This window comes from Phocoena sinus, chromosome 2, assembly GCF_008692025.1.
Source record: "Phocoena sinus isolate mPhoSin1 chromosome 2, mPhoSin1.pri, whole genome shotgun sequence".
NCBI classification, from domain to species: domain Eukaryota; kingdom Metazoa; phylum Chordata; class Mammalia; order Artiodactyla; family Phocoenidae; genus Phocoena; species Phocoena sinus.
The window spans coordinates 58509977-58654155 of record NC_045764.1 but is presented as its reverse complement, the minus strand read 5'-3'; the positions used below and the strand labels follow the sequence as shown (position 1 = coordinate 58654155).

Genomic DNA, 144179 nt, shown 5'->3' with positions numbered 1-144179 from the left:
ATACACTACTATGTATAAAACAGATAACAAGGACACAGAGAACTATACTCAATATCTTGTAATAAACTATAATGGGAAAGAATCTAAAAATATATACATATGTATTTATATATGTAGAGCTGAATCACTTTTCCGTACACCAGAAAGTAACACAACATTGTACATTTGTACATCAACTATACTTCAATTAAAAAACAACAACAGGACTTCCCGGGTGGCGCAGTGGTTGAGAATCTGCCTGCCAATGCAGGGTACACGTGTTCGAGCCCTGGTCTGGGAAGATCCCACATGCCGCAGAGAAACTAGCCCCATGAGCTACAATTACTGAGCCTGCGCGTCTGGAGCCTGTGCTCCGCAACAAGGCCGCGATAGTGAGAGGCCCGCGCACCGCGATGGGGAGTGGCCCCCACTTGCCGCAACTAGAGAAAACCCTCTCACAGAAACGAAGAGCCATACACAGCCATAAATAAATAAATAAAAATTTTTTTAAAAAAGACAAAATTCCTTTAAAAAACAACAACAAAAAAACCCCCACATCTTTTCCTATGTCTGTGGGCCATTTAAGTTTCCTCTCCTGTGAATTACGTGTTTGTGGTATTTGCCTATTTTTCTCTTTGGTTGTTTAACTTTTTAACACATTAATGTTTATAGGAATTCCTTAAATATTCTGGAATGTGTCCTTTGTTGATTATATGAATTGCAAGGATCTTCACTCACTCTGTGGTTTCTCTTGAAACCTAATTTGAGGTATGTTTGGTTGGAGAGAAGTTCAAATAGTTTAGTGAAGTCAGACCTAACAACATTTTTCTTTGGGAATTATGTTTTAAATATTTTGTTTAAGAAGTTACTTTCTACCTGTTACGCACTGAATGTTTGTGCCAACCCCCAAATTCATGCGTCGAGATCCTAACCCCTAATGTGATGGTTAGGAGGTGGGGCCTTTGGGAGGTGATTAGGTCATGAGGGTTGAGCCCTCATGAATGGGATTAGTACCTTTATAAGAAGATACATGAGAGAGCTTGCTTCCTCTCTTTTTCTGCTCCCTTCCATGTGAGGATACAAGGAGAAGGTGGCTGTCTGTGAACCAGGAAAAGGACCCTCACCAAGAACTCAACCATGTGGCACATCTGATCTCAGACTTCCAGCTTCCAGAGCTGTGAGAAATAAATGTTTATTAAAGCCACCCAGTCGATAGTTTTCTGTTATAGCAGTCCAAACTAAGACATTTACCCCAGTCATCATGATATCTTCCTATATTTCCCTCTAAAAGTTTTTAAAGTTTTTCATTTCACAACTAGATCATTAATCAACCTGGTATTTTTTTTTTTTTGGTATGATGGGAGTTAGGGATCTAACTGTATTTACTTTCCATGTGGATAATCCATTGTCCCAGCGCCATTTATAGAACATTCCATCCTTTCCTCATTGATCTACATGGAAACATCTGTCTCATTTCACATTTCCATGTGTCACGGGTCTCTTGATGGGTTCTCGTTCTCTTCCAGTGGTCTATTTGTCCATCCCCTTGACAATGCTTCACTGTCTTAATTTCTACGGCACTATCATATGTCTAAATATCTTAATAAGTTCCATTACCACCACCCCATACACCATTCTTATTCATTAAAAATGTATTCATTTGGGTTGCCCTAGAAGCAGAGCCTGAGACAAGGATTTGGGTGTAAGAATTTTCTTTAGAAAGCAGTCCCAGGAAGAACAGGTAAGACAGTGGGGAAGTGAGATAGGGAAAGGAAGAAAGTCAATGGAGGTGCATTAATGAGCAAGATGGAAGGTCACCTGAGCGCAGTCTCACTGGGCACTTCAGAGTTACTCCAACTGAGAGGCAAAGAAACTGGAGTATTTATCTACTAACTCTCATTCCTCATTGGCTATCTTTAAAATGTACCCAGGACTTGTTTTAATCTGGTAAGGTAAGACATACAGACATAGAAATGACTGTCATAAAGGAAGAAGTTTTCCATACCCACAGATCTTTAGAAACAGGAGGCATGGCATGGCATGTCATGTAGGGCCACAGTGGGAAGCACCAAGTTCAGTCAGGAGGCAGAGGGAGTGAGAGGAAACATAGCATGAGTCTTTATTGTGATTTCCGCAGGAGAGGCAAGGCAAGGTAAGCAGGCTTAGTATTGACTAGTTTGAATAATTTCAGTGGCCTCTGGGGCATATCAGCTATCTGTAGTTGTCTAGTACTTGGCCCTAGGATGATTAGGGAAGATAGATAGTGGTCTGGAGTATAAGAGCCTGATAAGGAGGTGGTTGAGGGCTATGGGCTTTGGACAGTTGGTTTGCATATGAAAGTTGCACTTGCAGGTGAGTCCTTTATTAACTCTAGAAATTGGCTAACCCCTGGGAGGGGGAGTCTCTCAAGGATCAGCAGATCTTCAGATGTCAAAACATCAGAAAATAAAAAGGCATGATTAATACACTAAGGCTGATCTTGGAGGCATCAACTCCCTGGCATGTATGGGGTTGGTGATGCTGAGGGACAGAGGCAGGGCACCACTGGTGTCTGCTACACTATTCTTGGTCCCTTGATTTCTATAGGGACTTTGCAACCCACGCATTAAGTTCCATGAAAAATTCTATTGGGATTTGTGTGGGAATCACATCAAATTTATAGATTAATTTGGTAATAAGTGATATAATTGCAATATAGGTCCTCCTGTTCATAAATATAAGTACTTCCATTTTATAATTTGAGTCCTTACATTCATAAATACATTATATATTTCCATTCAGTCAGTTCTTCCTTTAAGTCCTGGAGTAATTTTTATAATACTCTGCATGAAAGTTCTTGTGTATCTTTTGCTTGATGCATTCTCAGATTTTTGTTGCTGTTGTGAATAGAATCTCTTTTTCTATTACATGTTATAATTTGGTATTACTCAGGTATAAAATACTAATAAGTTTTTAAAAGTTGATCTTGAATTCATCAACCTACTCTCTTACTAGTCTTAATTATTTATCTGTATATTCTCTTGGATTTTCTACATAGACAATCATATTGTCTTCACATACAGGTAGTCTTCCTTTCCAATTCTTAAATTTCTTTCTTTCTTTTATAGGTTGAATCATATAAATTGCTGCTGCCTAAAAAAATGGCAATTTCATATAACTTAAGCTAGCACATGAAGGCCTAGGACCTCCAGTATAGTGCTGAATAGAAACCATGATAGAAGGCATCCTTGTCTAATTCCTGACTTTGATGGAAATTGCTTTGAAAATTTTACCATTAAGTCTGATCATTGCTACATGTTTATTAGGTTAAGGAAGCCAGTTTGCTAACAGTCTGCATTGCATGAGTAATCTGTTAAGGTACATTAGTGATTTATCTAATGTTGACTCACTCTTTTATTCTTGAAATAAACCCTACTTTGCCATGATGCATTATTTTTGTGTGTACACTGCTGTTTTCAACTTTGGTATTATTTTATTTAGAATTTTTGAATCTACATTCATAAAAACTAATAATAGCTAACATTTATTAGGTGCTTTCTATGTTTCAGGCACCATTAAGGCATTTTCCATGAATTATTTCATTTCATCCTAGAAGGTCTATTGTTTTGAAGGTTATTTCCTCCTCTGAAATATGAGAGAACTGAGGCACAGAGAAGTCAAGTCACCTCCCCAAGGTCACAGAGAATATTAGCAGTGACACCAGAATACAAATCCAGACTGCCTTGCTCCAGGGGCCACGTACTAACCACTAAGCCATGCCATCTCCCTGTGACAAATACCCATAAATCATATTGGTCTACAATTCTCTTGTATGTCCTTGTCTGGTTTAGTACCATAATTATACTATCCTCAACAAATAAGTTTGGGTAGCACTTCCTCTTTTTCTTTTCTTTCTAAAAATTATTTGTCATACTTCTATAAAAATGTATTTCATCTGGAGTGAATTCGCCGATTTCTTTATTTCGTTTGCTACCTTTCTTAGCCTTTGATTGCTTACGTTTTCAAATCTTGGTTTGTAGGCTCACTTTGCTTTTTTAAAAACAATCTCAAATTTACAGAAAAGTTGCAAGTACCATACACAGAACTTTTCCCCCTTGCATCATTTTGAATACATTTACCACACAAGCTTCTGAACACTTTCGTGTGCATTATCTACAAAGATATCTCCTACATAGCCAAAATATAGCCATCAATATCATGAAGTTAACATTGACATAGTACTACCATCTGATCCCCAGACCCCATTCAAATTTTGCCAGTTGTCCCCACAAAGTCCTATATAGCAAAAGGATCTGTTTCAGAATCAAGCGTTGTATTTAGTGGTGGTGTCACTTGAGTCTCCTTCTATCTGAAACAGTTCTTCAGTCTCTCCTTGACTTTCACAACCTTGACACTTTTGATGATAACAGATCAGTTCTTTTATAGAATGTCCCATAATCTGGGTTTGTCTGGTGTATCCTCGTGATTAGATTCAAGTCATACATCTTTGGCAGGAATATCACAGAAGGAACTCTGTGTACTGCATCCTATCAGGTAATGTATAATTTTGATTTGCCCCATTATTCATGATACTAATTTTGATCACTTGGTTAAGGTAGTATATTGGTTTCCTAAGGATGCTGTAAGAAATTACCACAAATGTAGTGCTTGAAAAAACATAAATTTTTTTCTCTTACAGGTCTGAAGGTGAGAAGTCCAAAATCAGTCTTATGGGGCTAAAATCAACGAACTGGCATGACTGGGTCCTTCTGAAGTTTCCAAAGGTGAATCTGTTCCTTGCCTCTTCAGTTCTGGAGGCTGCCTTGGCATTCCTTAGCTCATATATACATCACTCCAATCTCTGCTTCCATCTTCACATACATTCTCTCACTCTGATCCCCTGTCTCCCTTTATAAGGATCTCTGTGACTACATCGGTCCCACCAGGAAAATCTCCCCATCCCAAGACCTTTTAATTTAATCTCATTTGCAAAGTTCCTTTCACCATATAAAGTGACATCCACAGGTTCCAAGATTAGGATGTGGACATCTTTGGGGATCATTATTCAACCTACCACAGGTGGTATCTGCAAAGTTTCTCCTCTGTCAACTCTTTTCCCCCTTATAATTAATAAGTATTTTGTGAGGAGGTACTTTGAAACTATGTAAGCTCCTCATTTCTCATCAAACTTTCATCATTTATTTACTTCAATATAGTCTTAAAGTTTCTAATTTTATTCAATGAGTATTCATCATTATTATTTATTTTAATGCTAAAATTGTCCCAGATCTGGTCAGTGGAATGCTTTCTGGACCATTCTCTGAGCACTTCACTTATGTTCCAGCACAAGTTAGGCTGTTTTCAATGGACATCATACCCTCTCCCTCTCTCTCTCCCTTCCTACCCTCCCACCTTTGCTTACCTAACTTAAGGTTTTGCAGATGCCTCCAAGTTTTATGGCATTTTCAAGCTCCCATACTGTGGTACATGAGGGATAATACACATCCTATGAAGTTAGGGCCTCAGACAATAGATCAGCAGCAGCACCCCTACCCTAGCATCCTTTCAGGGACTGGGATACATCCAAGCGCCCAGCTTCTAGCCAGGAGTCTGTTAGTCCCTTTTTATCCCTAAGGACCTGCCACTGCCTTTGGCTTCTAGAGCCCAGCAGGCTCCAGGCTTCAGCATCCCCATCACTTTGCATTTCTTTTCTGATTTTAGTTCATGGAGATCTTATTTTTTCAGGATGGCTATGTCTTTTTGGTTTGCTTTATATTTTTCACCTATTTATTGCTGCAGTTTGGAGAAGAGAGGATGCACTCAAACCTTAATTCTCCAAGCCATCTTAAAGGGAAAGTCAGCTCCATTTCAACAGTGTTCATTTTAAAAGAATATGTCAACATGTCAGATTATAGCAAAAAAGACATTGGGGGAAGCAATATGATAGCAAGACTGAGAGTCCTGGAGAGAAGGTGGCAAAGCTGCCGTTTGTAGGCGATCACTCTCCCAGACCCTGCTCTTCCCACCTTCCCTCCAGTTGTTAGTTTTTCTTTTTTTTGGCTGTGTTGGGTCTTCATTGCTGTGCCTGGCTTTTCTCTAGTTGCCGCAAGTAGGGGCTACTCTTCGCTGCGGTGCGCGGGCTTCTTATTGTGGTGGCTTCTCGTTGCGGAGCACGGGCTCTAGGCCCGCGGGCATCAGTAGTTGCAGCACGTGGCTCAGTAATTGCAGCGTGTGGGCTCTAGGGTACATAGGCTTCAGTAATTGTGGCTCATGGGCTCTACAGCACAGGCTCAGCAGTTGTGGCGCATGGGTTTGTTACTCCGCAGCATGTGGGATCTTCCCAGACCAGGGCTCGAACCCATGTCCCCTGCATTGGCAGGCGGATTCCTAACCACTGCGCCACGAGGGAAGTCCCAGTTGTTAGGTTTGCCTGTTGGGACCCAGACAGGGGAGGGGGTGGGTGGGGAGCTGGAGTGCGAGCGAGGAGTGCCATGGTCTACAGGAATATGCCAAAGGCTCTTTTGGATCCTGGATTGAGGCACCACTTCTGGCCAGGTCCAAAAGTATGGCTGCGCTGGCGATGATGCCTATCCTGTGAGGTCCCCCAGCTCTCAAGGGAATGATACTGATTCCGACACTTACCCAGGACCACCTGGCTGGAGGAGGGGGTGCTTGCTCCCTTGAGTCACCAGAGCTGCCTGGGGTCAGCACAGGTTGTAAGGCTCAAGGGGGAGGACACAGCCAGCCCACTCTGGCTCCATCCTGTCCCTTCCCTAGTCACCCAATCTAGGTAAGGGGACCCTGAGCTATTTCACCCTCCCGAATTCCACACACTTTTCCTAAGCTCCCTTTCCCCAATGTCTGCAGATAGCTGCACCCCACTCCAGCTGGCTTACTCCCCACTCCCTGCAGTGCTCCTTTTTTTCCAGCAAACCGCATGAGCATAGACTTGACATCTTTTTCTGAAAGACCTCCTGAGTCCTGACGGCAGACAAAGCCCAGGGACCTCCCGGCTGGAGTACAACCACTTTCCCCAACAGTAGAGGGATCCCGAGCCAGCGTCTGCCTCAGTCTCCCCAACTGTACAAAGGGTGCATGCACGGTCCCGCCGACCTCCCTTCAAGGAAAGTTAGAGGCCGGAGTAGGTCGGGAAGCGCAGAGGCCAGCCGCTGGGCGACGACCCTAGGCAGTTGGCCGAAAAGAGCCAGTCCCGCCGGGTTGTTGCCGGCCCCGCCCCTGGGGTCTCTTCTGCCCCGCCCCATCCCCTTGTGGGCGTAGCTCACAGCTGCTACCCCCAAGCGGGCTTGGCTGGGCTCTCCCCGGGGTCCTAGTGCCCGCCGTCACCACGACTTCAAACCTCCGAGGCCGTGGGCACCGGCTCTCACTCGCCTGCCCGCGGCCGCCGGTGCCCGGGTGGTCCGACCGCTGAACTCGCCTCGGCTGCCTCTCCAGCCCCCGCCCGTCATGAGAAGCCTGCTCCCCTTGCTCCTTTTCTCCCTGGTTGCCCTTTGTGGGCGAGGTGAGTTCTGTTCGGGGAAGGAGGGAGGGACGCCTGGGTCGGCCAGAGCCCGGCTGGACTGGCCACAGGTGGGAGGGAAGGGAGGGTGTCGAGCACCCAGGGGAGTGGCCCGAGATTGTCCTGGACGAATGGGGGCGTGGGCGGGGCTAAGCCCACTCGCGGCAGCAGGGGCGGGTCAGGATGAGTGGGTCTGCGACGTTTGGTCTGCGCGGCCGCCAGGGCCACCCTCCATATGGAGCGCCTTTGGGCTGGGCAGCGGGGCTGAGTGGTACCCGCTTGACAGGCAGCTCTGCTTAATCCCAGCGCTACTGTAGATAGGGAAAACTTAGCCTGAGGGTGGGGGGTGGGGCTACCCAACTCGCCAGCCCAAGTGTGTTTGGGGGTGGATCTCCTAGAAAACACACTTTTATGGCACCTCTGCCTCTGGTCACCCACTCCTAGGGGTTGGCCGGCCGGGACAGCCAGCTTGGCTGAGTGCGGGGCTGGTGAAGTGGAGCCTGGCCCTCAGGAACCTGCAGACACCCGGAAGGGAAATCCAGTTAGCCCTTCCCAGGCAAGAGTCCAGATATGGTGAGGATTGTCTGCTCCCGGCCTCAGTCTCCCCACCTGAGTTCCAAGGACTCTTTCAGCTCCTACCCTCCAGCCCAAGCTTGTCCTCCAAGCCCTAGTCAGCCTAGAGGACCAGGGCTATATCTTCCTTGGACAGAGACACACCACCAGGGGTGTTGGAGGTAAGGGGTAGGGGGACATATGAAGTTCCTATAAGGAAGCGGAGATCTCACCAAAGATGGTGTCTGCACTCCATGTGTGCACCCTGGATCTGTCACCACTTGCTCAGTGACCCTCTCTGGGCCTCAGTTTCCCTATCTGTTCTATGGGGATGATATGCCTTGACTACATACTTAGGGACTCAGATGTGAGTCAGTTGCAGTGTTTCTTAAGTACGGTCCTGGGGCCACTTGCATCAGAAACACCCACTATACATTCCCGGGGCCCCATCCTAGGCTCACAGGATCAGAATCTCCGGAAATGGAGCCTGGGTATCTGCATTTATACAAGCATCCAGGTGATTCTTGCACATGATTGGAGAAGCTACTGATAATGTATTGTGAGCTTTTTGTAAAACGTAAAAACCTCAACTTTTTGAAAAGAATCCATAGCTGCCTTTTAATAAATACAAATCTCTTGTTCCCTTCCTCAGGTAAGGACAAACATCCCCAACTGAAAATCACTCTGCCTTTCAGATGCCCACTTGCCAAGATTCCACTGACCCTTTACTTTCTATGGTTTGTATTCCAAACCAATAGGTATTGCCTTTCCGTTTTACCAATATAGATTTTTACCATTTGCTCTGCTTTTTCAATCCGTACACACACTCACACGTTTTAGAATTCCAGCCATGGCTTCCTCTCAGACTGTTAACCCCTTACTGGTGGGGAGCAGTTTTTCCAGAGAAGGCCAAGGAAGGCAAGGCCCTGGACAGAGGCAGGGTGGGCCCACTCCTTCTCAGAATCACTGGGTCACGACTGACCCCTAGTGGTGGCCTCTTTGTGTAACTGTGCCGGCCCCAGGGCTGGGAGGTGACCCCCAACTGTGCCCCAGAAGCTTCCACCTCTTCTGGGCCACCCCTGTCATCTGGGGGTGAGAGGCCTGTTCCTTGTCTTTTGAACCCGGCAGGCCACACAGGCATAAAGCAGTAGACTGAAAAGCCTAAACAAATATAGTCTGGAAACCCCTCTGCCCCCCATGCATGTATACAAGTACAAACACAGGCACAGGCATGAGTACACACTTGGCTGTGGACACCAACATGGCTTCTGCAGGGACAGGCTCCTTACCAGGAAGTTAGCAAGGGCGCGAAAGAAGACACAGGGGTTAGGGGAGGGCCTCTAACTGGCTCTGCCTCTGACTTGCTGGGACTCCTTTAGTAAGTTCCTCGCCCTCTTTGGTCTCAGTTTCCCCAGATAAGAAATAGAGAGTGGGCTAAATTGTCTAAGGTTTTCGGAACCTCTTTCTCTGGATCCCACAACTGGTCCTCAAGATGGGTGAGGGTCCCTGGGGGCCAGCTGAACGACTGAGAGGCAGGACAGGCCCAAAGGTGAGCAACCTGAGCATCCCAGGGGGGCTTGGAGCAGGAACACAAGCCCCCGCAGCCTGCAGAGCAGCCCATGCCTCTCAGGTACCTAGGTACACCAGCCTCCTGGGGCTGCAGAAATGTGGGACGCAGCCTCCCCCAGCACTGCAGGGCTGGGGACCAGAAGCCTCAGATTCTGACCCGAGCTGTCCCAGACATGCTTGATGGACTTGGGCAAGTCATACCCTGCTGAAATGATGGGTCAACTCAAATATATATAATAAAGAGGGGCTATGGGAGAGACCCAGCTATAACCTGGGGCTACAGACTGGCTTCCAGGGTATTTAAGCAGCTGGCCTCTGGGAGGGGGTCCAGGGTATGAGAGACAGGGCTCAGTATGTAGGCCAAGCATCCACAGGACCCCCTCTGGACAGCCTGGGGCAGGTTGGGGGAGGGACAGTGGGCAGCAGGTGCCCTGGGAGCATCTTTCACAGGCATTAAATGCTGCATTTGCTCCAGATAGGCAATGAGTTGGAAAGTGCATGGAGCAGGCAGGGTGGTGGCTGCTCCCCGTGGTCTCGTGTCCAGCCCAGCACCCACCCAGGAGTCCACCTCAGACTTGCTCTGTCAGGCAGTTCACACTCTGGGCCCTCTGGCCGCATCCAGAGGGTGGGATTTGGTAAAACAGAGTGAACTGGCCCCTCAGCGGAGGATGTAATCCCAGTCCTGGGCCTGGTGAGCCGGCAGACCCAACCCCACCTCCTCAGCCTCCCTTATTCCCTTATCCTTTTCCCACTTTCTTGCCTGCCCCCCGACACTGTTTCCTCTGCACACCTGCATATCTTCCCCTGTATCTGGGGTCTCCTGCTCAGGTGTCCTTGACTTCCTCTGAGGCTCCCTCTTTCCCAGGCCCCTCCCCAAACTGCCCTTACCTGACGTCACCAGAGTGAACGATGGAGTTCCTGAACCTCCCCTTCACTCCCCAGATGTGTGAGGGAGATGGGACAAAGACCCAAACGCCACATGGCAAGAGATCTGGGCTGTGAAAAGGGGCAGATCTGGGGCTGTGGGAGCTCAGTGGGGCTCCTTGCAGGAGGCTGCATTTGCTGGCTCGCAGGTATGGTTCTGAGCCCAGACCTCTCCTTTAAGCTCCAGACCAGGAGCCAACTGCCATCTGGACCCCTCCATTTGGTGTCTCAAGGTACACCCTGAATGCTGTAGGGCCAAGTCTGATCCCAGCAAACTCCCGCTGGCCCAGGCCTTTGCTCTTTCAGTGAAAGCGCCACCATCTCCCCAGCTCTGCACACAAACCCACGTTTGAATAATATCTCTCCTCCACTACACAGGAGGCTCCCTGAGGGCAGGAGCCAGGGTTTATGCTGGCTGTTACCCCCAGCGCATAACACAATGCCTGGCACAAGAAAGACTCTCAGATATTTGACGGCTGGTCGCCGGGGGGCTGTCCTGGCAGAAGAAAGAGTGTGCTTGAAGATTTAGAAGTGAGACAATGAAGGCCACATGGGGAAAGGAAAGCAGTATATATGGCCAAAATATACAGTACCTGGGCGTAGAGGTGGAGAGGTAAGAAGAGATCAGGTTGAGGAAGAAATGCTGCTGCCAAGGGGCTTTGGATGGCAAGCCGAAAAGTTTGCATTTGAATTCTACCGACAGCTCTGAGAGGTTATGGGCAGGGATGGGCTGTGGTTCAGTAGCTGTAGGAAGACCACTCTGGCACTGAATGGGACATGATGGCAGAGGCAGAGTGGGGGTGGGGAGACCAGCAAGGAGGCTACTGGAAGAGCCTGGGGCAGGGTGGTGAGCCAAGACCAGGAGGGATGGAGAGGGGAGGACAGACTGAGAGATTTGGAAAGTAGAATAGATAGAACTGGGTGGCCCCTTGGATGAACCAAGGAAAGGGTCAAAATAGATGCCCAGGTTTTGGACTAGATGTCTAGAGTGTGGGGTGCCATTCATTGCTAGACGGAGCAGGAGGAGGAAGATGTAGGGCGTGGGAGGAGAGAGCTGAGCTCTGTCTTGGGTAGATTTAATTTGAAGTCTCCAAGGAGAGGCAGGCCTGCCAGCCCCTTAGCTGCTCCAGCTGGCCCCGAGGGCACCTGTGCTCTCTGGCCCTCGCAGCTCTCCCTTTCACTGCCATCAGCTAGATGAGGACCCAGCAGATCTGACTATGTGTTTTCCCAGGGGACTGCCGCGTGGCCAACGCGGAGGAGAAGCTCATGGATGACCTCCTGAACAAAACCCGCTACAACAACCTGATCCGCCCAGCCACCAGCTCCTCAGAGCTCATCTCCATCCAGCTGCAGCTCTCCCTGGCGCAGCTCATCAGTGTGGTAGGTACAGGGGGCAGCTGTGCCTTCCCCACGGCTGGACACAGTATGCTACATGCTCCTCATATGCATGCTCCCCTCAGAGCTGCTTCCAGGGGCAGGGCTCCAAACCTGCGTGGGGATGTGGAAAGGGCCACAGGGAAGATTAACAATGAGCCATGGTTCCCTCAGGCACCTTCCTCAGCACTCCCTACGAGGCCCCACATCCACACATCAAGACCTGACAACCCTACTTTGGCACTCTGTAGTCCATTCTTCATTTCCATACCTGCAGTGACCGCCCTCACTTACCCAGACCCTCAGTTGGCTAGACCGATGCAGCAGCTGCCTCTGGTCCTGTCCCTACACCTGGGCCTCTGTACCCATCGGTTTCTGTACCTAGCTCCTATCTCCCCCCAGTAGGTAGGGGGTATGTGAGGTCATCTGTTGAGCAGACTGGGGGAGATGATAGGGTAGAAGGAGGAGAAGCTTATGGCCATGTTGGAGGCCCACCTTGTCTATGGCAGGCCCATTGGCGGGCTACCCAGTGGACATTCCTGCCTCACAACTTCTTTGTTAATAAAACTATGACTTGATATTGGATACTCACGAACTTCATGGGCCCTTCTCCGGCCTCCTTGCCACGTATTGTTAAGTCGTAGCTAACCATGGTAATTCTATTCCTCCAGCCAACGATCAGTCAGGGCTTAGGCAAGAGCTGTAGCCCTGGCATTGGGATGTAGGGGCTGCCTAAAAGGGCGGGGGTCTCTGGGAAAGTTTTCCTCATACTCAAAAAGGGACCCAAGAAAAGATTTGCCATTTCCTGCCATAGACATTGTCATGTGAAGGTTTTATATTTGGAACTATGGCCTCCATCTCATGATTGTGGGGGAAAAACAAGAGAATCACAGAGTCCTAACATCACTGTCAACAACCTAGAATCCTGACATCATTGAATTACTGCATTAACCAACGCTGAAATGACTGGCCTGCTCTCTTATGTGATATAACAGATGTCCTTATTGTTTTAGCCACTCATAGTTGGATGTTTTGTTGAACATCCAGCTATGCTTGAAGCCAAAGCATTTTAACTGGTTCTGGGATATGGATTGGCAGGTGACTCCAAACTGGGAAACTAGAGTGCACAAAGTGGGCAGGATATCCCTAGCAAAGAGAAGAGCACGTGCAAAGGCACAGACGGCATGTCTGGAATGAAAGAATCATGACTTAGAGGCCAAGTCAGGGGTCTCAAGGTTTAGGCAAATTCCTTAATTTATGCATATGGAAAAAGATCAGATGAACAACCCAGGACCTTGTCCAGGAGTTCTGGCGATGCCAGAAGTAGATCCCAAATTGCCTGACACCCAGCCCCGCACACTGACTGGCCGCTCCTTTTCCCAAGACCTTGCCAGCGCACTGGAAATCCACCGTGCCTCTCCTCCTGAGCCTTGGGAAGCCAACCAATGCGGCTGAGCCTCCTCTGGTCTGGTGGCTGCCTTCTTACTGCCACCCTCTCTCTCTAGCGCACTCAGCCCTCACAAACCCAGCCCCTCCAACCTACAGCCCTCACCAAGGCTTTGGCCAGATTAATGGCTGGCTTCCTCCCCTGGGAGGAAGCACAGCCCAAGAATGGGGGAGGGATGAAAAGCCTGTGCTCTCTGTCCCTCTCCCCTCCGAAGGCCAACTGGAAGGAATAAGTGCTTCCAGCCAGGCCGCTCCCAGGCTGGTGTCTGAGTGTTATTGTCCAGCCAATGGCTTTTTGCTTAATCGAGTGAGCCCAGCTGCAGCCTTGCAGCTGCTGCCTTGCAGCTGCTGCCCTGGTGAGGGGGACCAGGAAGGCAGCTCTAGCCACACTTCCAGGCTAAGGCTGCCCCTGCCAGATCTGCTCTGTGGTCCCTGTGGGATAATAGAAGTTACCAGAAGGAGGAGGGCACACAGCCTCCAGCCCCATGCCTATGAGTGTAGCACTGTGAGCTGTCATAATCCTGAAAGCTGTGTACAGAACAAATATGAGGTTTGGGGGGTTATTTTTCCTTTTGTATTTCAGGGTTTGGTTTTCAAGGAGGGAGGGTTATGGGCATAACCAGTTTAAAGATGGAAGTTTCTAGGGAGCAGGCAGGGAGTTTGTGCTGTGTAAGGCCAGCAAGCCTTCAGAAGCAGCTCTTTGGGAAGGCCAGGACTGCCTTTGGGAAGGCAGCTGTGGGGGAGTAAAGGGGACTAAGGCACCAGACTAAAGAAGGAGAGAACTTTCTGGGTGGCAGAAATGTTCTATACCTTGAAAGGAGGTGGGTTACCTGAATAATGCATTGTTAAAACTGATCAAACTGTACCCTTAAGATCTATGCATTTCACTGTATGTGAATTGTACCTCAACTTCACTGTATGTAAATTGTACCTCAACTTTAAAAAAATTATTTTTTACGACAGATGAAGGTTTTCAACTTTCTGTAATGACAGAGTATCTTGTTGCAGATTAACTTTTCCACAAGAACAATTAGAAAAGGGGGACAAAAATGCCTGTCCTCCGCCAAATCTCTTTGAAGGTCTTAGAGAGCTTAGCCAGGACTTGAAGGACCAGGATCCAGGAGGTGACCCTGATAGCTTCTGGTGCTTTTCCTGTCGTTTGATGATTGGTAAACAGTATAGAGCCAAGGGGCTAGGGAGCTGAGTACAGAGTGGTGGCTAAGAGGCTGGGAAGCCTAGCTGAATGCTTGGCACTCTTACAGGGCTAGGATGACACAAATTGGAATTGGAGCCCCACTAAGGAGATGGGGCCTTGGTGAGGACCTTGCAAGGAGCATTGCTAAGAGTCAAAATGAATCAAGAACAGACCAGCCCTCACAAAAACTAAAACCTGCTTTGAACCAGCTCAGTCACAGACTAGATGTAGGTGATCTGTCCCTCCTCTAACTGCCTGCCATAAAGCCAAAGTAAGTCGTCCCTGGAGGCAGATAAAGTCAGATAAAAACTTACTAGGCAGGCAATAAGACAAGACTAAATAAGAAAAAATGAAGAGAGAAAAGAAGAGAAACAGACACACAGATGATTCAAATACTGGAGTCATCAGACATAGACTTTTAAATAACTGCCGTTAAGATGGTAAAACTTATGTGCATTTTACCACTATTAAAAATAAACAAAATAAATAAACATTCTTGAAAAGAAAATGTGATGCATTAATATGTTCAAGAAACTTATAATGATGGAGAATTTAAAATTTATTAGATGGGTTTAATAGCAGATTGGTCATAGCAGAAGAGAAAGTTAATGAACAGGAAGAGAGGTCAATCGAAAATATCTAGACAAATTATAGAAAAAAGAAAGGAAAATACAGAAAAGAAGATAATATGATACAGGATAAAAATGTCAGGTCTAACGTGTATTTGGAGTTCCAGAAAGAATGGGAATAAAAATAAGAAACAAAGGTTGAAGTGATACTGACTGAGATTTTTCCAAAACTGACTGAAGACATTAATCTACACATGCAAGAGGCTCTGTGAACCCTATAAGGGTAAATACAAAGAAAATCATACCCAGGTACATCATACTCAAACTCCTGACAACCAAAGACAAAGCAAATCTTAAAAGAAGTCGGGGGAAACAAAAGTCAGAAGCAACAATAAAACTAACAGCTGAAAATGGAAGCCAGAAAATTGAATGACATTTTTTAAGTGCTGCAAGAAAAAACTGCAAACCTAGAAATATACCACCAGTAAAAATATAATTAAAAATGAAGGTGAGGGCTTCCCTGGTGGCACAATGGTTAAGAATCTGCCTACCAATGCAAGGGACATGGGTTCGAGCTCTGGTCTGGGAAGATCCCACATGCCACGGAGCAGCTAAGCCTGTGGGCCACAACTACTGAGCCTGAGCACTAGAGCCCGCAAGCCACAACTACTGAGCCCACGTGCCACAACTACTGAAGCCTGTGCGCCTAGAGCCTGTGCTCTACAACAAGAGAAGCCACGACAAGGAGAAGCCCTCACACCACAAGGAAGAGTAGCCCCCACTCACTGCAACTAGAGAAAGCCTGCGCACAGCAACGAAGACCCAACACAGCCATAAATAAATAAATAAATTTATTTTAAAAAAAAATAGGAAGTTGAAATAAAGATGTTTTCAGGAGAGAGAGAGAAAGAATTTAATACAAGAAGACTCAATATGGAAAATGATCCCAGATGGAAATATAGAAATGTAGGAAAAATGAAGCACAACAGAAAGGGTAAATATATGGGTGAATTTGAATTGATATTGACAGTATAAAAAAACAGAAAAAAATATCTTGCAAGGTTTTAATTATATGTAGAATTAGATACATGACAATAACCCAAAAGTAAGGAGGGGGTAGATGAAATTGAAATGTTCTAAAGTTCTTGCCTTGTTCTGGAAGTGATGAAAGAACTAATTTATATTAGATGCAGATGCTAAAAAGTCAAGTGTATGCATATTGCAGACTCCAGAGTAACTACCTAAAGAAGAGTCACATTAATATCGGGAGAAATGGATAATAAAATCGTTAATCCAAAATAAGGCAAGAAAAGAGAGAAAGGGAATAAACAGAAAACAGATAGATGGTAGGTTTAAACCCAAATTTATCAGTAACTACACTGAATGTAAATGGCCTAAATACTCTAATTAAAACAAGACATTTGGGGTTGGGGGGAGACATTGGCATGCATCCTCTCTCTCCTCTTCCCATCTACCCCTCAACAGTCTGGAATGTGGGTGTAATGACTGGAGCTGCAGCAGTCATTGTGGACCATGCAGATGAGAGCCACACTCTAGGTGTGGTAGAGAAGAAATCTGGAAGGAACCTGGGTCCCTAAGGACTTTGTAGAGCAAAGCCACCGTATTATAGGTATACCTCAGAGATACTGCAGGTTTGGTTTCAGACCACCGCAACACAGTGAATATCACCATAAAGCAAGTCACATGATTTTTTTTTGGTTTCCCAGTGCATATAAAACTTATGTTTACACTATGCTGTCGTCTATTCAGTGTGCAATAGCATTATGTCTAAAAAACAACGTACATAACTTAAGTTTAAAATACTTTATTGCTAAAAAATGCTAACCATCATCTGAGCCTACAGTGAGTTGTAATATTTTGCAGTAGTAACATCAAAGATACTGATCACAGATCACTGTAACAAATACAGTAATGATGAAAAAGCTTAAAATATTGCAAAAATTACCAAAATGTGACACAGAGGCACAAAGTAAGCAAGTGCTGTTGGAAAAATGGGGCCAATAGATGCTCCACACAGAGTTGCCACAAAACTCTGATTTTGAAAAAATGCAGTATCTGTGAAGCACAATAAAACAAGGTATGCCTGTACGTCCAAACCGTTACAAGAGAGAAAGAAACTTATTTAAGGCAGTGTCACTCTGGCTCTCTGTGACTGGCAACTGAACCTTTTTCTACTGATATGCTTGCCTAGTTAAAGGAAGTGATTTCCAAGCTGATATCAAGATGCTGGACGTTACCTTGGTGAAGAGGAGGCAGGGAAATTGGTACAGACTGAGAGCACAAGACACATTTGGAGAACTAAAGGCCAGGGCGGATGTCGGGGGAAGGGCATAGAATAAAGGTGAAATGAAGCCGGGAAAGTTGGCAAGACCTTGCAGACCCTGTGAAGGAGTTGGATTTTTATTTTATATGTGAAGGAAGCCACAGAAGTGACCTAAGTAAAAATAGGATTAAGGGGGAAATGGCAGGAACTTTGGAAGTTTCTTCTGGCTGCAGAGGAAGAATAGATGTGTGTCTGTATGGGGTATGTGTGCAGAGTGGTCATAGACCAGTTGGGAGGGTCTTGCAGTGGTTCAGGTGAGAGATGGATTATGGTGGCCTGGATTATTGTGGTAGGATTCTTATATTCTTCAGAAAATATTTATTTCACATCTGATACATCCCAGATACCCTTCTAGGTGCTGTCTGCCCTCAAGGAACTTAGACGCTAGTAGGAGGTGGCACATAATACACAAATAGAGGTGGCCAGTGGTGATAAGAGCTATAAAGAAAAATGAAGCAGGGGTGACACAGTGGTTAAGAATCCACCTGCCAATGCAGAGGACATGGGTTCGAGCCCTGGTCCGGGAAGATCCCACATGCCGCGGAGCGACTAAGCCCGTGTGCCACAACTACTGAGCCTGCGCTCTAGAGCCCGTGAGCCACAACTACTGCAGCCTGCATGCCTAGAGCCTGTGCTCTGCAACAAAGAGAAGCCACCACAATAAGAAGCCCTCACACTGCAACAAAGAGTAGCCCCTGCTCGCCACAACTAGAGAAAGCCTATGCACAGCAACGAAGACCCAACGCAGCCAAAAAATTAATTAATTAATTATTTTAAAAAAAGAAGAAAAATGAAGCAGGGAGAGAGGGGAACGGGGTGCTATTTTATGTAGAAAGGTCAGGGAAGACCTGAAGAAAGTGAGGAAGTCAGCTGTGTGGATTTCCAGGAAGAGAGAATAACATGTGCAAAGGCAGAAGCAAAGAGACACGTATAGCTGAAGTGGGATGAGCAAACAGGAAAGTGTTGAGGTAAGAGGTACTAGAGCTAATAGGGATGGAGGTGGGGGAGGGGGGCAGATCATGGATGTCCTTGCAGGTCCTGGGCAGAACTTTGGCTTTCACTTTAGATGAGATGGGAGGGGAGTGGAGGGTTTCAGCAGAGAGATGTAGTCTGAGGAGCTGAGATTTTAAAAGGATTACCCACGTTGCTCTATAGAGAATAGACTAAAGGCAGGCCAAGGCAGAGCAGGAAGGCCAGTTGGGAGGCTACTGCAACAGTCCAGGTAACAGATGATGGTGGCAGAGGAGATGGGGAGAATCAGACAAATTTGAGACTCATGTAGGCGGTACAACCTACAGGACTTACTGATGGATCAGAGGGCAAGGGATCAGGGCCGACTGCCAGGTTTCTGGCTTGCGGAATTGTATGGCTGGGGGATGCCATTCACTGAGATGGCAATGCCAGCGGAGGCCCAGGTCTGGGTGGAGATCATGAGGTTTGTCGCAGGCATGTTAGGTGGGAAATACGTCTGAGCCCTCCGAGGAGGTTAAGTTGGTGGTTGGTCATATGGCCCCGGAGCTCAGAGACTTTTGCTTGATAAAGTGTGGTCTATCACCTCCTAACAGGTGAACTGATAACCTCATTTCCCTCCCCAGAATGAGCGAGAACAGATCATGACCACCAATGTCTGGCTGAAACAGGTAAGTGCCCTGCAGGGTCCCCAGCCCAAGGAGGCGTTTTCTCCAGGGCTGCCCCTTGGCGGCGAGGGACCTACAAGTGACGGGGCCTTGCCTGTCTGCTCAGGAATGGACAGACTACCGCCTGGCCTGGAACAGCTCCCGCTATGAGGGTGTGAACATCCTGAGGATCCCCGCAAAGCGCGTCTGGCTGCCTGACATCGTGCTTTACAACAAGTTAAGTGGCAGGGCTGGCCAAGGTGGTGAGGGCCAGGCCTCCAGTCCTGCGCTTCACCCAGACTTCCAAGCTGTCAGGCTGCAAGAGGAATTAGAGATGAGCAGGGCCAGCACCCTCAGTTACAGATGGGGAATTGGAGGCCAGAGATGGGGAGGGCCTTGCGACTCACTCAGGCACAGCTGGGACCCGGGCCACCATCCTGACCCCAAGTCCAGTGCTCTTTCTGTCCTCCATACTGTCCTCTTTCTTTCTAAACTTGCTTTTTAATTAATTAATTTATTTATTTATTTTGGGCTCTTCGTTTCTGTGCGAGGGCTTTCTCTAGTCGCGGCGAGCGGGGGCCACTCTTCATCGCGGTGCGCAGGCCTCTCACTGTCGCGGCCTCTCTTGTTGCGGAGCACAGGCTCCAGACACGCGGGCTCAGTAGTTGTGGCTCACGGGCCTAGTTGCTCCGCGGCATATGGGATCTTCCCAGACCAGGGCTCGAACCCGTGTCCCCTGCATTAGCAGGCAGATTCTCAACCACTGCGCCACCAGGGAAGCCCCATACTGTCCTCTTTCTGACCTTCGGTTGCTCTGTCAGTGTTGGGTGTTGGTAGCACTGACTTGATATGCATAAATATCTCAGGTAGGTGGAGGGGGATAAAGAGACTTCCCAGGTCGCAGTCCTACCAGCAGAAGCGAGAAATGATTAGGAGTAGGTGATCTAAGGACAGAAAGACCTGACTTCAAATCTTAACTGTACTACTTACTAGTTTTCTGACCTTGAAGAGGACAACTAACTTCTCTGAGCCTTGTTTTTCCCCATCTGTAAAATGGGGATGATAATAATATCTACTTCATTGGACTGTTGTGAGGCTTAAATGAGCAAATCTATGTAAAGCCTTCACGCTGTTTCATGGCAGGGCTCTCGCCACCAGGCAGTTGCCAAGTAAAGCAGGCCTTTCCGGTGAGGGCATGGGGGTTTGGAAGAGTGATTAGTGAGAAGTAATCCTGCAGGGCTCTTTGGCGAGTTCTAAGAACAGCCAGGCATCATCTATGGATTTCATGATATTCTCTTCCACGCCCTGTCCCCACCCCCAGTGCCGACGGTACCTACGAGGTGTCTCTCTACACCAATGTGGTGGTCCGCTCCAATGGAAGCATAATGTGGCTGCCCCCTGCCATCTACAAGAGTGCCTGCAAGATCGAGGTGAAGCACTTCCCCTTTGACCAGCAGAACTGCACCCTCAAGTTCCGCTCTTGGACCTACGACCACACAGAGATCGACATGGTCCTCAAGTCACCCACGGCCAGCATGGATGACTTCACCCCCAGTGGTGAATGGGACATAGTTGCCCTCCCTGGGCGAAGGACGGTGAACCCACAGGACCCCAGCTACGTGGACGTGACTTACGACTTCATCATCAAGCGCAAGCCGCTCTTCTACACCATCAACCTCATCATCCCCTGCGTGCTCATCACCTCCCTGGCCATCCTCGTCTTCTACCTGCCCTCCGACTGCGGCGAGAAGATGACGCTGTGCATCTCTGTGCTGCTGGCGCTCACCGTCTTCCTGCTGCTCATCTCCAAGATCGTGCCGCCCACCTCCCTCGATGTGCCGCTCATCGGCAAATACCTCATGTTCACCATGGTGCTGGTTACCTTCTCCATCGTCACCAGTGTCTGTGTGCTCAACGTGCACCACCGCTCACCCAGCACGCACACCATGGCACCCTGGGTCAAGCGCTGCTTCCTACACAAGCTGCCCACTTTCCTTTTCATGAAGCGCCCTGACAGCAGCCCCTCCAGGGCCCCCCAGCCCAGTCAGGCTCACCTGACCAAGTCCAAGGCCGCCACTACCGCCTCGGCCATGGGCCCCGCCAGCTCCTCCAACCTCTACGGGAACTCCATGTACTTTGTGAACCCTGCCTCTGCAGCTCCCAAATCTCCAGCCGGCTCTGACTCAGCGGGTATCCCCAGGGATTTCCGGCTGAGGTCTTCTGGGAGGTTCAAGCAGGATGTGCAGGAGGCTTTAGAGGGTGTCAGCTTCATTGCCCAGCACATGAAGAGTGATGATCAGGACCAGAGTGTAAGTTGCTAGCCCAGCCCCCAACACCGGCCCATTGGAAGAGGCTGGGATAATATAGTCAGTTTCCCATTTCCTGAAGTTAATTCATGAGACAAGGGTTCTCAAACTCTTTGTTTGAATAAGGAATCCAAAACTGAAATGAGTTTTATTCTAGTTTCGTGCATGAAGGGATAGGAAGGAAGTACTAGTGATCCTTTTTGGTTTGTTGTGGGTTCCCCACAACCTGATATAAACACCTGGGCAGAGGGAGTTTTTTTGAGAAGTGATCCCCAGGAAGCACAGTGAGGAAGTGGAGAAAGTGAGACAGGGAAAGGTGGAAAGCCAATGTCGGTATCAGTGAGCAGGATACTGCCACGGGCTCTGGAGGCTAGTCCAGTCAGAGAACCTCTGCGGAAGCCGGAAGCATGGAAGCAACTCTCAGAATCATCCCCCAGGAGGGAGGAGGGTATTTGCCCATTAGCTCCCATCCCCAAGGCTCTAGTAACCTTGGGGGCATTAACTCCCCTGCACTTCCTGGTTTTGCCAGCTGGTTGTGAAGCAAGCAGTTTGGGTGCTAGAGAAAGCCCTGGGGCAGAGAAGAGAGGAGAAGCAGGCAGAAAGTGGAAGGCTGTCGTGGGCTGGAAAATGATTCTGCAGCCTTTAGGGACACAGGTGGGCCAGGGCACCAAGGGCATATGCTCCCATCCTTGTCAGGCTTGCCAAGAAGCCATACAAACATTTATAACTCTTAGGAGTATAGAACCATCCATTTAAATATTATTGCTACCAGGATAATAAATTATCAAGTACAATTACAGATTTCTAAAAAGAGGTTAAGTTTACTTCCCCAGGACAAAGCCGTGAGCTCTAGAGTTTAGGTGTCTTGACTGACTCCTTTGAAGTTAATGCTTCAAAGGACGATTTTATAACTAAACACAGAACGTGATGGTACGGTTAGAAATTTTCACACACATTTCCAGACTGGGTTGGAGAACAAGTTTCAGACTCTTGGGAATGTTCGCATTTTAACACCTTATCAAATCAGATTCTTTGAACAGGTTTTTACACCACAACAAGCAGCTGCATGTGAAAAAGAGGGCATCGCCTTGTTCTTACCTTTCTGTGATTCCTTTTCACTAGCTACATTCTCAAGGGAAAGCACGGGGATTCCATTATTTAGTGCCAAGAGAAAAGAGCAGGGTGGAAAAGCTCCAAAATTACACTGTGAAAAAAAGAAAGAATTGCTAACAAGCGGAATATAGCACACAAGTTCTTCTACACCCTTGTCCTCAGGGTGTGGTCCTTGGACCAGCAGCACCGGTCTCACCTGGGAGCTGTTTAGAAATGCTGCATCTCAGGCCCCACCCCAGACCTGCTGGCTCAGCAGCTACGCTTTCACCAGATCCCCAGGGGATTCCTAGGCTCGGTCCAGTTTGAGAAGCACAGCTCTATAGGATTATCAGATTTCACTTTCTAAAAAATTAATTTAATTATGCTTGCTTTAGTTCAGAACCATTCAGTAACTCAGTATCACCTAATTCATTGATTCCCAAATATTAATATACAGACTGGGGCCCTCCTGGCTAATTAGGAACCACTTGGGCAACTTTTCAAAATACAGCTTTGGGGCCACCTGTTCTGACTGAGCTGGGATCTCTGTGGGAGGTGGTCCAGCAGCTGCATTTTTCACCAGATTCCCGCTGGTTCCTGTGCATATGCAGGTTGAGAAACTGGTCTCCTGCAGCCCTGGCTGAGCCATCCGCATCCTGAGCTCTCTCTTCTAAAGGTCTCACCACCCCCTAGACACTCACAGGCCTCTGCCTCTTTCTAACTCAATTAATTAAAAGCATTTTGTGGGAAGGAGCCAGGCAGGGCCCACAGTTATTATATTTGCCAGTGTTCATTGAGCTCCAACCACACATCAGGCACTCTACCAGGAAGTGACATACGTTACTGCTAATTCTGCCAGGAACCTGTGAAGTGTCATTTACTTGAATCCCGATTCTACAATAGAAAAAAAAGCTAGGCCCAGAGAGGCTCATTAACTTGCCCAAGGTCACACAGCTGGCACAGAGCAGAGCCAAGCTCCATACTCAGATCTTTCTGATGTCATTAACATTCCTTGCACTTCGCAGTGCCTTGCCCTGAACTGACACACATGGGGGCCTTACTGGTTGATCGACTTTCTCATGTCTAGCTGGAGAGAAGAGGCTTTCTTCCCTTCCAGAGCATGCCCACCCCTAAGCCAGCCTGGGCTGTTTCTCATCTTCAGCACTTTCACCCTCCCTGGTGATTAACTGGTCACTATAAATAGCACAAAAATATAAAAAGAGGGGAAAAGGAGCGTACACACACTCACGCACACACGCGCGTGCACACACACACGGTTGTTTGCAATTAGGGCTGTCATAAAGAAACCCAAGAGTGCCGTGTGGAAAGTGGGCGGTGCCTGCTGCATCTAGGAAACAGACAGCAGCTGTGTTTGGCTGGGGGTGTGTTTGGTGGGGCTGGTTGAGCAGGGATCATCCTGGAGGGGAGATGCACACCACTGACCAGGGCTCTGACAAATTGGGTCACTGACATCGCTTGCCCATTGCTGCCCGAATTTCCAGCTCCAGAGTCCCTGCTGAGTTCTGCTGATGCAGCCATTTTCCACCAGGACAAGTACACATGCAGAAGGATCCAGACAGGCTGGGGTGTGCAAGAGGGTGAGGGGAAGGGAGACCAGAATGCTGGGTCTCTCTGGGGGCATCTCCCCCAGGCCAAGGAGGCAGGCACATCTGTGGTGGCACCTCAGGAGGCTAGCCGTGTTTCTGCCAATCCTATACCCCACACCTGGGCCTGAGAAGATGGGGGGCGGGGAAGGAGGTGGAGAGAAGCCCAGATGATGTGGAAGGAGGCTGGCTCTTAATTACAGGAACTAGCAGACACTGCCGTTAATGGAACTGAGCAAATTAAATAGGATTTCCAGGTGTCCTGCGGGTCCCATTGCCCAACCCCCTCTCAGCTAGGTGCACCTCAAGTCTTCCTTTGGGCAAAGCCAGCTCAGGCAGGGGGCTTGGGGTGAAAATGAGAGCAGAGGCCTTGTGATCCTCAGGTTTCATTCCCCTTATTTATAATCCAGTTTGGTTTCGAATCACATATGTGGCGTTAATAACCCCTTCCATTCCTAACCTTCCCATACAGCCTGGTTCCCAGTGGCTCCCTGATGCCATGCAGCGTGGGTAGGGGTGGATTGAGGACCCGAGAAGCACCCAGGTACCCAGCTGAAAGACCAGCCTCAGACTCAGAACTTACCACTCCATGTTCTAAGTGGCCTACGGGGTCCCTGGCCAGATAGTGAGGCCCCAGCTTGGGGAAGGAGGGAAAGCAGGGAGGACCTCCGCGCTCGGTGCCTGTAACCGGCCCCTCTGTCTGCCCACAGGTCATTGAGGACTGGAAGTACGTGGCCATGGTGGTGGACCGGCTGTTCCTGTGGGTGTTCGTGGTTGTGTGTGTGCTCGGCACTGTGGGGCTCTTCCTACCTCCCCTCTTCCAGACCCACACACCTTCTGAAGGGCCCTAGGCTGCCCTGCATGTCTGAGGCCCCCAGGATGTGGGGTGAGATGATGTGAGTGGCCAGACGGACAGTCTGCTGCTTCCTTCTGGGTCACGGCTGATGAGGCCCTAAATAAATGAGTCTGTCAGCCATCAGCCCCATCAAACAGCCATGGTCATGGGAGGGGCAAGGATGGGGGGGCCTGGACCGTCCTCTCTGAAGGCCTTGGAGGAAACCCAGGAAACCCGCTACAGGAGGGTCTTTGGACACCTTAATTCCGGCTTGGCTTCCTTCCCTGCAGCAGGCACTGGGGATAAAGATGCGTGTAGCAGTGGCACCCACAGTGTGCCAGGCATCTGATCTGCATGCCGGCTTACCTCTCACTCCATCTCCCTGCACTCCTCCTTGTCCACTAGGTTCACTGGCCTTCTTTTAGTCCCTCACATGCTTCAAGATCTTCCCAGCTTAGAGCCTCTGCATTTGCTGTACATTCTACCCAAACCTTCTTCCCCAGATGTCTCGTAAGCTCTTCCTATGGCTGCATCATTCAGGGCTCTGCTCCGATCCATCATTTGTCCAATGTCACCTACCCCAGGGGCCTTCCCCAGTCACTCATCCCAAAGCATTCTCCCCACAGCCACATTACCCCGACACCTTCCTCCAGCAGCCCTCGGTACCCGAGACTCTCATCCGCTAGAGTGTGAGCTCCGTGAGAGCAGGGACCTGGCCCTTCGTGTTTGCTGCGGTATCCTCAGGGCCTAGGACAGAGCTCGGCCCATAGTAGGTGCTCAATAAATGTTTGTTGAATGAAGACATGGCTCCTATTCCTCCTTCAATCTCAGATTCCCCCTCCCCTCAGCAGCTTTCCCTTGTTCCCCACCTGAAAGGAATGGCTCTCTCCTCCATGCTCCGCGGCCCTGGTCATGTTCTGCTTTTTATCCTGGCTGGGTCAGGTGTGGCCCCCTCACAGATGCTCTGATTGGTTTCCCCTACATACTGCCTTTTGAACAGTGCCTGGCAAGTCGTAAGCACTCAAAATACTTGTGCGATGGAGGAGGACTTTTCAAATAATCTATTTTAAAAATTATTATACAATAAAACTGACTTTTTAGGTACTGTTCTATTAATTTTAACATATGTATAGAGTCATGTAATCAGGATATAGGAGTCACTCATCACCCAGAACAGCTCCCACCTGCTACTCCTTTATGGTCACGTGTCCCTCCACCCCTAACTCCCGGCAACCACTGAGCTTTTCTCCATCACTATAGTTTAGTCTCTTCAAGAATAACCTCTAGGGCTTCCCTGGTGGCGCAGTGGTTGAGAGTCTGCCTGCCGATGCAGGGGACACGGGTTCGTGCCCCGGTCCGGGAAGATCCCACATGCCGCAGAGTGGCTGGGCCCGTGAGCCACGGCCGCTGAGCCTGCGCGTCCGGAGCCTGTGCTCCGCAACGGGAGAGGCCCGCGTACCGCAAAAAAAAAAAAAAAAAAAAAAAGAACCTCTAGGGACTTCCCTGGTGGTGCAGTGGTTAAGAATCTGCCTGCCAATGCAGGGGACATGGGTTCAAGCCCAGTCTGGGAAGATCCCATATGCCGCAGAGCAACTATGTCCGTGAGCCACAACTACTGAGCCCGCTTGCCACAATTACTGAAGCCTACCCGCCTAGAGCCCGTGCTCCGCAACAAGAGAAGCCACTGCAACGGGAAGCCCGCGCACCACAATGAAGAGTACACCCCACTCACCGCAACTAGAGAAAGCCTGCATGCAGCAATGAAGACCCAACACAGCCCAAAATAAATAAATTTATATATTAAAAAAAAAGAATAACCTCTAATGGGGACTTCCCTGGTGGTCCAGCTGTTAGGACTCCATGTTCCCAATGCAGGGGGCCCAGGTTCAATCCCTGGTCAGGGAACTAGATCCCATGGGCCACAATTAAAGATCCTGCACGCACCAACGTTAGTATGGAACCACTGGAGAGTGGCTTCTTTCACTCAGCGTAATGCCTTTGAGATTCATCCAAGTTGAAGAGTGTAACAATAGTTTGTTCTTTTGCATCCATCATATGGCTGTTGAAGCACATTTAGGTTGTTACCAGTTTGGGGCAATTATCAATACCGTTATTATAAACATTTCACTTATAGTATTTTGTGTGAACAAAACTTTTCATTTTTCTAGATAAATACTCAGTAATGTGATTGCTGGGTTATATGGGGAGAGTATGTTTATATGAAACTGTCAACCTGTTTTCTGGAGCAGCCATACTGTTTTGCATTCCCACCAGCAAAGTATGAGAGATCCAGTTGCTCTGTTTCCTCATCTGCACTTGGTATTGACAGTATTTTTTTATTTTAGCCAACCCAGTGGCTGTTAAGTGGTATATCACCCTGGTTCTAATTTGCTTTCCCTAATGGCTAGTGATACCAAAATCTTGGCTCTCTGTGCACCAATGCCAAAAAGAAATATGGAGACAGAGTTTTGGAGAAACAAGAAAAATGGCTTTAATCTTTGCCTGGCAAAGGGGGTAACACAGCAAGCTAGCGCCTCAAGAGCTGTGCCCCCTTCCCTGGGGAATAGGGAAAGGTTATATAGCCTGGGGCTCATGGTCTGGGGTAGGTGATAAAGCTCAAAGTAATGAAGGTCTTGCATTTATTTTGTTCTACAAATTCATGGCCAAAGCTGTCATCAGGTGGCTCAACAACCTGGTCTGGTGTCCCTGAAGTTTTCGGCCTGTGACCTCCTGTCCCAAATGAAGAGTGCTACAAGGGACTGTAGCAGGAGAAATGCCAGGTGCAAAGGGTAATTCATATGGAGTCAGCGAGTAATCAGCTTTGTGAAGGACGTCTAGCTACAAGTGTTTGTTAGAAGTAACAGCTAAAGAATAACCACAATTGATTAACTCTTTCAGGCCTGTTTATGTTGTTTCCCCAGCCTGTTCATTGTTTCCTTATTTTCCTTGTTTATCTGAAAACAGAAGTCTCATTTCTATTTTTGCTGCAACATTAGCAGCAAATGTTGGACATCTTTTCGTGAGCTTTTTGCCTTTTTTGGTCAAGTGTCTGTTTAACTCTTTTGCTCATTTTTAAAACTGTGTTTTAGTTTTCTTCTGAGATCTTAAAAATAACTAAGTATAATTTACATATCATAAAATTCACACATTTTAAGTGTACAGTTCAGTGAGCTTAATAAGTTTATCACTATAACCCAGTTTTAGAACACTGACATCACCCCAATAAGATCACTCATACCCATCTATTCTTCCTTTTGAGTTTTGAGGGTTCTTTATATGTTCTGGATACAAGTCCTTGGTTGGATATGTGATTTGCAATATTTTCCAGATAAAGGGATTCTTGTCAGGAGAATGAAAATTCTCTAAATGGGGGCCTGACAGTAAGTCCCAATTCTTACAAACATTTTCTGAATCCTGCAAAATGTCTCCTTTTGTTTGGTTTTAATGTGGGTAGGTGACCCATTCTGGAAATAATAAAGGTGACTGACCTGTCCTGTGATAGAGGAATTCCAAGGAAGCCTGCAGGTACCCCACCCCACTCCTGGTGGGTGGTCCGGGAGACCAAGGGGCCCCAGGGTGGTCTGCTCCCTCACAGAACCATCCTGGTGCACCCAGGGCACAGATGGGCCGGTGGGCAGAGGAGGTTCTGCAGGGGCCAGGAAGGGCAGTGCTTTCTCTGATGGCTCCATCTCCAAGACTTATTTTTAATTTGGTTATTTCTTTCTTTTGTTTTACTTTTTATCAAGATATTGCAACATATTCGACAGTAGACTAGAATAACAAACTTCCAGGTGTTTCTCATCTAGCCTCATCAATTACCAACTCAATGGCCGATATTGTTTCAACTGACTCCAACCCTCCTCTTCACGGTAACCCTAAGGACTCTTAAAAACACAAATACCATTATCACTCCTAAAATATTTAACAATTACTTAATAGTGTCAAAATCTTGAGTCCTCGTGTTAAGGATGTGTTAGAACCTTTCAGGCAGGCCGGCGACCGTCCGTCTAGCCCGGTGGTCCCCAAGCCCGGGGAAAGGAGAGACTCGCACCCACCCAGGAAGCCAGGAACAGAGATTCGACCCCTATTCTTCCCCGTGGTTTGCCAGTACCTGCTTGGGTTGGCCCGGCGCGGAGCCGTCCGTGGGCTACACCGACCACAGAGGGAGGGATGAGACCGCCCAACACAGCGCACTAGAGGACCAGCGCATGCCTGTTGTCGGACGCTAGCGCACCTCTCTCCCCCGCAGAGGCTCGGAAACCCCACGGCGGCGGGCGGGGCTGCGCCCGGTATTGGGGGTGGGGCTGGAGCAGCCGGGGCTCCGCACGCCGCGCCCTGGTCCCGCTCCGAGTGGGCGGGCAGCGCCTGGAGCCTGGTCAGGCGAGTCTGTCTCCGCCAGTGTCCCGCCGGCTCCCGACCGTCCGGCTCTGCTCGGTCTGCCCTCCGCCCCACGCCGCTCGCCCGGTCAGCGCGGAACCTCTGGCCAGAGGGCAGACCAGCCATGGGCGCCCAGCCGCGCGGAGTCCGCGTCGCGAAGCTCTTGCCTCCCTGGGCGCCGCCGCGGCTGCTGCTATTTCTGCTGCTGCTGCTGCTGCCAGGTACGCGCGCGGGGCGAGGGGGACTGGAGGGACGGGCGCCCAGCCCGAGCGGGGTCCGAAGGGCATGCGGCCTGGAGCGCAGCGCGAGGAGGTGGGGAGAAGGGCGCCGTGCCTGGGGACCTGAAACTCGCGTGGACTGGCTCCGGCCCGGCGGCGAGTTAGGTGGGGGGTGCGTGTTTTCCCCTCGGCGGGCCCCTCCTTGAGAATGATTTGTGCGCTCCCTGGAGGCGCGGGGAGGGCCCGCGCTGGGGCTCTTCCTTCCACAGCCCAGCGTTACAGATTCGAGTCTCGGCCCTGCCCATTGTCCTGCTTGGCGCACTGGGTGCTGAACTGACGCGCCCAGGCCGCGGGTTCCACTGTCTGCATCCCGCCCACCTCCTCGTTTTACGAATAGCTGGGGAAGCTGAGGCCAGAGAGGGCTCAAGATTTGCTCAAGGCCACCTGGGGCAGAGGGGAGTCGTTAAGGGGCTCCAGCCTCTCCTCGTTGTCCTCGCCTCTCCGCACTCCTCCGCACCTCCCGCCTTCGCCTTCTGCCCGGTCTCTAAGAGGAGCCTGTTAGGGAGAAGCCGGCCCTGATAGAAAGGCTTTTGAGTGTCCTTGGAGGGGTGGTAGATACCAGGGGACGAGGGATTTGGCAGGGCTGCAGGCGGTCCCTGCAGCTGGGAGGGTAAGTGTGTGTTGGGAGACCACGTTGTGACCATGCACTCAGAGCGCTGTTCCTGCCCCTCCGGTGCTGAGGCCCCCACTACTCAGAGCGCTGAACACTCCCCACAGAGCTCCTGAATGTGGCCGCTTCTTTATTTGTGGCGGGGGGGGGGGGGGGGTGTTTAGGGGACAGTCAAAATCCCTGGAGAAGTTGGGTTGGACTTAAAGGATTCCCCTCATCCCCTCCCAAGATTTTTCCCAGATCTGTGCGAAGCAGCAGGCAGCTAACTCAAGATGCCTGGAGTGTGGCTTATAAACAAAGAGGGTCCCCAAGGGTTTCAGAGAGGGAAGGGTCTCTGATCAGGATGTGAAGACAACATCAGCAGGAACCGTGGGTCGCACTCTGAGAGCATGGGAGCCACGTGGGCACCCGCTTCTAAGATGTTTGGTGGCCAAACCCCTACAGGGTCCTGGGTGGGAAGAAGGAAAGCCCCAGTCCTAGGCTGTAGTCTCCCTCGGGCCCTGGGGTACTCCTGCCCTGGGAGTGGACTGGTCGTCTCTCCATTGTGGCTGTATGCAGGCAGATTGCATTTGGATCACTGCTGCCGTGCAGTAACAAAGATGGTGAGGACGGTTCGTGAGCTCTCACTTCACTCATAACAACCCTAAGAGGTGGATACATTTATAATCTTTCACAGGTGAAGGAAATGAGGTTTAGAGAGGTTAAGCCACTTGCCTAAGCTCACACAGCTCACAAGGATTCTGTCAGGATTTGCACCAGATCTATCCAAATTCGGAGCCCAGGCTTGTAATCATTATGCTTCTCAACGAATGTGTGTGACCTGATGGAATCGCTTCTCTCTTGGGCCTCAGTTTCCTAGTCTTTAACTTCAAGGAGTAGGACTAGTCTGAAAGTCTGGAGTTCCAGAGAGTACCCTCAGCAGATGGAGAGGAAGCTGTAGGTGGATGGTGTCCCTGGTGAGGGGAAAAGTGACTTCCCCGGGATCTGACAGGGCTACTTCCCTCAGTGGCCAGAGCCTCCGACGCCGAGCATCGTCTGTTTGAGCGGCTGTTCGAAGATTATAACGAGATCATCCGGCCAGTGGCCAATGTGTCTGACCCAGTCATCATCCAGTTTGAAGTGTCCATGTCTCAGCTGGTGAAGGTGGTGAGTGCCAGAGCCACAAGCTGTGGCCGTGGGGTATGGAGCTTCTGGAATAGCCTTTCCCAGAACCAGCCTTGTTTTTGTAATTCACCATCTACTTTAATCTCTCTTTCTAGGATGAAGTAAACCAGATCATGGAGACCAACCTGTGGCTCAAGCAAGTAAGTGACCAGACCCTGGGCACTGCTGCCCCCTGGTGGTGACTGCTTTATTTGCTGTCTGTGAACCAAGGGCCAAAACGCCTACTTCACTCCTGTGGACCCAGGTTGAGGTCCACTGACTGGCTGGTCTGTCTCTACCTGGGCTTGGGGTCATATGCACTGCTCTACACCCCTGTGGAAAGACTGCAGGGCCCAGCCCCTCAAGTCACAGATGATAGACTGCGTCCTGGAAAGAGAGACCTCCATGCTCAGACAAAATGGGGCTGACCCGGGCCTGGAGCCCTGGCCCCGACTCTAGGGTGGCGCCTGAGGCACCTCTTCCCCTTCCTCTTGCTAAAAACTCATCCTTAAGTCAGAATCATATGCCGTTGTTGATGGGAGGGTGGGAGCTGGGGTTCTGGATTTTCCTGTTCAGATTGGGACCAAAGAAATGGGCTTCCACATGTTCTCCCCAGGGAGGCTTTGTGCAGACAGGGACAGATAACTCACTGGCCTAAGGGTGATCCTTCCACCAGCTCAGCCAACTGGACACTCAGCTCATGCAGCCTTCCTTCCTAGGAGGCTGGCAAGCCAGATGGGCACGGTGCCCACGCACCGCCCTATGGTACACATTCCCTCCAGCCACAGCTTCACCTCTCTCCCCTCAGGTGCTCAGGACTCACATCTCCCAGCCTCTACACCCGAACACTTCCTGGGCCCTGGTGGGATCATGGTTCCTTCCCCAGACCCTTCAGAGGCCAACCCTGCTCAACCCGGAGGTGGAAGAGGGTTCTGTGTGTCATTAGCGCCGTTACTGAAGCCTGATGGCATTTCAGGGATGTAAACAGCAGGAGCTCAAGGCAGGGACCTGGACGTGGCACTGGAAATGACTGGAGAAAACCCTAGTGGTCCTGATTGATTGATGGGGGCTGGGCTTGCCCCACTCATGGGGGCAGCTAGGAGGCGGCCTGCACACTCAGCCCAGTGCTGTCTCCCCACTAGCACCCACATGAGGAATGGGCCAGTGTGGTCTGCACTGCAGAGGTGGCTCCGACGTGCAGCCGAGGTGGGGAGGTCACCAAGATGAGTGGTGTCAAAAGAAGTAAAACCATGCTTGTCCTTCCACTGCCCCCCTCTCCCTCCTTGCCTTCTCCCCCCAGATCTGGAATGACTACAAGCTGAAGTGGAACCCCTCCGACTACAATGGAGCGGAGTTCATGCGTGTCCCTGCACAGAAGATCTGGAAGCCAGATATTGTGCTGTATAACAAGTAAGGTGCTGGGTGGCCCCCACCGCTCAGGGCTGTCAGCCTGGACCTGGATCCTTGGCCTGCTGTGCTTTATAGCCTGGTCTTCCTGGGACCTTTTCCAAGAGAGCTCCATTCATTTGGTTCATTCCGCAGGTATTTATTGACCTACTATGTGCCAGGTCCTAGAGATACTGTGGCACAAGATAGATACCCTCCCCCTTGCCTCTAGGAGTTTATCAGACACACCAGGGAAGACAGGAATGAGTTACAGTATCCAAATATGCAATTACAGACTGGAGGAAGGGCAAGGAAGGAAACACATGGGGGTGGGCTTCTGTCACCAAGGCAGGACCTGACCATCCCTATAAGTCAGGCTGTAGCCACGCCCCATGGTTAGACCACAGGAAAGCTTCATTCTTTTTTTTTAATGGATGACCACAACAAAAGCAACAATGATTGCAACTACCAAACACAAAACACACTCATACTGTCATAATGTTGACATTCAGTCCAGTAATCCTCCACTGTAACAGCTCCTTTACTTTGCAGTGAAAATTGATTTGTATACTTTTTGCCTCTGAGTCCTTGTGGGATTTTTTTTTTTAATTCAAACAGAAAGTCACAAAAATTGTAATCATCCTCATCAGTTCACTCAGTCCCATGTAATTAATTTTTTTTATCTTGATCTTTTGTTAGCACTTTTATGAGTTCATCAGTTTTCCATTAGAGTTCTGAAAATGCTTATTCGTTCAGTTCAGCACTATAGTCACTTACCAGAAACCTGTACTTGTCAGAGTCTGTTCCATTAATTCCTTGAAGATGAAACCCTTTTATAGCAACATTTTGCGAAAGCATCAGAGTACACCCAGAACCCTCTGTAAAGTACAAAAGACTTAAATATTACCACGGTTAAAGATACGATGAAAGTTCATAATAATGCAGTTGACAAGGAAATTTAGTTATTTCTGAGATATACATTTTAAAGTAATAACTAGAATTATGACTTCTAACATTATACCAGAAAATATAAGATTTTTAGAAATTTCATGTAATGTTTGAATCATTTATATTAACATATTTCCATACAAATAACCCAAAGAAAGTTTAGTATTAGTTGTTGTTTTTTTTTGTTTTTTTGTACTGCAGGTTATTAGTCATCAATTTTATACACATCAGTGTATACATGTCAATCCCAACCACCCAATTCAGCACACCACCATCCCCACCCCACTGTGGTTTTACCCCCTTGGTGTCCATATGTTCATTCTCTACATCTGTGTCTCAACTTCTGCCCTGCAAGCCGGGTTCATCTGTACCATTTTTCTAGGTTCCACATACATGCGTTAATATACTATATTTGCTTTTCTCTTTCTGACTTACTTCACTCTGTATGACAGTCTCTAGATCCATCCACGTCTCAACAAATGACTCAATTTCGTTCCTTTTTATGGCTGAGTAATATTCCATTGTATATATGTACCACATCTTCTTTATCCATTTGTCTGTCAATGGGCATTTAGGCTGCTTCCATGACCTGGCTATTGTAAATAGTGCTGCAATGAACATTGGGGTGCATGTGTATTTTTGAATTATGGTTTTCTCTCGGTATATGCCCAGTAGTGGGATTGCTAGATCATATGGTAATTCCATTTTTAGTTTTTTAAGGAACCTCCATACTGTTCTCCATAGTGGCTATATCAAATTACATTCCCACCAACAGTGCAAGAGGGTTCCCTTTTCTCCACACCCTCTCCAGCATTTGTTGTTTGCAGATTTTTTTTTTTTTTTTTGCTGTATGTGGGCCTCTCACTGTTGGGGCCTCTCCCTTTGTGGAGCACAGGCTCTGGACGCACAGGCTCAGCGGCCATGGCTCACGGGCCCAGCCGCTCCGCAGCATGTGGGATCTTCCCGGACCGGGGCACGAACCCGTGTCCCCTGCATCGGCAGGTGGACCCTCAACCACTGCGCCACCAGGGAAGCCCTGTTGTTTGCAGATTTTTGATGATGCCCATTCTAACTGTAGTTTTGATTTGCATTTCTCTAACAATTAGTGATGTTGAGCAGCTTTTCATGTGCTTCTTGGCCATCTGTATGTCTTCTTTGGAGAAATGTCTGTTTAGGTCTTCTGCCCATTTTTGGATTGGGTTGTTTGTTTCTTTAATATTGAGCTGCATGAGCTGTTTATGTATTTTGAAGATTAATCCTTTGTCTGTTGATTCGTTTGTGAATATTTTCTCCCATTCTGAGGGTTGTCTTTTCGTCTTGTTTATTGTTTCCTTTGCTGTGCAACAGCTTTGAAATTTCATTAGGTCCCATTTGTTTATTTTTGTTTTTATTTCCACTCTAGGAGGTGGATCAAAAAAGATCTTGCTGTCATTTATGTCAAACAGTGTACTTCCTATGTTTTCCTCTAATAGTTTCATAGTGTCCGGTCTTACATTTAGGTCTCGAATCCATTTTGAATTTATTTTTGTATATGGTGTTAGGGAGTGTTCTAATTTCATTCTTTTACATGTAGCTGTCCAGTTTTCCCAGCACCACGTATTGAAGAGACTGTATTTTCTCCACTGTATATCTTTGCCTCGTTGTCATAGATTAGTTGACCATAGGCACGTGGGTTTATCTCTGGGCTTTCTATCTTGTTCCATTGATCTATGTTTCTGTTTTTGTGCCAGTACCATATTGTCTTGATTACTGTAGCTTTGTAGTATAGTCTGAAGTCAGGGAGACTGATTCCTCCAGCTCCGTTTTTCCCCTCAAGACTCCTTTGGCTATTCGGGATCTTTTGTGTCTCCGTACAAATATTAAGATGATTTGTTCTAGTTCCATAAAAAATGCCATTGGTAATTTGATAGGGATTGCACTGAATCTGTAGATTGCTTTGGGTAGTATACTCATTTTCACATTATTGTTTCTTCCAATCCAAGAACATGGTATATCTCTCCATCTGTTGGTATCATCTTTAATTTTTTTCATCAGTGTCTTATAGTTTTCTGCATACAGGTCTTTTGTTTCCCTAGGTAGGTTTATTCCTAGGTATTTTATTCTTTTTGTTGCAATGCTAAACAGGAGTGTTTCCATAATTTCTCTTTCAGATTTTTCATCATTAGTGTATAGGAATGCAAGAGATTTCTGTGCATTAATTTTGTATCCCACAACTTTACCAAATTCATTGATTAGCTCTAGTAGTTTTCTTGTGGCATTTTTAGGATTCTCTATGTATAGTATCATGTCATCTGCAAACAGTGACGGTTTTACTTCTTCTCCAATTTGTATTCCTTTTATTTCTTTTCCTTCTCTGATTGCCATGGCTAGGACTTCCAAAATTATGTTGAATAATAGCGGTGAGAGTGGACATCCTTGTCTTGTTCCTGATCTTAGAGGTGCCATGGCTAGGACTTCCAAAATTATGTTGAATAATAGCGGTGAGAGTGGACATCCTTGTCTTGTTCTTGATCTTAGAGGAAATACTTTCAGTTTTTCACCATTGAGAATGATGTTTGCTATGGGTTTGCCGTATATGGCCTTTATTATGTTGAGGTAGGTACCCTCTATGCCCACTTTCTGGAGAGTTTTTATCATAAATGGGTGTTGAATTTTGTCAAAAGCTTTTTCTGCATCTATTGAGATGATTATATGGTTTTTATTCTTCAATTTGTTAATGTGGTGTATCACATTGATTGATTTGCGTATACTGAAGAATCCTTGCATCTCTGGGATAAATCCCACTTGATCATAGTGTATGATCCTTTTAATGTGTCGTTGAATTCTGTTTGCCAGTATTTTGTTGAGGATTTTTGCATCTGTGTTCATCAGTGATACTGGTCTGTAATTTTTTTCTTTGGTAGTATCTTTGTTTGGTTTTGGTATCAGGGTGATGGTGGCCTCAGAGAATGAGTTTGGGAGTGTTCCTTCCTCTGCAATGTTTTGGAAGAGTTTGAGAAGGATGGATGTTAGCTCTTCTCTAAATGTTTGGTAGAATTCACCTGTGAAGCCATCTGGTCCTGGACTTTTCTTTGTTGGAAGATTTTTAATCACAGTTTCAATTTCATTACTTGTGATTGGTCTGTTCATATCTTCTGTTTCTTCGTGGTTCAGTCTTGGAAGGTTATACCTTTCTAAGAATTTGTCCATTTCTTCCTGGTTGTCCATTTTATTGGCATAGAGTTGCTTGTAGTAGTCTCTTAGGATGCTTTGTATGTCTGCCATGTCTGTTGTAACTTTTTTTATTTTTAATTTTATTGATTTGAGTCCTCTCCTTCTTTTTCTTGTTGAGTCTGGCTAATGGTTTATCAATTTTGTTTATCTTCTCAAAGAACCAGCTTTTAGTTTTATTGACCTTTGCTGTTGTTTTCTTTGTTTCTATTTCATTTATTTCTGCTCTGATCTTTATGATTTCTTTCCTTCTGCTAATTTGGGTTTTGTTTGTTTTTCTTTCTCTAGTTCCTTTAGGTGTAAGGTTAGATTGTTTACTTGAGTTTTTTGTTTCTTGAGGTAGGCTTGTATAGCTATAAACTTCCCTCTTAGAACTGCTTTTCCTGCATCTCATAGATTTTGGATCATTGTGTTTTCATTGTCATTTGTCTCTAGGTGTTTGTTGATTTCCTCTTTGATTTCTTCAGTGATCTCTTGGTTATTTAGTAACATATTGTCTAGCCTCCAAGTGTTTGTCTTTTTTACGTTTTTTTCCCTGTAATTAATTTCTAATCTCATAGCATTGTGGTCAGAAAAGATGCTTGATATGAGTTCACTTTTCTTAAATTTACTGAGGCTTGATTTGTGACCCAAGATGTGATCTATCCTGGAGAATGTTCTGTGTGCACTTGAGAAGAAAGTGTAATCTGCTGTTTTTGGATGGAATGTCCTATAAATATCAATTAAATCTATCTGGTCTATTGTGTCATTTAAAGCTTCTGTTTCCTTATTTATTTTCATTTTTGGATGATCTGTCCATTGGTGTAAGTGAGGTATTAAAGTCCCCCACTATTATTGTTTTACTGTCGATTTCCTCTTTTATAGCTGTTAGCAGTTGCCTTATGTATTGAGGTGCTCCTATGTTGGGTGCATATATCTTTATAATTGTTATATCTTCTTCTTGGAGTGATCCCTTGATCATTATGTAGTGTCCTTCCTTGTCTCTTGTAACATTCTTTATTTTAAAGTCTATTTTATCTGATATGAGTATAGCTACTCCAGCTTTCTTTTGATTTCCATTTGCATGGAATATCTTTCACCGTCCCCTCACTTTCAGTCTGTACGTGTCCCTAGATCTGAAGTGGGTCTCTTGTAGACAGCATATATATGGGTCTTGTTTTTGTATCCATTCAGCAAGCCTGTGTCTTTTGGTTGGAGCATTTAATCCATTCACATTTAAGGTAATTATCGATATGTATGTTCTTATTACAATTTTCTTAATTTTGGGGGTTTGTTTTTGTAGGTCCTTTTCTTCTCTTGTGTTTCCCACTTAGAGAAGTTCCTTTAGCATATGTTGTAAAGCTGGTTTGGTGGTGCTGAATTTTCTTGGCTTTTGTTTGTCTGTAAAGGTTTTGATTTCTCCATCGAATCTGAATGAGATCCTTGCCAGGTAGAGTAATCTTGGTTGTAGGTTCTTCCCTTTCATCACTTTAAGTATATCATGCCATTCTCTTCTGGCTTGTAGAGTTTCTGCTGAGAAATCAGCTGTTAACCTTATGGGAGTTCCCTTGCATGTTATTTGTCATTTTTCCCTTGCTGCTTTTAATAATTTTTCTTTGTCTTTAATTTTTGACAATTTGATTACTATGTGTCTCAGTGTGTTTCTCCTTGGGTTTATCCTGTATGGGACTCACTGTGCTTCCTGGATTTGGGTGGCTATTTCCTTTCCCATGTTAGGGAAGTTTTCGACTATAATCTCTTCAAATATTTTCTCTGGTCCTTTTTCTCTCTCTTCTCCTTCTGGGACCCCTATAGTGTGAATGTTGGTGCATTTAATGTTGTCCCAGAGTTCTCTTAGGCTGTCTTCATTTCTTTTCATTCTTTTTTCTTCATTCTGTTCCGCAGCAGTGAATTCCACCATTCTGTCTCCCAGTTCACTTATCTGTTCTTCTTCCTCAGTTATTCTGCTATTGATTCCTTCTAGTGTAGTTTTCATTTCAGTTATTGTATTGTTCATCTCTGTTTGATCTCTAATTCTTCTAGGTCTTTGTTAAACATTTCTTGCATCTTCTCGATCTTTGCCTCCATTCTTTTTCCGAGGTCCTGGATCATCTTCACTATCATTATTCTGAATTCTTTTTCTGGAAGGTTGCCTATCTCCACTTCATTTAGTTGTTTTTCTTGGTTTTTGTCTTGTTCCTTCATCTGGTACATAACCCTCTGCCTTTTCATCTTGTCTGTCTTTCTGTGAATGTGGTTTTTGTTCCACAGGCTGCAGGATTGTAATTCTTCTTGCTTCCAAGAGGCTTGATGGGAGCGACTGGTGCTGGGTAGAACTGACTGTTGCTCTGTTGGGCAGAGCTCAGTTAAACTGAATCCTCTTGACTGTTGATGGGTGGGGCTGGGTTCCCTCCCTGTTGGTTGTTTGGCCTGAGGCAACCTAACACTGGAGCCTACCTGGGCTTTTGGTGGGCCTAATGACAGACTCTGGGAGGGCTCACGCCAAGGAGTACTTCCCAGAACTGCTGTCAGTGTCCTTGTCCCCACGGTGAGCCACAGCGCCCCCCTCTCCAACACTAGCAGGTTGGTCTGGTTCAGTCTCCCCTGGGGTCATTGCTCCTTACCCTGCGTCCTGATGTGCACACTACTTTGTGTGTGCCCTCCAAGAGTGGAGTCTCTGTTTCCCCTAGTCCTGGCAAAGTCCTGCAGTCAATTCCCACTAGGCTTCAAGGTCTGATTCTCTAGGAATTCCTCCTCCTGTTGCCGGACCCCCAGGTTCGGAAGCCTGACATGGGGCTCAGAACCTTCACTCCAGTGGGTGGACTTCTGCAGTCTAAGTGTTCTCCAATCTGTGAGTCACCCACCCAGCAGTTATGGGATTTGATTTTACTGTGATTGCGCCCCTCCTACTGTCTCATTGTGCCTGCTCCTTTGTCTTTGGATGTGGGGTATCTTTTTTGGTGAGTTCCAGTGTCTTCCTGTTGATGACTGTCCAGCAGCTAGTTGTGATTCTGGTGTTCTTGCAAGAGGGGGTGAGAGCCCGTGCTTCTACTCCAGCATCTCGGTTCCTCTCCAAGCTTCATTCTTTTACTCACCCAACGAGTGCTCCCTGCCCCTGCCTCACACTGCACACGTGCATCTGCCCACCACCCACAGGAAGCTGCGCCTTTTTCTCCCTTTCAAAGGTTCTTCCTCTGCCTGTCTGAATCTGCCCATTGTGGCACCTACAAAACCTGCCTCTTTCTTAAGCCCATACAGACCTGACACCTTCCACATTTAACCTCTGTTATTAGACAAACATAATTTTAATTGATATTTTACAGTATGTACTAGTTTGTTCTCCAGGTATTGACAGACTTCAATTTTGTAACTGTGCTTTATCTCTGGAGTTCTAATGTCTTAAAAAACCACTGAGCATTTTTCAACAAAACACTTGTATAGAATTAGTCTAATCAGATTTTAAAGCATTCTGTGTTTAGGTTTGTATGCCATATTAGTACGAATCAATATGTTTTACTGTTCGTATTGGGACTAGAGAAGCTACATTTTTGGTTGAATCCCACTTTCTATTCATGGGTTAAAAGAGAAGTGTTCTTTACTCCAAAGATGGTCCGTGTTTTTATTTTCTTTTATTTTTTTAACATCTTTATTGGAGTATAATTGCTTTACAATGGTGTGTTAGTTTCTGCTTTATAACAAAGTGAATCAGCTGTACATATACATATATCCCCATATCTCTTCCCTCTTGCGTCTCCCTCCCTCCCACCCTCCCTATGCCACCCCTCTAGGTGGTCACAAAGCACTGAGCTGATCTCCCTGTGCTGTGTGGCTGCTTCCCACTAGCTATCGATTTTATATTTGGTAGTGTATATATGTCCATGCCACTCTCTCATTTTGTCCCAGCTTACCCTTCCCCCTCCCCATGTCCTCAAGTCCATTCTCTAGTAGGTCTGCGTCTTTATTCCTGTCCTGCCCCTAGGTTCTTCATAACCTTTTTTTTTAGATTCCATATATATGTATTTGTTTTTCTCTTTCTGACTTACTTCAGTCTGTATGACAGATTCTAGGTCCATCCACCTCACTACATATAACTCAATTTCATTTCTTTTCATGGCTGAGTAATTCCATTGTATATATGTGCCACATCTTCTTTATCCATTCATCTGTCGCTGGACACTTAGGTTGCTTCCATGTCCTGGCTATTGTAAATAGAGCTGAACATGAACACTGTGGTATGTGAGTCTTTTTGAATTATGGTTTAAGCTACAGTAATCAAGACAGTATGGTACTGGCACAAAAACAGAGATACAGATCAATGGAACAGGATAGGAAGCCCAGAGATAAACCCACACACATATGGTCACCTTATCTTTGATAAAGGAGGCAAGAATATACAGTGGAGAAAAGACAGCCTCTTCAACAAGTGGTGCTGGGAAAACTGGACAGCTACATGTAAAAGAATGAAATTAGAACACTTCCTAACACCATTCATAAAAATAAACTCAAAATGGATTAAAGACCTAAATGGAAGGCCAGAAACTATAAAACTCTTAGAGGTCCGTGTTTTGTTTACTGCTTTTCCAAGAAAAGACAGCATTCATAAATGTGTTTCTTTCATGCAACTTGTAAATTGGTCCTTAAAGAACTGGGACAGGAGATAAATTTACTGGTTCGTAGAAATCTCCTGGTCTAAAGGCTCTTAAGGAGCTGAGCAGGGTGGTAAGAATTTTTGCTAAGCTAGAATTAAGAAAGTGGGCACAGATCTTAATCTTATGATTTGAATTTCATAGCTGTTTTCTTGCTGGCAATCTTGGGTGAACAACTGGGGTACTTTAGGGATGTGTGCTTTTAACAATACTGAGAGACATAGTGAAAAGCTTCCATCGGATATGGAGAGGAGCAAATATCATAAGGAATTTCCTTGGAATCTGAAGCTGAAAATAAGATTTAGAGACTGTCCTTCAATTCCTCTCTCCTAACTAAAACTTCAGTTTCTCTGAACCTCTGGTGAGAGTTTCTTTTCATTTCAACACACTAGAAATACTTTTTACCTTCTTATGCCAGTTTCTCCTGCCATGTTTTTGTTCTTTGAAGTTCGTTCTCTAGTAGAATCCTCAGAAAGTGTTCGTGGACACAATGTACCCTAAGTTCTTACAAGTTCATAACTCATTGTAGCCTTTTTAGGTAATACTTTTAGGTCATTTGCTGATATAAAATCCTTCACTCATATTTTCCTTCCATGAAAATCTTAAAAATGCTGACTCATGTTCTGGTATGAAGTGTTGCTGTCAAAAACGATTGCCAGTCTAATTTTCTTTTTCTCTTGTAAAATCTGGTGACTTTGGGGAGAGTAAAGGGACTCTATTAATATGTGTGCCAGGACCACAGATGTAAACCAGGACCGTCCTGGATGAATTGGGATGCATAGGTCAGCTTGTTTACAAGGGCGTTGTTCTTTTTCTTGGGTAACCCAAAGATATTTTACCCTTTATCTTTAAAATCTAGTTGTTTTACTCTGTACCATATACATAATAAGCCTTCTTTTATTCCAGTAAATGTTTTGTGAATTAGAGTTTTTCAGATCTGTTCTATTACCTTCTCTCTCCAGGAACTCCATTTTCACATATATTTGAACTGCTTTACCTATATTCTTTCCATATTATTTTCTCTCACATTCTTTTTCTTTGTCTCTTTTTGATTTAAAAGAATTTTCTTTCTCCTTTCTGTTTTTTATTTTCATCACAATACTTTCCATGGTGTCTGCTTGTTGTTACATTTTAGTTTTTATTTCTAAAATGATTTTAAAAATTTCTTTCTTCCCATTCTTTCCTAAGTTCTGTCAGTTCTTTATTCATCCTCCTATTGCTTACCCAAATTCTTAACTTTTCTATTTCTAATTTATGCTGCTCTTTCAAAGTTTCTAAAGATCGTTCTTTCTATTAGCTTAATTTGTAATGTCAGTTATCAGTTGCGTCTGCTCTGACGTTATATTTTTGCGGTGTGCACTTGTCTGCTTGTATGTTATTGTCATTCAATTACTTTTCATATTTTTCTTACAATATGTTAATATGAGGTTCAGTCTAATCCTTTTCTGTTGCTCTTATTTAAATAGATGGCCTTTGTTGTACTTTTAGGACAGGTTCCCAGAGGGGATGGGAGTGGGTAAGGGTGGGTCTCTTGTGTTACCTGCTTGGGAGTTCCCTCCTCAGGTGGTTCCCTTGAAGCATTTAAATACTCCGTGTAGCCACTTCCACAGTCTGAGAGCTGCCACTTCTAGACACCTGCTTCTCTACTTTCTCAACCATCTTCTTTTTCTTACTCAGTTTCCCACGCTGTTCAATTCGAAGCCTACCCTATGCAGCTTTTTTCTGGGTGGGTCTCTGCCCTCCTGGAAGGCAGTTGGGGTGGGAGGTGTTTCTGAGATCGAGCCCAGCCCAGCCTCCTCTGCAGGCCCTGGTGGCTCCCCATCGTTTTGTCCTCTCCTACAAACTGGAACCTGTGGTGCCCTCTCTGTTTCACCGTTCCCCTTGCTGAAGATGCAGTGCAGAGCGGTGTCCTCTTTTTTGAGGGGCAGATACCTCTTGGTGATTTCTGTCTGGGGCTCTCGGGACAGGAGAACTTCCCTTCCTCTTCCCTCAGCCACCTCCACAGCAGCTAACCCCACCCGAATCCCACACAGGTCCCGCTGGTGGTGGTGGTTCAACCCCTCTCTCTCACACCTGAGGTTCTTGGAGTTCCACGTAACCTAACTTTGTTGACCATGTGGGCAGCGGGATTTTTCTTTTGCTATCTTGTTGCCCTGTTTTTCTGAGGAAATTTGGAAAGGTTAAAGAAACGGATGCCATCGTGATCTTTCTCATACCACTCACCACCCTCGCCCCACTTCAGCTCTTACTCTTTCCTTCTATTAAAGTGATACCTCAACTAATCATTTGCACCCACCCTGCCTTTTCTTTTTTTAATCAGCTCACATGGTTCAGCAACACACTGGCTGAGTGAGACCTTTCCCCCTCTGCTGACCCTTGCTGCCAGCCATCTCTTGGGCAGCCAGAGGGGTGAGAGCTTCATTTATCTTTTTGGTCATCCGTTCAGTCAGCTAGTACTTACCGAGCGCCCTCTCTGTGGCTGTGGCTCTGCCAGACCCTGGTACCCAGCGAGGTCTTCATCTTCGGTCTCCTGGTGGCAGAGCTAGGCCGCTGACGCTGTCAGCAAGCAGGCCTCCTGGTCTGGACAGACACAGCTGTGGGGGTCTGTAGGCAGCCGCCACAGTGACCAGGATCCCTGGAAAATAGCAGACATGTGCACCAGCAACCAAGGTAAGCTGATCTCCAGTGTTTGGCCTTTTGGACACACAGACTTGAGGACTCAAGTTCCGACTGGTCAAGGCCCTGCCACAGACTCTCTGTGGGACCCTGAGCAAGCCAGTCCTGCTCTCTGACCTTCAGTTTCCTCGTCGGTAAAATGAGGGGATCAGACTAAAGCAGGGATCATTAAGCTTTCCTGTGCAGGGCCAGGTAGTTAAGTATTTTAGGCTTTGTGGGCCTTAGAGTCTCTGTCGCAGCTACTCAGTCCTGCCCTTGTAGCTTAAAAGTAGCTGCAGACAATAGACCACAAATGGGTATGGCTGTGTGCTCCAATAAAAATTTATGTACAGAAATAGGGGGCAGGCCAGTGGACCATACTTTGCCCTGGACTAGTCCCTGGGCTCTGAAGGTCCATTTTGTTGATCCAGATGCCCTAAGGAAAGTTGTTCTGGAGGCCTCTGCCTTCCCAGGGGTCCTCTCAGCCCTCTGTGTCATGTAGGCCAGCCTCCCAGGACTCCTTGGTGCCCAACATGGTCAAGTCCACTTGGGGCTGTATGGGTCCCCACCCCCTCCCCACTTCTCATACCCCTCCTTTCCTCCTGGAGCTGGGAATCATCTTCTTGTGGGGAATTGAGGGCCCAGTAGGATAAAGTGGGGCTAAGAACATATAAACACAGCAGGGCACCTTTGGGACAACCCAGCCGGCTGGAGTGAAGGCGGGTAGTGGATTTGACATCAAGTCTTCACGTGTAACGACTATCCTGCTCGACAGACGCACGTGACGGTGGGAGGGCCAGAGACCAGCAAGGAGACACACCCCGGACACACCCCCTCCTGTCTTCACACAGTGCTATCCAGTAACAACCAGACAGGATATCCCTAAATGTATAGGTTTGTCTTTTTTTTTTTTTTTTTCCAGCTCTTCAGGCAAATGGGTATAGTGGTTGCTCCCTTTAGAAAGACATACATGCCTTCAAATGCAGAACTCTAAGAAATCAACAGGGCTGACCCACGGAAATGTGAAGAGCTTTCACTGGGCAAGGCCATTGTCATGAGGACCGGCTGGCTTCATGCTCAGATGTGAGACTGGACAGGGTGTTGAGCTGGTCATCAGCAAATCTTCCACTGCACAAACCAGCTGATAAATGCTAACAAGCCAATTCCAGGAATAATGTATGTGTGCATAGAAAGGGCGCACATAGCCAAACAGAAGGGAGAAGGAACATGGGGAAGGATAGGGACACAGAAGGCAAAGGAACCTGTCATGCTGGGTTTGAAAGACAAGGAATCACGAAACATGATTATTCATTCTAAAACAGTGCAGGGAGGAATGGGGAGTTTGGTAAACGGTAGAACCAGGGTCCAGAGATAGGGCCTGGTGATAGACCCATCTAACAGGCTCCATTTAATGGCATTGGGCTCCCACGGTGGTCTCTGCAGCCCCTTCCAGGTCCACGGTCTGGTTTGACATCCGTGTGTGTACACACATTGGGCTCCCAGTGCAGACAGAATGAGGAGGCGTTACCAGGGCCAAACCATAGGGACAGCGAGTGGCAAATATCCCCAGAGGTCACCTAAACACCTGCCTCTGATGACCACTTTCATTCAAAATCTCTGGCATTTGGGAGTGTCTCCATAAATATCAAGCTGGGAGTTGTATGGTGTGGAATGAACCCATGACGTGCCCCAGCGCAGGGGGTGATGAGTGTGTCAGATCGTTGGGGGTTGGGGGGTCCTGGGGCTCAGTATCCCCATTGGTAAATGGGATGGTGAACTGCGAGACCTTTTACAGCACTTTGAGCTCTCATATTCTGCAGTTTTACAAATCGTTACTTGCCGTTTACCTGCTGGCGGCGTGAGGAGCTGGGCTAGCTGACCACATGGTAATGACCTATGTGCCGCACACCTCCTCTTTGTCTCCGCAGTGCTGTTGGGGATTTCCAGGTGGACGACAAGACCAAAGCTTTACTCAAGTACACGGGGGAAGTGACTTGGATCCCCCCAGCCATCTTTAAGAGCTCGTGCAAAATCGATGTGACCTACTTCCCATTCGATTACCAGAACTGCACCATGAAGTTTGGTTCCTGGTCCTACGACAAGGCAAAAATCGACCTGGTCCTGATCGGCTCCTCCATGAACCTCAGGGACTACTGGGAGAGTGGTGAGTGGGCCATCATCAAAGCCCCAGGCTACAAACATGACATCAAGTACAACTGCTGCGAGGAGGTCTACACGGACATCACGTACTCGCTGTACATCCGGCGCCTGCCCCTGTTCTACACCATCAACCTCATCATCCCCTGCCTGCTCATCTCCTTCCTGACTGTGCTTGTCTTCTACCTGCCCTCCGACTGCGGCGAGAAGGTGACCCTCTGCATCTCGGTCCTCCTCTCCTTGACTGTGTTTCTGCTGGTGATCACTGAGACCATCCCGTCCACCTCTCTGGTGATTCCCCTGATCGGCGAGTACCTCCTGTTCACCATGATTTTTGTAACCTTGTCCATCGTCATCACCGTCTTCGTGCTCAACGTGCACTACAGGACCCCCACCACACACACGATGCCCATGTGGGTGAAGACCATATTCTTGAACTTTCTTCCCAGGGTCATGTTCATGACCAGGCCGGCAAGCAGTGAGGGTAACACTCAGAGGCCAAGACCCTTGAATAGCGCTGAGCTCTCAAACCTGAATTGCTTCAGCCACATAGAGTCCAAGAGCTGCAAAGAAGGCTACCCCTGCCAGGACGAGCTATGTAGCCACTGCCACCACCGCAGGGTGAAAATCCTGAATTTCAGTGCCAATCTCACGAGAAGCTCCAGTTCTGAATCTGTCAATGCCGTGCTGTCCCTCTCTGCTCTGTCACCAGAAATCAAAGAAGCTATCCAAAGTGTCAAGTATATTGCTGAAAATATGAAAGCACAGAATGAAGCCAAAGAGGTAAGGATATGTCTGTTATTACATTGGTCATTCATTCATTCAACAAACACTTTATTGGTTTCTTGTGGGCAAGGCTTAGGGTGGCGTTAAGGAATTAGACTGGCATCAGTGGCTTGTGTTCAGGCCAGCTCCTCATTTACCAGTTATTTATCCTTGGATACACCGCCTCACCTCTGTGAGTCTGTCTTTTCATCTGTAAAATGGGATGATAAAGGTTGTGAGCATTTAGCTGCTGGGCTGCCAGCAGTTTGGGCCATTGGAACACCTGATGCTGAGTGAGTGGATTAGGAGGTAGGCTGGAAGAGGGCATGAGGCCAGATGATCTCCAATTAGTATTGATCAGCTGAGCTGACATTTTAAACTTTACTCGTGTCTCCCTACTCCCCTTTAAGAGTAATTTACATAAAGTACACACCTTTTAAGTCTACATCTCAGTGAATTTTTACATTATGTGTACACCCACGTAACCATGATCTAGGTAAAGGTATAGAACATTTCCAGTGCCCCAGACAGTTCCCTTGTGCCCCTCCCCAGTCAGTAACCCCCTCCCTCCCTCCTCAGTAACCACTGATCCCGACGTCTTTTTTTTTTTTTTTTTTGCGGTATGCGGGCCTCTCACTGCTGTGGCCTCTCCCATTGCGGAGCACAGGCTCCGGACGCGCAGGCCCAGCGGCCATGGCTCACGGGCCCAGCCACTCCGCGGCATGCGGGATCCTCCCGGACCGGGGCACGAACCGGTATCCCCTGCATCGGCAGGCGGACTCTCAACCACTGCGCCACCAGGGAAGCCCCCCGACGTCTTTTATGTTAATTAATTTTACCTATTCTTGAACTTCATATAAGTGGAATCGCATAGCATAAACTTTCATATCAGACTTCTTTCATTCAGCAAAGTGTACAAAGATGTCTGAGGTTTATCCTTTTGGTTTGTTATTGGTGTGTAAGATTCTACAGTATGACAACACCGCCTTCTGTTTATTCATTCTACAGTTGTTGGACATTTGGTTATTTCCAGTTTGGGGCGATATGAATAAAGCTGCTATAAATTTATACATATCTTTTGGTGAATATACACACTCGTTTCTCCTGGCTACATTCCTAGGGGTGGAATTGCTGGATCACCGGAGAGGTGTATTTTTCACTTTAGTGGACACTGTCAGGTTTCCAAAGGGTTTGAGCCGATTGACATGCCCCCTGGCAATGTTTGAGAGTTCCAGCTGCTGCCCATCCTCGCCAAACGGGGGTGAAGTGGCCTTTCTTGTCCCTGTGGACTAATGATTAGGGCTCTTTTTCATATGCTTATTGGCCATTTGGATATCTTCTTTTGTGAACTATCTATTCACACTCTTGCCCATCTTTTTTTAATTGGGTGAACTTGTATTTCCTTCAAAAATCTTATGCTAGAACTAGTGATAGGTATTAGTAATGGGGAAGCTTTACACTTATGTGTTTGGCTGTTCCCACACTGTTTACCCCCAGGGTTACCAGAATCACGTTCAATAATTTTTTAAGAAGCTCTGCTTTAAAATTAACTGGTTCTGTTTTAAGTTGATTATGAGCAAAGAGCTAATTACCAGATAATTTCAGCTTGTGGTGCACTGTAGGTAATTAATGTTGGTAGGAAATGTCTGGAGCCTCTTTTATTCAGCTGTGAACGGCGTATTAAAGTAGATGAGACAGCAGGGAGGTAGCAACAGTGGCCCCGTGTCCTCACCCCACCCATCTGAGCAACTCTGAGCCCACTTGTGACTGTAACAATGCAAAACCTCCCACTGATACCAGAAATTTAGCCAAAAAGTCAGGCCCTCCTTTAAATTCAGTTGAAGCAGTTGGTTGTTTGTGTTTTTTTTTCAAGTCTTCATTGAATTTATTACAACATTGCTTCTGTTTTATGTTTTGGTTTTTTGGCCCAATGGCACATGGGATCTTAGCTCCGGGAAGTCACAGCTGAAATGCCAGGAAGGTAAATTAGTGAAATAGCCTGAATGTGGCCAGCGAGAGGCACATGGTTCATCTCAAGGGGCAGCCACTGCTCACTTCTGGTCGTGAATGTGGTCCCATTGTTTTTCCAGAGAAAACAGAAATCTGGACCACCGTCCAGTGGATTGCAACCTGTTTATGAAAGGGTGGCAAATGTTAGAATAAAGATGCCTACTCAGTGCTCTGAGGAGGGTCGGGCTGTCTGAAGGATGCCTTCTTTCTCTCTTACTGTGTGACGGACATGCTGCTGTAAACAACACAGAGTTTTCTAGAGGTATTTTAATTTCCTAATTCCCTGGCTCCAACTTGGTTGGTTTTAACTGTCCTGGGCTCCTAGGCACTTGGAATGAACAGGCTTGGTTCTCCCAGAGCCATCTCCTGAGGGTGCTGAGAGCCTGTGAATGACTGTCCCTGGACACGCCACATCCCAAAGGGACAGGAGTGTCATCGTGTCACCTGCCTTGGCTGTTCTCTTTTCAAGTTGTGTTGGTCACCCCTACTTGCTCACACTTGTGAGGTGTTTAATACTCTAAATTCAGAGTTAGGGCTAGGATTGGGTTACAAGTTAGAAAACTAGTTAGGGAGCTTGTGGTCTCATGTTAATACTCTCCGTTTTACGGTTTTGACAGCTGATCGTTCGAAGTTGGTTCCACTGTATGAGTTGTTCTTGAGGTCTTGGAGGTGTGCATAGATCAGAGCCATGATCTTTTGAGCTAATAACCCTGATACAATTTGTTTTGTTTGGTTCAGATACAGGTACAGAGATATATCTATATATCTATATGTATGTATATCTGTTAGTTCATTCATTCCAACTAGAGTCGGACTTCTGATCAATGATTTATTTACATGTGTTGTAATTACTGTTTTCTAGGGTTAAATTTTTGCCATCTTATATCACGTTTTCCATTTACTTTTTTTTTTTTTTGCCTCAGTTCTTGCTGTTTACTAGAAAGTTTGAATATTTTTTGCTGGTTGAAAGTCATGTGCTTTATTTTTATTCTTCTACTAGCCCTTCCTAACTGATTTAAACCCATGCTCAAGTTCCATTTTCCATATCAATCGGTCTCTGACATTTTTAAGTATCTGTGTTTTGTCCCCCACCCCACTGTCCTTCCCCTCTGATCTTCCTCACTGCTTTGGTTACCTGGGTGTTACTAGAGCTTTCGTTTTGGTTTTTCATGAATATATGTTTTGGTTTTTGACCTTCCTTTTTTTTTTTTTTAGTCTATAGTCACCCCTCACATCTACCTTATGGTGTCCTCCTGGATTTATTTCTTTGTGTTGGCATGCCTTCTCAAGAGTGTTCATGGGTAAACCTTTTGGGGCCTGTAAGCTTAAAAAGGTCTTGTGGGGCTTCCCTGGTGGCGCAGTGGTTAAGAATCTGCCTGACAATGCAGGGGACATGGGTTCGAGCCCTCATCCAGGAAGATCCCACATGTTGCAAAGCAACTAAGCCCATATGCCACAACTACTGAGCCTGCACTCTAGAGCCCACGAACCACAACTACTGAGCCCACGCGCCTAGAGCCCATGCTCCACAACAAGAGAAGCCACCGCAATGAGAAGCCCATGCACCATGACGAAGAGTAGACCCTACTCACCGCAACAAGGGAAAACCCACACACAGCAACGAAGATCCAACACAGACAAAAATAAATAAAATTTTTTTAAAAACTGTATTGTGCCCTCACTTTTTTTTTTTTTTTTTGCGGTATGCAGGCCTCTCACTGTTGTGGCCTCTCCCGTTGCGGAGCACAGGCTCCAGACGCACAGGCTCGGAGGCCATGGCTCACGGGCCCAGCTGCTCTGCGGCATGTGGGATCCTCCCGGACCGGGGCACGAACCCGTGTCCCCTGCATCGGCAGGCGGACTCTCAACCACTGCGCCACCAGGGAAGCCCATGTGCCCTCACTTTTAAGTGTGAGTTTAGCTGGCTACGAAATTCTAGGGTTGAAGTTCTTTTCCTTAAATACTTAAATAACACTCCATGGCCTTTTTGCCTCAGTGTCGTTTCTGAAAAAGTTTTAAGTTAATCTGAATGTTGTTCCTTTGCAAGCAATCTGTTCTATCTGGGAGCTATTAGAATTTTCTGTTTGTAGAGAAATCGAATGACACCAAACACAACGTGTTGGTGTGGGTCTCTCTTAGTCTGTTTGGCATTCCTGTGAGCCATTTAATTCCAAGGTTTTCCATCTCACTTTAACTCTGGGGAAGTCAATGTTATTTCTGTAAAGATCTCCTGTTCACCCTTCTCTTCTCTTTCCCTGAACTGTTGCTGTTGCTGTACAGATGGGATACCTCTGCTCCCAGCTTCTCCATCTCCTAGCTTTTCTTTTACATCGCTGCCCGAGGTGAGGTCATTACTCTCCTCCCTGTTTCTTTCTGGGGCTGTATTTACCCTTGCCAGTCACCCCAGCTCTTGAGTTCGTTATTGCGACTTGTCTGTTTTTCACACTTGTATTTCCACTTGATTCTTCTATAACACTGCTTGTTCCTAACTTTGTGTTTCCAATATTCTCTCCTATCCAGTGACTATCTGGATAGTCTCAAAAGACTGTCTTGTTTAGTTTAAATCCTTAACCTATCTGTTCCATGAATTTTCTTTCAAATACCTAAGTTTGTGTATGGGGGGCCTGTAAACTCACCTTTTCTGGGGGTGTCAGCCATCCTTACTGAACTGTGTTTGAGGGGCCCAAACCCAGGCTTCCCAAGGCAGAGGACCCACATGGCCACAAACTGGGCTAGACGCCCCTTCAGGGGCATTTCCTCCCCTCCAGTTGACCTTGTCCGTGAGGATCTCCTCCACGTCCCTTTCACTCAACTGCAGTTGTTCATCTTTGATGTGGGGAGCGAGGAGGGAAGCCTCAGGCCCCACCAATCAGTGGGCATCTTCTCTGCTCCGCTCTCCCCCTCAGCCAGGCCCTACTTTGCTGACAAGTGGCCCTGCCTGCATCTCTGGGCTAGGAGTGGCAGGCTGGAAAGAGGCACAGGGTTGGGGGAGAGAAGAGCACAAGCAAAGCCTTCCCCAGTCCTTCCCTCCACCGAGACCCTTCTCTTCCAACCGTGTGCTCACACTCAGCAGGCCACACCTGCCCAGGTTTCTGACAGTCTTTAAGGCACAGTCTTGTCTTGTTTCTGGGACATCTCCAGGGTTGGGCTGGGAAACAGAGCCAAGGGCTTGGGCTAGTTCACCATTCTGCCTGACACTCATCTACCTGCCCATCCATCATTAGTGCCAAAGTTTCCAGAGAATGACCAGTGTCATTGTGCCTTAAAGACTCAGAGTTAGACATAAAATTACGTTTCACCCAGCTCTATGTGCAGCACTGTTTGTATTCAACAGTGTAAAACCCAAGTTGTATTCAACTTGTGTAAAACCCAAGTCCCCTCTTTCTTCACCAGGCTAAAACCATGTGAAGTGCTCTCAGAGGGAGATTTATACTTGGTTAATGGCCATTTTAAAAATCAGCAGTAATATCAGTAGGTATTATTCATTAAGGACCCTGTGCTTCTTATCCCCGATTTACCAAGGAGGAAATTGAGGCTGAGAGAGGTCACATAATTTACCCAGATTCTCGTGCCTAGAAAGGAGCAGAGCTGGGATTATAACAAGTCTTGGTTTTCCCACCCCACTGCCTCCTAGGCCCTAGGAGGTTTAGCCAGTAGGGGGTTGGCAAGAATCACAGGGTCTATTGTATATTGGAATCTTTTACGCCCAAAGTCTTAGGAATTCAAATAAGTAACCGGTGGCAAATAGGGCATTATAGCTCTAATCCACTGACTTCTCAATGTCATCGGAGGGACACATTCACTCACGCTCATAATGGTGAAATAAAATCCTTGTCTCCCAGCCCCATTTCAGTGCACTTAATTAAATTACTAAACCACATGCTGCCTCTTTATTATGTGATTATTTCTTCAAAATCAGTTGATTCATGGGTTCTCTTTTTCTCAGTCCAATTATGGTTTCCCTTCTGAGTTGTCTAGTATAATTAATGTGCAGTTCTCCTTCCTATTTCAAGCCTAAATTGAAGCTGTCTTATATACAATTAGTCTTGCTCTTTCTTCCATCTTTTACTTTATGGTCAGCATTTATTTCCGATTCTGAACCTGTTCTGTAACTGTACGGAATTCCATGATACTTTGGCCTTCTAATTGAAGATGATATTTGGATAGTTGGGCATTGTGGAGAGAGGGTGGTGGGAGAGGAAGAGTGATGATGGGCTTACCCTGATGTGCTTATTTCATTTTTGAAACAGACGTTACAAGGAAATTAGTATCTAAAACTGGATAAGAGCTAGTACTTTGAATTATGTTGGATTGTATTAGCTATTCTAACAAAGGCCCAGAATCCTCCTGCAGGGGTGTAAATCAAGTTAACTAACTTTATAAATTGGAATTCAATTTGGGGGGAAAAAAAGGGTTACGTAGATGTTAAGAAATTTCTGATTTAAAACAGATTTAATATGACAGATATTTTATTCCTGTTTCTCTAGTGCATAAAGAGAAACTTGAGAATGGTAGATTTCCTCAGACTACATCAATTAGAATAAAAAGGTTTCTTGCATATTGGCAAGCAGAATGGCTTCTTCTACTGAAACACATTTATTAGATATTCAATATTGAAAATGTGTTCACCTTGCCTTTTCCTTCCTGCTTTATTTTTTCCTCTTTCATGATTTTTGTTTTTGTCTTTCAGGTTCAAGACGATTGGAAGTATGTTGCCATGGTGATTGATCGTATATTTCTGTGGGTTTTCATTCTGGTGTGCATTTTAGGGACAGCAGGATTGTTTCTGCAACCTTTGATGGCCAGGGATGATGCGTAAGCACTAAGCTGTGCGTTACTTGTGAGGTTACTTATGTGTATTGGGGCAGAGGGGTGTCACTGTCGTTTTAATTTTATTTTTTGTTGTGGTAAAATTCACTTAGCATAAAATTTACCATCTTAACCATGTTTAAGGACACAGTTCAGTGGTATTAAATATATTCAGGGCTTCCCTGGTGGCGCAGTGGTTGAGAGTCCACCTGCCGATGCAGGGGACACGGGTTCGTGCCCCGGTCCGGGAGGATCCCACATGGCGCAGAGCGGCTGGGTCCGTGAGCCATGGCCACTGAGCCTGCGCGTCCGGAGCCTTGTGCTCCGCAACGGGAGAGGCCACAACAGTGAGAGGCCCGCGTACTGCAAAAAAATATATATATAATTTTTTTTTTTTTGGTTTTTTTTTCACATTGCTGTGTAACCATCACCACCATCCATCCCCATAACTCTTCATCTTGTAAAACTATAGACCAGTTAAACAATAATTCCCCATTCTCCCCTCCCACCAGCAACCATCATTACACTTCGTCTTTATGACTTTGATTACTCTAAGTACCTCATATAAGTGGAATCGTACAGTATTTGTCTTTTTGTGACTGGCTTATTTCACTTCACAGAATGTCCCTAAGGTTCATCCATGTTGTAGCATATTGCAGAATTTCCTTACTTTTTAAGGCTGAATAATAGTCAATTTTAAGTATATATATTTTGCTTATCCATTTATCTGTTGATGGACACTTGGGTTGCTCCCATGTTTTAGCTGTTGTGGATAATGCTGCTATGAACATGGGTGTACTCTCTCCGATACCTTGCTTTCAGTTCCTTTGGGGATATACCCAGAAGTGGAATTGCTCGATCATATGGCAATTCTATCTTTAATTTTTTGAGGAACTGCCATACTGTTTTCCACCACAGCGATACCATTCTATATTGCCACCAACAATGTACAAGGGTGGATTCTCCCCAGTTTCTCCACATCCTCATCATACTTTTTTTTTTTTTCGGTACGCAGGCCTCTCACTGTCATGGCGTCTCCCGTTGCGGAGCACAGGCTCCGGACGCGCAGGCTCAGCGGCCAGGGCTCACGGGCCCAGCTGCTCCGCGGCATGTGGGATCTTCCCGGACCGGGGCACGAACCCGTGTCCCCTGCATCGGCAGGCAGACTCTCAACGACTGCGCCACCAGGGAAGCCCTGTTTTGTTTTTTTGATAATAGCAAACCTATTGGTTGTGAGTCAGTATCTCATTGTAGTTTTGATTTCATTTCTCTAATGACTAGTGATTTTGAGCATTTTTTCACGTGCTTATTGGCCATTTGTGTATCTTCTTTGGAGAAATGTCTATTCAAGATCTTTGTCCATTTTTGAATTGCGCTTTTTATTACGTTTTAGGAGGTCGCTATGTATTCTAGATATTAATCCTTTATCAGATATATGATTTGCAAATATTTTCTCCCATTCTGTGGGTTGCCTTTTTACTGTCAATAGTGTCTTTTGATGCACAAATTTTTAAAATTTTCATGAAGTCCAATCTGTCTGCTTTTTCTTTCATTACCTGTGCTTTTTGTTTCATATCCAAGAAATCATTGCCAAATCCAATGTCATAAAGCATCTGTCCTGTTTCCTTCTAAGAGTTTTATTGTTTTAGGTCTTACATAAGCTTTTTCTCAATAGAGCTTCCTATCATCACTTCCTATCAAGCTACTGGCTTTGCTTTTGACATTTCAAGGTTTACTTATTATCCAGTTGTCTTGACTTCTGTTAAAAAAAAAAAGATTCATGCAAGAAAAATGTCAAGAGAATTATGGCCAAATGAATATTGAACCAGCCTTTTGGGTAAGGTAATGTCAGAATATAATTCTTCTACAGTGATAAGTAGCATGCTGTGCTATGGGCCATGTAAAAATGGACTAAATATGAAAACTTCTTTTTTTTTTTTAGTGGTCGAGATATAACTGGATTTTTTAAAAAAAACCTTACTGTTCAGAAATGCGAAAAATCGTTTTGTTCAGTATCACAACAGATTTCCCAATGGTTTTCTTGTTTAGCTCACAATCTCCTTGCAGTTTATACTATTTCAGTAAGGTCTCACTACTGTCATTTCTTACCATGCACCTTTTTTTTTTTTTTTTTTTTTTACTGTTTTTCAAGAGTCTAAGGACCATGCCCTCATTGTAGATGGCCTCAGTTATTTATCTTGCATAATTCTAAATTATTATACTATGAGAAATTATGCCTAGTCACATAGTCATTGTTAATGAACCTGTAGAACGGGGCTTCTCAGCCTTAGCACTAGTAACATTTTGGGCCAGATAATTCTGTGTTGGGGGGGTCTGTCCTGTACATTGTAGGATCTTTAGCAGCACCCTGGCCCCTACCCACTAGATGCCAATAACATACCCCCCATCCCTTGCCAGGTGTGACGAACAGAAATATCCCCTCAGGGGCAAAACTGCCCCTGGTTGAGAACCATTGCTTTAGACAAATTATTAAGGAGAGAGTATCCCATACTCCACTTCTGAATCTGAATAACCACTGGCAAGAGATGATGATTCACAGAGACCATTTTAATCTTCTTCTCATTAGTCATTATGATGTTTTTCCTATGCAAAAATAAAACTGACAAAATTGCAGCCCACTGTGGCTCATGTTTCAGTAAGCCAAAAGATTTCTATAAAATGTATTTACATGTAAAATTTTAAAGTAATAGTAGTGGAGACATAATAAGAGGGATCGGGGATATATACATGCTATGACAGCCAAATGGCAATTTAAACTCATCGAACGAGGAGACTTTCACTCACTAAATAGCATTAAACACCTGCCTAAAATAAAAGGCAAATTAGACAGGATCCCTTCTGCCTTCTAAAGAGTGTTGAATTGAACTTAGACCTGTTACTATAAATAAATAAGGCATTTGTTCTCTCAAGAGCTAAGAGTTCAAAATCGAATACAAGATTTCTGTCAGTATTTTCTTCCTGGTCATAGCTGAGTCAGGGACATTAAAGATGAAAATTTTTTTTTTCTGTTTTTGTTTGTTTGAATTTTATTTTATTTATTTTTTTATACAGCAGGTTCTTATTAGTCATCAATTTTATACACATCAGTGTATACATGTCAATCCCAATTGCCCAATTCATCACACCCCCACCCCCACCTCCAGCCCCGCTCCTTTCCCCCCCTGGTGTCCATACATTTGTTCTCTACATCTGTGTCTCAATTTCTGCCCTGCAAACTGGTTCATCTGTACCATTTTTCTAGGTTCCCCATATATGCGTTAATACGCGATATTTGTTTTTCTCTTTCTGACTTACTTCACCCTGTGTAACAGTAGAGATGAAATTTTAACTTGTCTACCTGTGATACATGATACTGTACTGAATAAGTAAGTAGTAATAGGCTAAGACCAGATTACGTCTAAAGGCCCTTGCAACACTAATATTCTAGTACTGTAACTGTTGGAATGAAAGAGATAAAATTGAAACATGACAGGTATGTAACAATGTGCTTATACATAATTACAATACCACCTTTAATTTTAGAAGATGGTTTTCTCACAGAACAATTTGGTAGTATCCACAGACATGTTCTTAAAATGAGATTCACTTAGTTGTCATGGACACTTCCAAGATCAAAGATAAAAAGATGCTACCAGAATTTATATAGAAGGTGGTTCTATTAATTGTGGGAAAAAGTGGACAAAAGGATTGAAATGAATGTTAAGGATATGCTACTGCATGTCGACACGAGTTATCTATTGTATGATTTCACAATGGAAGGTAGGCTGTAAAAATAGTTAATAATTATTCAGTTTACGCATCTACAAAATAAAGTAAGCCTTAAAGGAGTTCCCAAATCCCATTTTTCATTTTTTTAAAATGTTGCTTATAGAAAAGTAGCATCACATTCAATCATTATCATACCAAGTAATCAGCTTATTTAATACAGCAATATATTATACTTAAGATTAGCTCTTACCCAATGAATACAGGACAGAGAAAATTTTTAAATGTGTACCTTTACTAAATGAAATCAGTCTTCAAATACAACAGGAATTTTCCAGCACAGTCAAAAGATGAACTTAACTGTTGATTACAAAGCAGAATTAATTGACAGGATACAAACATTAGATTTTTACTAGTACAGTTTAGATAATATTTTGTGCTGCTATATTTTTAAAAGATCAAATGTTATTCAGCCAGTTATTACTTCAGTCATGCAGGTAGATGTTCTAATGGGCAATCTATTGAGATCAACTGATGTTAGTGTCTGTTAATCTGGTGAAGCTTGCATCAAATTTTAAACGCAATTTACATTTTCATAATTGTATAGGTGCCATAAGAGATATGTGCCTTTTAACTAAATTCCTACTACAGCCCCTAGGGAAGTGTCACTTATTTGCATTTCCAATATGAATTGGTACTATTATACTTGCCCATTTATAGATAACGGGAACAAAAAGCCCAAGAGATCCAACAATTGAAACCAGAAGAAAAGTCCACAGAAACATCCGATCAAGGACCTGGGCTATGAATTTCCAATCTTCAACAACCTGTATCAAGAAACAAAAAACCCATGTTAAATAATTAAGACACAAAATTCGTAAATTTACACGTCGACTTGTAATATAAGTGGGTTATTTTGATAGAATTTTAATAAAATATAGTACTTAGATATCTTATAATAAACTTTAAAACATCTTTTTAATTCTTACTATATACAGTTATCTTGATTACTTGTTCGGCCCAGTAGTGTTTACTTCTTTTAATTTTTGAAGATAATCCAGCCTGAAGTTAACTTCATGACAAAAGTTGGTTCAGAATAATATGTATTCAACAGCTGTTAATCTTCTTCCTCACCTCACCTGCTTTATTTTCCTAAGATTTCCTAGGGACCATTTTAACCTAAGCTCAGAGTTCAGAGCTTCTGGTGAGCTCATTCCCTCCCTGTTTTCTCAGCCCAAGCAGGGAGCTGGCTCAGCAGGTGTGAGTGACCTCAAGGGAAGGGCAGGCTGAGACCAGGCCCCAAGCACCAGAGGTGCCCTCCCACCAGGCCACTTCCTTGACCACGAGCTTCCCTAGCCCCTGTTCTCTATGAAGCACCGGGTCTTCTACAGGAACTGTGCCCCAAGTTTCAGGATCATGTAGAATTTAATGGGTTATAAACACCCTACTGCTTCTCTACTTATAAGTTTTTCCCGTGAAAATAAACCCCATTTACTGGCCCTCTTGGAAGGAGCCCGGATCCTTTTGCACAACACTTTGCAGACATTCATTAAATCCCATCTCAATCCATATCATTATCTAATATCTGTATTTTAAAATTTTTATTTATTTATTTTTGGCTATGTTGTGTCTTCGTTGCTGTGCACTGGCTTTCTCTAATTGCGGCGAGTGGGGGCTACTCTTCATTGTGGTGCGTGGGCTTCTCGTGGTGGCTTCTCTTGTGGAGCATGGGCTCTAGGCACGCGGGCTTCAGTAGTTGTGGCTCACGGGCTCTAGAGCACAGGCTCAGTAGTTGTGGTGCACAGGCTTAGTTGCTTCACGGCATGTGGGATCTTCCCGGACCAGGGCTCGAACCTGTGTCCCCTGCATTGACAGGCGGATTCTTAACCACTGCGCCACCAGGGAAGCCCCTAATATCTGTAATTTTTAAGACTCCATTGATAGCTTCACCTTATAAACTAATTATACTTACACCAAATAGAAACTTTATGATCCACAAGCATTAAAAGTTTATTAGATTAAAACAACATTGTAAATCAACTACGATAAAATTTTTTTTAAAGTTTATTAGAAACATATGTCAAATGTCCCTTTGGGGGGAGGGCTGTTATTTTACTGGATTCATTCCACCTGCTTACCACGCCTGCTAGAAATTTTTCCATTTAAAAAGGCTTTAGAGATTAGAACTCATATACATTTTTTATTCTAGGTGCTATTTTATTATTTTTTGATTATATTATATTAGTTTCAGGTGTACAACATAGTGATTCTAAATTTTTATAGATTATACTCCATTTAAGTTATTATAAAATATTGGCTGTATTCCCTATGCTGTACAATATATCTTGATAGCTTTTTTTTTTGATAGCTTTTTTATATATAGTAGTTTGTACCTCTTAGTCCCCTGCCCCTACCTTTCCCCTCTCTTTCCTTTCACCACTGGTAACCACTAGTTTGTTCTCTATATCTGTGAGAGAATTCATATAATTTTAATGCGACTATTCAAAGTAAATTCAATTATGAAAAGAGTACTATAGTCGTAGCTTTAAAAATATTACACAGGGCTTCCCTGGTGGCGCAGTGGTTAAGAATCCGCCTGCCAATGCAGGGGACGCGGGTTCGAGCCCTGGTCTGGGAGGATCCCACATGCCTCGGAGCAACTAAGCCCGTGAGCCACAGCTACTGAGTCCGCATGCTACAACTACTGAAGCCTATGCGCCTAAAGCCTGTGCTCTGCAACAAGAGAAGCCACCGCAATGAGAAGCCCGCGCACCGCAACGAAGAGTAGCCCCCGCTTGCTGCAACTAGAGAAAGCCATGCGCAGCAACAAAGATGCAACGCAGCCAAAAATAAATAAATAATTTTTAAAAATTACACAATAGAAATAAAGAATAGTGACAAGACTGAAATTTACATGTTTTGAAAGCAAACTCCAGTTCAATATGATCACATTAATAAAATGTATTCATAGTTCAATTCTTGCATTTTAAATATTAACCTTAAATAAGGAGCCAGTGAGTTATTTTTCTGCAATAGTTTGAGCAAATTTTTATTTTTAAGCAAATTAAGCATTATTAAGTACTACACTAAGCTTCACTTGTACACGTTGACATATAACGCCTGAGAATACCTTACTGCTTTTGATTTCGCTTAAATTCTTATAAGTGAACAACAAAGAGATTTATTCTAGAAAAATATCTTGGCTGTATTTATAAAGGCTCCATTAGACTCATTCTTTAAAAAATGAAATCACTTTTGATAAACTATAATGCAGTTGTGCCTGCAGATTACTATAGAATCCAGAAACAAAGTTACTGAAGATCAAATTAAAACAGTTAATCATTGTCAGAGCCAAAAACCAAACGGCAGGATTACTACGCCTTAGAATAACAGAACAGTCAGCATAACACAAAGTGTTTTCAAAAGTCATCCAAGATGCCGATGGGGGAAAAGGAGACGTGAGATTTGTGTACATGCCACATTTTGCAGATGTTTTAACTGAAATTTTAGTAAAGATCTTTTACAGAACAGTGTGTCAACATCTCTGGCCCTCAATCTATGCTTAGCCTTAAGGGTCATGCTGTTTGCCCGACTTAGAATTAAAACAGATCTGCATTTGTAAATATACGCGGTCACAGACCTCACGGACATCATTCTCCTTCATGACGTGTCTTGTGATGTAGCGAATGGAATCAAGTGCAGCTTCCAGTGTGTTTCTAGAAGATTTTGGTCCACGGCTGCTCTCAGTTTCCTCCTTCTGACTGAAGCACCTATCTACATGACTTCGCATGCAAAGCAGTTTTGGAAGCTTCTGAAGAAATATCTTGCGGACCCACGGAGCCATAGCGTTATGTGTTGAGGAAGAACGGTGATGGATGTTGATAGCAAAGACAGTGACCATGATGGATAGTGTCACAAAGATCATGGTGAACACCAGGTACTCTCCAATCAGAGGTATGACTTTGGAAGATGAGGGTATGATCTCTTCAATAACAAGAAGGAAGACAGTCAGAGACACGAGTACTGAAGTGCAGAGACAAATCTTTTCACCTTCATTTGAAGGAAGATAGAAGACAAGTATGGTTAAAAACGAGAGCCCAATACAGGGTATAATAAGGAACAAGGTATAAAAGAGAGGCAGACGCTTAATTACAAATGAGTAAGTGATGTAAGGATACCAGCAACAGCTGTCTGTTCTGTTTCCTTTGCTTCCTGTTGCGCTCACAATTTCCCATTCTCCATTATCAAAAAAATCTCTCTTGTCAACATCTTGGTCCTCCAAAATTATATCAACCTGTGATCCATCGTAAGTCCAAGAACCAAATTTCATGGAACAGTTTTGGAGATCAAATGGGAAAAATGTGACATCAATGGTACAGGAACTTTTGTAGTTTGCCGGTGGAGTCCAGGTAACAGTGCCGTCGTACCTGACGACAGTTTTCGTACTGGCCCCTTCAAAACGTCCATCTGCACTGAAATACACACATGCACAGTAATGATGCAGAGATTAAACAACCGGGGCGTGCGTTTTACAAGCCTAATATAAAAGAGAACCTATACCATAGCATGAAATACTTTTTAAATTATTACACTTGAGATATACCTGCTCCACGTAGGGGACTCGTTTAAAGACACTGCCCTTAAATATCTAACTTCATTGAAACTAAACCCCTATTTCCATATCTACTCCAGGACTGACAGATCTATATTCACAGAATCCTGAGATTCAAGTGGTTGAAATGATTTCACTTTGATTACACACAAAATGTAATTAGGCTAATTTATAACAATGGATGTGCACAGAGCCAGAACCTGAATCCACATTCCTATACGTCCCCCTCTCCCCTCAGTGCTCTTCTCCCTCCATGACAGATACTGGACGCTTCCTACACTGACAGGGCAAAAACAATAGCCCCAAACTGGGCACAGCCCTGGAAAACAGCCGTCCCTCTCCAACTCTGCCATCGTGTGAACTCACGCACTGGAGAAGTCTAGCAGGAAACATCACCAGCAACATGAGCTATTGCTCTCCATCTTAAAATTTGTGTGACTTTTGCACACTCCTGTGTGATATATCCATGTTAAATATCCAAATGTTTGCAATGACTTAGAGTAAGATGATGCTCCAGGAAGCTGCATCATGCTTTGTTCACTCCTTCCATGTTGAGAAGCATGGAGGTAAAGGTTTGAAAAGTGAAAGGTATTTTTTGCTTAGCATTTGCTCTGTCCTCATGTCAATGCCTTCTTGCAAATGAGACAAAGTGCACTAGGATAAGCACAAATTCCCAGAAATGTCCTGGAGTGGTTGGTCCTAGAAAAAAATGAAACTGGCACCCAGAAGTATCCTCTCCCCTAAGTTAAAAACCATCCTCAAAACACACTTAGGTAGAATACCTACAAATATGAGTTAATAGTTAATCCAACATTCCTCATTGTGGGAGATTCTTATACAGTATTTAAAGCAAAATTAGAAGGATGCATATTTAAACATAAAGCATGACCTTAACTATTTTTAACCATTACCAAAAAATCTGGAAGGCAGTCTGCCAAATATGTAGTCTAGAAAATAAGAGTGTAAATGGGGATGTCAGGCTACTCCCCACGCACCACGTGTGAGCTGTGTGATCCTGGACAAGTGTAACTATCTTCGGCCTCCATTTTCTCATCTGTCAAATAGATGTGATCGTACCTAGTTCATAAGGTTATCTTGAAAACTGAATGAATAAAGATAAGGCACCGAGCGTAATGCCAGGCACAGAGTAAGTCCACCATACGTGTAAGTTTCTAACAGTGGTTGCCACCAAGTGATGGTATAATGGGATTGATTATATTCCCCCCAACTTCCTTATACCTTTTTGGACTTCCCAAATGTTTTACAAATTTTTGAAATTCAAGAACACTTATGATCAGAAAACAATATACCAAAAAAGGGAGAGGATCCACAGAACCTATCTGTAGGTTCATGAAATGAGAGAACACAAGATTAAGTCCTCTGACTTTATAGCTAAACAGTTTTCAAAAGGAAGAAAAAATTACTAGTGCCTAATAGTAATACAGTTGTTTTCTTTTGAAAACAGAAAATGGTATTCCGGATATAACTTACTTATCAAACAAAACAATGTCTGGAGTCCAGAGAGAGTCTGAAGGGACTCGTATAACTTTTATTCCACTGTAGTCATCAGGGTTCCATCTCAATTTTACATCTATCCATTCCTTTAAAACAAAGAAACCTGACTCAATTTCAATAAAATTAACAGTCAAAAACACTGAAAGCTATACTCTCTTTGCCAAATCCAGACATTTCAGACACGAAGTCACCTCTACTCCCAATAAAGAAAATTCATCTCCACGTCCTTCTTATGGGCACTGGAGGATATAGCCCTGTCCCCTCATGTGGTGGCTCTAGCCATGGTCCTCAGGAGACACAGGCGAGGACCAGAGCTGCGTACATTCATGGATCTGCTCAACACCTCTTCTCCCACCAGCTGACCATGCCCAGGAGCTGCAGCCATGGGCACCTAAAGTCCAAGTTCAAGGGAAACATTCTCTTTTCTAGCTGTCTTGTCAATGACTGGCTGGACTGGTCCACGCAAAGAGCAGTTGGATTTATTACACATTCCACATAGTTAAACACCTTGTCCCACCTCCACACAGTAACAATTCTGTGATCACGTCAAGACTTGCACCCCGGGCTTCCCTGGTGGCGCAGTGGTTGACAGTCCACCTGCCGATGCAGGGGACACAGGTTCGTGCCACGGTCCGGGAAGATCCCACGTGCCACGGAGCGGCTGGGCCCGTGGGCCATGGCCACTGAGCCTGCGCGTCTGGAGCCTGTGCTCCACAACAGGAGAGGCCACGACAGTGAGAGGCCCGCGTACCGCAAAAAAAAAAGACTTGCACCCCAAGGAAAGCACACATGTCTTTCAGGAATTGGGGGTCAGGAAACTGGCAGTAGGTATTAAAAATCAGCAATAATAAAGAACAAAGGGAAGCACTCAACAGCAGTTGGGGACATCTGGCCCAGAAAGAAAAGAAGTCCTTTATATAAGAGAGACTATGAACATAAAAATAAATCATTACATTCTTGCCTGTTCCCATCTCACTGAAGAGTAAAAGCCAAAATCGTACAGTGGCCTAGAAGCCACTACTCATAGCCTATGCTAGGAACACCCATCGGCCTCCTGTTGCTTCACTGATCTCATCTCCTACACCCGTCCCATGGCCACTCACCTCCAGCCAGCTGGCTTCTTTGCTGCTTCCTGAACACGCCAGGCACCTTCCAGCCTCAGGACCTTTGAACATTTTTGTCCCCTCTGCTTGGAACAGTCCTCCTCCAGATACTCACATAGCTTGCTTCTCCCCCTCCTTCAAGTCTTTGTTCAAATATTACCTTCTCAGTGGTACTTCCCCTGCCCATCCTATTTAAAAGTACAGTCCCCAACCCTCCCTATCTGCTCTCCTGGTGTATTTTTCTCCAAGCTTATCAGCTTGAGGGTACTATACAACTTCCTATTTATTCCCCCCATTGGAATGAAGTTCATTGAGGGCCTAGACTTTTGTCTGTTTTGTTCACTGCTGTTTCCCCAGTGCCCAGAACAGTGCCTGGCATATAGCAGGCACTCAAATAATATTAACTGAATGAATACAAGACTCCCTCTACCTCATCCTTCTGCCTCCTGCCAATCCACCAAGACCAGATACTCATGCTACAAACCCTGTAATAACAGTGGCACCAGTCAACAGTTGGGTGGCCCTTTGAATTTTATACATACCTGCTTCAACCAGACATTAGTTGTCATTAACTGATTTTTCTCATCCTATGAAATAAAAATTTAAATAAGGCTGATTATTTCAATTACAGAAACAATAATTCTTTAAATAAGAATTTTCTCAGTTTTATATAAACACTCCTCTCTATATAGTACCTATGTTCTGTTCATCAATCCAGTTCTCTAGAAAAGCAGGATCTTTTTACCAGCCTAATTTCACATTATTCCTTCCAACATACTCTGTATTTCAGATAAGCTGCCCGAAAGGACACCATTGGCATTTTTAGATTTAATATTAATAGTCTCAGCTACTACATTTCCTCAAATCTAAGATGCAATCTAGGAATCACATTATTTTATGTACTTAGCACTAAGAAAGAAAAAGGCTGATAATGAATTGTAAGTTGTCATTAATTATAAGACATCTTGACTTCAGAAGTGCTAAAATGTGGAAAAATGTGCATCTTACAATCAGTGAGATACAATGTGTACATTCTTGAGGGACTATAGCTTCTGCTGAGGCACATATTTGAATCTCTCCATGGAGCTGTTACGCAGAAAAAAATATGGATGTCAGAGCCTTGAATGGCAACTTCATAAAGCTTTTACATCCTACTTTTCTAGAGGACCAGGGATCCTTACTACTTACACCTTCCTATTGTCTTATCTTCACTTACGCCAGTCCTTCACTGAATTTTCAAGGCCTAATTAAAGTGATAACTCTTTCATTAAGTTTTACTGAAATATCATGGAGCCAACTGAACCAGTAAAAGATCACCATGATCATCAACCACAAACAGACCCTGTGTAGGATACAATGCTCAGAGCACGTAGACACACAAAAGCACGAGGCAATCCCTACAGTTCGGTAGAGAGGATGGGATATAAATAGCTTAGGTGACCAGAGTGTTTCCATTCCCTATCCCATCCGAACAACAGGTGAATGACCTAGGAGAAAGGAGGAGGCCAGGAGGAAGCACATCCCTAGGGACAAAGACAGCTGTTAGGTCCCTACATGGAAAGAATGGGTCCTAGGAAATACAGCATGGCCATCCCTCTGACACTGTCTTCCAGTGAGCAATTTTCCTTGATTAAAACACTAGAGCTGGAAAGGACCTAGAGATTTTATCTACTGTAATCCCTTCATTCTGCAAATATGAAAACTGGCCCAGTGAGGCAACTTGCTTAAAATCACACCACCAATTAGTGGTAAAACCGATTCTAAAACTCAAAACTCCTAAATTTAAATGCTACGCCACCAGCTCTACTGTCCACCCCAAGGTCACACACCATCCAGAATAACTGCTGAGCCCTGTATTAGAATATGCCTTTCAGACCAAAGTTCTAACCAGAGGCATTACAAATTAGGAAAGTTCTGGTAAACATATTACCTGTGATGCTGCATGGCAGTAGGTCGTCTTTGAGAATCTAATGAAAATTATAGACCTTTTCACCAGAAAAATGTGAACACACATAGATTTTGCTCTGTGAGCTAGGACCTAGTCCATACTTAGTATCTTTAATAGTAACATAGATAAAAGAAAAACCCGTAAGTTCACAGCTGGCCCCAAAGATGTGGGTTAGCCATTGCCTTAGGGGGGATACAGCCTCTTTTAACCTCAAGTATCTCTTGAGCATCTATCACGTGTTCAACACAGTGGAGGATGCAACAAAAACCAAACTGAGGGACTTCCCTGGTGGCACAATGGTTAAGAATCCACCTGCCAATGCAGGGGACACAGGTTCAAGCCCTGGTCCGGGAAGATCCCACATGCCGCGGAGCAACTAAGCCCGTGCGCCACAACTACTGAGCCTGCACTCTAGAGCCCATGAGCCACAACTACTGAAGCCTGCGCTCTGCAAAGAGAAGCCACTACAATGAGAAGCCTGTGCACCACAATGAAGAGTAGTCCCCTCTCGCCGCAACTAGAAAAAGCCTGCGTGCAGCAACAAAGACCCAACACAGCCAAAAATAAATAAATTAATTAATTGATTAATTTAAAAAAAAACCAAACTGAGTGAAGACAAATGTATGATGACACTCAGGAGGAAACCACAGATAAAGAAATGTTAACTACTCATAAGCATGGCAGAAAAGTTTTAGGGGTAATAGGGTTTTTTTTAACCCGACCATAAAAATAAAATCAAAACAAACAAGCCAACACTGATATTTTAAAAAGACAGAGTGAGAACACGTAGGAAGTAAGATAGGAATCTGAGGAAACTTCAAGGAAGAGCCACTAAACATGAACACAAGGTTGCGGGGCAAAGACCTTAGAGATTAAAAGGAACATAAACCCACTGAGAAGCAATTCAGTGAAGCTTCTATCAATGTCCAGTGCCCTTGACCCTCATCTTCCTTGACTCCAGTCCTCCTCCCCTCTCATTGTCACAGACCGTATATTTTCTGGGCTCTTCTCTCAAGAAGCAACCCTTCCTCAACGTCTCTGCTTGGCTAACCCTTGCTTCTACCACGTTCTATGAATGTTCTTCAAGGATCAGGCTCCTGCTCTCTCTGCTTTAAAACTGCATCAGTTCAAAGTTTTCAACAATCATCCCCAGGCCAGCAATTCCAAACCGACATCCTCAGCCTTGTCTCTCACCTCGGAGCCAGTCTTGTCCTTCCAAGTCCCTCAGTGAACATTTTCTTTTGAATGGACCACAATGACCTCATACCAAAAGCAAACCCATCGTCTTCTCTGCCCTGCCCCCATAACAACCAATTTTCTCTTTCAAATTGGTTACCCTTCTAACCACCTAGGCTTCAAAATAAGACGCTTCCCTCCATATTCAGTGGTCAAGTCCTGTTCCTTCCTGTATTTGGTCTAACTTGCCTCTCAAGCTTCTAATCTTTCACTCTTTGAAGCCACATATTTAATTATCTTATTGATCCTCTTAAAATACTGCTTTTACCATGTCTGTTACCCATCAGATCTCTCATTCACTCAGCATTTACTACGTGCCAGACACCATGCTGGGCTCTGGGACAGACACAGGACTAAAGCTCACTCTGCTTTGAGGCAGCCCTGCCAGCACATGAGTGCCAGTCAGTGTAACTGGAACAGAAGAGAGATTGTCTTAGGAAGTTCGGATTTCAGAGTCTGACAGATGAATTTGGCCTTGAAGGATAAATGGCTTGTGCTGAGAAGGAAAGTTCTCCAAACAGAAGCAATGGCAGGAGCAAAGGCACAGTGGCACACAGGCATCACTCCTCACCTCCTCTACCATCCAGTCAGACCATCGATCTAAACAGCCGAACAAAAAGGCTCAGTATCGCTTATGTACCTGTGATTATACTGTTCCTTGTTATTAAAGTTCTTTCCTCTCTGCATGCCAGATCCTACACTTAGCACAAGCCCAGCTCAAGTGCCACTTCTTCTACCCAGGCTTCTTTGATAATCTCAATCATCAAGATCTGAAATCCCAGATCTCTGTGACATCACGATTTAGTACTGCAGCATTCTACACTTACTCCATTTACATGCTGACAGTCCCAGCTAGAAAGAAAAGTTGAAAGCAAGCCCTACTGACTTACTTCCTACTTCCCTATGTTTAATTTATATTTAAAATCTTCCTGTATTGCCTAGCAAAGGATCAAGCACAGAGTCCATATTCATTGATCTTTCTGGAAGCAATTAGGTTACATATATCAGTCAACAGACTTCAAAAATGTATATCCTTTGATTCATCACCTTTCTTAAGGAAAGGAGAAATGCAAACATTTATGTACAAATATTCATCATTGTCCTTTATAATAGGAAAAATTGGGAACAAGCTTCTGCCAACAATAAGAGAATGTTTAAATAAATTATAAATGAAATACAGCCATTAAAAATTACATTTGAAGATTATATAATAAGAAAATGTTCATCATGTAACAATAGGGGAAAAAGCAGTAATCAAAATTATATCTAAAATAATACTTCAATTTTGTAACATATTCACAAAGAAAAAACTGGCAAGAAACACAACAAAATGTTACCAATGGTCATTTCTGGGTGGTAGAATTACAGTCAAGTTTTATTTTCTTATTCATATTTTTTTGAACTTCCTAAATTCTTTCCAAAAATCATGCATTGCTTCTCTAATCAGAAAATAAAGGCACACCTATAAATGTTATCTGTATCCATCCATACATACACACACACATATTTGACTATATTGGGAACACAACAGGGAAACAATTATTGATTGACATGATCAGAAAAAGAAGAAACTAGTTTAAAAATTAGCGTGAACCTTTTAGTTTAAAATAGAAATAATCTCTTGACAATAAGAACAAGTGACAATGGGGAATTTACTACCTGGTAAATGTCACATGGAAAAACCTAAGAAATGTTTTAAGTGTGATACTGAGGCAATGATCTGTTGAGATCCCTTTTCGGTCCTAAAAATCTACAACTCTAACTCTTGGGTTTTTTCTTTTAAATTTTTTGACTTTTTGGTTATATTTTTTAACATATTTAAGGAGAAACTTCCATATAAAGGGTTTAATATCTTTGAATTTATTAAAAAATAGACCTATTTTAATTACCAAATGAGATAAAATGATTTCTAAACTACACAAGATTATATAAACATACAGCATTCCTATGTCTGTGGTGTAATAATTGTTTTTCCCTGGTGAGTTCCTGGAGGAAAAGGACTATGTTCATTCAACTTTGTAATCTTTGCAGCCGAGCACGGTGCCTGGGCACACAATACGCTCTCCACAGACCTGTGTGAAATTGAATATGGAATGATATGCACACCTACCACATCCACTAATTGAGATATTGCAAGGCCAAACTTTATTTTTATTTTGTCATTCAGGTGTTCCACTGGACGAACCCATCTCTCGTAGTCTTGAAATAAATCCTTAAACAAACTATCTTCATGTTTGGCAACAAAGGATGGTTCAGCTAATCCTGTATAACAAATTTTTAAAAGTTAGTGGATTGGCTTCTCTCCCACCAAATACCTCTACTTTAAAAAAGTTTTGCATTACTAATGAACCAAAGTATTATTTAGGCTATTGTCAAAGGTGATTTTAAAATGAAGGAGATTTAAAAATGTTTGTGATCAATAAGGGACACTCTGGTTCAGGTATATTTCTTAGTTAAATCAGATTATTCACATGGAAATATGCTGAATTCCGAAAGAAGCACTCAGTACTTAATACAGAGTAATTTAAAATCTGAGTAACAAAAGCTTTTAAATTACCAGGGCTAGGGGGGTTGCTTGTCATAAAATTCCAAACCTAGAAAACAGATATATTAAAGTTTATTGATCAACTATAAATGTAAAATAAACATGCTTTAATTTACATGCTTTTAATATACAAATATATAAATATTGAACAAATTTTTCAGATTTGTCATACATTTGTTTGCTATACGTTTGTATACAATTACCTTAGGGCCTAAGACTTAAAAAAAAAAAGATAAAATTTAAAAAGTTTTAGATGCCATAAGCCAAAGACTGGTTAGATTTATGGATCACAGTTATGTTTACACTTCTAATAAACTTAAGTAAGCCTCTTTAAAGAAATGAGTTTTCAGTGTTTTATGGACACTGGAGTCTCTATTAAGGAAATGTGGAATGTGTGAAATTCAAGGATGACATTTACTCAAGACTCATGATTTTACAAAGAAAAAACATTTATTTAAAACAAAATGTCACTGGCTTATTTATCATAAAGTATATACACAGGGATTTAGAGTAGCTAGTGTTGGCCTTTCTCTAACCTAAAAGAAATGATTTAACAGAAAATTAGCACTTTCACAAAATCTTCTCTTTTTGTTGTGATAGACCATGTTTTCTATTTGGAGCTATTAAAAAGTATCTGGTTACTCTAGCTAGAGGAAACCCATTCCCTGATTTTCTTTCACTGCTTATTTCTTCATGAATAGAGCAGCTTACCCCTCAGAGTTTATGTCTTGCTTCCCTGGGCAATTTAAGATATTTGATTTGATCTATAAATATCATAGAGTTTGTGCCATGCCTCTGTAAAAGCCTCCTTATGCTGAAATGTACAGCACTGGAGATAGTTCAGTTCAGTTAGAATGTTATACACTAGAGAGGCATTCTCTTTAATGTTCAAAAGCTGTTAATTTCAGAGGTTCAAGTTAAAATAACATTACTGAACCATTTCTCCTATTCTGATCCTATTTTAAAATGGAAACAACAAAAGTTTAAGGTTGTTTAAAGGACAGAGATAACAAAATTGTTTTTTAACAGAATCTAAGGAAACTTTGCCTTACGGGAAAAAATACTAACTTGAATTGCCACCTCAAATTTTGTTTGAAAGAAAGTAGATAGGGTATAAATAAATAAAATGATAAATTTATCCTAACATTCTACTTAATGAGAACACTTAAGATACTACCTTGTGAATACCTTCTTAGTACATCCAATACTAGAAATACCATTTTCTTAGCACAACTTTACAGAAATGCCAGGTGGTATTTTAGCACAAAACCTTAATGGTGCACTCAAATTCTAGTTAGAAGTCATGTTTCTTTAATTGGTTCTAAATGTTTTAAGCTTATACTGCTCATAAACCTCAAAATATTAAGAGGGAGATGATCCAATACATTCCCTCACTTCACAAATGAGGATATATGACCAGAAAGGCCAGTGCTACAGAGCTCATCAGTGGCAGAGCTCTGAAGGCCTCCCCTCTACCTTTTGCACTTTCCACCCTAACATCTTCCACCTTGTGACAACTTTCTAAAAGAGCTTAATATCACATGCCGAGACCTCAAGCCCACACCAGTGTTTGTTCATTCATTCATTCAACAAACATTTAACAGAATGTGCCTTGTATCAGGCACCATGCCAAATGCTGGAAATACACTAGTAATCAAAGACAGCATCCACATTTACAGCCCAGTAGTAAGGACTGGCTCCAAAAATGTGATACTGTATATAAGCTAAATTCTATAGAAAGTGAATCAAACTAAAAAATTATATTTTGAAAGTTGCTGTGAGGACTTCCCTGGTGGTGGAGTGGTTAAGAATCTGCCTGAGGGCTTCCCTGGTGGCGCAGCGGTTGAGAGTCCGCCTGCCGATGCAGGGGACGCGGGTTCGTGCCCCGGTCTGGGAAGATCCCACATGCCGTGGAGCGGCTGGGCCCGTGAGCCCTGGCCGCTGAGCCTGCACGTCTAGAGCCTGTGCTCCACGACGGGAGAGGCCACAACAGTGAGAGGCCCACGTACCACCAAAAAAAAAAAAAAAAAAAAAAAAAAAAAAAAAAAAGAATCTGCCTGACAATTCAGGGGAAAAAGCTTGGGGCCCTGGTCCAAGAAGATCCCACATGCCATGGAGCAACTAAGCCTGTGTGACACAACTACTGAGTCTGCACTCTAGAGTCCACTCTAGAGCCCACAACTACTGAGCTCACATGCCACAACTACTGAAGCGCACATGCCTAGAGCCCGCACTCCACAACAAGAGAAGCCACCACAATAAGAAGCCCGCGCACCACAACGAAGAGTAGCCCCTGCTCACTGCAACTAGAGAAAGCCCGCACACAGCAGTGAAGACCCAATGCAGGCAAAAATAAATAAATTTGTACATATAAGAAAAAAGTTGTTGTGAATAGTGAACGTGTGCTCATCCTACTCAAAATAAATACTTTAAATCAATCACTTTCAACCTAGGTTCCTTGGAATCCAGGGGCATTTATACTATACTATTCTCATTTATATCATACTGTTCTGCATTATTTTTCAATTATGTCACGTAAGTCTTGGGTCACCAAAGAAACCAATATCCTGGAACGTAGGAATCATTTCCTTAGTTTGGCATTCCTAAAGTATAATACTTAGTATTGATCACAGTAGTTACTTAAGAGTAGTTTTTCTTCCCTCACTACTTAAAGAGGAAATGAGGGGAGATTGGCTCAAGATGGCAGAGTAGAAGGACGTGCTCTCACTCCCTCCTGCGAGAGCACCAGAATCACAACTAACTGGTAAACAATCATGAACAGGAAGACACTGGAACTCATCAAAAAAGATACCCCACATCCAAAGACAAAGGAGAAGCCACAATGAGATGGCAGGAGGGGCACAATCACAATAAAATCAAATCCTATAACTGCTGGATGGGTGACTCACAAAATAGAGAACACTTACACCACAGAAGTCCACCCACTGGAGTGAAGGTTCTGAGCCCCATGTCAGGCTTCCCAACCTGGAGGTCCAGCAATGCGAGGAGGAATTCCTAGAGAATCAGACTTTGAAGGCTAGCAGGACTTGATTGCAGGACTGCAACAGGACTGGGGGAAACAGAGACTCCACTCCTGGAGGGCACACACAAAGTAGTGTGCGCATCGGGACCCAGGGGAAGGAGCAGTGACCCCATAGGAGACTGAACCAGACCTACCTGCTGGTGTTAGAGGGTCTCCTGCAGGGGTGGGGGGTGGCTGTGGCTCACTGTGAGAACAAGGACACTGGCATCAGAAGTTCTGGGAAATACTCCGTGGCATGAGTCTTCCCAGGGTCTACCATTAGCCCCACCAAAGAGCCTGTTTAGGCTCCAGTGTTGGGTCGCCTCAGGCCAAACAACAAACAGGTCGGGAACCCAGCCCCACCCATCAGACAAGCAGTTTTACTGAGCTCTGCCCACCAGAGCAACAGCCAGCTCTACCCACTACCAGTCCCTCCCATCAGAAAACTTGCAAGTCTCTTAGATAGCCTCATCCACCAGAGGGCAGTCAGCAAAAGCAAAAACAACTACAATCCTGCAGCCTGTGGAACAAAAACCACATTCGCAGAAAAACAGACAATATGAAAACACAGATGGCTATGTACCAGATGAAGGAACAAAACAAAATCCCAGAAAAACAACTAAATGAGGTGGAGATAGGCAACCTTCCAGAAAAAGAATTCAGAATAATGATAGTAAAGATGATCTAGGACCTTGGAAACAGAATGGAGGCAAAGATCAAGAAGATGTGAGAAATGTTCAACAAAGACCTAGAAGAATTAAAGAACAAACAGAGACGAACAATACAATAACTGAAATGAAAAATACACTAGAAGGGATCAATAGCAGAATAACTGAAGGAGAAGAACAGATAAGTGAACTGGGAGACAGAATGGTGGAATTCACTGCTGCAGAACAGAATAAAGAAAAAAGAATGAAAAGAAATGAGGACAGCCTAAGAGACCTCTGGGACAACATTAAATGCAACAACATTCACATTATAGGGGTCCCAGAAGGAGAAGAGAAAGAGAAAGGACCCGAGAAAATATTTGAAGAGATCATAGTCAAAAATTTCCCTAACACGGGGAAGGAAATAGCCACCCAAGTCCAGGAAGCGCAGAAAAGTCCCATACAGGATAAACCCAAGGAGAAACACGCCGAGACACATAGTAATCAAATTGGCAAAAATTAAAGACAAAGAAAAACTACTGAAAGCAGCAAGGGAAAAACAACAAATAACATGCAAGGGAACTCCCATAAGGTTAACAGCTGATTTCTCAGCAGAAACTCTACAAGCCAGAAGGGAGTGGCATGATATACTTAAAGTGATGAAAGGGAAGAACCTACAACCAAGATTACTCTACCAGGAAAGGACCTCATTCAGATTCCATGCAGAAATCAAAAGCTTTACAGACAAGCAAAAGCTAAGAGAATTCAGCACCACCAAAAACTAAGAGAATTCAGCACCACCAAAGCTCTACAACAAATGCTAAAGGAACTTCTCTAAGTAGGAAACAAAAGAGAAGAAAAGGACCTACAAAAACAAACCCAAAAAATTAAGAAAATTGTAATAGGAACATACATATCGATAATTATCTTAAACGTAAATGGATTAAATGCTCCAACCAAAAGACACAGGTTTGCTGAAAGAATACAAAAAAAACACCCATACATATGCTGTCTACAAGAGACCCACTTCAGATCTAGGGACACGTACAGACTGAAAATGAAGAGATGGAAAAAGATATTCCATGCCAAAGGAAATCAAAAGAAAGCTGGAGTAGCAATACTCATATCAGATAAAATAGACTTTAAAATAAAGAATGTTACAAGAGACAAGGAAGGACACTAAATAATGATCAAGGGATCACTCCAAGAAGAAGATATAACAATTATAAATATATATGCACCCAACATAGGAGCACCTCAATACATAAGGCAACTGCTAACAGCTATAAAAGAGGAAATTGACAGTAACACAATAATAGTGGGGAACTTTAACACCTCATATACACCAACAGACAGATCATCCAAACAGAAAATTAATAAGGAAACACAAGCTTTAAATGACACAATAGACCAGATAGATTTAATTGATATTTATACGACATTCCATCCAAAAACAGCAGATTACACTTTCTTCTCAAGTGCGCATGGAACATTCTCCAGGATAGATCATATCTTGGGTCACAAATCAAGCCTTAGTGAAATTAAGAAAATTGAAATCATATCAAGCATCTTTTCTGACCACAATGCTATGAGATTAGAAATCAATTACAGGGAAAAACCGTAAAAAACACAAACACATAGAGGCTAAATAATACGTTACTAAATAACCAAGAGATCACTGAAGAAATCAAAGAGGAAAGCAACAAATACCTAGAGACAAATGACAATGAAAACACGACAATCTAAAACCTATGGGATGCAGCAAAAGCAGTTCTAAGAGGGAAGTTTATAGCAGTACAATCCTACCTCAAGAAACAACAAACATCTCAAATAAATCATCTAACCTTACACTTAAAGGAACTAGAGAAAGAAGAACAAACAAAACACAAAGTTAGTAGAAGGAAAGAAACCATAAAGATCAGAGCAGAAATAAATGAAATAGAAACAAAGAAAACAATAGCAAAGATCAATAAAACTAAAAGCTGATTCTTTGAGAAGACAAACAAAATTGATAAACCTTTAGCCAGACTCATCAAAAAAAGGAGGGAGAGGACTCAAATCAATAAAACTAGAAATGAAAAAGGAGAAGTTACAACAGACATGGCAGAAATACAAAGCATCCTAAGACACTACTGCAAGCAACTCTATGCCAGTAAAATGGACAACCTGGAAGAAATGGACAAATTCTTAGAAAGATATAACCTTCCAAGACTGAACGAGAAAGAAATAGAAAATATGAACAGACCAATCACAAGTAATGAAATTGAAACTGTGATTAAAAATTTTCCAACAAAGAAAAGTCCAGGACCAGATGGCTTCACAGGTGAATTCTATCAAACATTTAGAGAAGAGTTAACACCCATCCTTCTCAAACTCTTCCAAAAAATTGCAGAGGAAGGAACACTCCCAAACTCATTCCATGAGGCCACCATCACCCTGATACCACAACCAGACAAAGATACTACAAAAAAAGAAAATTACAGACCAATATCACTGATGAATATAGATGCAAAAATCCTCAACAAAATACTAGCCAACAGAATTCAACGACACAGTAAAAGGTACATATACCATGATCAAGTGGGATTTGTCCCAGGGATGCAAGGATTCTTCAGTATATGCAAATCAATCAATGTGAAACACCATATTAACAAAATGAAGAATAAAAACCATATGATCTGACTTCCCTGGTGGCGCAGTGGTTAAGAATCTGCCTGCCAATGCAAGGGACACGGGTTCAAGCCCTGGTCCGGGAAGATCCCACATGCCACGGAGCAGCTAAGCCCGTGTGCCACAACTACTGAGCCTGCGCTCTAGAGCCTGCAAGCCACAACTACTGAGCCCATGCACCACAACTACTGAAGCCTGCGTGCCTAGAGCCTGTGCTCCCAACAAGAGAAGCCACGACAATGAGGAGCCCATGCACCGCAACGAAGAGTAGCCCCTGCTCACAACTAGAGAAAGCCCGCGCACAGCAAGGAAGACCCAACGCAGACAAAAAAATAAAAAAACAAATAAATTAATTAATTAATTTAAAAAAAACTCATATGATCATCTCAATAAATGCACAAAAAGCTTTGACAAAATTCAACACCCATTTATGATAAAAACTCTCCAGAAAGTGGGCATAGAGAGAACCTACCTCAACATAATAAAGGCCATACACGACAAACCCATAGCAAACATCATTCTCAATGGTGAAAAACTGAAAGCATTTCCTCTAAGATCAGGAACAAGACAAGGATGTCCACTCTCACCACTATTATGCAACATAGTTTTGGAAGTCCTAGCCTTGGCAATCAGAGAAGAAAAAGAAATAAACGGAATACAAATAGGAAAAGAAGAAGTAAAACTGTCACTGTCTGCAGATGACAGGATACAATACACAGAGAATCCTAAAGATGCCTCCAGAAAACTACTAGAGCTAATCAATGAATTTGGTAAAGTTGTGGGATACAAAATTAATGCACAGAAAACCTCTTGCATTCCTATACACTAATGATGAAAAATCTGAAAGAGAAATTAAGGAAACACTCCCATTTACCACTGCAACAAAAAGAATAAAATGCCTAGGAATAAACCTACCTCGGAAGACAAAAGACCTGTATGCAGAAAACTATAAGACACTGATGAAAGAAATTAAAGATGATACAAACAGATGGAGAAATATACCATGTTCTTGGATTAGAAGAATCAATATTGTGAAAATGACTATACTACCCAAAGCAATCTACAGATTCAGTGCAATCCCTATCAAATTACCAATGGCATTTTTTACAGAACTAGAACAAAAAAATCTTAAAATTTGTATGGAGACACAAAAGACCCCAAATAGCCAAAGTGGTCTTGAGGGAGAAAAAACAGAGCTGGAGGAATCAAGACTCCCTGACTTCAGACTATACAACAAAGCTACAGTAGTCAAGACAATATGGTACTGGCACAAAAACAGAAATATAGATCCATAGAACAGGATAGAAAGCCCAGAGATAAACCCATACACCTATGGTCAATTAATCTATGACAAAGGAGGCAATGATATACAATGGAGAAAAGACAGCCTCTTCAATAAGTGGCGTTGGGAAAACTGGACAGGTACATGTAAAAAAATGAAATTAGAACACTCCCTAACACCATACACAAAATAAACTCAATGGGATAGGGAGGGTGGGAGGGAGGGAGACGCAAGAGTGAAGACATATGGGAACATATGTATATGTATAACTGATTCACTTTGTTATAAAGCAGAAACTAACACACCATTGTAAAGCAATTATACCCCAATAAAGATGTTAAAAAATAAAGTAAACTCAAAATGGATTAGAGACATAAATGTAAGACCAGACACTATAAAACTCTTAGAGGAAAACATAGGAAGAACACTCTTTGACATAAATGACAGCAAGATCTTTTTTGACCCACCTCCTAGAGTAATGGAAATAAAAACAAAAATAAGTGGGACCTAATGAAACTTAAAAGCTTTTGCACAGCAAAAGGAACTACAAGCAAGACGAAAAGACAACCCTCAGAATGGGAGAAAATATTTGCAAACGAATCAATGGACAAAGGATTAATCTCCAAAATATATAAACAGCTCATGCAGCTCCATATTTAAAAAAGAAACAACCCAGGGCTTCCCTGGTAGCGCAGTGGTTGAGAGTCCACCTGCCGATGCTGGGGACGCGGGTTCGTGCCCCAGTCCGGGAAGATCCCACATGCCAGGCAGTGGCTGGGCCCGTGAGCCATGGCCACTGAGCCTGCGCTTCCGGAGCCTGTGCTCCGCAACGGGAGAGGCCACAACAGTGAGAGGGCCACGTACCGCAAAAAAAAAAAAAAAAGAAACAACCCAATCCAAAAATGGGCAGAAGACCTAAATAGACATTTCTCCAAAGAAAATGTCTTAGCCATACAGATGTCCAAGAAGCACATGAAAAGCTGCTCAACATCACTAATTATTAGAGAAATGCAAATCAAAACTACAATGAGGTATCACCTCACACCAGTTCGAATGGGCATCATCAGAAAATTTACAAACAACAAATGCTGGAGAGGGTGTGGAGAAAAGGGAACCCTCTTGCACTGTTGGTGGGAATGTAAATTGGTACAGCCACTATGGAGAACAGTATGGAGGTTCCTTAAAAAATTAAAAATAGAATTACCATATGATCCAGCAATCCCACTACTGGGCATATACCCTGAGAAAACCATAATTCAAAAAGACACATGCACCCGAATGTTCATTGCAGCACTATTTACAATAGCCAGGACATGGAAGCAACCTAAATGCCCATTGACAGATGAACGATTTTAGAAGATGTGGTACATATATACCGTGGAATATTACTCAGCCATAAAAAGGAATGAAATTGAGTCATTTGTAGAGCCGTAGATGGATCTAGAGACTGCCATGCAGAGTGAAGTAAATCAGAAAGAGAAAAAAAAATATTGTATATTAACACATGTATGTGGAACCTAGAAAAATGGTACAGATGAACCAGTTTGCAGGGCAGAAATTGAGACACAGATGTAGTGAACAAACGTATGGACACCAAGGGGGGAAAGTGATGGTGGTGGGTGGTGGTGTGATGAATTGGGAGATTGGGATTGACATATATACACTAATATGGATAAAATGGATAACTAATAAGAACCTGCTATATAAAAAAATAAAGAAAATAAAATTTTAAAAAAAGAGGGAGCCAGGAGAAAGTTTTTGCAAATCATACATCTGACAAGGGACTTGTATAATAAAAGACCCAACAACCTAATCAACCCAATTTTAAAATAGATAAGTTATCTAAAAGAAGAAAGGCCAAGTACATGAAAAGATGTTCAAAACCTTTAGCCATCAGGAAGATGCAAATCAAAACCATGAGATACCACATCATACCCACTAAGATGCCTATAATAAATAACACAGATAATAACGAGTGTTGGTAAAAATATGGAGAAATTGGGACCCTCATACACTGCTAGTGGGGATGTAAAATTGTACTGTTGCTTTGGAAAACAGTCTGGCAGTTCCTAAAAAGTTAAAGGGTGACCAAAGACCTAGCAATTCCACTCCTAGGTACATACTCACGAGAAATGAAAACCGACGTCCATACAAAAACTTGTATATGAATGTTCATAGCAGCATTATTCATAATAGCCAAAAAGTAGAAACAATGCAAATGCCCATCAAATGATAAATGGATAAAACATAGTATATCTAATGGAATATTATTTGGACATAAAAATGAGTGAATTACTGATGCACGCTAGAACCTAGATGAACCTTGAAAACATTATGCTAATAAAAGAAGCCTGTCACAAAAGACCACATATTATATGATTCCATTTACATGAAATATCCAGAATAGGCAAATCTATAGAAACACAAAGCAGATTTTTGATTGCCTAGAGAGGGGGTGCTTTGAGGGTGATATGAAAATGTTCTAAAATCAACTGTGGTGATGGCTGCATGTGAATATAGTAAAATCCACTGAATTATACACTTTCAATATTGAATTGTACCTCAATAAAGCTGTTATTAAAAGAGAACCTCTTTATGACTAATGACTGAGAAATATATGTACAAATATAGTAGTATATCAGAATTGAGAAAATATAACAAACAGTATAGGTATACCCTTCAGAAAAGCTATTTGAACAATTACCCCATAAGTTTTCTTAATAAACATAAAACTTAATGTGCAATGCCACTGCACTTATTTTCCTTATTTCTTTTTGATGTTTTATAACTTTCCCAGGAATAGTCTATTTTTTAAAAATTAAGACTTTGTTCCTCCCAACAAACAAAATCCAGGACCAAACAAGCACTTCACTGGTGAATTCTACCAAACATTTAAAGAAGAACTAATACCAGTCCTTCTCAAACGCTTCCAAAAAACAGGAAGGAACACTTCCAAACTCATTTTACAAGGCAAACACTACCCTGATACCAAAATCAGACAAGGATGCCACAAGAAAAGAAAATAACAGACTAATATCCCTGATGAACATAGATGCAAAAATCCTCAACAAGATATTAGCAAACCAAATTTAACAATACATTTAAACAATCATGCACTATGGTCAAGCAGGATTTATTCAAGGGATGCAAGGATGATTCAATATCCAGAAGTCAATCAATGTGATACACATTAACAAAATGAAGGATAAAAATCATATGGTTGACACAGATGGAGAGAACAAATGTATGGACACCAAGAGGTGAAAGCGGGGTGTTGGGGGGTGCTGGTGGGATGAATTGGGAGATTGGGATTGACATATATACACTAATATGTATAAAATAAATAACTAATAAGAACCTGCTGAATAAAAATATCAACTTAAATTCAAAAAAAATCATATGGTCATCTCAATAGATGTAGAAAAGCATTTGACAAAATTCGGCATCCATTGATGATTAAAAACTCTCAACAAAGCAGATATAGAGGGTACATACCTCAACATAATAAAGGCCATATACAACAAGTCCATAGCTAACATCATACTCAATGGTGAAAAGCTGAAAGCTTTTCTTCTAAGATCAGGAACAAGACAAGGATGCCCATTCTCACCACCTTTATTCAACATAGTGTTGGAAATCCTAGCAAGAGCAATTAACAAAGAAAAAGAGATAAAAGGCATCCAAATAGGAGAGGAAGAAGTAAAACTGTCACTATTTGCAGACGACATGATACTATACAAAGAGAAAACCCTAATGACTCCATCAAATAACTTTTAGAATAAAGGAATTCAGTTTAAAGTTGCAGGATACAAAATGAATATACAAAAATCTGTTGCTTTTGTATACACTAATAACAAACTATCAGAAAGAGAAGTTAAGAAAACAATCCCATTTACAGTTGCATCAAAAAGAAAAAGATACCTAGGAATAAATTTAATCAAGGAGGTGACAAACCTGTAGAATGAAAGCCATAAGACATTGATGAAAGAAATTGAAGAAGACACAAATAAAGGGAGAGATATACTATGCTCATGGATTAGAAGAATTAGTATTGTTAAAATGTCCACACTGCCCAAACCAATGTACAGATTTAATACAATCTCTCTATCAAAATTCCAATGGCATTTTTCACAGAAATAGAATACACAATCCTAAAATTTGTATGGAAACACCAAAGACTCCAAATAGCCAAAACAATCTTGAGAAAGAACAAAGCTGATGGGATCATGTTCCCTGGTTTCAAACTACATTACAAAGCTATAACAATCAAAACAGTATGGTATTGTCATACAGACACATAGATCAATGAGATAAAGCTACACATATATGGTCAACTGATTTATGATAAAGGAGACAAGAATATACAATGGGTTATAAAATGAATAAGTCACAGGGATGTAATATGCTGCACAGGGAACATAGTCAATACCTTTATATGGTGTGTAATCTATAAAAATATTGAATCAGTACACTGTACACCTGAAACTAATATAATATTGTAGTCAACTATACTTCAATTTTTAAAATGTATATAGATAGATATACACAATGGGGAAAGGACAGCCTCTTCAATAAATGGTCCTGGGGAAACTGGACAGACATTTGCAAAAGAAAGAAATTGGACCACTATCTTACACCATACACAAAAATTAACACAAAATGCATTAAAGACTTGAACATAAGACCTGAAACCATAAAACTAGAGGAAAACATAGTCAGTAAGCTCCTTGACATTGGTCTTGGTGATGATTCTTTGGATTTGACACCAAAAGCAAAGCCAACAAAAGTGAAAATAAGCAAGTGGAACTACATCAAACTAAAAAACTTCTACATAGCAAAGAAAACTACCAACAAAATGAAAAGGCAACCTACAGAATGGGAGAAATTATTTGCAAATCATATACCTGATAAGGGGTTAATATCCAAAATATATAAAGAACACATATAATTCAATGGCAAAAAAACCCCCAAACAATCCAATTAAAAAATGGGCAGAGGATCTGAATAAACACTTTTACAAAGAAGACATACAGCTGGCCAAGAAGTAAATGAAAAGGTACTGAGAAGCACTGGTGAGGATGTAGAGAAAAGGGAACCCTTGTGCACTATTGGTGGGAATGTAAATCAGTACAGCCACTATGGAAAACAGTATAGATGTTCCTCAAAAAATTAAAAATATAACTATCACGTGATACAGCAATTCTACTTCAGGGGCTTTACCCAAGGAAAACAAAAACACTAACTTGAAAAGATATTTGTAACCCATGTTCATGGCAGCATTACTTACAATAGCCAAGATATGAAAACAACCTCAGTGTCCACAAATGGATGAATAAAGAAAATGTGATATATATATATATACACACACACACACATAATATGTGCGTGTGCGCATGTACACACACACACAATGGAATGTTATTCAACCATCAAAAGAAGGAAATCCTGCCATTTGCGACAACATGGATGGACATTGAGGGCATTATGCTAAGTGAAATAAGTCAGACAGAGAAAGACAAATACTATGTGATCTCACTTATATGTGAAATCTTTAAAAAAAAATAGGAAAAAAAAAAAACAACACAGTTCATAGATACAGAGGAACAGGAAGTGGGGGGTGGGAGAAATGGGTGAAGGGGCTCAAAAGGTAAAAAATTCCCGTTATAAAATAAGTCATGGGGGTGTAATGTACAGCATGGTGACTGTAGTTAATAAAACCATGTTACATATTTGAAAGTTGCTAAGAGAGTGAATCTTGAAAGTTCTCATCACAAGAAAAAAATTTGTAACTGTGTATGGTGGCGGATGTTAACCAGACTTACTATGGTGATCATAAACAATTAAAAAAAATAATACCTTTTAGAGCAGTTTGAGGTTCATAGCAAATCTGAGGGGAAGGTACAGAGATTTTTATATGCCCTGCCCCCGCCACATGCATAGCCTCCCCCATTATCAACATCCCCATCAGAGCAGAACATTCCTTGCAACTGATGAACCTACACTGATATATGATTATCACCAAAATCTATAGTTTACATTACACTTGCCTCTTGATGTTATATATTCTATGGGTTTGGACAAATTTATGATGGCATGAACCCATCATTACAGCACCCTACAGTATTTTCACTGCCCTAAAAATCCTCTGTGCTCTGCCTATTCATCTCTCCCCCTTCAACCCCCCGCAATCACTGAATTTTTTACTGTCTCCATGGTTTTGCCTTTAACAGTCTATTTTGATAACTATTTTAATAACAGATTATGGTACTTGAATGGTCTGAATGTTTGTTTCTTCCCAAAATTCATGTTGAAATTCTAACCTCCAAAGGTTATGGTATTGGTAGGTAGGGCTTTTGGGAGCTGCTTCAGTCATGAGGGTGGAATCCCCATTAACAGGGCTAGGACCTTATAAAAAGGTTCTAGAGAGCTCCCTAGCACATTCTGCCATAAGAGGACACAACAAGAAGTCTGAGACCTGGAAGAGGGCCCTCATCCAACCACACTGATCCCAGACTTCCAGCCCCCAGAAGTGTGAGAAATCAATTCCTGTTGTGTATAAGCTACTCCGTGTGTGGCACTTTGCTATAGCAGCCCAAATGGACTAAGCCAGCATTTGAGTAATATCAACTGCACACTTTTTTTCTTTGTAAACTTCAACAGTACATTTTTAAAGTGTCAACAGCAAATGTGCGAATATCCTTTATAAGTGAAGAGACTAAAGTTCTGAAAGGTTGTCATTTGCCCAGGATCATACAGCAAAAGGCTGGGAAGCTGACTTGTCACAAGGCTTTGAAGCCAGGTTTGTCACCCAAGTCCATGGTTTTTCCATATCAAGTGATTCCACCTTTATAGGTTAAGTGCCAGTTAATCATAGAACTCTAATTGCAACCCAGATCAATCCTCTTTCCTCTTACTCAGTAGGCTTCTTGAGGTTATGGAAAATGAGAATAGGGGACTCTTCATGCATTTAAATGTTAAGCATTAACATATATAACGATATAGAGAAACATCTTTATTTTTCTTAGTCATATATGTGATCCCTCCCCTGGGAGAGGCCTTCCTGATACCAATGGTCCTAGGATAAAAGAAGAATCCTGCTGCTCTCAAACACTGCTGATAGAAATGTAAAGTGTCACTGCCTTTTGGAAAAGTAATCTTGAAATATTTTAGTCTTGCAAAATTTATCAAAAAATAAAAGTATATATTCCCTTGATTCAGCAACCCCACACCTAACTCCCATAGCAATAAAAGCACCAGTACATAAGGACATATGCACAAGAATGTTTACCACAGTAAACACTGTAGCAAAAATCTGGAAACAAAACAAACAATTAGAGCTATAACATATCCATTACATGAAATATTATGAAGTCATTAAAAGGCTTACAGGACAAAGGTGCCAGGACCACTCAATGTGGGAAAGAACAGTTTCTTCAACAAATAGTGTTGGGAAAACTGGTTAGCCACATGCAAAAGAATTAAGTTGGATGCTTACCTAACACCATATACAAAAATCAGCTAAAAATGGATTAAAGACCTAAATTTAAGACCCCAAACCATAAAACTCCAAGAAGAAAACGTAGGGGAAAAGCTTCATGATACTGGATTTGGCAATGATTTCTTGGAAATGACACCAAAAGCACAAGCAATACAAACAAAAATAGACAAATGAGACTATATCTAACTTAAAAACTTCTGTGCATCAAAGGATGTAATCAATTTTCTAAACAAGTATATACAAAATCTTTATAAATTCACATATTTCTCCAAAAGTGTACAAGCAGTCTCAATTCATTGGGACAAAAATCAATATTTTTGTGCTCCACAGGTCACTGAATGAAGTCTTTGGACAGTTCAGGGAAGCTATGGATAGAAACTGAGCTAGGTTTGAAAAACAATACTGTGTCCCGTAAAAACAACAATTCACAGCTGTCGTGGACAGCCACTTGCTCCCTTTCAGGGTTCCAGGTCCCCTCGTGTGGCAGAGGTCTTAAATTTGAAGTCTTTCTGTGGTCCTCGTGGACAGCGCCTTGGATCTCTGTGAGGTCCTCGGTAGTGTCTCTGTGTCGGAGGAGAGGTGCCAGGATGCATGGGGTGGGGTCGCCGTCATCAAAGTGGACATGCTTGCTGTCTTCCCTGGTGCTCAGTGTCCGCGTGTTTGCATGGCATCTGTGGCTTTCAGTTGGGTCGAGTTGCCCTGTGGGCAGTAGGATGGCACGTGGGACAAGGCTGTCAAGCATTTGAGCGTTTCCTCGGGGGTCAGGGCCGCAAATCCTGCCAGCTGGAGAGCTGGCTGGAACGTGGCCGGGAAGGTGGCCTAGTTTCCACCGTGGGGTTTGACCCTGGGTCATGGTTGCTGAAGACCACTGCTTCCCATGGTCGGTGTCCCTGAGGGTCCCCAGAAGATGATCTGGCCTAGTTGGCCTGAAGTGGCACCTGGGCTGAATTCCTTTGGCCCCTTGAGAGGAAGACAGGCTGCATCTTGCCTGCAGCCAGCTGCAGGGTGGTGTCAGCCTGCCCATGGGAGGCTCCCTTGTTCCTGGAAGCGCTGGCAGTGGCCCCAAGTGCACATCAGATGTGCTAGTAGCTGGCAGGGTCTCCAGGTCCACATGGATGTCACATCCATGGCCGGGAGGCTGGTCCCTCAAGTCTATGTGCTTTGGTCAGAAGGCGGGGCTGCTGGAGAGTGGGAGCCCGTGGCTATTTCAACAGCCCATCGGGGTCAAAGTTCGCATGCAGCCTCTTGAAGGTGGCTGGGGTCTTTCCCCATTCAGTAGGAGGGTCCGAGGCCAGGGCTCTGTGTATAAGGTGTGCCTTTTACTGTTCAAGGCACTGCAGAGGAGCAAAGGGACACACAGAGACCAAGACGCAGATACAGAGGCACACACAGAAACCCGCAAGCATGTCCACGCGCGCAATCACAGACGCACGCACGCGCACACACATACACCCTCTCACGCGCAGGCCCACCTACGTGCCTACCTTCCTGCAGTTGTGCTGTCAGACATGCATTCAGTTCTCCTAAGTGATAGAGGTACTTGGGAAGCAGGTGCAGGGCTCACGCCCAGGTAAATGTTTGCATGAATCATGTTTTCTGAGAACCAGGGTCCAATTCTGAAGCCTGTGTGATTTCTGTCTACTTCTCAGGTGCACTTGCTGGGCAAGGCTGGCTGTCGGTGAGGACAAGAAGACCTTCACGTGCTCTGAGGACTGGAGGTGGTAGGGAGACCTGGAAGAAGTGAGGTAGGCCCAGGGTGCCGAGCATGGCTGTGGATACCTCAGGACAGTAGGCTTTCAAGCACCCCAAGATGTGCCACTGGATATTAGGGTTTCCTCAGACGGGCCCAGTGGCTGCAAGCATGGATTGACTGTTCCTCTTGCTGAGTGGCCTGGGGGCTGTGGATTCCCCAGGCTGTTGGAGTACTCGGGGGTCACTGGCTCCTCAGCGGAGCCACGCGGCCTGCCCTGTCGGGTTCTGCAGTGTCCCAGCACGTGCTCGGATCGATGATGACTCCCTTGTATGCATTCCTTGGAAAATCTGAACAAAATGAGGGAGAACACTCTACCGTTTCCTCGTCGAAACTGAGGTCCAAAAAATAAAAATAAAAAAAATAAAAACAACAATTCACAGTTGAACTGAAACACTGTGAATGTGTTAATACCTGCCATAAAACAACAATTTATCTAATACAATATTAACCTGCTTGTCATGTAACACAATGTTCATTGCAGCACTATTTACAATAGCCAGGACATGGAAGCAACCTAACTGTCCATCAACAGATGAATGGATAAAGATGGTGTGGCACATATATACGATGGAATATTACTCAGCCATAAAAAGAAACGAAATTGAGTTATTTGTAGTGAGGGGGATGCACCTAGAGTCTGTCATACACAGTGAAGTCATAAAGAGAAAAACGAATAACGTATGCTAACACATATATATGGAATCTAAAAAAAAAAATGGTTCTGAAGAATCTAGGGGCAGGACAGGAATAAAGACACAGATGTAGAGAATGGACTTGAGGACAGGGGGAGGGGGAAGGGTAAGCTGGGACGAAGTGAGAGAGTGGCATGGACATATATACACTACCAAATGTAAAACAGATAGCTAGTGGGAAGCAGCCACATAGCACAGGGAGATCAGTTCGGTGCTTTGTGACCACCTAGAGGGGTGGGACAGGGAGGGTGGGAGGGACAGGCAAGAGGGAGGGGATATGGGGATATATGTATACGTATAGCTGATTCACTTTGTTATACAACAGAAACAAACACAACAATGTAAAGCAATCATACTCCAATAAAGATGTTAAAAAAAAATTAACCTATTTGCTAAACAGGCTTTGATTTATAAGATGCATATATTTCCAAAACTGTTCAACATCTCTACTTATAAATTAATTTACAGGATTCATATAGTCGCTTTTTAGTTTCAAAAGGGTGTTAGCAAAAATAATACAAGGAGACCTTCAAGATGGCAGAGGAGTAAGACATGGAGATCACGTTCCTCTCCACAAATACATCAGAAATACATCTACATGTGGAACAACTCCTACAAAACACCTACTGAACGCTGGCAGAAGACCTCAGACTTCCCAAAAAGCAAGAAACTCCCCATGTACCTGGGTAGGGCAAAAGAAAAAAGAGACAAAAGAATAGGGACGGGACCTGCACCAGTGGGAGGGAGCTGTGAAGGAGGAAAGGTTTCCACACAGTAGGAAGCCCCTTCACTGGTGGAGATGGCGGGTGGGTGGGGTGGGGTAAGCTTCAGAGCCACGGAGGAGAACACAGCAACAGGGGTGCAGAGGGCAAAGTGGAGAGATTCCCACACAGAGGATTGGTGCCGACCAGCACTCACCAGCCCAAGAGGCTTGTCTGCTCACCTGCCAGGGCGGGTGGGGGCTGGGAACTGAGGCTCCGGCTTCGGAGTTCAGATCCCAGGGAGAGGACTGAGGTTGCCTGCGTGAACACAGCCTGAAGGGGGCTAGTATGCCACAGCTAGCCCGGAGGGAGTCCGGGAAAAAGTCTGAAACTGCCTAAGAGCCAAGAGACCATCCTTTCAGGGTGTGCGAGGACAAGGGATTCAGAGCACCGCAAAAACGAGCTCCAGAGACGGGCGCGAGCCGCGTCTATCAGCGCAGACACCAGAGATGGGCGTAAAGTGCTAAGTCTGCTGCTGCAGCCACCAAGAAGCCTATGAGCAAGCACAGGTCACCATCCACACCTCCCCTCCCGGGAGCCTGTACAGCCCACCACTGCCAGGGTCCCATGATCCAGGAACAACTTCCCCAGGAGAGCACACAGCATGCCTAAGGCTGTTGCAACGTCACGCTGGCCTCTGCCGCCACAGGCTCGCCCCGCATTCTATACCCCTCTCATCCCCGAGCCTGAGCAAGCCAGACCACCCTAATCAGCTGCTACTTTAACGCTGTCCTGTCTGAGTGAAGAACAGATGACCTCTGGTGACCTAAACACAGAGGCAGGGTGAAATCCAAAGCTGAACCCCAGGAGCTGTGAGAACAAAGAAGAGAAAGGGAAATTTCCCCCAGCAGCCTCAGGAGCAGTGGATTAAATCTCCACAATCAACTTGATATATGCTGCATCTGTGGAATACCTGAATAGACAACGAATCATCCCAAAATTGAGGCGGTGGACTTTGGGAGCAACTGTAGACTTGGGGGTTTGCTTTCTGCATCTAATTTTTTTCTGGTTTTATGTTTATTGTAGTTTAGTATTTAGAGTTTATTATCATTGGTAGATTTGTTTATTGATTTGGTTGCTCTCTTCCTTTTTTTAATATATATATATTTTTCCTTTTTCTCTTTTTGTGAGTGTGTATGTTTCTTTGTGTGATTTTGTCTGTATAGCTTTGCATTTACAATTTGTCCTAGGGTTCTGTATGTCTGTTTTTTGGGGGGGTTTTGTCTTTTTTTAGTATATTTTTTAGCCCTTGTTATTGTTGGTAGATTTGTTTTTTGGTTTGGTTGCTCTCTTCTTTCTTTTTTTAATACTTTTAAATTTTTTAAAATACTTTTAAAAATTTTTTATTTTAATAACTATTTTATTTTTTCTTTCTTTCTTTCTTTTTTCTCCCTTTTCTCCTGAGCCATCTGGCTGACAGGATCTTGGTGCTCTGGCTGGGTGTCAGGCCTGTGCCTCTGAGGTGGGAGAGCTGAGTGCAGGACATTGGTCAACCAGAGACCTTCTGGCTCCATGTAATATCAAACAGCAAAAGCTCTCACAGAGATCTCGATCTCAATGCTAAGACCCAGCTCCACTCAATGACCAGCAGGCTATAGTGCTGGACAACCCAAGCCAAACAACTAGCAAGACAGGAACACAAGCCCACCCATTAGCAGAAAGGCTGCCTAAAGTCATAAAAAGGTCACAGACACCCTAAAACACACCACCAGACGTGGACCTGCCCACAAGAAAGAAAAGATCCAGCCTCATCCACCAGAACACAGGCACCAGCCCCCTCCACCACGAAGCCTACACAACCCAATGAAACAACCTTAGCCACTGGGGACAGACACCAAAAACAACAGGAACTATGAACCTGCAGCCTTCAGAAAGGAAACTCCAAACACAGTAAGTTAGGCAAAATGAGAAAACAGAAAAACACACAGCAGATGAAGGAGCAAGGCAAAAACCCACCAGACCAAACAAATGAAGAGGAAATACGCAGGCTACCTGAAAAAAAATTCAGAGTAATGATAGTAAAGATGATCCAAAATCTTGGAAATAGAATGGAGAAAATACAAGAAACGTTTAACAAGGACCTAGAAGAACTAAAGAGCAAACAAACAATGATGAACAACACAATAAATGAAATTTAAAATTCTCTAGAAGGAATCAATAGCAGAATAACTGCGGCAGAAGAATGGGTAAGTGACCTGGAAGATAAAATAGTAGAAATAACTACTGCAGAGCAGAATAAAGAAAAAGACTGAAAAGAATTGAGGACAGTCTCAGATACCTCTGGGACAACATTAAACACACCAACGTTTGAATTATAGGGGTCCCAGAAGAAGAAGAGAAAAAGAAAGGGACTGAGAAAATATTTGAAGAGATTATAGTTGAAAACTTCCCTAATATGGGAAGGGAAATACTCAACCAAGTCCAGGAAGCACAGAGAGTCCCATACAGGATAAATCCAAGGAGAAACATGCCAAGACACATATTACTCAAACTGTCAAAAATTAAATACAAAGAAAACATACTAAAAGCAGCAAAGGAAAAACAACAAATAACACACAAGGGAATCCCCATAAGGTTAACAACTGATCTTTCAGTAGAAACTCTGCAAGCCAGAAGGGAGCGGCAGGACATATTTAAAGTGATGAAAGGGAAAAACCTACAAACAAGATTACTCTACCCAGCAAGGATCTCATTCAGATTTGATGGAGAAATTAAAACCTTTACAGACAAGTAAAAGCTAAGAGAATTCAGCACCACCAAACCAGCTTTAAACAAATGCCAGAGGAACTTCTCTAGGCAAGAAACACAAGAGAAGGAGAAGACCTATAATAACAAACCCAAAACAATTAAGAAAATGGTAATAGGAACATACATAGCAATAACTACCTTAAATGTAAATGCTCCCACCAAAAGACACAGACTGGCTGCATGGATACAAAAACAAGACCCATATATATGCTGTCTACAAGAGACCCACTTCAGACCTAGGGACACATACAGACTGAAAGTGAGGGGATGGAAAAACTTATTCCATGCAAATGGAAATCAAAAGAAAGCTGGAGTAGCAATTCTCATATCAGACAAAATAGACTTTAAAATAAAGACTATTACAAGAGACAAAGAAGGACACTACATAGTGATCACGGGATCAATCCAAGAAGAAGATATAACAATTGTAAATATTTACGCACCCAACATAGGAGCACCTCAATACATAAAGCAAATGCTAACAGCCATAAAAGGGGAAATCAACAGTAACACAATCATAGTAGGGAACTTTAACACCCTACTTTCATCAATGGAAAGATCATCCAAAATGAAAATAAATAAGGAAACACAAGCTTTAAATGATACATTAAACAAGATGGACTTAATTGATATTTATAGGACATTCTGTCCAAGAACAACAGAATACACTTGTTTCTTAAGTGCTCATGGAACATGCTCCAGGATAAATCATATCTTGGGTCACAAAACAAGCCTTGATAAATTTAAGAAAATTGAAATTGTATCAAGTATCTTTTCTGACCACAACGCTATGAGACTAGATATCAATTACAGGAAAAAATCTGTAAAAATACAAACACATGGAGCCTAACAATACACTACTAAATAACCAAGAGATCACTGGGGAAATCAATGAAGAAATCAATAAATACTAGAAACAAATGACAATTAAAACACAACAACCCAAAACCTAGGGAATTCAGCAAAAGCAGTTCTAAGAGGAAAGTTTATAGTAATACAATCCTACCTCAAGAAACAAGAAAAATCTCAAATAAACAACCTAACCTTACACCTAAAGCAATTAGAGAAAGAAGAACAAAAAACCCTCAAAGTTAGCAGAAGGAAAGAAATCAAAAAGATCAGATCAGAAATAAATGAAAAAGAAATGAAGGAAACAATAGCAAAGATCAATGAAACTAAAAGCTGGTTCTTTGAGAAGATAAACAAAATTGATAAACCATTAGCCAGCCTCATCAAGAAAAAAGGGGAGAAGACTCAAACCAATACATTTAGAAATGAAAAACAAGAAGTAACAACTCACACTGCAGAAATACAAAGGATCATGAGAGATTACTACAAGCAACTATATGCCAATAAAATGGACAACCAGGAAGAAATGGACAAATTCTTAGAAAAGCACAACCTTCCAAGACTGAACCAGGAAGAAATACAAAATATAAACCGACCAATCACAAGCACTGAAATTGAGACTGTGATTAAAAATCTTCTAACAAACAAAAGCCCAGGACCAGATTCTATCAAACATTTAGAGAATAGCTAACACTTCTCCTTCTCAAACTCTTCCAAAATATAGCAGAGGGAGGAACACTCCCAAACTAGTACTACGAGGACACCATCACCCTGATACCAAACCCAGACAAAGATGTCACAAAGAAAGAAAACTACAAGCCAATATCACTGATGAACATGGATGCAAAAATCCTCAACAAAATACTAGCAAACAGAATCCAACAGCACAGTAAAAGGATCATACACCATGATCAAGCGGGGTTTATCCAAGGAATGCAAGGATTCTTCAATATATGCAAATCAATCAATGTAATACACCATATTAAAAATTGAAGGAGAAAAACGATACCATCTTAATAGATGAAGAAACATCTTTCGGCAAAATTCAACACCCGTTTATGATAAAAATCTTCCAGAAAGTAGGCACAGAGGGAACTTACCTCAACACAATAAAGGCCATATATGACAAACACACAGCAAACATCATTCTCAAGGGTGAAAAACTGAAACCATTTCCACTAAGATCAGGAACAAGACAAGGTTGCCACTCTCACCATTCTTATTCAACATAGTTGTGGAAGTTTTAGTCACAGCAATCAGAGAAGAAAGAGAAATAAAAGGAATCCAAATCAGGAAAGAAGAAGTAAAGCTGTCACTGTTTGCAGATGTCATGATACTATACACAGAGAATCCTAAAGATGCTACCAGCAAACTACTAGAGCTAATCAATGAATTTGGTAAAGTAGCAGGATACAAAATTAATGCACAGAAATCTCTTGCATTCCTATACACTAATGCTGAAAAATCTGAAAGAGAAATTAAGGACACAAACCCATTTACCACTGCAACAAAAAGAATAAAATACCTAGGAATAAACCTACCTAGGGAGACAAAAGACCTGTATGCAGAAAATTATAAGACACTGATGAAAGAAATTAAAAATGATACAAACAGATGGAGAGATATACCATGTTCTTGGATTGGAAGAATCAACATTGTGAAAATGACTATACTACCCAAAGCAATCTACAGATTCAATGCAATCCCTATCAAACTACCAGTGGCATTTTTCACAGAACTAGAACAAAAAACTTCACAATTTGTATGGAAACACAAAGGACCCCGAATAGCCAAAGCAATCTTGAGAAAGAAAAATGGAGCTGGAGGAATCGGGCTCCCAGACTTCAGACTATACTACAAAGCTATAGTAATCAAGACAGTATAGTACTGGCACTAAAACAGAACTATAGATCAATGGAACAGGATAGAAAGCCCAGAGATAAACCCACGCACATATGGTCACCTTATTTTTGATAAAAGAGGCAATATACAGTGGAGAAAAGACAGCCTCTTTAGTAAGTGGTGCTAGGAAAACTGGACAGCTACATATAAAAGAATGGAATTAGAACACTCCCTAACACCATACACAAAAATAAACTTAAAGTGGATTAAAGACCTAAATGTTAGGCCAGACAGTATAAAACTCTTAGAGGAAAAAATAGGCAGAACACTCTTTGACATAAATCACAGCAAGATCTCTTTTGACCTACCTTCTAGAGAAACAGAAATAAAAACAAACAAATGCGCCCTAATGAAACTTCAAAGCTTTTGCACAGCAAAGGAAACCATGAAGACAGAAAGACAAGCCTCAGAATGGGAGAAAATATTTGTAAACAAAGCAACTGACGAAGGATTTATCTCCAAAATTTACAAGCAGCTCATGTAGCTCAATATCAATAAAACAAACAACCCAATCCAAAAATGGACAGAGACCTAAATAGACATTTCTCCAAAGAAGATATACAAATTGCCACCAAACACATGAAAGGATGCTCAACATTCCTAATCATTAGAGAAATGCAAATCAAAACTACAGTGAGGTATCACCTCACACCAGTCAGAATGGCCATCATCAAAAAATCTACAAACAGGGGGACAAGGGGAAGATGGCGGAAGAGTAAGACGCGGAGATCACCTTCCTCCCCACAGATACACCAAAAATACATCTACACGTGGAACAACTCCTACAGAACACCTACTGAACGCTGGCAGAAGACCTCAGACTTCCCAAAAGTCAAGAAACTCCCCACGTACCTGGGTAGGGCAAAAGAAAAAAGAGACAAAAGAATAGGGACGGGACCTGCACCAGTGGGAGGGAGCTGTGAAGGAGGAAAGGTTTCCACACACTAGGAAGCCCCTTCGCGGGCGGAGACTGCGGGTGGCGGAGGGGGAAAGCTTCGGGGCCGCAGAGGAGAGCACAGCAACAGGGGTGCGGAGGGCAAAACGGAGAGATCTCTGCACAGAGGATTGCTGCCGACCGGCCCTCACCAGCCCGAGAGGCTTGTCTGCTCACCCACCGGGCCGGGCGGGGCTGGGAGCTGAGGCTCGGGCTTCGGTCCGAGCGCAGGGAGAGGACTGGGGTTGGCGGAGTGAACACAGCCTGCAGGGGGTTAGTGTACCACGGCTAGCCGGGAGGGAGTCAGGGGAAAAGTGTGGACCTGCCAAAGAGGCAAGAGACTTTTTCTACACTCTTTGTTTCCTGGTGCGCAAGCAGAGGGGATTAAGAGCGCTGCTTAAAGGAGCTCTAGAGACTGGCGCGAGCCACGGCTAAAAGCGCGGACCCCAGAGACAGGCATGAGATGCTAAGGCTGCTGCTGCTGCCACCACCAAGAAGCCTGTGTGCGAGCACAGGTCACTGTCCACACCCCCTTCCAGGGAGCCTGTGCAGCCTGCCACTGCCAGGGTCCCGGGATCGAGGGACAACTTCCCCGGGAGAAGGCACGGCGCGCCTCAGGCTGGTGCAGTGTCACGCCGGCCTCTGCCGCCACAGGCCTGCCCCGCATTCTGTGCCCCTTCCTCCCCCCCGGCCTGAGTGAGCCAGAGTCCCTGAAGCAGCTGCTCCTTTAACCCCCGTTCTGTCTGAGTGAAGAACAGACGCCCTCCGGCGACCTACACGCAAAGGCGGAGCCAAATCCAAAGCTGAACCCCAGAAGCTGTGCGAACAAAGAAGAGAAAGGAAGATCTCTCCCAGCAGCCTCAGAAGCAGTGGATTAAAGCTCCACAATCAACTTGATGTACCCTGCATCTGTGGAATAAATGAATAAACAACGAATCATCCCAAACTGAGGTGGACTTTGTGAGCAAGATTTATGATTTTTTCCCCTTTTCCTCTTTTTGTGAGTGTGTATGTGTATGCCTCTGTGTGAGATTTTGTCTGTATAGCTTTGCTTCCACCATATGTCCTAGGGTTCTATCCGTCCATTTTGTTTTTTTAAATTTTTTTCTTAATAATTATTTCTATTTTAATAACTTTATTATATTTTATCTTACTTTATTTTATTTTACTTTATCTTCTTTCTTTCTTTTTTCCTTCCTTCCCTCCTTCCTTCCTTCCTTCCTCACTCCTTCCCTCCTTTCTTTCTTTCCTTCTTTCTCTTTCTTCCTCTTTCTTTCTTTCTACTTCTACTAATTCTTTCTTTCTACTTTTTCTCCCTTTTATCCTGAGCCGTGTGGATGAAAGGCTCTTGGTGCTGCAGCCAGGAGTCAGTGCTGTGCCTCTGACGTGGGAGAGCCAACTTCAGGACACTGGTCCACAAGAGACCTCCCAGCTCCACATAATATCAAACGGCGAAAATCTCCCAGAGATCTCCATCTCAACGCCAGTACCCAGCTTCACTCAACGACCAGCAAGCTACAGTGCTGGACACCCTATGCCAAACAACTAGCAAGACAGGAACACAACCCCACCCATTAGCAGAGTGGCTGCCTAAAATCATAATAAGTCCACAGACACCCCAAAACACACCACCAGATGTGGACCTGCCCACAAGAAAGACAAAATCCAGCCTCATCCAGCACAACACAGGCACTAGTCCCCTCCACCAGGAAGCCTACACAACCCACTGAAACAACCTAAGCCACTGGGGACAGACACCAAAAACAACGTGAACTACGAACCTGCAGCCTGCAAAAACGAGACCCCAAACACAGTAAGATAAGCAAAATGAGAAGATAGAAAAACACACAGCAGATGAAGGAGCAAGGTAAAAACCCACCAGACCTAACAAATAAAGAGGAAATATGCAGTCTATCTGAAAAAGAATTCAGAATAATGATAGTAAAGATGATCCAAAATCTTGGAAACAGAATAGACAAAATGCAAGAAACATTTAACAAGGACCTAGAAGAACTAAAGATGAAACAAACAACGATGAACAACACAATAAATGAAATTAAAAATACTCTAGATGGGATCAATAGCAGAATAACTGAGGCAGAAGAACGGATAAGTGACCTGGAAGATAAAGTAGTGGAAATAACTACTGCAGAGCAGAATAAAGAAAAAAGAATGAAAAGAATTGAGGACAGTCTCAGAGACCTCTGGGACAATATTAAACGCACCAACATTCGAATTATAGGGGTTCCAGAAGAAGAAGAGAAAAAGAAAGGGACTGAGAAAATATTTGAAGAGATTATAGTTGAAAACTTCCCTAATATGGGAAAGGAAATATCAAGTCTAGGAAGCACAGAGAGTCCCATACAGGATAAATCCAAGGAGAAATACACCAAGACACATATTAATCAAACTGTCAAAAATTAAATACAAAGAAAACATATTAAAAGCACCAAGGGAAAAAACAACAAATAACACACAAGGGAATCCCCATAAGGTTAACAACTGATCTTTCAGCAGAAACTCTGCAAGCCAGAAGGGAGTGGCAGGACATATTTAAAGTGATGAAGGGGAAAAAACTTACAACCAAGATTACTCTACCCAGCAAGGATCTCATTCAGATTTGATGGAGAAATTAAAACCTTTACACACAAGCAAAATCTGAGAGACTTCAGCACCACCAAACCAGCTTTACAACAAACGCTAAAGGAACTTCTCTAGGCAAGAAACACAGGAGAAGGAAAAGACCTACAATAACGAACCCAAAACAATTAAGAAAACGGGAATAGAAACATACATATCGATAATTACCTTAAATGTAAATGGACTAAATGCTCCCACCAAAAGACACAGACTGGCTGCATGGATACAAAAACAAGACCCATATATATGCTGTCTACAAGAGACCCACTTCAGACCTAGGGACACATACAGACTGAAAGTGAGGGGATGGAAAAACTTATTCCATGCAAATGGAAATCAAAAGAAAGCTGGAGTAGCAATTCTCATATCAGACAAAATAGACTTTAAAATAAAGACTATTACAAGAGACAAAGAAGGACACTACATAGTGATCAAGGGATTGATCCAAGAAGAAGATATAAGAATTGTAAATATTTACACACCCAACATAGGAGCCCCTCAATACATAAGGCAAATACTAACAGCCATAAAAGGGGAAATCGACAGTTAACACATTCATAGTAGAGGACTTTAACACCCCACTTTCACCAATGGACAGATCATTCAAACTGAAAATAAATAAGGAATCACAAGCTTTAAAGGATACATTAAACAAGATGGACTTAATTGATATTTATAGGACATTCCATCCAAAAACAACAGAATACACACTTTCCTGAAGTGCTCATGGAACATTCTCCAGGATAGATCATAGCTTGGGTCACAAATCAAGCGTTGGTAAATTTAAGAAAATTGAAATTGTATCAAGTATCTTTTCCGACCGCAACGCTATGAGACTAGATATCAATTACAGGAAAAGATCTGTAAAAAATACAAACACATGGAGGCTAAACAATACACTACTTAATAACGAAGTGATCACTGAAGAAACCAAAGAGGAAATAAAAAAATATCTAGAAACAAATGAAAATGGAGACACGACGACCCAAAATCTATGGGATGCAGCAAAAGCAGTTCTAAGAGGGAAGTTTATAGCAATACAATCCTACTTTAAGAAACAGGAAACATCTCGAATAAACAACCTAACCTTGCACCTAAAGCAATTAGAGAAAGAAGAACAAAAAACCCCCAAAGTTAGCAGAAGGAAAGAAATCATAAAAATCAGATCAGAAATAAATGAAAAAGAAATGCAGGAAATGAGAGCAAAGATCAATAAAACTAAAAGCTGGTTATTTGAGAAGATAAACAAAATTGATAAACCATTAGTCACACTCATCAAGAAAAAACGGAAGAAGTCTCAAATCAAAGAATTAGAAATGAAAAAGGAGAAGTAACAACTGACACTGCAGAAATACAAAAGATCATGAGAGATTACTACAAGCAACTGTATGCTAATAAAATGGACAACCTAGAAGAAATGGACAAATTCCTAGAAATGTACAACCTGCCAAGACTGAACCAGGAAGAAATAGAAAATATAAACAGACCAATCACAAGCACTGAAATTGAGACTGTGATTAAAAATCTTCCAACAAACAAAAGCCCAGGAACAGATGGCTTCACAGGCGAATTCTAACAAACATTTACAGAAGAGCTAACACCTATCCTTCTCAAACTCTTCCAAAATATAGCAGAGGGAGGAACACTCCCAAACTCATGCTACGAGGCCACCATCACCTTGATACCAAAACCAGACAAGGATGACACAAAGAAAGAAAACTACAGGCCAATATCACTGATGAACATAGATGCAAAAATTCTCAACAAAATACTAGCAAACAAAATCCAACAGCACATTAAAAGATCATACACAATGATCAAGTGGGGTTTATTCCAGGAATGCAAGTATTCTTCAATATACGCAAATCAATCGATGTGATAAACCATATTAACAAATTGAAGGATAAAAACCATATGATCATCTCAATAGATGCTGAGAAAGCTTTCGACAAAATTCAACACCCATTTTTGATAAAAATCCTGCAGAAAGTAGGCATAGAGGGAACTTTCCTCAACCTAATAAAGGCCATATATGACAAACCCACAGCCAACATCGTCCTCAATGGTGAAAAACTGAAAGCATTTCTACTAAGATCAGGAACAAGACAAGGTTGCCCACTCTCACCACTCTTTTTTTTTTTTTTTTTTCACCACTCTTATTCAACATAGTTGTGGACGTTTTAGCCACAGCAGTCAGAGAAGAAAAGGAAATAAAAGGAATCAAAATTGGAAAAGAAGAGGTAAAGCTGTCACTGTTTGAAGATGACATGATACTATACATAGAGAATCCTAAAGATGCTACCAGCAAACTACTAGAGCTAATCAATGAATTTGGTAAGGTAGCAGGATACAAAATTAATGCACAGAAATCTCTGGCATTCCTATATGCTAATGATGAAAAATCTGAAAGTGAAATCAAGAAAATACTCCCATTTACCAATGCAACAAAAAGAAAAAAATATCTAGGAATAAACCTACCTAAGGAGACAAAAGACCTGTATGCAGAAAATTATAAGACACTGATGAAAGAAATTAAAGATGATACAAATAGATGGAGAGATATACCATGTTCTTGGATCGGAAGAATCAACATTGTGAAAATGACTATACTACCCAAAGCAATCTACAGATTTAATGCAAGCCCTATCAAACTACCAGTGGCATTTTTCACAGAACTAGAACAAAAAACTTCACAATTTGTATGGAAACACAAAAGACCCCAAATAGCCAAAGCAATCTTGACAACAAAAAACGGAGCTGGAGGAATCAGGCTCCTGGACTTCAGACTATACTACAAAGCTACAGTAACCAAGACAGTGTGGTACTGGTACAAAAATAGAAAGACAGATCAATGGAACAGGATAGAAAGCCCAGAGATAAACCCATGCACATATGGTCACCTTATCTTTGATAAAGGAGGTAGGAATGTACAGTGGAGAAAGGACAGCCTCTTCAATAAGTGGTGCTGGGAAAACTGGACAGGTACATGTAAAAGTATGAGATTAGATCACTCCCTAATACCATACACAAAAATAAGCTCAAAATGGATTAAAGACCTAAATGTAAGGCCAGAAACTATCAAAGTCTTAGAGGAAAACATAGGCAGAACACTCTATGACATAAATCACAGCAAGATTCTTTTTGACCCACCTCCTAGACAAATGGAAATAAAAACAAAAATAAACAAATGGGACCTAATGAAACTTAAAAGCTTTTGCACAGCAAAGGAAACCATAACCAAGACCAAAAGACAACCCCCAGAATGGGAGAAAATATTTGCAAATGAAGCAACTGACAAAGGATTAATTTCCAAAATTTACAAGCAGCTCATGCAGCTCAATAACAAAATAACAAACAACCCAATCCAAAAATGGGCAGAAGACCTAAATAGACATTTCTCCAAAGAAGATATACAGACTGCCAACAAACACATGAAAGAATGCTCAACATCATTAATCATTAGAGAAATGTAAATCAAAACTACAATGAGATATCATCTCACACCAGTCAGAATGGCCATCATCAAAAAATCTAGAAACAATAAATGCTGGAGAGGGTGTGGAGAAAAGGAACACTTGCACTGCTGGTGGGAATGTGAATTGGTACAGCCACTATGGAGAACAGTATGGAGGTTCCTTAAAAAACTACAGATAGAACTACCATATGACCCAGCAATCCCACGACTGGGCATATACCCTGAGAAAACCATAATTCAAAAAGAGTCATGTACCAAAATGTTCATTGCAGCTCGATTTACAATAGCCCAGAGACGGAAACAACCTAAGGGCCCATCATCAGATGAATGGATAAAGAAGATGTGGCACATATATACAATGGAATATTACTCAGCCATAAAAAGAAATGATATTGAGCTATTTGTAATGAGGTGGATAGACCTAGACTCTGTCATACAGAGTGAAGTAACTCAGAAAGAGAAAGACAAATACCGTATGCTAACACATATATATGGAATTTAAGAAAACAAAATGTCATGAAGAACATAGAGGTAAGACAGGAATAAAGACACAGACCTACTAGAGAATGGACTTGAGGATATGGGGAGGGGGAAGGGTAAGCTGGGACAAAGCGAGAGAGAGGCATGGACATATATACACTACCAAATGTAAGGCAGATAGCTAGTGGGAAGCAGCTGCATAGCACAGGGAGATCAGCTCGGTGCTTTGTGACCACCTGGAGGGGTGGGATAGGGAGGGTGGGAGGGAGAGAGATGCCAGAGATATGGGAACATATGTATATGTATAACTGATTCACTTTGTTATAAAGCAGAAACTAACACACCATTGTAAAGCAATTATACGCTAATAAAGATGTAAAAAAAAATCTACAAACAATAAATGCTGGAGAGGGTTTGGAGAAAAGGGAACCCTCTTGCACTGTTGGTGGGAAGTAAATTGATACAGCCACTATGGAGAACAGTATGGAGGTTCCTTAAGAAACTAAAAATAGAACTACCAAACAACCCAGCAATCCCACTACTGGGCATATACCCTGAGAAAACCATAATTCAAAAAGAATCATACACCACAGTATTCACTGCAGCTCTATTTACAATAGCCAGGACATGGAAGCAACCTCACTGTCCATCAACAGATGAAGGGATAAAGAAGATGTGGCACACATATACAATGAAATATTACTCAGCCATAAAAAGAAATGAAATTGGGTTATTTGTAGTGAGGTGGGTGGACCTAGAGTCTGTCATACAGAGTGACATAAGTCAGAAAGAGAAACAAATGCTGTATGCTAACACATATATATGGAATCTAAAAAAAAAAAGAAAATGGTTCTGAAGAACCTAGGGGCAGGACAGGAATAAAGACACAGACGTAGAGAATGGACGTGAGGACACTGGAAGGGGAAGCGGAAGCTGGAATGAAGTGAGAGTGGCATGTGCATATATACACTACCAAATGTAAAACAGATAGCTAGTGGGAAGTAGCCACATAGCACAGGGAGATCAGCTCAGTGCTTTGTGACCACCTAGAGGGGTGGGATAGGGAGGAAGGTGGGTGGGAGATGGAAGAGGGAGGAGATATGGGGATATATGTATTTGTATAGCTGATTCACTTTGTTATACAGCAGAAACTAACACACCATTGTAAACCAATTATACTCCAATAAAGATGTTAAAAAAATAATAATATGAAACAGTCTCTTTGCAATCAACCTTTGGAAAGGGACAAAATATTTGAAAATCATATATCTGATAAAGAGATAATATCCAGAATATGTAAAGAACCCCTACAACTCAACAAGAACAAAACCCCCAAATAACCAAATTAAAAAATCGGCCAGGGACTTGAATACACATTTCTCCAAAGATGACATTAAAATGACTAACAAGCATATGAAAAGATGTTCAACATCACTAATCATTAGAGAAACGTAAATGAAAAATCACAAGATGGGGACTTCTCTGTGGCAGAGTGGTTAAGAATCTGCCTGCCAATGCAGGGGACATGGGTTTGATCCCTGTTAAGGGAAGATCCAACATGCCACGGAGCAACTAAGCCCATGTGCCACAACTACTGAAGCCTGCGGGCTCTAGGGCCCATGTGCCCTAACTACTGAGCCCGCATGCTGCAACTACTGAAGGCCACGCGCCTAAAGCCCGTGCTCTGCAACAAGAGAAGCCACCGCAATGAGAAGCCTGCGTACTGCAACGAAGAGTGGCCCCTGCTTGCCCCAGCTAGAGAAAGCCCATGTGCAGCAATGAAGACTCAACACAGCCAAAAAAAAAAAAGATAGCTACACCATCTTTAAAAGAAAAATCACAAGATATCCCCTCAAACCCAGTAAGATGGCTACTATTAAACAAACAGAAAGTAGCAAGTGCTGGCAAGGATGTAGAGAAGTTAGAACCCTTGTACAGCATTGGTAGGAATGTAAAATGGTACAGCCGCTGTGGAAAACAATATGTCAGTTCCTCAAAAAATTAAAAATAGAATTACATATGATCCACAAAATCCAATTCTGAGTATATTTCCCAAAGAACTGAAATCAGGACTTTAAAGAGATATATTAGCACATCCATGTACATAGCAGCTTTATTTACAAGAGGTAAAAGCAACACAAATGTCCATCTACAGATGAATGGATAAACAAAATGTGATATATACACAGAATGGAATATTATTCAGCCTTAAAAAGGAAGGAAATTCTGATACAGGCTACAACATGGGTGAACCTTGAGGACATTACGCTGAGTGAAATAGGCTAGTCACAGAAAGACGAATACTGCATGATTCCATTTACATTAGGTATCTAAAGTAGTCAAACTCACAGAAACAGAAAGTAGAATGTGGTTCCCCAGGCCTGGGGGAAGAAAGAAATGGAAAGTTTTTCAATGGGCATAGAGCTTCAGCTCTGCAAGATGAAGAAGTTCTGGTGATCTGTTGCACAACAATGTGAATATACTTAATATTACTGAACTTAAAAATGGTTAAGATGGTAAATTTTATGCTATGTATTTTTGAAACCACCATTACAGTTTTTAATTATTAAAAAAAACTACAATTGAAACTATCACCCACAGAGATGGCATCTGAAATTTCAACAACAAAACAAGGAGTTTGTAATACGTTTTATCAAATAAAAACTTGAACTGAACAAAACACAGCAAAAGGCTTCAGGATTTTCATGAGGTATTGTTAAAGGGAAAAAAGGGATAGAAAAGAGACTATAATGTAATCCTACTTTTGTAAAATAATTAATTATTAAAATCTATCTATATCTATCTACCTATATAATTATATACGCCTGAGGAAAATTATGGCATTTTGCATTACTAAATCAACAAGGGTAATTAACAAGGGTTATATGGGGGGATATTCATGTGGGTTAGGGAAGGAGGGAGAGAGAAGAAATGGGAAAGGGAGGGTACAAAAAAGGAAAGGGGGAAAATACCACACTCAATGAAAAAAATAATTCTCAAGTAGCCACACTCCTCAGATAGGCTACAAGTTTCTTATACTTTCCCACATCTCAGTGTGTGTTCAGCACACAGGAAGACTGCTGACATTAGGTAAAGTTTTGACATTACTTAGTTATTGGAATAAAAGTGAAAAATATATATATATTATTATTTTTTTGTAGAGGGAAGGATTATTTATTTATTTATTTTTGGCTGTGTTGGGTCTTCATTTCGTGCGAGGGCTTTCTCTAGTTGCGGCAAGCGGGGTCCACTCTTCATCGCGGTGCGGGGGCCACTCTTCACCGTGGTGTGCGGGCCTTTCACTATCGCGGCCTCTCTTGTTGTGGGGCACAGGCTCCAGACGCGCAGGCTCAGTAATTGTGGCTCACGGGCCTAGCTGCTCCGTGGCATGTGGGATCTTCCCATACCAGGGCTCGAACCCGTGTCCCCTGCACTGGCAGGCAGATTCTCAACCACTGCGCCACCAGGGAAGCCCCATGAAAAACTATTTTTATATAAGAACTGGACCTTAGTAGTAAGGTGGATGGTGCTATCATCTTTCACCATCTATCTTTGTGATTGGTGCTTGAGCCATAGGTCAGGTCCCTTGGTTAACTGATTTTTTTTTTTTTTTTCCGGTACGCGGGCCTCTCACTGTTGTGGCCTCTCCCATTGCGGAGCACAGGCTCCGGACGCGCAGGCTCAGAGGCCGTGGCTCACGGGCCCAGCCGCTGCGCGGCATGTGGGATCTTCCCGGACCGGGGCACGAACCCGTGTCCCCTGCATCGGCAGGCAGACTCTCAACCACTGCACCACCAGGGAAGCCCGGTTAACTGACTTCTTATTTTTCATTTCTACTAGTTAAGAAAATCCTAGCTCTCAGGAATGGCAGCAAGCATTGGTAGATCTGGAAATTCAACTTAAACAGGGACCTGGGGACTTCCCTGGTGGTCCAGTGGTTAAGACTCTACACTCCCAATGCAGGGGGCCCAGGTTCGACCCCCTGGTCAGGGAACTAGACCCCACATACCACAACTAAAAGATCCTGCATGCTGCAATGAAGGTCTGGCACACAGCAAAGAAGATCCCGCGTGCCGCAACTAAGACAAGGCGCAGCCAAATAAATAAATAAATATTAAAAAAAACAGGGAACTGAAAAAAGACCTTGAGTGCTGCATCATATGGGCTTTATACGGGCTTCTATCCAAGTGTCCTTCAAGCCCAGTCCCTTCACCCTGAGTCCTACTGACTCTTTCTCCTGTCCATCTCTTATGTCTTTTCCCCTTCCGCAAGCCCAAGGAATTATTTCCTCCTATCAAGGAAAAGCTGTGCTCTAACATTACGTAGCCTATGCTAAGCTGCCCTCTACGGTCCAAGTTTTTGAAACTGAAAAAGGCAAAAATGAACTCCTAGACCCACTGTCTGCTGGCACATCACGTTCCTTCTCTGAAGTATGAGCACAGAATTAGCTAGCTTGAGCAGGTAGGGGGAAGAGCCAAGAGGTAAAAGGAAAAACCAGGAACAACATAAAGAGGGCATTAATATTTCAAAAATATTATCTTGTCACATTGACATCCTCAAAACTAAATTTGATAGATCACTTCTAACTATTCAAGATATGACTGTACCAAGGAGCTATGCTACTTGAGAACATCAGAAATCAGAAAAAATGGCATTATTAATGTCATGAAAAAAATGTTTCTCTCAAATCCCACAAGTTTAAGAACTCATGTGTGCACTTTTCCCCTTGAGAACCAGGACAATGCAATGCAGAAAAGCAGAGGCTTACACAGAGTGCCCATTTCTTCATGCACCAGGCTGAAAGACACGCCTGTGCCTGTGATCTGCTCTTATTCACAACTGTTTAATATCTCCTTCAACACTGAACTGAGATCAGGAAGCATGCTGTCCCCACCAGCTGCTCTCTGTGAATGAAAGTGCAGGACCCGGCCACGCCGTGCAACACCGCTTACTTGCAGAGCTACACCCTTCCCTGCTGCCCACAGACTTGGTGCTGTCAGAGCTGTTCTCAACACACTTTTCCAGTCTACATCAGAGATCACAAAAGGATCCAAAAGAAATTTAAAATCTCTTCTTCTGTAACCTGAGTCCCCAGGGATAAAAATAAAATGTCACCCGGCACACCTCCCTCATACATACCAGGCATAAACCAGAGGGTGATTCGTGCTCTGCATTTAGTGGTTTTGTCTAACCAAAAAGCAAAATACCAGAAAGCACACAAGTGATAGTAATAGCTCTTCCACTTGGCATGCTATTAACACCATGCGACAGGGCTTCCCTGGTGGCGCAGTGCTTGAGAGTCCACCTGCCGATGCAGGGGACACGGGTTCGTGCCCCGGTCTGGGAGGTTCCCACATGCCGCGGAGCAGCTGGGCCCGTGAGCCATGGCCGCTGAGCCTGCGTGTCCGGAGCCCGTGCTCCACAACGGGAGAGGCCACAACAGTGAGAGAGGCCCGTGTACCACAAAAAAAAAAAATACCATGCGACATCTAGCACTGTCATTTATTAATTAATTAATTTATTTATAATAAATTTATTTATTTTTGGCTGCACTGGGTCTTTGTTGCTGTGCGCGGGCTTTCTCTAGGTGCGGCGAGTGGAGGTTACTATTTGTCGCGGTGCGCGGACTTCTCATTGCGGTGGCTTCTCTTGTTGCAGAGCACGGGCTCTAGGTACCCAGTCTTCAGTGGTTGTGGCTTGCGGGCTCTAGAGTGCAGGATCAGTGCTTGGGGCACACAGGCCTAGCTGCTTTGCAGCATGTGGGATCTTCCCAGACCAGGGCTCGAACCCGTGTCCCCTGCACTGGCAGGCGGATTTCCGACCACTGTGCCACCAGGGAAGTCCCTAGCACTGTCATTTAATAAAGGGACTTTAGTAATAGTCACTCTGCTTTCTCTTCTAGCAGAATAACTTGTGCCTGGCTTCACAAGCTGCTTACCACTAGCAGGCCTTAAAGCCCTTTTGGGCGCATGGAACTCATTCTACTCTGAATGTCGTCTCTGGGATCTCGGCCTCTTCAGCAAAAAAGTTCATCAATTTTGTACTGTAAAGTTATTTTATATTTATTCAAGAAAATAACTGGTTCACCAGAGAGGCTGCTATCCTTTGAAAATGTCACAAATGCTTTCCGGGCTGCCATTATTTGACAAAGTTTCACAATAAAATAACCCCTGGGTACTGGGGAATGGATTACTGATAGGGTGAAATCTGATTGCCAGCTAATCATTGTTTTGCTTTCCTTTGCGGGGAGTACATGTGAAATCACCATATCTGCAGATACATTTGTCCCAACACGTATAGATTTATACTCTGTACACACACTACATTATAGCAGAATTCTGAATTGTACATTACTATTCATCATCACTATTTTCGAGTCACTCATCCATTTTTAAAAAATGGAATATAATGCAATAGCTAATGTCAGTAACTACCTTTAAATTACATGAAGCCTAGCGAAACTCCACAAGGTTATTAACATGTTAGCAAGGACAATTCGTTACATATACATTCTTTAAAAATGCAAACATTAAGAACACAATGGCACACACATCTTTAAAAAAACACAATTAATCTTACATTTCAAGTATGTAAAATGTATGCAAAAAATATTATTCCAGCGCTGACCACCTGATAGACCTCAGGGATGCTTTGCGTTTTCAGGACACACTTTCAGAAACACCCATCAAGCATAGTCTTTCAGAAACTACTGGCTTAAGCACATCTAATCCTTACTTTGGCAGGGAATTTTTTGGGGGTACCCAACAATTACTTTTAGTAATTTTTCAGGAGGCTTATGAAATTGCACTCAACAAGGCAGATTCTAGAAATTCTACTCTAGTTCTCCATTTATTTACAACAGAGAATCCCAAAAGGTCATTTCGAAGGGTACAACAACTAAAATAAGCTTAAGGAAAAAGAGAGATTGCTTTCATGGAATCTGTACCTCCTGTACAGACCTCTCCTCTCGGTCCACACCTGAATACCCACTTCCCAAAAAAATTTCAAGTCATTTAGTGAAACCACACATAGTTTCAAAAAAATGTAATCTCGCTCATTAATTTTAGTATGAAGAGGAAGGGACATAGAACCACAAAGCTGAAAGCTTTAATTTGAATACTCAGCACCACTAGTTACCTGTTAACCTCCATATGTCACAGTTCTCTAATCTATATGAAATCAACATGCGCAAAACCAAATTCATGATCTTCCCCAAAATGGTCCCCTGATGGTGTCCCCCATCACAGTGAGTGGTCCCAGCATCTGCCTAGTTCCACAACTTAAAAACCTAGGAGTCATCTTTCATACCACCTGTATTGCCAATCCACAAGGAAACTATTGATTTCACCTCCTAAATATTTCTCAAATCCATCCATTTCTTAACAGCTTCATGGCCACCATCCTAGCACATGCTATCTGCAACTCTCATCAGGACAAGGGCAAGCGTACTGCCCTAAGTGGTGGCCACGCAATTTCTTAGCCCCCTCCAATTGGTTCTCTGCACTGATACACAAGTGATCTTTTCAAAACACAAAGCTGATATTACACCCTGGCTTAAAATCCTTCTGTAGTATTCCATTAAGATAGACCAAAATCCTTAAGGCCAAACGCTGCCCGATCTGTCCCCTGTAGCCTCTCCCCTTTGCTCTCTCCAGCTACACGGCCAGTTCAGCTTCTCAAACACACAACACTATTCCCTCCTGTAAGGAGTGCTCTTCTTCCCTTCTGAGGTGTCCTCCCTCCCCTTCACCTAGCTAACTCCTACTCATCCTTCAAATCTCAACTTCTTCAGGACTCTGTCCTGCCCCCAAAGTCTCCATTAGGTTCCTCTGCAGAGAACCATGTTCCTTATCTGGGGTGTAATTATACAATCTTGGATGTATCTGATTAAAGTCTGTCTTCCCCACTGTGGTGGAAACTAATGGCAGCAGGTAATGTGTTTTATTCACCATCATAACCCCATCACCCAACAACATACTGGCACATAGTAGATGCTCCATTTGTTGAATTGAATATATGAATGGGTAAAGGAGTCAGTACCATCTGATGATTCCCATTTATCTGTAATAATTCAGAATTTCATCATTGGCTGTGAAAGCAACTGTCACAAGAGATACACAATTTTGCTGTTAAGGATTACGAGTCACTAGACAGCTTCTTGAAGTTAGAGAGACCTTGTCTTACTCAGATTTGAATATGAAGAGAGTTAATATAACATACTGGCTAAGAACTCAGGATTTTAAGTCCACAGGTTGGCTTCTATCTAGCCTCTAATAATTACTGTCTGACCTGAAGGCAAGTTACCTAACCTCTTGGCATATTAGTTTTTTCATCAGTAAAACTGGTCTAAAACAATACCTACCTAATAAGGTTATTGTGAGGATTAAATAAAATTGTTCCTATAAATGCCCCCACAGGGTCATTCTTATTAGTCCATAAATGATTGCTAAAGTAATGATACCTGATAGACCTCAAAAGGCAAACACACAAAAATATTACCACAAAAGCAATCACTGCCTGCAGAGCTACTGATTTCTACCTAAAACTTCCACGATAGCCCAAGAAAGATCATCTACCTACAGATTAATCTAGACAACAGGACCTTGCAAAAAAAGAGAAGGAAGAACATAACATGTCTGTGGCATCGGGCACTCTTAACACAGTGCAATGACAGTTCAGTGAATAGCTCTCCTCAAGTCTATATCCTTCACAGCTAATAACAATAAGTAGAATACCAACCTACTAACAGCACATAAATCACATATCTCAGAAAAACAAAGAGAACCAAACTGTGAAGCACACTGAAAATAGGACAAGAACAACAAAAATAATTAATGGGCAATTCTTCTGAAGTAGTTAAAAATACAAGAGAAAAACTAAATTGAATACGTAAAAAGTGCATATATATATACTGCCATTAACTCTGAGAAATTTAAATTTGGGTTTTACAAATCCATTTGTAACTCCAAGTATCATTACTCTGGTATTGTCTCAGGTTTGAGGAATTAAAAGAATGACTTACCGAAGAAATTTCACTTTTAAGTCACTTACTGAAACCACATATATTTTCAAAGAAATGTAACCTTGATCCTTAATTTTAGTATGATGATTAAGAAACGGCACAAAACCGCAAAGCTGAAAACCATAATTTGAACACTCGGCACCACTAAATAGGGGTTAAATTCCATATGTCCCCATTTTCTTTTCTTTTTCTTTAATATTTACTTATTTATTTATTTGGTTGCACTGGGTCTTAGTTGCGGCTTACGGGCTCCTTAGTTGCATCCAGTGGGCTCGTTAGATGTGGCATGCAAACTCTTAGTTCTAGCATGCATGTGGAATCTAGTTCCCTGACCAGGGATCGAAACTGGGCCCCTTGTATTGGGAGCGCAAACTCTTAACCACTGTGCCACCAGGGAATTCCCCCCATTTTCTAATTTACAGAAATAAGGATATCTGTTGGCAAAATGTTGAAAACTGTTAAATGGCAAGAACTCTTCAGTTTGTTTTACTTGAGGATTTTTGTGTATGTTTGAGTTTTTCCACTATAAAACATTAATAAAAAGGATAACTTCTGCTTTGTTGCCTCACTGTTATGCGGAAAAAATGAAAAAGTACATTATCTCACTATGTCAGGTAGTGTCTAAGGTAGTTTAAAACTCTTTTTAAAGTTTGTTCCACTAAATTCGGTAGGTAGCTAAATAGATAAGGATTTTTAAAACCAATTCTAGGAAGATAAGACACAATAGTGTCCTCTACTGGCATTCTTCCATGAAGAATCATCATTTTCTTACCAAAAAGTATTGAAAAAAGTCAGCCAAGGTGTTCTGCAGCTAAATATGAATAATAGTAGTCCTTTGCCAATCTTTAGATAAAGATAAATTAACAGACAACACCTGCTATAATTTTAAGTTTTTTCCATAAATTCTTCTTAAATCTTTAGCATTTGCTACAACCTGAGTATATTAGAGCCTAACATGTAATACCTAGTTTAGCTCATTCATTCATTCAACAATTGTTGAGTGCCTACTTCCCATGCCAGCCTCTGTTAGGTGCTAGAGGTAAAGCAGAAAACTCTGGTGCCTGCCTTCCTGGGGACAAGTTTGCATATTTATTTACTTTCATCATATCATAATTATAAACTGTATGGCTATGCCGAGAACACCTCACAATGTGAAGGGCACCCCCTGCATATGTGAACATAGCTGCAGCCCTGAAGTCTAACAAAGAATTTCTCAACTCAACACTATTGACAGTTTGGGTTAGATAGTTCTTTGTTACAGGGGGCTGTCCCATGCACTACAGGATGTTTGGCAGCATCCCTGGCTTCCATCCACTGCATATACCACCCCCTCAATGTGACAACCCAAAACATGGCCAAACATCGCCAAATATCCCCTGGTGGTGGGGAGGGAAGGATGCACAAAACTGCCCCTGGTTGAGAGTCACTGGTCTAACAACAGTAGCTGGTAAGCAGCAGATGTAGAAGTAGAACCCAGATTTGTTTCTGTTCTCAGAATAATATTTAGGGACTTCCCTGGCCATCCAGTGGTTAAGACTTCGCCTTCCAATGCAGGGGGTGCGGCTTCAATCCCTGGTTGGGGAGCTAAGATCCCACTTGCCTCGTGGCCAAAAAACCAAAACATAAAAAACGGAAGCAATGTGGTAACAAATTCAGTAAAGACTTTTAAAATGGTCCACATTTTTAAAAATCTTAAGAAAAGTAATACTTTAATGACAAAAGTAATATATGATCATTGTCAAGATTCCAACCAAAAGCACATTAAGAGTAGGAAATCTCCCTCTCCTCCTATCTCCCTTCCTGCAAGGCTAACCACTGTTAAGTCTGTTGTGTACACATCTTAAAATACACACACACACACAGAGGAAGAACAAATGTTTTCTTTTTAACTTCTGTGGCTTGCTTCTGTCATTCAATTCTCAAGGTCAATGTACATCCATCCATCTCACTCTTTCTTCATAAGCCGCAAAGCGGTCTGGGTTATGGGTGTATCATAATTTATGTAAGCTTTCACCACTGGTAGGCATTTATACAGTCTTTAGTTTTTGGTTATTTCTAACCATGCTACAGTGGAAAAATGCTGTAGTTAACATCCTTGTACAAGGACTTCTATGGCACCAACCCGCAGGAGTAGAACTGCTGAGTCAAGGTATACATGTCGTAAATTTTGCTGGTTACTGCTAATAGTCTTCCTTTTCTCCTTTACAGGTCACCATAGGAAGAAATAACATAACGTATCTAAAAGGTTTGTAACAGTGACATATATTATATATACTCAATTCATAATTAAGGCATTCCTTGAGTAATCTTTCTCTACAAGTCTGCTTGTATGTTTTTTAAGTTAACAAAGTGTCTTGTATACCTTTTTTAAAGATCCTCTCTGCAGCAGTGCTAGGAGGGCTATTTTAAGCAATAGCAAGATAAAAAAGTGAATGTAACCAACCATTTTGTAAATGAGAAGAAATGCATACTATATCCAACATTTTCAATGTGGCAAATAGGTATGCTTACCAGTCATTATTTTAAGTGTTACAGATGAAATGCAGAGGGTTTTTTTTTTCACTCTAGGATTTTCATTATATTTTCTATTGATTTTTATCACAGAATTATCGGATAAAGTTTCTCTGTAACGGATACGCTTTAGCAAATCTAATTTAACATCTTGCCCTCTCAGAACACTTGCAGTAAGAAAACGACCTTAGGCAGTGTTAAATTTAGGTCCAGTCAATAGTTTTCAAGAAGAGACAACTTGCACACTTTAAAAGTTTAAGCATCATCAGATTGAATAAATGTAGAATTCACTATTGTAATTTGACACCTCTCAACAGGCAATAAATATGTATTATGAGCTAGTATATTTACAGTGTCATGAACTAAAACACCCGATGGGACATGAAGTTGCCTCAGTTCACTATAGCCTGTGTGACCTTGACTAAGACTCTTGCAGGGCTTCCCTGGAGGCGCAGTGGTTACGAATCCGCCTGCCAATGCAGGGGACACGGGTTCGAGCCCTGGTCCAGGAAGATCCCACATGCCGCAGAGCAACGAAGCCCATGAGCCACAACTACTGAAGCCCGCGCCTAGAGCCCGTGCTCCACAACAAGAGAAGCCACCACACTGAGAAGCCTGTGCACCGCAACGAAGAGTAGCCCCCGCTCGCCACAACTAGAGAAAGCCCACACACAGCAACGAAGACCTAACGCAGCCAAAAATAAATAAGATGAAATGAACCTAAAAAAAAAAAAGGCTCTTGCAAATTTCCTCCTTAGGATTGTCCAAATATGAATGAATAGTGGGGACTGGAAGGAAACATGGAAATGGGAAGACAGCTCTATTTGTTAGGCTGGTGGGATAGTGCTTAGTTTCTATTGGCCTTATCCTGTTTGGGCTATAGTTCATTGTAAATTCTCTGTTTCCATAGGTACTATCACTGGATCCTCTTAAAAATCCATCCAATTCATATGAATGGGAAACTGTCTACAACCTTGCTACTCAAAGTGTGGTACTCTGACCAGCAGCATCTATATCACTTGGGGTCTTGTGAGAAATGCAGAACCTCAGGCCCCACCTCTGAACCAGTGCCTGCATTATAACAACATCCCCAGAGGATTCCTGTGCACATTAAAGTTTGAGGAGCCCTGGTGTACAAGACTTAGAGCAGTGATTCTCAAGGGTGGGGGAAGAGGGAGACAATTTTGTCCCCAAAGGCCCATTTGACAATATCTGGAGGTATTTTTTGGTGGCTGCTACTGGCATCTTGTGGATAGAGGCCAAGCTTCCTGCCAAACAACCTACAAGGCAAAGGACAATCTCCCATAACAAAGAAATATCCAGCCCCAAATGTCAGAGGTTGAGAAGCGCTGACTGAGAGGAAAAGCAGTTTTGCCCAACTCCATATATACACTGTTGATCGTAAAATAAAAAGAAATATCAGAAGTTCATATTGTCCTTTTTGTCAGAATTCAAATATTCATATTTAATTCCTATTTTTGTTGGTAAAAGTCTATATTTTATAATTCTTCTTTAGAAGAAAAGAACATGAGGTCACTGAATTAAACACAGGAGAAATAATATCATCCTTCCCCAAAATGGAAACAGAACATTTAAATTAAAATTTTAGTCACAGAGCAGACTGGTTTTATATTGTCATTATAAAATGATACCTATGCTGTTCTGGAGAGCAGTTTTCTAAAGAAACAAATTGTAAACTTTTTTCCAAAACTATTCCAGTATTTACCAACTCTCATCGTCAAGACATGCTTATTTAATATTAAACTTAAAATTACATCTGAAAGAATTTAATTGCAATTCTTAGGGGAGAAAAATAATGCTTTTAGAAGAAAAATGTTTTGTACTTAAATTACTGTGCTAAAAACTCATATCCTAATTATAAAAATTACTTACTAGATCTAATTTGTAGATTATAGGTTAAAAAATACCCTATTCTGAGAAATGACTGAAAACCTTTTCAAAGTTCCATCCATAAGCTACATTTACAAACTCGTCTGAAACGTTTCAGGAGATACACAAATAAAACCCTATCTTCCAGGTGCTTACTCTAGCTCATAAAGCATACTTAGTATTTGCAAGGAAACAAAAATAATTTTTAATTTCAAATTAAACTGCATGAAAAGTTTATATCCTTACATAAGGCATCCAGATACTCTTTTGGATATAATCATAACAAAAGTAGAGAGGACAGTCGCTATATGTGTATTTCTATTAGCTTCCTAAGATGTTAATGAAAATGACTAAAGGTGAGAAGAAAAAGAATCTTTCATAGCTCTCATTTTCTATGAAATAATTATTTTATTTTCCTTTGAATGAAACAGAACTCAGCCCCTACATATACTAATAATAAAGTTTCAACCATTGAAAATGTCACACAGCTAAGAAATATAACTGACTAATGACTATCTAATTTCCATAAATCACTCTTGTAATCATGGTCAGGTCAGTTTAAAAGGCTCGTATTATCTTAATATACTAGGTTAATTATCTATACTTTAATACAGACAAAATTGCCTCCTGAGTATCTTTCACAGCTCTGTAACCTTCTACCAGCCAAATAAGTATGGCTGCTGGCAGACTAGACATTTTCTTTTCCTAGAGATTGGTTCACAGAAAACCACAAAGAAAAGTTATTAAGATCCTGAGATGAATATGAAAACAATAAAATGTAAATATAAAATTAATTATAGTTGGAAGGACCTGAAATCCATCTACTACCACCTTCTAATTTTAAAAATGGAGAACTAAAGGTTCAGCAAGGTCAAGCAATATGCCCAAGGAAACACAGCAAATTAATGGCAGGTCTCCCAATTCCAGACAGCACTTCAGCAGTTTTACACAAAAGCATATTAACAATTAGGAGCAAGTGTGCAATTCCATCATTCTTTCAACATCACTTTGTTCTTCAAATGATCACTTACTAAGAGCATCAGAATCTTGGCATTTTAGAGTCTGAGAGGGAAACTTTTCATGATCCCTCCTTTTACAGATGAGGAAACTGATATCCAGAGAGATCTTACTGTTCCATTCATTCATCCACAAACATTTACTGGACTGCTGCAATACGCTAGGTTTTAGAGATACAAAGATACACATAAGATCACAGTTCTTAAGGAGCTCATGTGGGACCAAGAGAAAAAAATATATAAATGTAATCCAACAAGATGGTTATTATAAGAGAGGTATTCACTAAGAAGAGTGGGGGCAGGAAGGAATTAATCAGCTCGGATTGTTTGGATATAACACTGTACACCAAGCATGAACAGATAGCTATTTACACCATTTAATCTTGGCTACAATGTTTTATATTAAAACAGATGAAAGAAGTTCCACTTTCACCAAAAGGAGTAGAGACTACTGTTTTCTAGAGTGCCAGGCAGAGTGCCTGGCATTTCACACATATTATTTAATCCTGAAAATGACTCAGAGGTAAGCAGTATTATCCCCATTTTTCAAAGAAGGAGGACTGCTGAGACAAGCTTGTCCAAGTCAAGATACACCAGAGTTATAATTTGAACCCAGGTTTGCCTGGCTCCAAAATCACATTCCTTTCTTTCTGTTAAACTATGAATCTCTCTGCACAGGATTTATTTGTTTAAGTCATCCTCCACGTTCTTTCTCTACAGTCTTCGTTAAGCAATACATCCTGCAATAAATAATTCTAGTCTTCAAGATTATCACTTCCTAGAATCAGGAATCAGAGCTTTAAAACCTTAAGGAAGGAAAGACAAGAAAAGGTTCTGCTTATACCCAAATAAAGTTTCCTCACTCATAAAAATTGAAATACTGGTGTAGTGAACTTCAGCTTTTACCTCTTGCTTAAAGGAGTCTTACTTTTTTCTATGTTTAGATCACACCATAGGTGCTCCATAAATAGTAGTATTTTTCTTCAAGGTGTTGAGGGGGCAGACTCAAACTTTCTGAAGCTTTGAATTTTAAAAAGAACTAAGCATTTTCTTTTGTTGTTTCTATTCCTGTCCACAACATTTTGAAATAGAGAAGGCTGGGGAAAAGCTCTATTCCAAGATGCTAAGGAGGAATTTAGGATGCAAATGGTTAGTCCTCTGCCCAGCCTTCTACAGCTAACATGTTTCATCTTCGGGCAAAAGGGAAGATTTCAAATGCTAAGGGGCGAGTTGGGGAGGAGGAGGGGGCCAAGGGGTAGAAGATCAAATCCTAATCCCTAGTATTAAGTCCAAGGAGCCTTCATAGTTGCCTGTGAATAAAGTAACTACGTGGGAAGCCCAGCTGAAACCAAGAAAGGAAAGCCCTGCTGGATAACGACAGCATCTTTTATTGAAAAAGTTGTATCGAAGTACACAGCAGTCTCCAGTGATGCGGGTCACGGAACAAAATTCAAAGAAGCCTTTTCTCTGCATTTAAATGAACACATCTGAGCATTTAAACTGAAACCTCACCCCAAGCCCCAGGAGAAAAATATAACCACCCTCCGTATAACAAGATTTTCGGTGCGGGCCGCAGCCTCGCGGCTCTCCGGGCACCGCCGTGAAGCTGCCCCGGCCTCCCCGCGGTCCCCGCCCGGCGCACCCCGGCGGCCCTGAGCCCCACCGCCCGCTCCGAGGACGAACCCACGGACCGCCCTCCGTCGCCCAGGCTCACCTCCGGGCACGCCGCCTCCCGCGCCCTCCGGACCCCAGCGCCCGGAGACCAGCTGAAAAACGAGGAGGAAGTGGAGCGGGCGGTGCCCGAGGCTGAGGACCCTGCGCTCCGACCCCCGCGCGGCCATCGCCCGGGACCCGCGCGGGAATGCAGGGAGCCGCCTCGCGACGGCCGCGTGGGGAACGCGGACTCGAGGGACCGAGCCGGGAGTGTGGGTTGGAGCCAAAGGCTAGCAGCGGCTGCGGAGGGGCTGACCGGCTCCTCAGCTGGAACCGGGGTAGCCTCCACTGCCCGCCGGATTTGGGCGGGCTCTGGGCGCGAGAAGAGGTTCAGGAAGCCTAGCCCCGCCCAAACCCCGCCCCCGCCCCCTCTTGTTCCGCCCAGCCCCGACTCGTCGTCTCTGGCCCCGCCCCTCCTACTCATAGCGCCGCCTCCGTTCCGCCCAGTCGTTCCCCCGGCCCGGGTTTTGGCCCCACACTATCCATTCTAGCTCCGCCTTTTCACACCTGGCCCCTCCTCACCACTCTGGTCCCGCCTCCAGGCCCGACACCTGGCGGGTGAGATGTTGGAGCTCGGAGTCCCAGGAAGGGCAAGGCCAGAGGATGGCATCACAGGCGGGTCCTTAGTCTAACCACAGAGTGACCTTGGGCAAGCCGCTGCATACCTATGATAACTACCATTAATTAATGTCTGCTCCGTGCCCAGCACCAAGAGGGGAACCAGAGAGACAGACCGCTCTCAGCAGACAGAAAATCAGTAAACATAAAGTTATTGAGTTGTGATGAGAGACGCAAAGGAAACAGGCGGGAGGCTGAAACATAGTGAAAGGGCACTTACTCCTAGGCTCCTGGCTGAAGCTCTCTCCACTCAACACTGCTGCCCACTAAATTCCTCCTTGCGAGGTAAATACTAGTCGCAGCTTGCTGCCTCAAAAGGCTGTTATGAGAGCCAAGTGATCCCCAACAGAAGACCAGAGAGGCGACACTGGGCAAGTCGCCCTCCCTCTCTGGGCCTATTTCTTCATCCTTAAAAGGATGAGGATAAGCTAGAGGACTTGGAAGGTCCAGCTCTGACACTCATTCAAGCCATCCACAGAAATGATTTGCAGGTGTCTCAAATGTGGACAACGCCCTCCATGCTGCCATCAGTTAACGTTAGCAAATACTAGTGACTCCATCTGCCGCTGACACTAGCAGCTCCGATGATGATTGATAATGATTGCTAGAATTCCATCTCAAATCGCACTAGATCATACATTTCATCCCTTCTATTCATAATTGATTAGAAAGCTTCATTTGGCTGAAGAGATTCAGGTAAATCATCTTTAAACTTCAATGACAGTGCGTTTCTCTGATTCTTCACAGAAAGTTTTACGGATTTGACACCTCTAAGACTCCTTGTAAGCAGAAATATCACTCCAAGCTCCAGACTCTGAATCTGTTTAAAAACTAAACCTGGTTGCAAAGAATCCAAAGGTGAAAATTAGTTAAGACATTTTTCCCCAACTAAGTACCACCAGGAAAATGGAAACAATATCCATTGAAACTAGTCTGCTTAAGCTGGACTTAGGGAAAGAAAGGGGCCACAGAAAATGATAACCAGGTTGTCACTAATTACACTTCTACATAGGAAGGAAAGACAGTATTTATTGTCCCTTATTTCTATTTTGCTCTGAAGAATTTATGGGGCATGTAGACACTTATGCAATTCACCCTAATGGTATTTGGAGAAAGTAAAGTGTTATTCTGCTTCTACAGCTAGGGGATTTGAAACTGAGTGGTTGAATAACCGTTGAAGGTCACAGCACCTGTCAGTGGAAAAAATAGAATTAAATGGCTGTTAGCTGAGCCATGGCAAGCATAATTGGGACTCCTAGGTCTCCCCAGAGTGTTATATCAATAACCATGAGAACGGACTTCCCTGGTGGTGTAGTGGTTAGGAATCCACCTGCCAATGCAGGGGACACAGGTTCGAGCTGTGGTCCAGGAAGATCCCACATGCCATGGAGCAACTAAGCCCATGTGCCACAACTACTGAGCCCGCGTGCCTAGAGCCCGTGCTCCGCAACAGGAGTAGCCACTGCAATAAGAAGCCCGCCCACCGCAACGAAGAGTAGCCCCTGCTCATCGCAACTAGAGAAAGCCCGCGCACAGCAACGAAGACCCAACGCAGCCAAAAATAAACAAATAAATAATTTTTAAAAAATGATTAAAGGGGTAAAATTATTTTAAAAAATGACCATGAGAACAACAGTTATTTACATAATCTGTGAAAAAATAATACTTGTTTTTACTGTTCTTAAGTGAAAGGCAAAGTGTGTAATTTGTTGGGTACTTTAAAATCCAAGCAAATAATTATAGAACATAATGTATGCATCTTGGATGGTTTTTTCTAGAATGATACACCAATTACTCTCGGTTGCTGGATACGGTGGCAGCACCTGACTCTGATAACAGACGTTTTCACACTGCTAGGAAATGTTGGCTGATCAAATGACAATGAAAACTGGTGCTGTTGCTGTGGCCACCACCTACAAAGGTTCCCTAAAGTAGCATCTGTCTACCAACTTTCTGAGATTTGACCAAAGGGACTGTCATACAGTCTACAGTGCACCCATATCCCAGACACTACATTTCATCTGAAGATTATGGAATTTTTGTTACACTTTCCTGCCTTCGCCCATCCTACTCCTCCTTTTCCCTGAATATCCAAACCCACCCTTTCTTCGAGACCCATTTCAAATGCCGCTTGCCCCTTGAAGCCTAGGCTGGTTCCCCCACCAGACACAGCCTCTCCCTTCTCTGAACTTCCAGAACACTTTTATTTCTCTCACAGCACTTACCACGTTCCATCTTTTGGTCCATTTCTCTATACATCTTATGTCCTCTACTAGATAATGAGGTCCTAGGCTTAGAGTCTATGTCTTATTCATCTTTATAATACTCACTAGCCAGTCAGTGCCTTGCCATAGAAAGTGGAATATGATAATTATCATATTAACCTTGCTAGGTAGTGGGAGAATATAATAATCTAAGCACTTTTTAATATACTAGCACATTTAAACTCCAGCAGTATTAGAAGTGTGGTACTTTTATTACCCTTGTTTTGTTTTGACCTCTCCTTCTCACTGCTCTTGGCAGGTTCCTCTTCTTTCACCCAGACTCCGCATGTTGGGAATTCCACAGGCTGAAATCTGGGACCTATCTCTTTCTCTGTACACTCTGCCCCTGCCCCCACCCTACTCCCCCCACTTCTGTGGTCTTATCCATTTCCCTGGCGTTAAATACCTTCCACATACTGGCAATGATCAGATTCACACTCAGGTGCTAATCTCAACTCTGTGTCTCTGTGTATGTGACATCATCATCACTTGGACATGTCAGTTAATTATGTCCCCAAACGTTTTGTCCTCTTAGTCTCCCCATCTCAATCCATGGTACCACCATCCAACTAATTATTCAAGTGAAAAACCTGGAGGTCATCATTGGTTCTTCCCTCTGCTTCACCCACCAAGTCTAATTCAACCTTAAGTGCTGTTTACCTTGAATCTATCTGGAATCCATATCTTAATCCTCCTCTCCTACTACTATAGTCAAGCCCATGCTTATCTCTAGCTTAGACTCCACCTGCACTCTCCAGCACATTCTGGGGGCAGCCTGAGTGATCGTCTTAAAACACAAACAAAATCGCAAGTCCTTGCCGCCCGTTAGAGTGGCCCCTGCTGCCTGCATTGACAGGTCCCCCCCACCCCACACGCACAGACCGTGCTCCTGGGTTATTGGCCCTTTTCAGTCTCTGGAACCAGCCAGCATGGGCCTGCCTTGACATGAACTGCTCCCTCTGCCTGCCCTGTTCCCTCCCCAGCCTTCCTCCTCCCCCGCTTTGCCTAATTCCTACTCCTCCTTCAGGACTGAGCTTATCTGTCACCTCTTGAGAGACAAACCAACCTAAGCTGGGTCTTCCACTCCCTCTGTCTATTACTCTGTATCAGTGTGCCCTGTCCCCTCCCCTCACCACAATTGTCACAATTTTTAATGACATAATTTTAGTGTGCCTGATTCTCCCTATAGAAAATTAGCTCCAGATGGGCAACAGCTGTGTCTGGTATCCACTGGTGGGTGCCCAGTATATGGAGCACACAGTTGATGCTCAAAATGTTTGTTGGATGAATAAATGAATGTTAAGTAGTTTGCCCAAGATCTCTGAGCCAGTGAGGTAGAAAATGGTGAGCAGGGATTCAAACCCAGGTGGCCTGACTTCAAACTAAACTGAATCTCTCTCTGTAGACCCCATCCCTAATCTCTAAACCAGAGCCTTAAGAGCTGCCTGGCAGGACATAAAGCTGGTAAAGCGAGCATTCAGCTGCAGGGCCCAAGTGTTCAATAGCTGGCAGCTACTATTGTTTGTGTGGCAGTTATTCTCTGATGTGCTTTTGCACTTACGAAACCCTTAAGCAGAGGGGAGTTGGTGCTTTGGAGTTAAAAAAGAGCACACGAGAAGGGAATTAGGGGGCCAAATAAATAAGAGGAATCAAAAATAAACATTGTCGTTTGCAAGTGGTATGACCTAATGAGTTGTCTTTTATGTCAATGTTGTTGTTCACTTTTCCTTTTTATAACGGGGTCAACTGAGCTAAATTCAGAGCTCGGCAGATTCTCTGAATCTTCCATTCAGCATTTCCATTATGGCTTGGTGATAAATTCTGCTGTGAGCCAAACTGAAAAGGTAATTAAAGATAAAAATGGATGCTGTCAATTTTATTGTTGAAGTTAAATGCGTTTTCACAGATTAAAGGAAAAAAAGCAAGTATTGATAGGATAGTAAAATCCAATTCTTCAAAAGAAATGATATAAAAATAAAAGGTCACTTTCAGGGGCTATTTCAATGGCTGTGATCAAAATGTAAAAGAGCAGACATATTTTAATGCAGGGAGCTTTCAAAGAAAATTAATTGGCCACATTTGTATTAGATTGTAATAGCTAAATAGTAGCACATAAAATCAAATATCACAAAAAGTACAAACCATGTATAAAACTGAGCTGTCGCAATAGAATTTAATAATAGCATATATGCATATACGTATACACCACAATGTCACGGACCCAATTAACAATAGAAAAACACAAGAGAACAAAGAAATGGCAGTTCATTACAAAACAAATTATAATGTGCCCTGAACAAATACCAGCTCTTGTTATAAATGAAGATATTGTTTTCCATCTTAAGAAAGTACACTGTAATATCCCATGCCCTCTAAATGCTGAAAACTTTTATATCTGGAAGTGATGAATCATATCATGAAAGAATTTTTTTAAAGACAAATATGAACAATACTCTATTGTGTACTTGTAACTTGCAAAAGGGTAGATCTTAAATCTTCTCCACACACACACACAAAATGGTAACTATGTAGAGGTAATGGATGTGTTAATTAGCTTGATTGTGGTGATCATTTCACAATGTATATGCATATTAAACATCAAATTTGTATACATCAATGACAGCTCCATAAAGCTGCTAAAATATAATTTCTACAGTAAAAAAAACACAAATATGGATTTCTGTAGATAGATTCCTTCAGCAGATTTGCAATTACTATGCAAAAGCTCAACATTTGTGTATTAGATCAACACAATTTATTAGAAATATGTAAATATTGATTGCATTAAATGAAATGTTCTTCCTAGGTGACATACTATTATAAATTTTAAAAAGAAACTTATGCCCTTACTTAATGACCACAAAACACAATTGCAAATGCTTGACTCTGTGCAAAAGGTAGAATTTAAATATTCTTATCAAATATACAGCCTATATCTCACTCTTTTTCTATTCTAGAAATGAGAGGTATTTATAGACACTGCCACATATACCAAAAATAAATCCAAAGGACAAATTATACTGCAGGTATAGACCACAAATGCTCCAGAAATTTGTAGCTATGCACCAGGAGAATTGTCATCTTAGAATTTAATTCATTGATTGCCAATTTAATTGTCCCTAGACTATTCCCACCTCAATCAAGGGATATTAAGGAATTATGATCCTCAAAAGCACTCAAAAAATTCAAAATTAAATATATTTCTCTTCCATTTGTAATTTGTAAGCTGCCATGTAAGGCATTTAGGGATGTGAGGATAAATTAAAACCAAAATGGAGCTGTTTCTCTACTATGTTTGGGACTCTGCTGTAATTATCTGCTCCTCTAATTTATTTAGCAACGTTCACTTTCTCATCTATCTAGTGATTACTAATTGATGTCAAGTTTTCTACATGCATAAGAAGACCAGATGAGCAACCTTTTAGCAATACAAAAAACTCCCTCTGAAAGTTAATGTATGGCACTGATTGTTCCAGAGAATCGACTTTCTTTAACCTAATTCTAAGCCACCTGATCCAAGTCTCTCAAAATTGGAAATCATTTGGTAATTTCCAGTTCCACAGCTGTCTCACACGAGACACAATCTCTCCTTGTTCTTCTATAACACGCTTGATTAATAATCTTATTTATTTTCTGCTTTCCTCCCCTACACACAGTAAGTTCCATGAAAGCAGAGATATCACCTATCTTGTTCACTGTATCATCCTGAGAACTTGACAGATAGCTGATTCTCAAATAATTGTTGAATGAATAGCTAGGAGGTGACAGAGCAAGGATCCACACTGGTGTTTATCTGACATCAAAGACCAAAGACTGCACTCCCCAATATGTCAAGAACTTTCTGTATTTCCCAATTGACTATCTCGCAGAGTGTTGGAGACATCAAATGGGCATCAAAAACACAACAAGCAATTTCAACTCTGCTTCACCAGTGACTGAGAAGATCTGATGTAACCAAGGATCAAATATATCCTTTTTCTTACAGGTGACTTCAAGAATTCTTTAGTTTTCAACAAATTGAAAACACTCTAGAAGTTAAGGGGAAAAGGGCTGGAGAGGGACAAATGGGGGAGGCTCCCATAGAAGCCCGGGCCAGGGATGACAGCAATGGCTTGCACTGCAGTGGTGGCACTGGAGCTGTGTGACTTGGCACAAGTGACTCATCTCTTCTGAGCTTTGGTTTTCTCAGCTACATAAATAGAAAGTTTGCCTCTAAATCACTGGGCACATTGTAGGCCCTCAGTGCTACAATTATACTAAATGTTTTACAAGGTTATGGTGAGAATTAGCACTGATAAATATACAGTAACTGACATATTTGTGTACTCAACAAATGATAGCTTCTACTCTGTTGTATTGAGAAACAGCGTGTTCTAAGGCTGCAAAATGCTTTAGAAGAGCAATGAAAAGGAAAAAGCTTATTTTAAATTCTCATTTAAGACTATTTAAAAATAGCTTTTCTACCTACTGTATACCTCAGGGAACTCTACTCAATGCTCTGTGGTGACCAAACTGGGAAGGAAATCCAAAAAAGAGGGGGCATATGTATACATATAGCTGATTCACTTTGCTTTACAGTATAAACTAACACAACATTGTAAAGCAACTATACTCCAATAAAAATTAATTTAAAAATAAATAAATAAACCTCACATTAAACCTAAAATAAATAAATAAATAAAATAGCTTTTCTGTAATTTGCCAGAGTCTACCAGCACACTTATTCTGCAGCTAAACTGGGCCAGTGAAATAAGCTAACAGTGGCTAACTCTGGGCAAGATAGTAAGGGCAATTATTAATTAATTTGTTGTGTATTTTCCAAAGTGAGCATGCACTGCTTTTGTGATCGGGAAAAGCAAAATTGTTAGATTGTTTAAGACTCAGAAGACAATTTACCCCGGATTCTCTCGTTCTGTATTCTATCAAAGTCATTCGGACTGACGTTTTCAGAGAATGTTGTTATATAAGGCTCTTGGGTACAGAATCAAAGACGTGGCCTTTCCTAGTGTTAGGCATAAAGGAACTTAGAGAAGACATTCTTCCTGCCAGGATGAAAGGAAGCCAAAATCCTCTCCAACTGTGAGACCTACTTCAAGGATAACTAATGAATTCATATATGTACATTTACTCAAGGAGTCAATCCAGTTCCCATTTTTATTGGGCTCTTACAGGAGAAAATAGCAGAAAGTAGACTCCTTTTAAAATCTGAATTGTTAATATGAATGCATAGTATAAATATGGATTAAAAATTAACCAAGATATGACCCATCAATTCCACTACTAGGTATATAGAGAAAGAGAAATTAAAACACATGTCCACACAAAAACATATACATGAGTATTCAAAGCAGCAATACTCATAATAACCAAAAAACAGAAACAACCCTAATGTCCCCAAACTGATGAATAGATAAAATGTGGTATAATCACACAATGGAATATTATTCAGTAATAAAAGGAGATGAGTTCATGCTATTATTTCTCTCATCTAGTAAACAAAGAAATGAAATACCAATACATACTACAACGTGGATGAACCTTGAAAACATTACACTAAGTGAAAGAGGCCAGTCACAGAGGACCACTTAGTATATGATTCCATTTATATGAAATTCCCAGAATAGGCAACTCTGTATAGACAGAAAGTAGATTAGTGGCTGTGTAGGGCTGCAGAGGGACCTGGGGGTGATGGCAAATTGGTACAAGATTTCTTTCCCAGATGATGAAAATGTTCTAAGATTGTGGTGATAGTTGTACGACTCTGTGACTATGCTAAAAGTCACTGACGTGTACCCTTTAAATGAGTGAATTGTATGGTCTATGAATTATATCTCGATAAAGCTGTTACCAAAAAATAAATAAGTAAATAAACTAAGAAAGGCAAATAACTATCTTATTTCATGTCATTCTGAATTCATTCATTTTCTTTTTCCCCCATTAATCAGTTCATTAGAAATATTTTAAATTCAACTATTTTGTGAAGATATGAGTTCTGGAAAGGAAAGGTAACATCGGAAGAATTATCAGAAGCTATTTAAAGCAGCTATAAGATGGTCTTTCTCTCTTTTTTTTCTCCAGTTGAGTCATACCTTCAAACTTTTTCTTTGAAAGTTTAGGGAAGACTCATTTTTTTTTAATACTGGAAAAAAAATCAGGCTCTCTTCCTCCCCCCAAATATCTTGGACAAATCACATCTGTTTAAAATTTATTCTTGTACTTATTGGTTTTGCAAAAGAAGGCATCGTCTTACACAGTATTTGTAACTAAAAGCAAATCATTTGTTTAAAAAAAGGGCAGTTTGCAAAAAAATGGTTTTGGTCTTTTATAATTCTCATTCATTAAAATAATATCTAGCCAAAAAAAAAAGGATGGACAATTCCCAATTAGCCTGAACAATGGAATTAAAGTTGCATGATTAACTTAAATAGTGCCTTTTAAAAATAGATACCAATTATATATTTAAAATTTCGCATGATAGGGGCTTCCCTGGTGGCGCAGTGGTTAAGAATCTGCCGGCCAATGCAGGGTACATGGGTTCAAGCCCTGGTCCGGGAAGTTCCCACATGCCATGGAGCAACTATGACCAGGCACCACAGCTACCGAGCCTGCACTCTAGAGCCTGCGAGCCACAACTACTGAGCCCACACGCCACAACTACTGAAGCCCAAGTGCCTAGAGCCCATGCTCCACAACAAGAAAAGTCACCAGAATGAGAAGACTGCACACCACAACGAAGAGTAGCCCCCGCTCGCCACAACTAGAGAAAGCCCGCGTGCAGCAACGAAGACCCAATGTGGCCAAAAGTAAAATAAAAAATAAATTAAATTAAATTCAAACAATAAATAAAATTGTGCGGGATAAAACCACAAATTTACTAGAAGTATGTTATAGACTTTGGCATGGGGAATATCTTTATATGCATGATACTAACAACAAGAACTATAAATGATTGATAGTTTTGCCTGCATAAACACAAAAAGCCTTCAGTATACCTGCATTAAAAATGAATTTTTTAGAAGTTAAATGCTCTGATAGAAAACTGAGCAAAGGAGATGGACAGTACCCAAAAGAATACAAATGAATAATATCTGGAAGAAAAAGAAAAAGAAAAAGAAAGCATTTGACATGGTTTTACTCACTGTGTAATGTGCAATGTTGTTTGCAGAATTCTTCCCTCCCAGGGATATTGGTTTTAAGCCAAAACAGCAATAAGAAAAAAGACGTTAGGAAATTTTAAGAGTAGTTCATCATATTCACTTAATGTCTTTTTAAATTAGATTGTAACTACTTATCTGAGTTAGAGACCCTAGTCATCCTCTACTCCCTCTCTCTCATCCCTCACTGTGTGGGAGCCTCCCTCCTCTCTGTTCTTAGACCCTCATCCTTCCTTGCCTGACTATTTAGGTAGCCTCCTCTCTGGTTTCCCTGCCTTATGTCTCTTACTACTTAATCCATCTTCTGGACTCCAAGAGTTCGAGTGTTAATTGTTTCTCTCATTTACTAAGAATCTCAGCAGCCTCTGCATTGTATCAAGCACAAACTCCAAGATCTGTGAAGCTGTCTTCTCTCCTTAGCATACGTGTCCAACCTCATCTCTTGTTCCTCTTCTTCCCCTAACGAGCTATGCTCTAGCTCTGCTCAGCGATGGATTTTCCATAAAAATGTGAAGCTTTCCCACTGCCAGGCCTTTACACAGCAGTTCCTTCTGCCTTTCCTCCCTAACCTCAGTGTACAGCCACCTGGAGTCTAGCACATCCTCCACATTGTTAAGTAGTTGAAGACAGCCCTGCCTTTCCTGCAAGACTGCACATTAAGAACTGAGGATGAGGGGAGGGGTAAATTGGGTATTTGAGATTAACATATACACACTACTATATATAAAATTGATAAACATCAAGGAGCTAGTGTACAGCACAGGGAATTATATTCAATGCTTTGTAATAACCTATAATGGAAAAGAATCTGAAATAGAATACATGTATATATGTAACTGAATCACTTTGCTGTACACCTGAACCATTATAAATCAACTGTACTTCAATTAAAAAAAAAAAGAACTGAGGACATGTCTTACTCATCCATGAATCCACATCACCTAAAATTACCAGGAACATGGTAAATATAAAGAAATAAAGAAATGAATCCACTTTCTGATTGTTTTCCAGAATGTAGAATATTTTTACATTGCTAAAACAAATACTTTCATGGAACTTTCAAAGTGCTGGACCGTAGAAATTCCAGAGTCTTATTTTCTGATTAAGAAAAACACCAGCAATAAAATTATATGCAGGAACATGATTTTTTTCCACGATTTATTTTTAAAAACGTGATTTGTAACTCACCAAAATGAAATCAGCTTAAGATTTTGATTTTAAAGTTTGACTCAAGATTTGAAACTTTTAGCTTTTTGGTTTCCTATTTGTTTCTGTTAAGGTGCTCTTGAACCCGTAGTGCCCCTGTGAGAACCCACAAGTTTTGCCCAGGTGAGAGGATGAAATGCCTGCTGTAGGTGGAGGAGTGCCCCTGTTCAGATGAGGATTGCTAAGCTTATATTTGGATGAGTCATCAGGAACCAGAGGGGTCTGAAATCTAGGACTAAAAATACACCACAGAACAGAGGAAAAAGAAGCTGGGTGAGAATCTAGGCTAGCAGTCAGCCCGAGAGCAGGAAAAAACCCAGTTATAGAATAGCCCCTGCTGCAACCTCACCTTCTACTTTTCCCCTACAGTATGAAATTATTTCAACAAAAGGGCGAATATGTCAAAATTTGCCCATCTTTTGGGTGAAGTTCTGAAGACTTGCTTCTAATGTGGTGGTAAAATATGCTAAGCTGTCTTACCCACTACAGTCTTTGAAGTTGTCACAACTTTAAGCACGTGTTGAAGGGGTGATCAGAATATGGAAAACCCACCAGTTCTACTGACCTGGATGGAAAAGAGGTGTATTTTAGGATTTCACTCCACCATATCAAGAGCCACAATTCATTCCTTCAACAATATTTATTTGTTGCCTAATAGGTACCAGTTTCTGTTCTAGGTACCGGAACATAGCTGTTGAATAAAACAAAGTCCTTGCTCTGGAAGCTTATATTCCAGTGTGGTAGACGGACAGTAAACAGGCCAGAGATGGTGTTGAGTGCTATGGAGGAAACTCAGCAGGGAGAAGGAGAATGTGAGTGTGTGGGGAATAGACTGCTCTTCTGTAGGAAGTAGCCAAATAAGGTGACATTGAGAGACCTGCACGAGATGAGTGGGCCATACTGATGCTCCCAGGGGAAGAGTATTCCCAGGTCAGAGGGAATGGCAAGTGCAAAGACCCTGGGATGGAAGAGGGCTTGTTATTTCAAGGAACAAGGGGGCTCATCTGATGAACAGAGTGAGGAAGGGAGCACAAGGTGGAAGAGAAGGTAGCAGAGGGGCCAGAGTATGGGGCACCTTGTAAACCAGTGTAAAGAATCTGGCTTTTACTGAGCAAGAAGGGAAGCTACTGGAGAGTTTCGAGCAAACCAGTAGCACAATCTTACATTTTGAAAGGCTGCTGTGTTGAGAATTGGCTGAAGGGAAAGGAAGCAGATGGAGCCTGTAGCAATAGTCCAAGTGAGAGAGAATGGTGGCATGGATCAGTGTACCTGCAGTGGTAAATGGTTAGATTCTAGATACATTCTGGAGATAAAGCCAACAGGATTTATCAATTCACCTCTCCATCTACCTCTACTTCTGTGCATACCGAGACTGAAAGGTCATTTTACGACATACAGTCAACCCTCATTATGTACAGATTCTGCATTTGCAAGTTTGCCTTTAACCCCAAAACCAATACTCACAGTGCTCTCCTGGTCAATGTGGACACGCACAGAGCCATGGAAGTATTTGTTTCCTGATGTCCATTTTCCCAGCTGAAGTCAAACAAGGGGCCACTCTGCCTTCTTGCTTCAGCTCATACTGTAAACAAGTGTTCTTTTGGTCATTTTTGTGCTATGCTTTTTGAATTTTTGTGCTTTTTGTTGGTGATTTCACTTTTTAAAATGTCCCTTCAGTATAGTGCTTGCTAGTGTTCCTAAACACAAGGCAGCTGTGATGTGCCTTACATAGAAAATATATGCATTAGATAAGCTTCATTTAGGTATGAGTTAAAGTGCTGTTGGCCATGAGTTCAATATTAATGAAGTACCAACGCACATTAAATGTCTCTAAACAGAAACACACATAAAACAAAGTTATGTATTGATCTGTTGATGAAAGTATTGTAACCAGAGGCTCAAAGGAACCCAACCTGTTATTTTACTAGGAGCAATGGCTCAGAATTTGCTAATTCAGCGTTCATGCTGACTTTACAGAACATGGCTACCACAAACAAGAATCAACTGTATAAAGAGAAATTTAGAAGATTCAAAAAGCACTATGTCAAAGGGGCTTGGAAATAGCTTGAACACCACCATGTGCAGAAAACTCCAAGACACTGCTATTCCTTAAGAGCACTTAATTAGGGATTAGGCTGGGACCCCATATCTGATTGACAACACTGCTATGGCTCAATGCACTGGTTCTCATCCCTGATGTCCATTAGGTCACCCGGGGAGATTCTGAGCAATGGTAATGCCAGGGTCCACTGCAGAGGTTGCTTTAATTGGTATGGGGTAGAGCCTGGGTACAAAGAAATTTAAAAGCTTTTCAGATGATTCCAATATGCAGCAAAGCACTTCTCAAACTTCAGCATGAATTAGAAACACATGCAGAGCTTGGTTAAAACAGATTGCTGGGCTCTATGCCAAGATTTTTATTCAGGAGGCCTGGGATGGGACGCTAGAATTTGCATTTCTAGCAAACAACCAGGTGACGCTCCACAGACCACGCTTTTAAGCAGCACTGCCCTACAGCACTTCCATCAGAGGATTCTATTCTAAGTGACAGCATCCTAAGCAAAGCTCAGCGGTGGAGCTCCCTTTGGCCAAACTGAACTATTCTCATCTTTTGGTTCTTTTTCCTCTGTAGCCTTAGTTTCTCTTGCGTAACCTTTCACATGGCTTGGGCTGCCGACTGGGAGAGCTGGTCCTAATGCACGACCTTCGGTATTCTTTCCTCATATCCACACATCAAGTCTGGCTTGGCTCAGCCCACACGTTCATTCTCAAACCCATCCCTGCAGACAGACATGGTAATCTGGCCAGACTGAGTGATGTGCTCACCTTTGTGAAAGGCGTGGGATTATCTGATTGACAGATCTACCAGGGCCACCTGGAGTAGAGGGGCAGAAAACCAGAGTGGAAAACCCGTAGCTTACAGGAATGATGAGCTCAAGGCAGTGGTCACCTCTTGGGGGTAGAGGGAAACAGAGAAGAATGAGACCTGAAAGGGACACACAGGGGGCTTCAAAAGTACTGATTAATTTGTTTCTGAAGCTCGGTAGTGGATACACAGGGCTTTCATTTTAATTCTACCTTTCACGTTTTACTATGTTTGCAAGTATGTATGTGTACACACACACACACACACACACGATTTTTAAGTCCAGTATGAACACCCATCAATATCAAAGGCTGGCGAACGACTCTTTTATTTCACTAGATAGGCTTCGGATAGGGTAATATCAGACGAGACCTAGGAGAAGGACAGCTCTCCGTTTTGCTCAAACTGGGTTACAGGTTCTCCAAGATGGTAGGGGAACAACGAATAGAAAATCTTCACTGCACAGTTCCCACCTTTCTTTTTTTATGATGTTTACATTTCTGTCCATTTTAACATCTTATTTAAAAGTAACTGGGACTTCCCTGGTGACGCAGTGGTTAAGAATCCGCCTGCCAATGCTGGGGACATGGGTTCGATCCCTGGTCCAAGAAGATCCCACATGCCGCGGAGCAACTAAGTCTGTGCGCCACAACTACTGAGCCTGTGCTCTAGAGCCCACGAGCCACAACTACTGAAGCCTGTGGCCTAGGGCCCATGCTCTGCAACAAGAGAAGCCACCGCCATGAGAAGCCCGCACCGCAATGAAGAGTAGCCCCCGCTCGGCGCCAACGAGAGAAAGCCCACGCGCAGCAATGAAGACGCAACGCAGCCAAAAAGTAAGTAACTGCAAGAGTAGCCACAGTACACATAAAGTGTGAAAAGACCACAGCCCTATTAATCCTGGTACCTTTAACAGTTATTGCTAGAGAATGTTTTCCTTCACCATTTCCATTCTTTCCAAGTTTTATTCAAAAAAAAAAAAAAAAGAGGGGGAGGGTGATTAAGATGTCCATAAAGAGTAATCATCATTACAACATTCACCTGGACAGCAATAACAAGGACCCAATGCAGTTGGTACCATCCTATTTTCCCAGTAGACAAGTTAAAAAAAAAGTCAAAGCTTTCTCAATGTGGAAGAATAGGACAGCTTTTACACTGAAATGGTGCCCCAAATGAGTTATAAAATCCCTGATGTTGCCTTCTATTTATCCTTTTCTTTCTGTTCTTTTTCTTTCTTCTCACGCTCAGCTTTCGCTTCTTCTTCCTCATGTTTTTTGATCAACTGTTCCACTTCCTTTTGTTTGAGAACTCTGATGACTGTCTTCCCATTCTCTCTTGTTAGTGTGGCGATTTCCACTGGAAGCAAACACACACACTTGTGATACAGGCAGCCATACTTAGCCAAAACCCTTAATAAGCAACCACAGTTTAATCTCTTCATACCGTTTGAGCCTTAGTACACCACTTTTCCAAGTTTTCTGCTGAATATAATTCATGGATACTTTCATGGAAACAAAATACCTTCAATATTGTAATGTTTTTATGAATATTTTTACTTTAATATCGTCTTTATCTTCATCCATACTAACTTTCTGAGCTGCTGTTCTGTTACTTTTGTGGAAAAAGTACAACCAGCCAATTGCTCTAGCTGGCCTGACCAGAAAGAGCCAGTTTCCTCGTTAGAGCCTCTGAAGGCTCAGCCAAAATCTTTAACCAGTACTTACACTTATTTTTCATGAACTTTTCAAATCTCTTTTCAAAACAAAGGCATGAAAAGCAGCTCCCATGACTACGGATGAGAAAAGCAGACTAATGCCAGAAGGAGGAGAAATTTTGAGAAGGGAAAATTGAGTAGTGCCTCCTTGAAATTAGGTAGAAGTAGACAAGAGGACAATCTGCAAGTAAATGGCATTTTTTAAAGCAACACCAGGAGCTAAGTTATCCTAAACTAAATCAATACGTTAATTTACCACAATTTTTGAAAAACATTATTTACAAATATTGTTTTATATGGTCATGTAACTTTAGTTAAATAAAGCATTTACAATTGCAAACATGGGCTTAATGTAAGAGATCAGTAGATTCAGAAGAACAAAGGGTACAACTCATGCAAATGTTATACCTCTGGTAAAGGACACCAAACATATATAACCATATAATTACTTTCACATTCTTTATCATATGTACACATGAGCACAGATATCATTGTCAAGAAGTCGATAAGATAAAATAGCATGGATCAGATTTAACTATGAATATTGAGAACATTCAGGCTCAAGTCCTTAAGCTTGTTATGTAGTGTGGGACGGTGGCTCCAGAACTTGTCAGTGTTGACCTTGTCAAGTCTTAGGAAATAGCTGTAAGGTCACCTAACTTATAAGGCTGCTGTTTCAGTGCACTATGATAACATGTTAAAGGCCTACTCAATCAATTCCCTCACGAAGCAAACAAATTAGAGGAGTGGACATAAATTACCTTTTTCAGCAGAGAGCTTACTAACATCCATGGTCTTATTTAGGACTTTGATAGCTAAAGCAAGAGCTGACTTCAAAGTCATTTCTCCTTCTTTGTAATCTTGTTTTAACATTGACACAGCTGCCTATAAAACATAAGGAAGAATCAACATAGAGAATTTCCTTTAAATTTTTGCGATTTTTAGGAACACGAATAATGCCTGAATTATTATTGGCATTATAACCAACATAAACAATTTTTTTTTAACATCTTTATTGGGGTATAATTGCTTTACAATGGTGTGTTAGTTTCTGCTTTATAACAAAGTGAATCAGTTATACATATACATATGTTCCCATATCTCTTCCCTCTTGCATCTCCCTCCCTCCCACCCTCCCTATCCCACACCTCCAGGCGAGCCGATATCCCTGTGCCATGTGGCTGCTTCCCACTAGCTATCTACCTTACATTTGTTAGTGTGTATACAACATAAACAGTTTTAAGGGCAGGGAGGGTTGACATGGGATAGGGGTGCAAAGGAGGGATGTTGATGATCTATGAATGAATCCTAGGTATCCATGACAGAATTCAGGGGGTCTGAACTAGTATGTGGGAGACGGGGGAACCACATCTTATTTTCACAACTTCTAACTGAAAATTAGCACTTCCTTTCATTATTACTGTAGGCAGTAAACCCTAGTAGTATTAGTAGTACCTGTGACTTCATCACCAATAGAAATCACAGATACTTTCATATCACATTAAGGCTGTTGCAGCTACCTTAAAATGTTCTTTACACTCAGCACTACTTTAAAACTATGGCAGTTACTAGACCCTTTGGCACATTCTATAGCAACACAAAAATACTCACAGCGCTATTATTTCCAATGCATGTAGCTTTCCATCCTCCATAATTTCCGCTAGGGTCACTCTGATAGAGCTGAAAGCCATAGTGCTTATCCCAGCCAATGTAAAGCAATGAAACACCAAAAGGACGTTTTCCTTTAACAGAGAAAAAAAAAAGCGAAACATACCAACAATCTAAATTTAGTATCACTATGGTTACTTGAGCTCAGTGGCTAACCCCTCTTCTGTGAAGTTAAGCATTCATAAACTGTTCCGTGTTCTGGCCACCATAGATAAGCTCCATCAAAAATTCCACTTTTGTTTCCAGGATTTGGATGCAGCCAGGAGAGGGAATAAAGACAAAGAGGACCAGTGCTAAATTTCATCATTATGTAAAAAGCAATTTGTTTCCTGATTTAAAAATGTTACTTTGGCCTTTCAATAGTCTACATAGTGGAAGCCAGTTAGTTCATGAAGTGAGAATGGATGAAAAGTGTCTATTTATTTCATTTTTCAATTTCATTTTACCATCTCAAAAAGGTTATTACTCATAAAACGTTTTATCTTTTGGGAATAAAATTTCCAAAAGTTTCAGTACCTCCAAACTGCGTATAAGCTTGTTTGATATCACACAGTGCTGTGACCAACTGCTCACAAGGAATTGGCTCCTGATACTGCAATAAATACCTAGGATAAAGGAAACTGGCATATGAATAGTTTTCTCTAAAACACTCTATATACACGCTCTAAGCAAAATACCCTCTGAAAAGAAATCTCTGTCATGGGGTCAACGTAAGAGTCACTTATAAATAATCTAAAGGGGGAGAGTAGAGGGCATGGCAACATCTTAAAAATCATACAGTAACTAATATTTTGCAAGTTTGGTTAAAGAAAAAAACACCGTAATTTGCAATTAATAGGTTTTTAATGACTCTAACCTTTACAAACATGAGTTCTTAGAAACATCGACACTGATGTTGCACACCATCAATTACAGTATTTATGGCCATACCTTTGAGCAATGAGCCTCAGTTCATTCGTCAGAACATTAGCATCAGAAGTTATGCCTGCCACACTGCAGGCCATATCCCTTGAGGAAAAGAAAGACATTTATCTTTAAGCACAGAAGATGTTTACCAGGGGTATTTTACAAGTTTTAGAAAGTACTCAGCTCTATTAGAAATTCACCATGCTTCCTCTCAGCTGCTACACCCTTCAGACAAAACCTATGTGTGTTTTATCTTTGTAGGAAACTTTCAACTTGATGCCATTCAACACATAAGATAAACAAATGCACACTTAAGTTCTTCACAAGAGATGTATTTACCATCATCACCCTGTGAACAGGGCAAGAGAATAAACACTAGGAAGCTAGGGTAAATCCCAAGAAGATTCTACCACAAAGAAGAAAAAGGTTTTGCCAGACAGGAAGACAGACTACCCCACGCTCTTGGGTAGTAAGTACTCTCACCTCCTAAGGCCTAACTTGATGGGGGTGAGGGTGAGGGGACCCGAAGGGCGGGATATTTTATGAGCCTGCCTAGGAAGCTCAGGGCTAGGCTTACAGGGAGGGTGCATTTCCTTTCACTACCCCCCGTTCCCTGAAAGCTGCCCCAGCTCTCCTACAGCTTCGACACCCTCTGGCACTGTGCCTAATCAAGCCTGCAAGCTGCTGAGGGGCCCAACAGTGACTGCGGAGGGAAGACACTTTCTTGGGTGAGTGTATCAGAAAGGCCCTATAACCAGAATTCACCTGGCTCACCACTGAAGGGAAAGTCTCCAATGAGCAAATCCAGCTCTCTGCTAGCTGCAAAGCCCTGAACACCCAACTGTAACAGAAACTTCACGAAGTGTACAGAAAAGTCTAAACTTTTCCCAGACCTTCAGGAGGCCTGTTCTTTGGTAAGATTCAGTATAATTCAAAATAATTCCTGAGTACCAATTATAAAAAATATCTTGAGGGCCTCCTATATGCCAAACACTGTGCTAGTTTATCTCATTCATTTTATTTTATTTCATTAAACTGCCACAACCACTCTAGTAGGCTCTGAAGCCCAGAGAAGTTAAACAATGGGTGTGCAGTCACAGCTTTCATATTCTTTCATATTCTTTGGTGAATATTAAAGTCCCAGTTACTTTCATATTCTTTGCATTGGTGGAGCCCAGATTTAACCTGAAGCTGTGTGACTACCAAGCCTCTTATCACTATACAACGCTGTTTCTCCACTAAGTACTTGACCCTGCACTTTAAAAGAATAACATATGGTCCTGGGCCTCAAGGAAGTTTCAAGCAAATAAGTTAAAAGGAAAAAATTTCAGAAGTAAAAACAGAACAAACTGTTCAATTCTATCATGTCACATGGAATAGCCCTCCCAAAATATGATGAGATGTTTGCCCTAAGATTTCACTTACTCATTCAGTTTATAAATTTTTTCAGAAAAAAAGACTTCATCAAGAAGCTTGTGGATGTTACGTCTCTCTGCTGCAAGCAGAACACCATCATTTGCTAAAATTCCCAAACAGGTGCCTGCATGTCCTATAGCTTCCATGGCATATTCAACTTGGTACAAGCGACCTACAACACAAAAGCAGTGAGAAACCAAGACTCTCTTCCTTGTTCTTGCACCACTGGTTCAAGAGAAATCAGCAACAACACTGGAGGGCTCCAGACGAGAGTCCTACTTTTACTCATAGTCCTATGATGTACATAATCAACCTGGTGATCATTACTTCAAACTACAGAAAGGATGAACAATTTAGTCTTAAAAAAAGTTTGTAGATTCCCCACCCACCCCTAAAATTCAAACACTTAAACATTTTTTTTTATTTGAGACAGATCAAACAATTTATATTTTACCTTCTGGAGAAAATATAGTGGTCCTGGAGTCATATCTTCGAGACTGCAAAGGAAAAACATACAAATGATTCCTACCCACTTTTAGTAAGCCAACTCCTGTAAACCCACAAATCATTTTACAGAACACATCCTGGTATACAAAATTCAGAGAGTGGGAGGAAACTGGTAAGACATCATTCCATTTCAATTTTCTCATGCAAGTCTGTAAGCTGAGTACAAGCAATACAATTTATCAGGCAACAGCTAACTGGCATGTGTATTAACTCACCATGTTTTCTGAACTTTATGATAATTCCTGTAAAAAGAAAATAGGATAATTATTAAAATGAAACTTACAATTTAAAAAGCATTTCTTGACTTGAAAAAAAAATGTTTTCTTCACTCTCTTCATTCAGCCAACATTTACGGTGCACCAGGCACTATGCCAAATGCTGGAATGCCAGCATGGGTAAGAGCAATCCCTTTCCTAAAGAGCGTACAGTCTGGTGGCCAGGTGAGGGAGAAGACACAGAAGGACAATTATAAAGCAATATGGTAACAGAGGCACTAAGGGTAGAGTGGGAAGAGGGTTGGAGGAAATCAAGAAAGTATTTTTTGCGAAACACATACAGAAAATGAGCCCAAATTAGAGATGGGAGAGGCAGAAATAAGGCTGAGAACATTTAGGTCTAAGAGGAAGCACAGGGGAAGAAAGAAGGGAAAGGCATTCCAGGCAGAGGAGAAAGCTTGGGCAAAAGGCACTGAGGCAGGATAGCTTAATGGGCGAGAGAAATTGCTGAAGTTAAAAAAGATATGAAAAAACTAAAGAACCAAGCAAGTATCCAGACCATGTAGAGCTTTGAATGCCAAGCTAAGAGGCTTAGGCTTTCTCCAGAGAATGATACGGGGTCCTGAACTATGAAGGGGAGGAGCGGGATGGTAATCTTTGGCATCATAACTATTACTGCGAAAGACAACAATGGGGCTCAGCGTGATTTGGTGAAAAAGCCAAACTTCGGCCTCCAGAGCCAATTTTCCCAAATTCTAGAATATCGGTAATTAAAAATGGAAAGATAAGCAGGGATCAGGTCCCGAAGGCCCGCGTGCCCAGGTAAAAACTATGAATGCTATCTCTTATGCAATGGGGCTCCAAAGAATGATGCTGGGCCAAAGAGCCACAGGAGCTGACCGGCATTTTAGAAAGATCGCTCTGGCTGGTGAAGAGTGGGGCAGGGTAACCAGCTATGCGGCTGCTGCAACACGCAGGTGAAAGTTAAGGCTGGCCCTGAGCAGAGCGCCAGGAGAGCACAGAGAGGAGACCGCCGGGGCTTCTGATTCGCGAGAGAACACAACTTTCTCATCTCCACGCCAGACGCAAGACAACGGCCCGAGGCGAGTTCACCTGCACCTCCTTTCCCGCAGGTTCACTTTCACTACGGACTCTTAACAGTGACGGAGGCAGCCCTACAACTCTGTCCTGCCCACCGGCCCCGCGCCCGCCCCGCCGCCCGAGCGTCCCCAGCCCCGTGGTGCCTGCTCAGTGCAGAGAAGCCCGACGGCGGCCGTCCGGAGCCAGTCCCGCGGCCGGTCCATCACCAAGGAGCCGATGCAGAGTCATCGTGTCCACGGTTCCTCGGCGGCCGCTGCAGGCCGGGACCAGCTCTGCCGCGACGCTCAGGGTCCCCGCCCGCGAAGAGAGCGGCCAAGCTTCCGCGAGTGCGCAGGGGGCAAAGGCTCACCGAGGGGAGACGCTGAACAGCTTACACGGATGATCCTTCTCTGCGAGAGAAAACGTACCAGCACTGCCTGAGTATCCGCTGCTAATATGGCCCCCGCGCGTGCGCAGAGCCACCGGCGGGGGCGGGGCAGCCGAGGACGCGGAACTCCTTCTGGGGGGCGGAGCGAGCGCTGGTTGTCCTCGTGGGAGCTGCGGAGTTGAGGTTCGAAGGCGCGGGCAGGGACCCTCAGCACGATGAGGGGGCACTAGAACACGGGGAGCGGGGCAGGAAGACCCCGGCCAAGGAGGAAGTGGAATTATAGCTAATGTCCCTTTTCCACTGTTTGCGCTTTATTGTCACTTTCGCTTTCTATTCAGCACTAAGTCATTGGCCCAGGAGAGCACTGGTGTGGGACCGCCTGTTAATTGCTTGCCTTTCCTGCCCTGTTCTCAAAACGGACCCAAGCGCGTCAGACGTTACCCTTCACTCTGCCTTTTCTCACCATCTCCCTTCTTGAATCTGTCTTCCACTTTTATTGCTGATACATGCATTTTGGGGCATAAAAGCATATTATGAGGGGGTTTACATTTTGGGAGAACTTTCACCTTAGTCTCCTCCTCTTGTCTTTCACCTCGTTAGAAAGGATTCCCCTGACCAACCTAGTTAAAGCAATACCCTACCGTCACCGTACACACACGTTATCTTCTATACAGAAATTGTCATGTTTATTTATGTGTTCATTATCCATCTCTCCTTTCCACTCTTTTTTTCATCTGGCTTCATTCTCTATGTAAACTATCTACTATTCATGTTTTAAGTTTCTCCGAGCTAGACGCTTGACTAGGTCTGAATTAATGTGTAGTCATTTGCTCATAGTCTCCTCGAAGAAGAGGTCCAGAGGGTAGGGACTTTGTCCTCTTCATGTTGGGCAAAAAATTATTATTGACGGATCTGGGCTTTGAAAAGGAAGTAACCTGGGAATGAGTTGTGGTTTGAGGTCTCTCCTTTCATTTCTGCTTCCCAGGCACATAGGGAGGTGAGCCAAGGCAAAATGGCAAGGGCCACAGCCAGACAGGTGGTGTTCTGAAAGCATCCTTAGGTGGCAGTGTAACTTGTGTAATCTCTCTGAGGATCCCTGCCACCTTAGTTCATTCTGACGAATTAAGCATTAAGAGTTTTAAATGAGAGGTAGAATTTATTAGGTCAAAAGAAGAGGGATCAGTTGAGATAAGAGCAGAAGTAAAAATGAGTTTAACAAGTTTGGGTGACAGAGTAGCTCAGTCCGGTCAGAGTGAAGAAACGTCAATAAAGGGAGGAAAGGAGGAAAGGCATTTTAGGCCAAACTGTAGAATCCCTTCAATGCCAGAATTTTTTCTCTGTAGGTAGGGGGAAAAGAGGATTAAAGTGATGTTTTAGGATGAGAAGCCTCATGATCTCCCATCCCACATGTTCCTCCTACAATGTGGCATGGATGCTTCCCATTGAGAGGTTTTGTGTCCCTTTCCCCTGAATCTGGGTGGGCCTGTGACTACAACGGAAGTAACATCATATGACTTCCAAACGCAGGTCATAAAAAATAAATTTCTGTCTTGTTCTCTTGGGAAGGTGTTTCTTGGAACCCTGGCACCATGCCATGAACGAGCAGAGACCAAATGGAGAGATATTCCACCAACAGCCCGGATGAGGTTCCAGCATGACTGGCCAGATTTGTGAGTGAGGATTCCTCTAGATGATCTTAGTCCCCCATCATTGAATCTCCCCCAGCATTGAGGTCTTCCCAGCTGAGGCCCCAGGCATTGTGGAGCAGAGACAAGCTGTCCCAGGGCCTGTCTGAATTCGTGACCTGAAGAATCCATAAGATATAAAAAATTGAGCTTTCAGTCTACTAAGTTTTTGGTTAAATTGTCACACAGCAATATATTGTAATGAGAGTTTTTATGTGGCCCTAATATGAAGGCTGTAAGGTGGAGAGATTAAGGATAATAACACCAGAAAGTAAAGTTCTGTTGCAGTCTAGAGGGGATAAAAGCCCAGACAGAAAAAGATACTTGCAAGAGTAGAGTCTTTACTGGAGGTATGGTATTGATTCCCAAATCTAGAACTGGTTTTCCTCCTCATTGGTGGAAAGAACCAAAGACCAGCACTTGTAGACGTGCATTCATTCTAACAGTTCATCAGACGGTTCTCTATTAAGGCTGTGCTAGGGGCCTGGCACCAAGCTAGGTTCTGAAGATAATGAAATAAATATTATTCAATGTATGCCACCAAAGAGTTTATAAACTACATTGACCTGATTGATTGGAGATAAGCTAGGGCAAACACCAAATAGTAAAATAGCAATGCAAGGCAGCCCGTATTTAAATATCTGAAGAGTTGGTTAGCAATATTTGCATTAAGATAATTCAGTGGAAGAGAATCCATGTTAGCAGGAGGAGCAGGCAAGCAGGAAATCTGTAGAGTTTCATGGTATAAGAAAATGAACATTGGTCTGGGAGTGAAATGCAAGTTTTAGTTCATTTTTCTAGTCCCCAGTTTCCTGAATGGTCAAGGCAGATTAAAAATCACAACCCCTTAAATTTGAGAAGCATAAGTGCTTTTCTGTGAATGATCTCATTTGATCCCCCTAACACAGGTGTGTATGTGAGCCCATAGAGAGGAGAGGAGGGGAGGGGAGAAAGGAGGAGAGGAGAAAGTGGTATGGGTCCCTGGCTCTCTTGGAGCAAATTGCTTCAACTTTTAAAGCATCTATTTCCTCATCTGAAAATGGGGATTAATCACAACAGTACTATTTACATTCCCACCAACAGTGCAGGAGGGTTCCCTTTTCACCACACCCTTTCCAGCATTAATTGTTTCTAGATTTTTTGATGATGGTCATTCTGACTGGCGTGAGGTGATAACTCATTGCAGTTTTGATTTGCATTTCTCTAATAATTAGTGATGTTGAGCATCTTTTCATGTGCCTCTTGGCCATCTGTATGTCTTCCTTGGTGAAATGTCTATTTAGGCCTTCCGCCCATTTTTTAATTGGATTGTTTTTTTTTAATATTGAGCTCCGTGAGCTGTTTGTATATTTTGGAGATTAATCCTTTGTCTGTTGTTTCATTCGCAAATATTTTCTCCCATTCTGAGGGTTGTCTTTTTGGCTTGTTTATGGTTTCCTTTGCTGTGCAAAAGCTTTTAAGTTTACTTAAGTCCCATATATACACTACCGAATGTAAAATAGTTAGCTAGTGGGAAGCAGCAGCATAGCACAGGGAGATCAGCTCAGCGCTTTGCGATGACCTAGAGGGGTGGGATAGGGAGGCTCAGGAGGGAGGGGATATGGGGACACATGTACGCATATGGCTGATTCACTTTGGTGTACAACAGAAACTAACACAGTATTGTGAAGCAATTATACTCCAATAAAGATCTATTAAAAATTATAACAGGGGGTTTCCCTGGTGGCACAGTGGTTGAGAGTCCGCCTGCCGATGCAGGGGACGTGGGTTTGTGCCCTGGTCCGGGAGGATCCCACGTGCCGCGGAGCGGCTGGGCCCGTGAGCCATGGCCACCGGGCCTGCACTTCCGGAGCCTGTGCTCCGCAGTGGGAGAGGCCACAGCAGTGAGAGGCCCGCGTACCGCAAAAAAAAAAAAAAAAAAAATCATAACAATACTTTTCTCACAGTTTTTTTTGTAGAGATTAAATGAGATAATGCATGTAAAGTCCTGTAATATAATATGAAATATATGTTTGGTCTTTGTCCCCGGTTCTGGCACAAAACTTCTAAAACTCTTGTCATTTCCTGAGTGGTAGGGGAGAGAGGAGCTTCTTTTTTATTCATAAGAAGCCCCTTTCGGCTACACATGAATTTATGCTAATGAAGTGAGTCTTGGAGGATGGGAGCTGATTATTAGAGGAACCAACCAAGTGACTAGAGGGCTGGAACTTTCAGCCTCACCCCCCACCTTCTGGGGAGGGGAGATGATTTGATCAACCAGTGGTCAATGATCTGATCAACCGAAGCCAGCATAAAAGCCCTAACCAAAGAGGTTCAAGAGCTTCTGGCTTGGTGAGCAGATCTACATGCCGGGAGCATGGTGCACCCCCAACTCCACAGAGACAGAAGCTTCTGTGCTTAGGATCCTCTGGATCTCACCTTATGTATTT

The 144179-nt window shown here is 42.8% G+C and overlaps 4 protein-coding genes and 1 non-coding gene across 6 annotated transcripts; 3 read left to right on the top strand and 2 right to left on the bottom strand.

Annotated features, from left to right (window-relative positions):
• Positions 1-7377: 7377 nt before the first annotated feature.
• Positions 7378-25652, top strand: CHRNB4 (cholinergic receptor nicotinic beta 4 subunit). Its single transcript, XM_032623085.1, has 6 exons — positions 7378-7477; positions 11751-11899; positions 19043-19087; positions 19191-19300; positions 20385-21372; positions 24776-25652. Exons 1-6 carry the CDS (start codon positions 7423-7425, stop codon positions 24914-24916), a joined length of 1488 nt encoding a protein of 495 aa, XP_032478976.1. The 5' UTR covers positions 7378-7422; the 3' UTR covers positions 24917-25652.
• A 3749-nt stretch (positions 25653-29401) lies between these two features.
• On the top strand, positions 29402-53935 carry CHRNA3 (cholinergic receptor nicotinic alpha 3 subunit). Its single transcript, XM_032624580.1, has 6 exons — positions 29402-29498; positions 31172-31311; positions 31425-31469; positions 32609-32718; positions 46061-47072; positions 53755-53935. The coding sequence occupies exons 1-6, from the start codon at positions 29402-29404 to the stop codon at positions 53881-53883; spliced, it is 1533 nt and encodes a 510-aa protein (XP_032480471.1). The 3' UTR covers positions 53884-53935.
• A 3938-nt stretch (positions 53936-57873) lies between these two features.
• Positions 57874-118363, bottom strand: CHRNA5 (cholinergic receptor nicotinic alpha 5 subunit). Its single transcript, XM_032624581.1, has 7 exons — positions 118065-118363; positions 70124-70275; positions 65372-65416; positions 63703-63812; positions 61240-62071; positions 58310-58426; positions 57874-57959 (listed from the first exon to the last, which is right to left on the bottom strand). The coding sequence occupies exons 1-7, from the start codon at positions 118189-118191 to the stop codon at positions 57897-57899; spliced, it is 1446 nt and encodes a 481-aa protein (XP_032480472.1). The 5' UTR covers positions 118192-118363; the 3' UTR covers positions 57874-57896.
• LOC116750121 lies at positions 87678-87770 on the top strand. The gene has a single exon (XR_004348850.1). It is a non-coding gene; the product is annotated as a small nucleolar RNA SNORD116 (small nucleolar RNA).
• A 14702-nt stretch (positions 118364-133065) lies between the features above and the next one.
• PSMA4 (proteasome 20S subunit alpha 4) lies at positions 133066-140164 on the bottom strand. 2 transcript variants are annotated; one of them, XM_032624097.1, is made up of 9 exons: positions 140048-140164; positions 138598-138624; positions 138330-138372; positions 137885-138047; positions 136484-136561; positions 136070-136158; positions 135497-135627; positions 134647-134770; positions 133066-133527 (listed from the first exon to the last, which is right to left on the bottom strand). In XM_032624097.1, exons 2-9 carry the CDS (start codon positions 138598-138600, stop codon positions 133373-133375), a joined length of 786 nt encoding a protein of 261 aa, XP_032479988.1. In that variant the 5' UTR covers positions 138601-138624; positions 140048-140164; the 3' UTR covers positions 133066-133372. The 2 variants fall into 2 exon arrangements, with proteins under 2 accessions (XP_032479988.1, XP_032479989.1); XM_032624098.1 differs by lacking the exon at positions 140048-140164 and adding an exon at positions 139842-140013.
• Between the last annotated feature and the right edge of the window lie 4015 nt (positions 140165-144179).

What these genes read in the sequence shown, in the direction of transcription:
- CHRNB4 (XM_032623085.1), top strand. Translation starts at nt 7,423, where the DNA reads ATGAGAAGCCTGCTCCCCTTGCTCCTTTTCTCCCTGGTTGCCCTTTGT. An exon ending in GGTTGCCCTTTGTGGGCGAG is followed by an intron (nt 7,478 to 11,750) that starts GTGAGTTCTGTT and finishes GTGTTTTCCCAG; the next exon opens with GGGACTGCCGCGTGGCCAAC. An exon ending in GACATCGTGCTTTACAACAA is followed by an intron (nt 19,301 to 20,384) that starts GTTAAGTGGCAG and finishes CCCCACCCCCAG; the next exon opens with TGCCGACGGTACCTACGAGG.
- CHRNA3 (XM_032624580.1), top strand. Translation starts at nt 29,402, where the DNA reads ATGGGCGCCCAGCCGCGCGGAGTCCGCGTCGCGAAGCTCTTGCCTCCC. An exon ending in TGTCTCAGCTGGTGAAGGTG is followed by an intron (nt 31,312 to 31,424) that starts GTGAGTGCCAGA and finishes CTCTCTTTCTAG; the next exon opens with GATGAAGTAAACCAGATCAT. An exon ending in GATATTGTGCTGTATAACAA is followed by an intron (nt 32,719 to 46,060) that starts GTAAGGTGCTGG and finishes TTGTCTCCGCAG; the next exon opens with TGCTGTTGGGGATTTCCAGG.
- CHRNA5 (XM_032624581.1), bottom strand. Translation starts at nt 118,191, where the DNA reads ATGGCCGCGCGGGGGTCGGAGCGCAGGGTCCTCAGCCTCGGGCACCGC. An exon ending in GGGAGGCGGCGTGCCCGGAG is followed by an intron (nt 70,276 to 118,064) that starts GTGAGCCTGGGC and finishes TTTGTTATACAG; the next exon opens with GATTAGCTGAACCATCCTTT. An exon ending in AGGAGAATGATGTCCGTGAG is followed by an intron (nt 58,427 to 61,239) that starts GTCTGTGACCGC and finishes TTCTTGATACAG; the next exon opens with GTTGTTGAAGATTGGAAATT.
- PSMA4 (XM_032624097.1), bottom strand. An exon ending in CTGAGGCTCATTGCTCAAAG is followed by an intron (nt 136,159 to 136,483) that starts GTATGGCCATAA and finishes CCTTTATCCTAG; the next exon opens with GTATTTATTGCAGTATCAGG. An exon ending in AGCTTATACGCAGTTTGGAG is followed by an intron (nt 135,628 to 136,069) that starts GTACTGAAACTT and finishes TCTCTGTTAAAG; the next exon opens with GAAAACGTCCTTTTGGTGTT.